The sequence below is a fragment of the Xenopus laevis genome, chromosome 4L (genome assembly GCF_017654675.1).
Source record: "Xenopus laevis strain J_2021 chromosome 4L, Xenopus_laevis_v10.1, whole genome shotgun sequence".
Classification (NCBI taxonomy): domain Eukaryota; kingdom Metazoa; phylum Chordata; class Amphibia; order Anura; family Pipidae; genus Xenopus; species Xenopus laevis.
The window spans coordinates 139483229-139627407 of NC_054377.1; the positions used below are offsets into that span (position 1 = coordinate 139483229).

At 42.5% G+C, this 144179-nt stretch overlaps 1 protein-coding gene across 2 annotated transcripts; it reads right to left on the bottom strand.

Annotated features, from left to right (window-relative positions):
- Positions 1-1216: 1216 nt before the first annotated feature.
- Positions 1217-93566, bottom strand: LOC108714704 (LHFPL tetraspan subfamily member 4 protein). Of its 2 annotated transcripts, XM_041590877.1 has the most exons (5): positions 92542-93566; positions 7899-8135; positions 7057-7073; positions 4491-4603; positions 1222-1306 (listed from the first exon to the last, which is right to left on the bottom strand). In XM_041590877.1, exons 1-5 carry the CDS (start codon positions 92945-92947, stop codon positions 1270-1272), a joined length of 810 nt encoding a protein of 269 aa, XP_041446811.1. In that variant the 5' UTR covers positions 92948-93566; the 3' UTR covers positions 1222-1269. The 2 variants fall into 2 exon arrangements, with proteins under 2 accessions (XP_018114644.2, XP_041446811.1); XM_018259155.2 differs by lacking the exon at positions 4491-4603 and having other exon boundaries at positions 1217-1306; positions 92542-93542.
- Positions 93567-144179: the final 50613 nt, after the last annotated feature.

Here is a 144179-nt window from a genome sequence, read left to right on the forward strand (position 1 = left end):
TACAGCAGTTAACTTCCTGCGCACACAACAAGCTTTGCCTTCATGCTTACTGTCTATATAAGTGAAAATAAATGGAGACTAATCTATTATAATTCAATATATTTTTCTTTCACTCTGGTCAATCTGCTCCCACTTTGTGCAGTGCAAGGAACTACACCCTTAACAGAATCCCTTATTATTATTAATCATAATAATAATAATAATAATTCTCATTTCCTTTGATAAATACTCTTTTTCCTTCCTTACTGTATATCGCTGCAATAATACATTGGTGCTCTATTAATAAAATGTATCCATAATTTAACGTATATCTTCAATATATGGAAAAAAGCATACTTTTGATTCTTTTTTGTAATAAACGTGCTATTCTACTATAAATTTGGTTTTGAGAGTAATTTTTTTTATCCACCTGAGGATATTCGATTTGTTTATCTAGAGATGCAGAGCATTTGCCTCGCCGGTGGCGACTCTTTCACCTCTTCCCCAAAAAATGTTTAAAAAAAGACACGTCGATGATCAGTTCCGACTCAGTAGTGCTAATGTAACATGTATCTAGAATCCCATTTTTTTTTTTAGTTTGTACCCTGTTATGAGAAGATAAAGACCAAATTACAATAAAAATAACAAACAGTTCGGCGCGGCCTGTCGGTGGACACTTTGCACTGTACAAAAGGCAGTTCCTGATTTCTGGCCGGTCGATCCCTTTGAGCCAAAGATCGGCCTGTCCTCTGGTTCCATATGTACAAAGATGGTGGAGAGTTTTTATTTTTTTATTTTTAAACTTTCGCTGCTAAATTTAACATCCTCATTTGGAGGGGGTGAAGATTCAAGTTCAGTTGGTGCTAAGAGGTATAAATGGTTCAATCTCTCCCCCCAGCTTAAATTTCCTTACAAAACTGCAAAGTAAGGGGTCCGAAAAGTCTCCATTTTTTTTTCATTTTAAGGGCAAAAAAGCAGAGGATTATGGGTAAACAATTTTTGATTGGAAGTCTGGTGCCCCCTGACTCCTATGTACATCCATGATTATAGTTGGCAGAAAGAGGCAGAGTTGCTGGTTCTTCCAAAGCAAAAGGGACTTGAGTCTGATCGAAGTGCAGGCACCATGTTGGATAGGGGAGAATTCTCTTCAAGGCTGAGATGTGGTACCAGAAGGGTAGGGGGGCCCAAGGCATTTTGGCACAGGAGAGCAAGACAGAGCGGGTGCTTTACAATACTCATGGAATAATGGGGGGGGAGCCAGTTGGGGTTTGTTCTGCACTGTAGAGAGTGTTAGTGCCTCACTTGGTTTTCGTCAAGTTTATATCCTCTGTAAAGAAAGAGAGAAAAAGGATTAGACCATCCCATATGTCAGAACTGGGTGCATGGGTGGGGTTTAATGAAGGCAGGGGGTCGAAAACTCCCCAAATCAATACCAATGAATTTCCTACAACAAACAGGATGGTGCAGTTAAATATGGAAGGAATGTAGAATGTGGTGATACAGAATGGAATTGGCGCTGTATTTGTCTGAGATGGGTTCTGGGGGCACAGAAGTGTCACATGTACCAATAACTGCCCTCCCCCATGCTGACATATATCCCACACCCCACCCACACACATATACTTATTATACCCCATGCACAATATTACACATTACACTATCTACTATAACATATGAGAAGGTGTGATGGATATGTAGGGGACTAATAAATGGTGTCTTCATTTATTGTGCATTCCGCTAAGGTTTGGCAACTACAGGGGCCGTTAGTTACTGCAGGGAGTAATTCTTCCCTTCCTGGGTCAAAGCCTGACTCATAGCTTTCCCAAGTTTGGCCACTAGGTGGCACTGTGTAATATTATATAGTGAATGAGCCATGCAGTCTTGGGGCTTTTTGCCAGAGGCTTTTGCCAAAGACTCCCTTAAGTGGAAGGGAGTCAATAGTTAGTGCAGCACTAGTAAGCGACAGCTAGATCTCTTTAGGAGAAATAGGCAGGTCCAGGGCTATTTAGATGAGCAGCTCTTGGCTCCACCAAGGAGTGTTAGAAGGGGTTAGATCCCCATTGGCATTCTTGCCTAGAAAGGGAACCAGAGTGCAGGTTTTAAGGACTTGATAGTTCCCATCTGGGTTCACCTGACAGTGGAGTCCCCTGAGGAAGAAGAGAGACTCTGGGTGGATGGTATGTGGTCCTCTTGGTGTTTTATTGAAAGGTATGCCCTGCTGTTTATGTGTCTGCTTGTGAGTATATATAGACTACTCAATGACTGTGCTCTGTACTGCTACCATATTCTCCTATGTGGATTTGTAATAATAATTATATTATTATAGTAAATTCTGGTTGATGTTCAAAGAACCACTGGCGTCTATTCTTTAGGATATATTATACTTACTGCTTACAGTGTATTGCCTTCACACTATTGAGAGGGCTCACCCCCTAAAAGTAATAAGCCTCATCCAGAGCCTTACAGATACATGCACGGGGCTCTGTAATGCCTGTAAGGTGCTGCTAGGAGCTGTAGTTTACCGAAATGTAGAGACACAGCTTACAGATCCTTAAAACTCAATGCGTTAGGGCTTATAAAGGGCAGGGATGGGAGAGCAATTACCTTAGCCCCCAGCATCACTGGAGCCACTTTGGAGTAAAAAATATAGCTAAACCTACAAAGAACATATTATCTTCAGTTGTTGTCTTCTAAAGTTGTTGGGAGGATGTTGGAAGTTGTAGTTTAACAATATCTGAGGCTTGGATATTTCTGATTTATGTGATTTACTTCTCAACAAGGGCCCCTCTGCTTTCTGCAAGTTGCTTTATCTTTATTATTCATTTATTTACTATTCCGTTCAATCTCTTTAGTCTATTCTGTACAATCTCTAAACTCTATTTCTGTACAATCTCTATAGTCTAGATCAGCGAGTCAGAACCGCCCTTAGCTCTTGAAAAGGTTCCAGATACGGAAATACACTTCTGAATCAGCCATTCAGCCTACATTACTGATCTGGTCCTAATTAACCTTCATACTGGGCTTATAGGGATATCTAGGACAGTCTCACCTTCAGTGGCCATTAGGCTGGGGTCCCTAGGAGAACCAGACCCACAATTTGGGAGCTACTGCTACCCAGCCCCCTCCCCCCTGAGCATGATTAATAAATATATATAAAGATATGCCCGAGGCAGCACTGGAGGTCTGTTTGAGCGACTCATCTGCTTATTGATTCAGCCCTGAGGATATTCTAAGAACACGCACCATTACAGGGGCCCAGGGAGCAGGGTAGAAACCACTGAACTTTGAGCTTATTGTTACATTTCAGTCTATACGCCATCATAAGAGGGTGCTATTGTCTTATCTGGCCACCAGGGGTCACTCTCTCCTCAGGGACCTCTCTCTATAACCAAAGCTTGATGTGGGCAGAGTAATGTTAGGGATAATCTTCTTGATTTTTACAGCTCTTGGTTTCTGTCCTTGCTGCCATGTCACTAAACTATATACCAACTGCCATTTCTGCCGCTGCCGAGCTCAGCCTGAGTGCCATACTGCTCACAGGTTGGACTCTGGGACATGCAATGAAAGCACTCTTATAAGGGAACCATCAATAATGACGGAATAACTTCATGCTTTCGTCATACTGAAATAAGAAACTTTCTAAATACAATCAATTAAAATTTCTGTACCGTTTCTGAAATAATCAAGTTTATCTTCACTATTCCTCTCTCAGCATCTGTTTCTCTTCATTCTGTCTTCATGCAGCAGTGAGGGCAGATATTAATTGACAGTTAGATCCAATATATCTTATTTCGCCTAGAAGATCTCTCTACATGCAGAATTTGTGCAAAAGGCAGTTATTTTGTTTGTACTAGAATCAGTTATTTGAGTGAGCTCTAATTCATCTGGAAGGGATCTGACACCCAACTGCTGCATGAAGAGAGAATGAAGAGAAACAGATGCTGAGAGAGGGATAGTGAAGATAAACTTGATTATTTCAGAATTGTTTATTGATTGTATTTAGAAAGTTTATTATTTCAGTATGAAGAAGCTTATATTAAATTCATTTTTGCAATAGTTCCCCTTTAAAAATATTGCAGCTTAGTTATAAATGTTGCAACCACTTGGCTGCATGGTTATCGTTTCCCGTTAAAAACGAATGGTTAAGTCTGGCCCACCACTCATTTTGCTGGATTGAGGGGGAACTGCAGGTATTTGGGGTCAGTTGATGAGCTTCCAGACTTTCTATCAGGATAGCCTGACTGTGATCCATTTGGATCATGCAATATTCTCCCAAACTTGCCTTTATTAATATGCAAATTGCCGGCCCTAATGTTCTTCAGCTGCAGAGAGACTGGGGAGACAGAGCTCACAGGGGTGGACGAGGCCCAGAAATCTACTTTACACCCCTGACCACTATTTTACATTCTGCTTGTGAGTCAGACTGCATTCTCATTGGATATCTGTATCTGATTCAGTATTTTCGGCAAGCACACAGTGGCCAATAAGGGGCAGGCGTTGTCCTTATATACCTGGCTAGGTAGCTGTTAGTTGGCAGTCCAGTCCCGAAGGAAGGAGGGATACACTTTGGCTGCCAGCCCTCCAGCTTTGCCCTGGTTTCTACAGGGTTGCTCTGGAGGGACGGCTGGAGGAAAAAGAAAATAGCGGTAAATCATCTCTAGAATGTTATTCTTTTTAGGAAAAGGCAAAGAGTTGGAGAATAGGGGAGAAGTGCAGGAAGGCTGGGGTCCCAACATGGTTGGGGGAACGAAAAAAAAAAAAACTAATCAAGGGAGCTGGGGGGGGGCACAGCATATAATTGTTCTGCCCTTCCCTACAATAAGCCTAGTCACTGATCTGTGTTCTTTAACCGATAAGTAAACCATTAAAATAAGTGAATGTAAAATTGATGATGGTGCTATTCTAAGCACTTTTCCAATGTACATTCATTAGTTATTTTTTTTTAATTCCAAGATATTAAAGGATACATGTCCTGTTAATATGAATGAATTTTGTTACAACAGCACCACCTGCTGGTCATTTTCCCCACCATTCTGACCACCAAGTAGTCAAGGAAGTTGTCAGGTGAAAGAAAGAGGCTGCTCTGATGTTCTTCTGTTTAGGAAAGATTTGAGAAGGGTTTCTATTGTATTTCCTAACCAGAAGAACCTCAGACCAGGCCTCTTTCTTTCTCCTGACAACTTCCTTGACTATTTTGTGGTCAGAATGGTCAGAAAATGACCAGCAGGTGCTGCTGTAGCAAAATTAATTCATGTTAGCGCGCTGCGTTTTCATCCGACAGTCAGATAAATGTAGTTCTTACCTGCGATTTCTCCTTCACTTCCTGTTTCTTTAGAACACAACGCATGCGTTTCTACCCTTAACAGCACATGTATCCTTTAATATCTTGGAATTAAAAAAAAACAACAACTAATGATTGTACATTGCAAAAGTGCTTAGAATAGAACTGACCAGAGGACTCTTCTCTGCTGCCATTTTGCTTCTTCAGTATTTTATTCTATCATTATGCAACCCCTTGTGCTAGATATCTGGGAATTCACCAAGATCTTGCAGCCAACAAGCCTTTTATTCTGCACCACCTCATCCCATTCATGATATTGACAGTTAGGTTAGTTCACATTCAGACAGGCTCAGTTGTCTTTCGTCATTCAGTGTTAGTTAAGCATCAGGTACCCCCCCCCTTGCCATTCTCACATCAGCCTCTGGCTATTCTCTCTAGGGAAATCCTCACTTACCCCCTATAACAGGGCAGAAGCCTCCAGTACAAGCCTTGCCAGACAATTGTCTCATGGGCCTATCAACACCACCTTGGGCTCTAGGACACTAGGGTATCAATTCTACCTGCTCTGTCCCCTTTGGTTCTCATTCATTGGTGCTAGAGCTGCCCTTAATCACTTAATAACTATCACCACTATGGGGGGCTATGACACAGCTAACCCTGCTCTGGCTAAGTTGCCTCCACTAAACATATCTGGACTGAGATTCAGAACAGCCTCTGGCATTTCAAGTACACAAGGCCTAAACAGCCCTACACAGGCCCATCCTTCTGCCCAAATAAGTCCCTGCCTGTTCTTTCTCTCCTTTTTATCCACTTCTCGACTCTAGAACCCTCTTTAAATTTCATGTTCCTTCTTATGGCCACTACTAGTCATTACACCTACATCTTCAATATTATAACTCTCTTGCTAGAAGGAGCTTTCATCCCTACAGAACTGTCTCTATGAACAGTGTATTTATCCTTTGTTTAAATTTAAAGCGCCACGACACCTTCAATGTCCCTGTACAGTTGTTCTTAGTATAGGTAATAAATTTTCAAAACAAATGAGTTGTTGCTGGTACGGAGAGTAAAAAGAGAAAGGTCTGGCACACGGAGCTAGTTAAACCGGGGTCCTACCCCTGGTAAGTTTATTGCAAACAACAACGTTTCGGAGGGCGTTCCCCCTTCGTCAGGTGATGGTACGGAGAGTTCCATTATGCTATTTAATTTAAACCCCACCCCAGAAAAGTGTCTGCTGAGCAGTAGCTACTTTTTTGCATTCATCCAGTTGCCCTCCATCTTTCTGGTCATGGAAGCTACCAGAATACAACTACTTGTAGCTGCATTGCCATTGCTAACCAATACGTGCCACCCGAACTTCATTGGGACTCATCTGTGGGATACACCATTTCCAACCTGCTGCTGTTGTCAAAATACATGTCCAAGCATCACTGCTCGGCCTTTAGACTTCAGCAACAGCTTGGGGACCAGGGTGTATAATTGTTATTCAATATAATATGTATTTTCATCTACATTTATGCTTCACAAAGCCCCCTCTGCTGGTGGCGACTCTCTGCCCTACCCTGAAATCAGCCTTGCTCAGCACAGAAGCAGCAAGCAGAACAGGGAGGTGGAAGCTATCTGAGTATCCCCTCGCCAGTAGGGTTTCTAAGGGTTAAAAAAATCATGGGTGCCCCATTAAGAGGAGAATCTGCTACAAACACAAAGCACTAATGGAACAAGAACTTGCTGGGTGAGATGAGGATACAAAGGAACAGTTGGGGCACTGGGGTGGGGAAGAATATGTTGCATTGACCTACCGCAGTTCCAACAAAATCTGAAACAAAAGAAGAAGAAAAAGACAATTTTAAGTGTTTATTATGTTTAGAAGATTCTCACTATTTGGTAATTGGGAGGCAATATGCTCACAGTGTGAATGAAACAAGCACGATCATGTCACGCATACGGTATTCATAGACTTTGAACTAGCTGCCAGATAAGAGGAATGGCATTAGTGGGGTATTTTTGGCTCCTAGAGGAGCACAATATTGATGTAAGCTGGCACAGGACAATAGCAGGCTGGCAATAGAATCATAAGTGACTACAACCTATAATGGGTCATAGAGTAATAGATCCCAGAGCAATATCATTCTAAGTGACTCTTGGCAGCCATGTTGGTAGGTTGAGCCAACACACGTGCCCTGTTTTCGTCACTGCTGATGTCCTGACAAAATCCGAATAAGGGGTCAGATATTATTCCGTGTGGTCGTCCATGGAGATGGCCAAATAGCATTGTTCTGTTCATTCTACAAGGGGGTCTGTTGCCTTACTGTGATATATGGCGCACATATGCATTCTAAAGAGTTTGCAATAGGGCATCCCACCCTGGGCCTCCAGAAAACTATATTTCAGTGTCCCATCACCATCCTATACACAGCCCATGATCCTCACCTTGGGCAGCAAATGGGCTCCTCCAATAAAAGGGTAATTTTCCCCTATAATTAATCCAACCACTACTTCTCAATGGGTGTGGTTAGCCCGAGCAAACTGGTAATTTGATACAGTGAATGAAAAAAATAGAGACCACTTTGTAGAGAAGAAGATTTCAGGCTGAAGCTCAGCCAAGAGACCCCCAACACCCCAAGAAGTGTCTCACTGTTACCTTTGTTGTCTGCCTTTAGCTCCTCGTGTAGAAGGTCGTTCTGTCTGTTCCCCAGGACAAAGGCCAAGAAGGAAAGGATGAGGGCATTGAGGATCCCGATAATTGCCAGGATGTAAGCCCAGCGCACTGAACAGTCGCCAAGGGAGTATTTCCCAGTCTTGTCTCCGCACATATCTCTGATGGTCTCTGAGTCCCACCCGTTTGGGAATATCATGCAGGCCAGCACCAAGCAGACAGCTAGCAAGGCAAACACAATGGCAACATGGTTAATGGTTAATGCAACAGAGAGGTCAATGCAAAAATATCGGAGCAAGGCTGGTAATAGAATAATAAGTGCCTACATCCTTTAATGGGTCCTAGAGTAATAGAGCCCAGAGCAGGCAGCCATGTTGGTAGGTTGAGCATATACATGTGCCATGTATTCATCACTGCTGAAGTCCCAACGGAATCCAAATAAGGAGTCAGATATTGTTCCGTGAGGTCATCCATGGAGTTGGCCAAATAGCATTGATCTGTTTATTCTACAAGGGGTCTGTTGCCTTAATATGAGATTTTTGTCTCGGCCCCCTTTGTGTAGGTTAAAATTCAAGCCCATCATACTTTTTATCAAGGATACAGATAGATGAAACCATGGTAAAAGTTGTCCTTCTAGAGTTCCAAGAATATAATACTATCACCCCAACCATCACCCTAATTGGCCGGCAGGTCGGGTTTCCAGGAATATATGGCACAGAGTTTCAGCTCTCAACCAAGTTTGATCTCCAGGTAGCGACCTCAACCCAGGAGGGTCATCTCCATGGCCTGTTTGAAAGGACAAGAGTCATGGTGCTGGCAGAGAATTTAGGTCAGTTTGTTAGCCTAGAAGCCTAGAATTAAAGCCCACTGGGGGATCTCCTGGAATGCTGGTATGAGCCTACCCAAGCCTGTAAGCAAACTTTTATACCAATCCATAATATATTTACCCCTGTCCTTTCAGAGACCTGTTATCCAGAAAGCTTCAAATTACGGAAAGGCCGTCGTTCCATAGATTCATACTTTTAAAAATGTTTTCCTTTTTTGCTATAATAATAAAACAGTAGCTTGTACTTGATCCAAACTAAGATATAATTAATCCTTATTGGAAGCAAAACCAGCCTATTGGGTTTACATAAAGGGGTTGCTCGCCTTTGAGGTAACTTTTAGTATGTCATAAAATGTCCAATGCTAAGCAACTTTACAATTGGTCGTCATTATTTATATTTTATAGGTTTGGAATTATTTGCCTTGTTCTTCTAACTCTTTCCAGCTTTCAAATCTAAAAACCAAATGCTCTGTAAGGCTACGAATGTATTGTTATTGCTACTTTTTATTACTCGTCTTTCTATTCAGGCCTCTCCTATTCATATTCCAGTCTTTTATTCAAATCAGTGCATGGTAGCTAGGGGAATTTGGGCCCTAGCAACCAGATTGCTGAAATTACAAACTAAATAGCTGCTGAATAAAAAACGAAATAACTCAAAAACCACAAATAATAAAAAATGAAAACCAATTGCAAATAGTCTCAGAAAATCACTCTCTACATCATACTAAAAGTTAATTTAAAGGTGAACAACCCTTTAAAATTTAAATTGCTTTTTTAGCAGACAAAAGGGATGGAGACCCAAATCCCGAAAAGGTCCCTTATCCGGAAAATCGCTGGTCCTGAATATTCTGGAAAACAGATCCCATACCTGTATTTCTTTATTCATTTTTGTCTATTGGTGCTGACTCTTGAAACAGAGCAGAAGTCTGTTCTTCTCTGGATCTGTTAGTCAGTTGCCTTCTGCTACATTGTTTCAGGAGTCAGAACCAGCAGAGCAGAGAATATAAACAGTCCCATCCTGGCCAATTCAAATTTCTTTTAATAACAGTTAAAAAAATAAAAATAATACTGTCATAGCACCTGACTGATAAACATATTGGTGTGAAAGGGGTTAATAAGAACTGTATTTAGAGGAAAACATCTCAATTCCAAATCCTTTTTTTTTTTTTTGCACAGCAGGCATAAGATCCCGTAATTGTCGCCGTTGCCTGCCGTGAGGCTCAGGGAGGTTTCACAATAAACAAGGAACGGGTAGGAGCTTATTAAATCTCCGCTCTTCATTCAGTCTGCAATTAGGATTGAATTCTGAAGGGGGAAGAGCGCAGATTTGCATTTCAAACGCAGGGCACAATACAATATTGATACTTGAGACTCAGTATGAACTTCCCTGTACTAAGGAGACTATGGAGATTTAGCCAAGTAATTCCCCCTCTTCATCACAGAGCCTTTTAATATTGGAAGTTTAGTTAAAGCCGCATTCCTCCTCTGCAAATTAACATCAGCCGCCAATATGAGGTCTAATGAACAACCTGCTCCCCTGCTTCCCTAAAGGACTTTCATACACTTTCCATTTTATCATTCGCTGCCTCCTCGACTCTTTCTTTTTACTCTTCATTTACCTCTCTTCATTCCCAGCTCCGCAGAGCATTGCCGTATAAAGTGTGATTGCAAATGGCACCGAACTGTTGATGATTTCTTTTTGTGGCAGATTTGCAGATAAAATAGGAAGTGCAGTGATTAAGCCAGGTCTTCACATAACAATAGACTCTCTGAGTGTAAAAGCCTTAACTCCGGGGTCCCCAAATTTTTATACATTTAAATTATAAAACAATTGGGGAGCATTGTGTAAAATATAGGATGTGATTGGCTATTGGGTAGCCCTTATGTAGATTGGCAGCCTACAGGAGCTTCTGTTTGGCTGAACACATAGTTCTTACACTTAATTTGATCCAAGTCTGGAATTCAAAAATAAGCACCTGCTTTGAGGCCACTGGGAGCAACATCCAAAGGATCGGAAAATAACATGTTGCTTGCAAGCCACTGATTGGGGATCACTGCCGTAACTAGCGCTTTCACCGGATTTCCTATTGAAATCCATTGAGGAGGCTGGACTATTTTTTTTTAATTTAAAAATAAATTTATAGGCACCCGAGGGCCACCCCACAAAAAAACCGCCACCCTAGGCGCAGGCCCTCGGGTGCCTTAATATAAATACACCCCTGACCGTTACTGATCGATGATAAGTGGGTGAAAACCATCAACTTCCTAATGTTTTGCTCTTCAGTGGCCAGATTAAAAAAGGTGGAGTTGGAGTAAAAGCCTGTGGAAAAAAGTATTGCGAGAACACCTTCCAGTAGTTTGTCCATTGGGCGAGACATAAAAAGACCTAAATAGGAGTTGGATGTCAGGCCATGAAGAGCAGGTGGGTTGTCCATATGTACTTTGTAAAGGTGGCCATACACTTTAAGATTTGTTTGTTTGGCTCGGTTGTCAAATCAGAGACACATTTCTCAATATGCCCACCAAAGGCATGGCAATATCGGGCTAATCCGATCGTTCCGTCCCTAGGGCCAGACGATCGGATTACAATGATTGCAATGAGCATCGACGCTACAAGGACTGCATCAACTAGCCGATCTGGTCCTCAATCACAAGGGAAAAACAAACCTGCCTACTCGATATGTGGCCAATTTTTGGCCAGATACAGATCGGGGAGACCCGTCAGAATGCTCCATACACGGGCAGATAAGATGCCGAATCAGTCTAAAGGACCCACATCAGCAGCTTAAATCTGCCAGTGTATGGCCACCTTTAGTCACAGTAGGAGGGGTAATAAGGAGGGTCGGTGTGCAGAACTAATCAGAGGACCAAATTAAAGACATGTAAGCCTCACATTCAATGTTGTCCAGATGCCAAGTTCACATGGGCAGGTGGATCCCTTCCAGCACCAGTGGGGACCCTGGCACATAGAAATGTTATAATTGGGTACTAAACCATCACATACCCTCTCCTCATTGGCTTTCATGATTGCCCTTACTTTGATATAATGTAAGATGTATAAAGTGGAGGCTTCAGGCTGCATCAGGTTTTGGGGCACAAAATTCTAAAAAATAATGCTGTATCGGAGGACTGCAAACTGAGGGCTTAATAAGAACTTAAATCAGCATGAGATTTGTATTAAAGCCTGGATGCTTTTGTAGTACTATATCAAGGTGGCAGGAACAACTACATATTCTCTACTTCTCTATTCAAGCCAGATGTGGGCATTCAAATGGCAACTTCAGCCAAAACAGTCTAGAAACCACTGAGAATCCAAAAGGAACTTCCCATCATTCCTTCTAAACCATTGGAAGGATGTTTGGGGGTGGGGTTGGCCGCATTGTCAATCTTGAGCATCTGAAGGTTGCTGCTGCCAGATACGTGTTCATTAATGTTAAGAAAAGCCTAGTTATTATTTGAAAATGGTCTTTTTAACCACCCTAATTAAAATAAATATTGCAATTGCCAGGCGAGATTATAACTGACACGGCTTAATAGCATTTACTTAACAGAGTGATCTCATTGTAATGTGAGTGCAGTGACTGTAAAAAGGTCTAATGGCAAGAGGAATGTTCTGAATGACAAGCACTGAAGGCTCCAGCTATAAATTCTCTCCTCCGACACCTCTGCTCCCTGTTCAGCCTCCCCATGGGACAAGCCCAGTGGAAAGAAACCCCTATGGGAAGAACTGACAAAGGGAATTACATCTGAACGTGACCCATTGCTGAAAGAGTGACCCCTATGTGCAACAGGAGACACTGATATACTCAGAAGACCTGTCAGATAACGAGCCTGGAATATCATCACCATAATTAATTATTATAAAACATTTCACACAGTTTGACATTTCTCTCTCTTCCCCTGTAACTGAGTGTTATATGGAACAGATGGCAGATATATGGGATTGGAGAAGAGGAGATTAATTGGGCCAGTGTCCTCTTACAGGTGAACTTAGTATCTTTTAAAATGTTAATGACTTTTCTCATCAGCGCTGCTCAATATGTTGGCACTCTAAAAATACATGTTATTAATAATAATAGTAATAATAATAGTAAGCTCACACTGGCAAGTACCATGTATTATGCAAACACATTTCCTATATAGTATGTTATAGTCTGATAAATTAAAAAATATGAAGCAAGTCCAACTGATAACATTTCTTGGTTTCTGCCCTTAATAAGAGTGAGGGTTACCATATTTTAGACCAAATAAAACCACTTCAGGCACAAGTGATCCGTTTGATGACCATTATATTATAATCAGAAGAGGTGAAGGGAAAGAAGACAATCAGCAACAAGATGGATTGAGCTCAACAACCATGAACATGTCTTTGAGAAGCTTGAAGACCCAAAGAGGACATTGGGAAATCTGAAGAAACACTATCCATATGGTCAAGGCTGGACTAGCCAGGAGAGCATAAGAAATTCTCCCAGTGAGGCACTAGCCTATGTCTTTGTTGCCCTTAGTTAAAAGAGTGATGGTTAACACATCAGGGATCAACATGTTAGGCCAAATCCAAACTGACCTACCACTTCAGGCACAAGTGAGCCATTTGATGACCAGTATATTATAATCAGACCCAATTCAGAAAAGGTGAAGGAAAAGGGAAAGAACACAACGAGCAACAAGATGGATAGATTTCAACAACCATGAACATGCCATCGAAAAGCCTGAAGGCCCAAAGAGAACACTGGGAATTCTGCACAAACACTATCCTATGGTCAGGACTGGACTGTTCAGGAGAACAGGAGAATCTCATAGTGAAGCACTAGTCTAGGCCTTTGTTGCCCATAATAAGAGTAAGGGATTACCATAACCGAGTTCCATGCTTTAGACCAAATCCAACCAGACCTACCACTTTAGGCACAAGTGATCCATCTGGTGCCCATTATATCATAATTAGACCCAATTCAGGAGAGGTGAAAGGGAAGGGGAAGAAGACAATTGGCAACAAGATGGATAGATCCCAACAACCATGAACCATTGAGAAACTTGAAGAGCCCATAAGAACATTGAGAATTCTGCACAAACAATATCCATTTGGTCAGGGCTGTAATGGCCAGGAGAGCATGAGAGAATCTCCCAGTGGATTTCACACAGTCGTTGTCCTAAACGTTTACCATGGTCCCCTACCTCCCCTCTTGTTTTACATCTTCTCTAAACTGCTATATGTTTGTGTCATGGGGGGTTAGTTGTTTCATCTTCCTACCACTTTTTTTCAGTTCATTTGTTTTCAGACTGTCCCCCAGAAATAAAAATGTTTTCACTTGCTTTTAATGTAGATCTTGATATTTACAACTGGACTTCAATGTAGACTTTGATATTTGCAATTGGACTTCATTTTTTATGGCTTTTCAGTTATTTAGCTTTTTATTCACTAGCTCTCATGTTTTGGTATTTCAGCAGTTATCTGGTTGCTAGGGTCTTATTTACCCTATCAACCAGGCAGCGGGTTGAATGAAAGATGGGAATATGAATAGGAGAGGACCTGCATAGAAACACATGTAGTAAAAAGTAACACAGAGCCATCGTTTTTGGATGCTGAGGGTCAATGACCCTCATTTAAAAGCTGGAAAGAGGCAGAAGAGGAAGGCAAATAATTAAAAAAAATAATAATGCAAACTTGCTAGGAATAGGGCCTTCTATAGCCTACTAAAAGTTAATTTAAAGGTGAACTTCCCCTTTAATGTTCCTGTCTCTGGTAGCTCAGGTTCTGACCTGTTACAATTTGCTCCATTAGTTGATCCATTTCTCAGCAGTATCTCTGGAGTATTAGCAACTATTGTATCAATTCTAACAGCTGCCTGTAATGAAACCCAGAGATTCTGCTCAGCAGGGACAAAGATAAAAAATGTGTCAACTAAATGTATCAATTTAGAACAGGCATAGGGTCAGCGACCCCCTCCAAGAGCTGCTTTAAAAAGACATAAGACGGTAAAAAATTAAAGTTTAAACTTCAATATTAGTAAAATGATCGCAAATAGAAAGGTAAGTGAAAAAAAAAGTCTTTATGGTGAAGAATCTGAAAACCGAACTGAAAAAAAAGCGTTGGACATGAACACCCCCTTTAATGTCTATTTATCTAAATCACCAACCAATGAAAGCCAAGGAGCAGTTTACTATTCATTTTTCATATTCATATTTCATATTTTCCAAAGGAGATTTGTACGGCTCATTTGGACTTAGTTCTCTGGTCTCCGGGGTCCCCCTGGGATTCTCTCTCTGATTGTGGGGGGCGCTTCCTCTGACTACACAATCAATAGGAAATTAATTGGAACAATCTGCAGAGACACAATATAAACTGACTGCTGCTGCCTATATACAAGTGCCTTAGTCTGAGACCCACGCAGGACAGGAGGGTTTCTGATTGGTCTATGTTCTTCATCATTAATTAAAGAGGTTGTTTACCTTTAAATTAACTTTAAGTATGATGTAGAGAGTGATATTCTGAGACAATTTGCAATTGGTTTTCATTTATTATTATTATCTGTGGTTTTTGAGCTATTTAGCTTTTTATTCAGTAACTCTCCAGTTTGTAATGTCAGCAATCTGGTTGCTAGGGTCCAAATTCCCCTAGCAGCCATGCATTGCTTTGAATTAGAAACTGAAATATGAAAAGGAGAGGCCTGAATAGAAAGACGAGTAATAAAAAGTAGCGATAAAAATACATTTGTAGACTTACAGAGTTTGTTTTTTAGATGGGGGTCAGTGACCCCCATTTGAAAACTGGAAAGCGTCAGAAGAAGAAGGCAAATAATTGAAAAACGATAAAAATAAAAAAACAAGGCCAGTTGAACAGTTGCTTAGAATTAGCCATTCTATAACATACTCAAATGTTAATGTACATGTGAACAACCCCTTTAATGTAATAATCCTGTAAACTAATCTTAAAGTGATCCTGACACTAAAAAATTATTATTTAAAATATTAATCTACATCAAAAGTTACCTATAGCTCATGTTGATCGTTTTTCACTCATAGGGCTGCTTTTGTAAGTAACTGTTCCTTGAAATTCCTAAACCTGACTGTTTTGCCAACCTGACTGTCCCTTTTTAACATGTTAGAGTTTCTAATGCTAACAGACTGCTGAAGCTCAAATATGGCAGCCCCCTCATAGAGGAACATGGGGGATCAGATGGGTAATGTAAAAGCATCTGTTACTACTTTTATGGCAGAATTATAGATAACATGTGAAGACAATATTATGATAGATGTGAAAGAAAAGGTTTAATTTCTAGTGTCAGTATTTCTTTAAGCATCTGATTCCAGCTATTGTCCCCTGTGCAGCTACATGTCTCATTGTGTTCCAATCCAACAAATGTTTTAAACAAATGTGTTACTTATTACAAACAATAATGCTGCACCTTTGTATGGCAGAGATGGTGCTAGTCAGTGCGGTAGAACCCATTAAAATGACATCCATAAAGCTGCCCTCTACGTATTAACTGTCACTTCGGGGAACCTCTATGGGCACATGAATGGCCTCCCTGTGTCAGCACATTCTTTGCACACCCAGAACTAACGTTTCCATCTGAACGATACAATGAATCCATCAGATACTTCCATTATGCATAGGATGAACTGAAGTAAGAGAAAGAAAAGAATCAGTGATATTGATTAAGCAGTTCACTTTATTTCCTATAAACATCAGTTTTAAAGGTGACTGAATGTCAGCTCCTTCTGGCAAAAGGCGCACATACCCACATAGCAGCCAGAAGCACAGTACTGCTTATCCAGAATGTTTGGGACCTGGGGTTTTACAGATAAGGAATAAATAAAAGGTGTATTTTAAGACCAATGTATTCAAAAAAGTATATATATGTAACGGTTGGCACCCTAATTCTAGAACCATTGCCAAGCACCCTGGTCTCGGCTCGTGCTTCTGCTTGTAGCAGCCGCCTTTGGCTTCGGGAGGAGCCCTCAGCGAATCAGATGCCGCCAGGTCTTAAAACGAGAGGTGCAAGGCGAGGGGATCTAGACAAGCAGAGGGGCACAACTGTAAGGCAAGAGTCTCTGGGCTGAAGGTCACAGTACAAGGCGTGAGACAAAATCGTAATCAGATCAGGCCGGGTCGGGGCAAGCAGAGACCAAACGTAGTCAGGCAGGCAAGGGTCAAACAAATCCTATCACGGGCAGCGTGTAAAAAGAAAATGTCTCTTTAAATACCTTTTTAAATTTCATGCCAATGCGCGCTGGCGCGCCTGCGCCTTTAAGTCACAAGGTGCGCCCTAAGGAACCGGAGCCTGCGGCGCTGAGGATTGACGCGGCAGGCGTCCCTGCCGTCCCCCCACTAGACTACCAGGGTGAATTGTTACAATATAAGTTATTCATCAAACAGAATTCTTAAAAACTGGCTGGCCAGGAAACACAATAAATAGATAATTAGTAAAATTAAGGGGTCATTCCTTAGGTTGGATCATTATGTTATGTGTTTTTACCCCAATATTGGAAAAATTGTGAAAATCAGCAGCTTGCCGGTACTTTGTGAACTGTTAAATCGTGAAGACCATGAAAATCTGTAAAATCGTGGAAATCGTGAGGAGATCCGGAGCATTGCGGTCCGCAGTGGAACGCACGCGCTGAAGTGAACCAGGCGCCATCTTGGATCTTTGGGAAAAAGGTACCTGCAAAGTGGAGAAATCATGAACAGACTGGTTATCACTAAAAGTCTATGCCCGGCTCTGCCTTCGACGAAAGACTGTAACGCAGGACCTGGTGAGATCAATTCAATTATTTTGGGGGGCAGCTGGGAAAAATTAGTGGAGGATGCCCCAGCAAATCCCTTTGGAAACCCGTTTTTCATCTACAGCCTTATAAGTTGGAGAATTTTAACTCACAGCCTTCCTTGCTATTTCATAATTGGGGCAAGCACCTATCATAACCAAGGAGTATATATTCTATTATTAAAAAAAAAAACGAGCGACCACCCTCCTTGTTTTTATGTAATTTTACTGATTATCTATTTATTGTGTTTCCTGGCCGGCCAGTTTTTAAGAATTCTGTAAATTATATAATTATATAATTTTTTGAATACATTGGTCTTAAAATACACCTTTCACTTATTCCTTTGACTTTGCATTATCCTCAATAGGACCTTGAGGATTGAGGGTGTTTTTTTGACCAGTGAGAAAGTTTTTCCTTAATGCCACAATACCTCAAATAATAATTGTTTTACAGATAAGGGATCTTTCCCTAATTTGGATCTCCATACCTCACGTCTATTTTAAAACTATTTAAACATTAAATAAACCCAGTAGTCTGGTTTTGCTTCCAATAAGGATTAATTATATCTTAGTTGGGATCAAGTACAAGCTCCTGTTTTATTATTACAGAGCATGTGCAGAACCAGACCAGAGAGGTGAGTACTCATCATTACACAGTGGACCTTGCAATGTAGTCAGGGTCGGACTGGCCCTGGGGGAAACCGGGAAAAAACCTGGTGGTCCCTGGCCCTCTCCTGATCTCCTGGCCCTAAAAAAAAACAATTTGTGGGGCGGCCTCTTCTTGCGCATGAACAACGTCACAGTAGGAGGTCCGGAGGGGGGCCATGGACAGAAGTTTTTTAAAAGAGCAAACTGATTTTTAAATATTTCATTTTGAAATTTGGCACTGGGCTAGACATATTGCCAGTTTCCCAGGTGCCCTTAGGTCATGTGATGTCAGGTCAGAAGTTTTTTCTCCCTGAATTAAATCTCATCAATGCCTGTTCACGTGATAAACCACGAGAACTTTTTCTCCCTGAATTGAATCTGAGACAATTTGCAATTTGTTTTAATTTTTCTTTAAAATATTTGTGTTTTTTGAGTTATTTAGGTTTTTATTCTGCAGCTTTCCAGTTTAAAGTGTCAGTTATCTGGTTGCTAGGGTCCAAATTACTCTAGCAACCATGCATTGATTTGAATAAGAGACTGGAATATAAATAGGAAAGGTCTGAATAGAAAGATGAGCAACAATTCGTAGCCTTACAGAGCATTTGTTTTTTGTGATCCCCATTGCAAAGCTGGAAAGAATCATAAAAAGAAGGCAAGCTATAAAAAAATAAATAATGAAGGCCAATTGAAAAGTTGCTTAGAATGAGCCTATTTTTTCTCCAAAACGTACTAAAAGTTAACTTAAAGGAGAATAACCCCTTTAAATCTCAAATTCAAACTGATTTATGGTTGCTGGGGTCAGGGACCCTGGCAGAATAGGAACACAGAGAATTAAAAACTGTACAAAAATAAATAACAAAAAGTTCTATAGAATGGTCCACCAATATACTATAAAGTTAAAGGGATACTGTCATTTTTTTTTTTTTTTTACAAACCTATCAGTTAATAGTGCTGCTCCAGCAGAATTCTGCAGTGAAATTAGTTTCTCAAAAGAGCAAACAGATTTTTTTATATTTAAGATCTGGCACGGGGCTAGACATATTGTCAGTTTCCCAGCTGCCATCAGTCATGTGACTTGTTCTCTGATAAACTTCAGTGACTCTTTACTGCTGTACTGCAAGTTGGAGTGATATCACCCCCAGCAGCCTAACAACAGAAATAGGGAAGGTAACCATATAGCAGCTCCCAAACACAAGATAACAGCTGCCTGGTAGTTATAAGAACAGCACTCAGTAGTAAAATCCAGGTCCAACTGCGACACACTTGACAAAGGGCACCGCCCGAAACATGTTGTGTATCTCTACCCCCAATAAAGAAACTATTGCAGTCCAGTTGCTGCCTTGGATGTGTAGCACACCTTCAAATTTTCTACAGTTTGACTAAACTGGGATATCAAGCACAGGATAACCCATGGGAAAATCCGACTAAGAGACTAGGTGAGCTCCACGTGTATTCTCATTTGCACATTCAGTTACATTGAGTAGGAGAAACAACAGCCTGCCAGAAAGCAGTTCCATCCTAAAACGCTGGCTCTTTCTGAAAGCACATGACCAGGCAAAATGACCTGAGATGCACCTACACACCAATATTACAACAAAAAAATACATTCGCTGGTTCAGAAATGAAATTGTAACAACTCACCCTGGTGGTCTAGTGGTGCGACGGGGACGCCTGCCACGCCGCTCCTCTTCTTCCACTCTGCCGGTAACTTAGGGCGCGCGGGGCACGCACTCTCCTTATTTATTGGCGCATGCGCGCTGGCGCGAAATTCAAAGGTATTTAAAGTGACAATATGTAACTTCTCATTGCCCGTTATAAGATCATTCTTAGTGAGTTCCTGGTGCTTCTGAGCTGTATTCTATCTGATATCTGATACCTGTTGTGACTCCTGCCTGTTTTGACGATTCTGACTTCTGTATCCTGACCCCTGCCTGGTAACCGCCTCTTCTGTATCCGTATCCCTTCTGATTGATTCTGATTCTGAGCCGTGAACAGGGTGCTTAGCATTGGTTCAGGATTTAGGGTGCCGACCGTGACAGAAATTTTATATTGTAGAGTTAATTATTTGCAGTGTAAACAGTGTAATTTAGAAAAAAATACATCATAAAAATCATGACAGAATCCCTTTAATGAAAAGTTGGCTATCCGCTTTAATTAAAAGTACATGTTCCAGTAACCCCGGCTACTTACAGAAGCAGAACAAAATACAGGAATGAAAGACATACATTAATAAATAGCAGAGAATTGACTGATAATCTACTTGGAGAACCGGCTGTGGATTTTCTGCTATGCACCACGGCCCGGCCTTCATTTGTATGCAAGGGACACGTATAAGACTGGCCGGGCGAACAGCTTGTGGGGAGGCTCAGAATATATCAGAGGAACAGCTCATTAACTTGGCCATTTTCTTAAAGTCACGGCATTGGCAGAAGTCTAATGTGGAGAGAGCACAGAAGGGCTCTGACCATTGATTATGGCTGTAGACAAGAGATGAGATTGCTCAGAACATGGAGCAGCCCATTAGCGAGGAGGATGGATGTTCTGCAGGCAGGGATCAAACACAAGTGCAGAGGAATTGGATGTGTTTGCTATATGGTGCTTCAGTCGAGGGGCTGCGGATGAGGATATGGAGGGGAGTCAGGGACACAAGAAAAGACTTTCTAATCTCTGTATTATTTATCCAAGTCCCTCACTAGGTGTGTGTGTGGCCTCAAAAGCAAAACCCAGTCTCTGGCATGTTCTGAACATATCTCTATATAATACACAATTCATACTTTAATATCTATATTTACCTCTGGGCAAATGAATAATCTGCTCTACTGTAACCCAGTTGTGGGTGTGGCCATGTGGATAGCCAACTAGCAACCACTCGGCACCATGACATTCAATGGCTGCCACGTTGTCTTCCACTTGGGTAGGAGAAACTCCTGTAACTAATTCCCAGATGCTCTGCTTTAGGCTTCATGTCATGCAGAAAGTCAAGAATAATCTCGACAAGACGAGTAGATGTTACATGTGGCAGGCTTGAAAGAAATTTCATTATTTTCTGTGGGCAGTTACCCTAGAAACAACTCAACCTATTCCTAGAGTAGAAGTTGGTGGTTCCGGCTACTTCTAAATCTTCCGCTGCTCAAGAATAAGCCAAAATGCACAAAAGAAAGAGTTACTTTACACTTTTGGTGTCATCCGAGTAAGTGCCAGTTTGGCACGAAACGCGTTAGGTTATTATGTCCTAAAAAATGTTTTTACTTTATAACAATTTTTGCTACTGCACTCATTACCACTAGGTCTCTCACACATATTTGTATTTTAGGTGTCATGTGAGACAACCCAAACCCAGGGGTCACTCAAGGAACCCAGCTCTATAACCGCCTCCTTTCATCAACCTGACCTGTAGATACTTAACTGCCCCAGGACTTACTGTTCAAGGTTCACAGACTGCTCACAAGGTCAGATGAGCCTAGAGCACTTACGCCATATTTGGGGGGTTGATCCGACAGCTAATACTGCAATCCTGGGGGATCGAGAAGGATTACCCCCAGCAGCTCCAATCACCGGGGAGCACTTCCCAAACCAAAAGTAGAGTCACTTGAATGATATCTGTTCATTTGGTCTGCAGACCAGTTGTCTCCCCATTTATGGCCACCTCTATATAGCTGAAAGAGGCTGGATATGAGCCAAGACCAGAAAGCGGTATTGTTTATACAGAGCTCATTTTGCTCTCTATTTAAACTAATTCAACTGAGTGAGAGGGAAGCAGTAGGTGTAAAAACAAAGCAATGATGGTCAAGTACTTATATTAAAAGAATACCATAGATTAGGATAGGCTGAATAGATTTCAATAGGACACAATTCCTATGGAGCTGAGAGGTGTATGTAGGGAGATATTACTCAATTAATTGTGGTTGCCCCAGCAGTGATCAATAGTGCCTGTCAATCCAACGCCTTGCCCATTTGGGACTGATTTCATCAATCACTGGCATCAGAGTCATTATATCTGTTCAAAGAGTGATCTGTCATGGGAAAGGGCTGCCATAGAGATTGATCACCTTGTGACAAAGACATCAGCAGTCTTACAGCTCATAGCTGATGTTTGAGCTCTTGGCTTGGTGGAATAGTCTTTTGCATTTACCAATGATCAGGGATTAAGTAAACAGTGACAGCACCCAGTCCCTGTAATTGGCACCTGCATTTAAAGTTCCCCCTGCCATCGAGAGCCCAGAATATTAACCCAAAACTCTTAAAAATGGAGGGTTCTTGTGTGACCTGTGCAGGATAGAGGGGTGAGACCAGCACAAAACTGGCATGGAACAAGGTGTGACCACAATGCACAAGGAATGCAATAGATTTAACCTAGAAATGTAAGTGCTATTTCAGTGGCAGGTTGTTACCGTACTTTGCTTGCTGACATCATAGTATATTATATATTATTGGCAGGCAAAGAATTAAAGGAAATGTAAACCCTTGAAAACAATGAAAATAAAATTGTCCAGAGTGCTCTTCATTTTAGAAATTACATTTTTTCTGGTTTTTAAGATATTATCAGTTTTTACGCTGCTCATATAATGAAATTGAAACAACAGCGCCACCTGCTGGTGAGTTTGGTTGACCTTCTGAAGAAGAAGAGGAAAGTCCCCTGATGTTGTTCTGCTTAGAAAATATGACTCAAGGTCTCGCAATTCATTTTTACAGGTTAACCATCTACATTGTAGTAGATGAACCAGCAGTGCAATGCTATAAAGGGCTAGCTAGTATAGGGATTTGCATAAATAACACTAGTGAGCTATTCAAGCTGATTATAAAGAAGGGATTCCCTTTTGTGAGGGATATATGATTTAATGGGGAACTCCATTCCACTTTGCACGATGACACAATGAAAGAAAATGTGAGCAGAAGCAACTTTTCTCTATATATTCATTACATTTAAATGGGTTGTAGAGTTATTAGTGGTGCTTGCGAAGCAAAGCATCACTACTGTTATCTTGCAAACTTATTTTTATTCTTCTTCCGTATGAAAGTTTGGCGCGTAACTAGTCCCGCACCGTTTGTCCTAGACCCCTGAATGAGGTGTCAAATCGTGCGGCTTAATCGGGAATGGGGTGGTATGACTTTTCTAAGGGGTGGGTGGTTAATTGCCCCTTGCGGGGGCAATTAACCACCCCGAAAAGTCCCATAGATTAACATTGAGGCCAACTTTTGACGGATTCTAGCGCAGAGAGGGAATCTTGTAGAAACGTTAAATTTACCACATTTGAAGAGGTTTGCGACCTGTGTCAGATGATACCCCACACAGGGGTATAAGTTTTACCCCCGGGGCAGGAGAGGTCCCCAAATTTGCCCCATTGACTTATAATGGGGAATTTATCGAATAATTAGTTTGTCGCAGACCCATGAATGAGGTGTCAAACCGTTCAGCTTATTCGGGAATGGGGTGTTGTGACTTTTCTGTCCTATTTTGGGGACCCAAAAAAGTGAGCGGAGCCGCAAACAATCAGATTTTCCCTATTGACTTCAATGAGAAAATGTAAACAGCTGTAATTCTCACAGTAATAAAGCCAGAGCTCCCAAACTTGGCACCGTGGGTCACTGGGTGACTGCGGCCAAAATTTACAAAAAGTGGGCGGAGTCTACAACAGCCAATCAAATTTCAGCCATTCAATTAAATAGGAAAATTTTAAACTGCTGCCGCTCTTAGACGGTTAATGGCAGCCTCCTCAAAGTTGGCACAGTTGGTCACTGGGGGACTGGGATTGAAATTAAGAAAAGTGGGTGGAGCCAAAACCAACCAATCAGATTTCTTTGATTGGTTTTAATGGGAAAAATTAAGAAGGCTGCCATTCTCTCAGTATTGATGTCAGGGACCTTGAATATCACAAATGTGGTCGCTGGGGGTTTCCACTTCAAGTTTAGAAAAAGTGGGCGGAGCCACCAACAACCAATCAAATTTCATTCATTGATTTTCAATAGAAAAAAATAGAAATGCTGCCATTTTTACACATTAAATGACAGCATTCCCAAACTTTGGTATGTTAGTCACAGAGTGACTGTGGTTCACAATTAGGAAAAAAGGGGCGGGGCAACAACAGCCAATCAGATTTAGGCCTGAGTTTTGCCACGGCAAGCACCACTCACATTTTCTTCAGGAAATGTACCTCTCTAGTTTGTATGTATTATTGCAGCTGAAAACAGTGTCTGCTTATCTCTTGCTATTCTTTTGGCTCTGATTCTTGAAATAATGTAGCAGAAGTCTGTTCTGCCTCCTGTTGTATTGCTTCAGATGTCAGAACCGCTCCAAAAGGGAAAAATGTGTAATACATGGATATCAGAAATTTGTTTAGCACATGGGTGTCCCATGGAACTATCTGACCCAGTGGCATAACCAGATGATACAGGGCCCCACAACAAAGTCAATTTAGGGCTCCATAATATTGATAAATTGGCCTATTCTTCCAAGCTATATTGAAAGTGTTTATTAATTAGGGCCTCAGTGGGGCCCCTACACTCCTGGGCCCCCCTGCAACCACAGGGTCTGCTTCCTCTGTAGTTATGCCCCTGATCTGGCATGTCATGCACAGGCATAAGCTAGGGAACACCAGGGGCCACAATGAGAAGGCCTTGTCTTCAGTGAGCTGCCTGCACAGACTATTGCCCTGAATGCAAGTGCCATGTGCACGGACTCCTGCACTAGTGATGTGCGAGCCAACCCTCACGCCTGAACTGCTCTGCCCCTTTTGTGATGTCATTGGCTGGGCAGGGCGGCGATTGTCAGCGAGGGTCTATTAATGGAGGGGGGATGGCGGGTGCGGGTCAGGTTTTTCTTGACCCGCACATCACTATACTGCACCCCTCGGGGATCTTGCACTCGCATCCTGGGCAATATTAAATAAGCTTTTATATTACATAATTAAAGGATAAGTAAACCTTTAAAATAAACCAATGAAAAATTGATGAGGGTGCTATTCGAAGCACTTTTGTAATTTACATTCGTTTTTTAATTCCAAGATATTAAAGGATACATGTACTGTCAATAGTGATGTGCGGGCCGACCCCTGGACGAAATGTATGGGTCGCGGGCGACCTAGTACTGCCGGCTTCCGGCGCCGGAATTTATAGACTTCCGTCTGCTCCTCCCCTTTTGTGACGTCACTGCGGGGCGGGCGCGGGTCTATAAATAAAGGAGAGCAGCGGGCCCGGGTCGGGTGCGGGTAGGGAGCGGGTGGGTTAGGGTTGGGTCGAGAAATTCTCAACTCGCACATCACTAATTGTCAACATGAATGAATTTTTGTCACAACAGCACCACCACATTTTCTGACCATTCTGACCACCAAGTAGTCAAGGAAGTTGTCAGGAGAAAGAAAGAGGCTGCTCTGATGTTCTTCTGCTTAGGAAAAATTTGAGAAAGGTTTCTAATTTTTTTCCTTAGCAGAAGAACATCAGATCAGGTCTCTTTCTTTCTCCTGACAACTTCCTTGACTACTTGGAGGTCAGACTGTTTGGAAAATGACCAGCAGGTGGCGCTGTTGTAACAAAATTGATTCATGTTAACAGTATATGTATCCTTTAATATCTTGGGATTAAAAAGTAATAAATATAAATTACAAAAGTCACTTACTCGAGCTGCTACCCCAGGGACCCCCACACCCCCCTCTGGAACCCCCACTGTCCTCCCACTCACCCATCAGGCAGCGGGGAATGACAGCAGAGGGCCTGGGTGTCTCGCTGGCTCAGTCTAACCCCCTTTGTATTCCTCCCGACCCCAGTTACAGATGAGATTGTCATATAAACTCCAATTCATGGGGACGGCACTGCCTAGAGGTACAAAAATCAATGGCAGTTCAATACTTTCCCTGGTAGTGAGGTGGATACAGGTTTATATATCAGTGTATAACGGACAAACCTATAAGGAAAGGTGCCAAAAAGATAAAGAAAATAAGAGAAGATTAAGTGAGAATATCTAACTGTGCTCCAGGACTCGGGAGAAAATGACCTGACCCAATTTGCACAAAGCCATGGAAAGGGATAGAGTAAATTGGCCAGACTTTATTGGTGCCAATGCTGGATTGTGATTGGTGCATGACCCTTTGTGTGGAGGGTGTTGCCTGCAATTCTCACAGCGACGTGATGGATTACTTGGGAATCCCATAGACTGTTACACTGCTCAGTGGGGGGAGAGATAAAGGAGTGGGAGGCACGAAGCCCTGGGGAATAGCCACGTGGATCTTCTACCTAATGTCTTACTATGACAATATACTGTATCAGAATGGACAATGGGGTGTGTGTATAGTAGGGTTATGGTGAATACAAATTAGAATTTATAAATTATATCAATATAAATACTAATTAATATTAATTACAAAATCAGGTATGTTGCATTATCGCTTTCGGATGTCACTTGTATCCCCCTATAGTCGCCCTATAGTTTTACGGCCCTGTATAAAAACACAGTCAATCTTCTACAAAGGCCCCTCACTTAAATGCAGGCTATACAGGGAACTCTGAGTATCAATCATGTATTATAAGGGATAATGTACCCCCTACTGTAAGTTATAAGGATATTAGAAGTCACTGACTTTTTATGGTCACATAACACCTCAGTGACTTCTAATATCCTTATCATTTACAGAAGGGGGTACATTATCCCTTATAATACATGAGTGATACTCAGAGTTTCCTGTATAACTCAGCCTGCAGCCTTGTGCCTTTATATGGTCACAGAACCCCTCAGTGACTTCTTATATCCTTACCATTTACAGTAGGGGGTACATTATCCCTTATAATACATGAGTGATACTCAGAGTTTCCTGTATAACTCAGCCTGCAGCCTTGTGCCTTTATATGGTCACAGAACAACCCCTCAGTGACTTCTAATATCCTTATCATTTACAGTAGGGGGTACATTATCCCTTATAATACATGAGTGAAACTCAGAGTTCCCTGTATAACTCAGCCTGCAGCCTTGTGCCTTTATATGGTCACAGAACAACCCCTCAGTGACTTCTAATATCCTTAACATTTACAGTAGGGGGTACATTATCCCTTATAATACATGAGTGAAACTCAGAGTTCCCTGTATAACTCAGCCTGCAGCCTTGTGCCTTTATATGGTCACAGAACAACCCCTCAGTGACTTCTAATATCCTTATCATTTACAGTAGGGGGTACATTATCCCTTATAATACATGAGTGATACTCAGAGTTCCCTGTATAACTCAGCCTGCATCCTTGTGCCTTTATATGGTCACAGAACAACCCCTCAGTGACTTCTAATATCCTTATCATTTACAGTAGGGGGTACATTATCCCTTATAATACATGAGTGATACTCAGAGTTCCCTGTATAACTCAGCCTGCAGCCTTGTGCCTTTATATGGTCACAGAACCCCTCAGTGACTTCTAATATCCTTATCATTTACAGTAGGAGGTACATTATCCCTTATAATACATGAGTGATACTCAGAGTTCCCTGTATAACTCAGCCTACATTTAGGTGAGTGGCATTTGTAGAAGATTTACTCAGTACAGAAATCCTGGTCAGAGGGTCCTCTCCTGTTTAGAAAGAGAATGTACTGTCCTTATTCTTTTCCTATACGTTCCTCTGATATCCAGCGGGGTTCACTAGGAATAAATCGGATTACATGGGCTGAATAGAACTGCACACGTTTAATGCACATACATAACCTGCCACTTAAAGGCACCATTTATAACCATACAGGCCTGAGCTTTACTCAAATAACCTTATTTCTGTTTTGTTGTTTTGTGATTCAGTCAGAGAATTGTTTTTAAATGAATGGAATTATATTATATTTCAGTTGCTATAGTAACTATAAAGAACAGCGAAGAGTCTGGCATTAGAGTCAGCCACAAATCACACAAGGAAATCTATCTGTCAAGCAAGAAGATACTTGTTCTTGTTTCTGACAATAAAAATCGGTACAGAAAACCCAAAGCATAAAGGGTTTTAAAGGGATGCTATTATATATACAAACGTTACTATTTCTGTCTGAAAACCATGTGTAAAGGAGAGTTATTTGGGGTTTATTTTATGTTGTTACATTTATTATAATAGTAAGGTATCCTTCCTTCTTTCATCAGAACGCAGCAGTTGTGCCTTGCTTTATGGCTGAGTTTCTAGCATTCTTTATAACAGAGCATTCAGACCACACTGGTCAGAGACTTAGCTGGATATTAATGAAGGCTTGGGGAGGGTATTGTATTTATCTTTTTGTTATTAAACATGGAACTGGCCTTGGAATAGTATAAAGGAATGTGGAGGTAGTAATATAGGGGTTTATGTCGTCTATTTTTGAGTGGGACCCAAATAGAACTTGCTTGAGACCCAAGATTTGGTGTAATTACTAGGGATGCACTGAATCCACTATTTTGGATTCGGCCGAACCCCTGAATCCTTTGCTAAAGATTCGCCCGAATACCAAACCGAATCCAAACTCTAATTTGCATATGCAAATTAGAGGTGGGAAGGGGGAAAACATTTTTTACTTACTTGTGTTTTGACAAAAAGTGACGCAATTTCCCTCCCCGCCCCTAATTTTTCATATGCAAATTAGGATTCGGTTCGGCTGGGCAGAAGCATCCGAATCCTGCTGAAAAAGCCCGAATCCTGGCCGAATCCTGAACCGAATCCTGGATTCGGTGCATCCCTAGTAATTACCTTTCTTCTCTTAATTACTACTGTTTGCTGCAGAAGGAAATTTCACTCTAATAAAGGGGTTCATTTTAAAAAGCATAGGGGGCCCAATTTTGTGCCCCGGTAGATATATTAAAGGGATGGTTCACCGTTACGTTAACTTTTTTCAAGTTTTCCTTTTTTAGGTTTTTTTTTAAATTATTTGCTGTTTCTTCTGACTCTTTCCAGCTTTCAAATGGGGGGGTCACTGACCCCATCTAAAATACAAACACTCTTTAAGGCTACAAATGTATTGTTACTGCTACTTCTTATTACTCATCTTTCTATTCAGGCCTCTCCTATTCATATTTTAATCTCTTATTCATATCAACGCATGGTTGCTAGGGTAATTTGGACCCAAGCAACAAGATTGCTGAAACTGCCAACTGGTGAATAAAAAACTCAATAATAGAAAATGAAAACCAGTTGCAAATTGTCTCCGAATATCGCTCTCTACATCATACTAAAAGTTAATGCAAAGGTGAACAACTCCTTTACAAACGAATGACGTAGACATGAAAATAATTAATTTTTATGTCTCTATGTTTGTACATAACCTCCTGCAATGCACGTCCCCCCTTCTATAACCAGAGGCAACTAAATGCCCTTTAATGTTCATGCCTGTGTGCATCTTAGCGTGAACGATGAATTGTTCTGCATGATATGTCACACACTGGAACGGGCAGAACCATCGCATAAATCACTTGCAGAACTGTAGTGTTTCAGATAATCATTCAGGTTGCAGAACATGCCAGAATAATACGACAGACATCTGTTCCTTTATGGTCAACGTCTCTCTATCTCCGTCGCTTGACAATGGAATATAACAAAGACAAAGCAAAGTTGCTGGGAAGTTAGGTTAAACATATCCACTGTAGCCCTCCTTTCACATAATGTTATGTTTCTGCTCCTGATTGGGGACCAGAGGTATCAGTTATGATGTCATAGGCATAAGTGCTGGAGTTCTAATGGGAATTAGATTAGCAGATTAGCTTGGCCAATGGCCATCAGAAACACAGTGAAAATTGTGCTACAAGTGGTGGCACTTACAGTACAATGTACAGCCCAAGGGACCTTCATATTTGTAAAATTGTCTTGAATGAACACAAAAAAATACATAAATGCTGTCTGCCTTTTCATTCACCATTAATATCCTATCTAAATCCTGTCTGCAGCACCCAAGTAGCCAAAATGCTGGTGGTCGGCAACCGTTCAAAAACAGGAGGTGTTACACACAACAGACCAAACTGAGGTCCTAAAGAGTTTCCATTCAGGGCTCCCAACTGATGAAAAATCTCTAGTGATGGATGAATTTATTCGCCAGGCATGGATTCGAGGAGAATTTCCAGATTCCGCCGACGGCGAATGTTTTTAGCAAACTGCCATGAAAACTCACCGTGGGGAAATTCAATGCGACAAAAAAATCGTCACTCGTCAAAATTATCGCACATCAAGCAAGTATTCGAACGCCCATTGACTTTAATGCATTAGGACAAAAAACTTGAACAAAAAATTCACTCGTGTCAAAAAATGGGCGTCAAAATCAAAATAATTTTGACGCCCATTGACTTTAATGTGTTTAGAGAATTTTTCACCATTTCGCAAATTTTTCGGGAGTTTCGCAGATGCCTCGGTGAAGCAAAATAGGACAGATTCTCCCATCACTAACAATCTCATTATATGTGTGCAGAATAGATTCTTCAGGGTTTGAGGAGTGGGGACCTCAAGAGATTGTTGGGTGGTTTTGCTAATCAGATCAGGGCAGAGTTGAGCAGATCAGAGCAGAGTTGGGCAGATCAGAGCAGAGTTGGGCAGATCAGAGCAGAGTTGGGCAGATCAAAGCAGGGTTGGGCAGATCAGAGCAGAGTTGGGCAGATCAGAGCAGAGTTGGGCAGATCAGGGCAGAGTTGGGCAGATCAGAGCAGAGTTGGGCAGATCAGAGCAGAGTTGGGCAGATCAGAGCAGAGTTGGGCAGATCAGAGCAGAGTTGGGCAGATCAAAGCAGGGTTGGGCAGATCAGAGCAGAGTTGGGCAGATCAGAGCAGAGTTGGGCAGATCAGGGCAGAGTTGGGCAGATCAGAGCAGAGTTGGGCAGATCAGAGCAGAGTTGGGCAGATCAGAGCAGAGTTGGGCAGATCAGAGCAGAGTTGGGCAGATCAGGGCAGAGTTGGGCAGATCAGAGCAGAGTTGGGCAGATCAGGGCAGAGTTGGGCAGATCAGAGCAGAGTTGGGCAGATCAGAGCAGAGTTGGGCAGATCAGGGCAGGGTTGGGCAGATGAGGGGCAGGGTTGGGCAGATGGGCATAAAGGGTGCACACAATTTCTGATGACCCTAATAAAAATCACCTTGTGAATTATTTATCAAGCAGTAAATCCCTCAGGACACCCATTATGGTATTCTGGGGTTTCTCTTGGGCTGTCCCTCTGATCCAGCCATAGTCAGTCTTACAGAGAAGGGGAAACTGGCTCTACATAGAAGAGCCCCCGATATAACATTGTCCTAAGTACCTGTGATACCTGTGACTTCCCATTGTCGGTGATAATCAGAGTGCAATTCATTTTGCACAGAGAAGATCAGATGAAAGCAATACAATGTGATGGAGAGTGATAGTGCCTCCTCTGTGCAGCATGGGTTATTAGTGCCATCTAATTGCTCTAGCCCTGATTTAAACACATCTTCCTCCAGCATTTCCTTCTGCTCTGTTTATTCCTATTCCTGGGCCATTAGTGTGTATCGATTAGTGAGGGGCACACCCTTATCTTGTTATATCCCTCCCGGTGATGATTCCAGCAGCCATTGTTGTATGTGATTTTTGTTTTAAAACATCCGGGGTAAAATTCTTATTATATCACCCAGAAAATGCTAAATTAACTTGTTCACATACTTAATAAAGTCTATGGATTTGTTCCACACTGGGAAGTAGATTCAGGTATGGGACCTATTATTCAGAATGCTCAGGTCCTGGGGTCTTTATGTCAATGAGATCTCCATACTTTGTCTACTAAAAATCATATAAACATTAAATAAACCCAATAGGCTGGTTTTGCTTCCATTAAGGATTAATTATATCTTAGTTGGGATCAAGTACAAGTTACTGTTTTATTATTACAGAGAAAAACGGATGTGAATTATTTGATTGAAATGAGAGATGGTCTTCCCGTTTCTGGATAATGGGTTTCCAGGTAAAGGGTCCCATACCTGTACAATCGATATATGTTGTTTATTTACAACTCGGTTATATGAGAAATACATGCAAGTTCCATAAACGTAACGCAGCTGTACAGTGAGCGGAGATAGCCCTCTGGGCATAAACTTCAATGCTGGAGCCTATTGGAGCGTAACATCTCGCTTTAGCACATTACTGATATTTACAAACCAGAGGGCAGCCATTTTATGCCTGTGGCACTAAACAAAATCACTATGTTATAAGCTCTGCTGAGCCAGAAAGTTGTCACTAGGTAATTGGGATTTTAAAGGGTAAGTAAAGTCTCCCAAGCAGTGATAAACATATCTCATTAGGGATTCTACATGTAAATCCATTTCTTACATCTGCTCGTTACCTTTTAGATCTTAGAACCATGGCTATTTAGGACTTGGGACAGACCTAGAACAGTCTGACTCCCTGTAGCTCCTAGGAAAGCAAACTGTACAGACATGGTGAGCCCATGCTGTAGCACCGAAGGAAAGGTCTCCAAACTGACTTCTCGCACAGATTTACAAGAATGTGGGTGGTAGGTTCCTAGATTTCACTTTGGATGCAACATTCAATTCAAAAGTCAATTCATAGATGATCTCAGTGCATTCACTTCCATGATAACCTGAGCACAATCAGGACATTATTTACAGCCAGTAGCCCCTTATAGGGTCCAGCCCCAGCCCCAGAGTTAAAGACCCTCATTGGTGCTCCGGTGGAGATCTTTCTATTGCTGTCTATATCTGATTGAGTGGGTGACGTTTAGGGTACTTTTTACTGATATTGGTTGAGCCTCTGAGTTCTCTACTATATATCCTCCTCATCTCAATCCTAGAGTGAGTTATAACAGTAGATAGACCTCATATTCGCTAGCCCTACCATAGAGATCTTCTTATCCTTCTGTGGTCTCCTGTTTCAGGCTTTTCAATGCCATCCACCCCCTCAAGCAAATTAATTCTGAGGCTGAACCTTGGGAACCTTTCTTTTAATGGGAAATGAAACCCACTCAACAAGTAGGAATACTGTATTGATTAAGCTGACAGGGGCCAATATACAGTTTTAGTAATAAAAAAACATGCACAGACCTCTACAGAGGAGTATTAATGGGGCCAGGCAGTAAAATAAGTCCTTGAAATAGGCTGAAGGTCAAGGGCGGGTGGCAGACAAGTGTAATCCATGAACAGGCCAAAGGTCAAGGTCAGGCAGAGAACTTGTGGAATCAAGAAACAGGCCAAGATCAAACTGGGGTGTCAAAGCCGGAGGAAACAGGGATAGGGCTAAAACAGGACAGGAACAGGAACAAGGTCACTGGATCAGGAACAAGGTTAGAAAACATGTGGCTTGGAATAGGCAGAATGACCCAGCATTGAGAAGTATGTGAAGTGGCTTATTTATGATCTATTACCCACAGGTGAATAATGGGCGTGGATCATGGGAGATTGACATGGAGGCAGTGTCACAGGAGATATTCTGTCAGGGTTAGGCTGACACCACACTGCTTCTTGTGGCTCAAGCAGGAGGAGCAGTGGCCAATATACAACCACAGAGTTCCTGACATGCCAACCTAGAAAGGGAACTCTTTACTTCTTCTAACTTTCTACAAGTCCAGCCCATAACTGGAGTTGACTCCTTCCAGTAAGTGACAGATCATCCCTACATTCCATCACATACAACCAATAATAGTGGTTGGAATTGGAATATTACCGCCAAGTATGTCAATTAGTATCATTGATCTGTAAAAGTCTTTGGAGAAAACAAGGAACTGCAAGGAACATAATTATCTTAAGCTGGCCATAGGTGTTGAGATTTTTAAAAGATCCGATCGTCATTGCGAGACCACGATTTTCTCAGAAAGATCTTATGATTTGACCATCAACTGAAAACAAAGGGGAGCTGCCTGCTTGGCCCTGCAAACATAAATAGATTGTACTGGGACCAACAAAGATTTTTTGACCTGGCAGATCAATTTCCTTACCGATGTCGGCCGAAAAATCGCAAGATGTACAATCGTTCAAATCCCACTAACCGCACGATAATTTCGAAGGATTGGACGGACTTCCCTAAAATCGGTCGTTCGGCAAGAAGAATCGTCGCGTCTATGGGGAGCTTAACTCTATCACTTTCTCAGTTACTCAATGAACTATCCCCCAAAGAATGGGTCATCATCCCCCATTACAAATAGCTGACTAATGCACCGCAACATATGGATTTGATGAGAAAATGATTTTTCTGTCCTTTGATTTGTAACGTACAAATATACAGTATAATATACAAACTGGCTGACATACACATTCTTGAAGCATTGGTTACAACTGCTTGTATTTATCATACTCATAGTACAAGGTTTATCTAAGGAGGTCCAGGTGCCATTTCGTAGTCAAAAGGGATTTTTTTGTTGGTTGGTTTTGCTGGTGCCAGGAATGGTATATTTTGGATTTTCTGGCCAATTCAACTTCTTTAACTCCAACTACCTGCACCCCCCACACCCAGTACAATCTGGTGGTCTGTGGGTCGCCATACCTAGTGTAAAACATAACTATGGCATAAAATATAGATTTTCTCAAATTAAATGCACAGCGAATATTGGACAGTTGGCAATTAATATCTAATTAGAGAAAAGGGAGATCACATTGAGCTGCACGCTCTCTCTCCAGGCCTATCACCTTCATTAGCTGGGTATAAGCACTTCATTTACTTCATTATGCACATACATCTGTATTGTATTTTGGAATCACATTATGGCAACTGCTCTCCCAGGCTCTATGATTAGCATTTCATCTAACTTGAAAGGATTGGTTATATTGTGTAGATTTGAGTATATCATGGAAAATATTTATATAAACCCACCCCACTGCTGGACTCTTACAGCTAATACAGTAATTCTAAAGATCCACCAAGGATTTATGTAGGTGTTTCTGTAGTGGTAGTGATTTTCACTCAGTAGTGTTTGCTCATTGTCAATGGGACAGTGAATGTGGAGCTTTATTTAAAATGATGATTATTTGATTGCTGCAACAGTTATCAATAGGAAACTGCACCAGATGCATCACAATCAGGTACATATGGTTGTCTATGGCACAGTGAATATCTATAAACTGTGGGCACTATCACTATGTGTAAATGCATCTATTAGCACACAATTCACATAGTACTTAAAACCAGCCTTTGTGTAGAAGAGCGGCACTCTGTATCCTTGTGTCAATTCTCCTCTGTTGCAGAGATCTCTCCTGTCTCGTGCACATACTATTTATTGCAAGTTGGATCGGACTAGAGCAGAACAGGGACAGGGGTTGTGGTCAATGAGGAGAGAGTCCTGTGCAACTGGTGACATGGAAGGAGTCATGTCAAGATTTCATGGATGAAAGAGGCTGGGACAAGTAGGTATGAATGTATTAAAGAAAATATTTAGAAAAAGTATATACTGTTTTGATCTTAAAGGAAAACTATACCCCCCAAACAATGTAGGTCTCTATTAAAAGATACTGAGTAAAACAGCTCATGTGTAAAGCCCTGCTTCATGTAAATGAACCATTATCATTATAATATACTTTTTTAGTAGTATGTGCCATTGGGTAATCATAAATAGAAAATTGCCATTTTAAAAAATAAGGGCCGCCCCCTGAGATCGTACGATTCACTGTGCACACATACAAACCACATGTAAGGTCACATGAGCCAATTAACAGACAGAGTTCTGCCTTTTGCTTCCTCACTTCTTCCTGTTACAGTTAGTGTTGTAGTATTTCTGGTCAGGTGATCTCTGAGGCAGCACAGATAGAGTCACGAAATGGTGGCTCAAGGCAAGAGATGTAAAAGGGCAATATTTATGTAAATATATATTCCAGTTTGGTAAGATTCTTTAATATGTCATTCAATTTGATATAAACTATCTGTTGCTTAAGTATTCATTTTGGGGGTATAGTTTTCCTTTAAGTCATAAAGTTTGCCCTCTAGAAACCCTGTAACCTATAAAAAGGAATAGGGATAGAGGGAGAGTCTCTTTGGCCTACATAACATCAGGTGGACATTACAGACCCTTGAAACAAATGCCTCACCAGTCCAGGTAGAGTAGATCATCCATTACTAGCAAGGAGCAGATTAGGCCTCTAATAGTTCACCTTAGGAGTAAGAGGAAGCTAGTTTAACTTGCAAGGGAGTGTAAGACCTCAGGCAATTGTGCGCCAGTTAGGGAAACTAGTGAGTAGAAGTAGGTTAGTGTGTGGGAACCTAGGGGACCTCCAGCAGGGACTGCAGAGGAACATTGTGGGGCTGAACAAACAAGAAGTTGTGCTCACCACTAATTTTTAAAGCCATTAGGCGGGGGTGCAATGAGACTGTGAACACAAAATACATATAGTCAAATACTAGAGTCCTCTGCACTCAACCCATTATCAATATATTTAAGACAGAGACATTTTGTGCATACTGCTACTGAAAAATGCCTTACCCTTTAAACAACACAGGGATTGTTTGTCCTAAAACAACTGAGACATACAGGGGAAGGAGGTACCACTAGGTAGGAGATGTTCCCTGTACTCAAGCTAGTTGGAGGGACAGCAAACATGCTCCATATATGTGTGTGAGGATGACAAGAGAAGAATAGAGGAATAAAGAGTAAAACTAAGGAGTGTCACTGTTCCATATGTCCATGACAATGAAGAATTCTGCAAAAAAATTAAATGTTTGGTTTAGTGGAAAAGTGTTGACAGCTGTTACAAATCTGATATGTCTGATGAGTGGCTCTCTATTAAAGGACTTGCAGGCTGATACATCTAACATGCGTCTGTCTGAGCCACACTGCACCATTCACTGTCAGACACAACATTTTACACCAGATTCCAAAGAGACTTTGCCACAGCAGTTGCCACAATGAGGGGGCAGTTGGTGAGGACCCACCCAGCTCATAACGAAACTACAGATTTAATGCTATGTGGAATAACAGCTACCCTGCCATAGCTCCTGAATTCTTGCCAAATGTCCTAAATTTGTAAAGATATACCCAGCAACTGAGTCGGTTTATAGGAATGTGTGTAGCTTAGGCAGATTGGGGTGTAGCTTGAGACATTCCCAATAGTCATTCAAAAATGTCAGCAATTAAATATGACTTCAGCAATTACCTAGACAGCCAATAAGCATTTACATATTTGGATATCACCATGAATAGCCTTCAGTTTTGGCCCTGATATCCTGCTATTGGACTGTCTTTGGGTGGGCACCTGCACACTTTGGGGATTCATTTGTGATTCATTCTATTGCCCAGGGGCCACACCTGCATGGGTAAAGCAGATTCACTTGTTACAAGCCTTGACAAAAGAGCGCCTCTTCCTATGTATGCCCAGTTCCATTTGGAATACCCCTGCCAATGGTATCAATTAAAATACATTACCCTCTTTGCAAGGCCACCCTCTTTATACCTAGAGCTTTGGCCTGATTTCCAAGTACTTAATTACATTATAATTTTTACCCATTATACATTTTCCTTCTTGTATCTTCAAAAACTCTCATTAATTCTGTACATTCTTTTGCCAGAATGGCTGACCTAAGGGCAAAACAGTTGGACTGCGCATGAAAGGCCTCTCTTTATGCGAGATGTAATCCCAAATGGATTCGTTTTGCCAAGCATCGGACATTAATTACTAGCAGAGCGACAATATCACTTCCCTTCCAACTAGTGGCATTGCCTTGCACTCGCTGATGAGATGGAAGCAGATAATGACACAGTAGATTGGATGTGGGAGGGCTGCCTCTGCCAGGCTGTCACCTTTCGAGCTGTTATTCATGGTGAGAGGAGGGGGACAAACATATCAAACAAGAGAGGGAGAGACAAGGACAGTCTGGTCTTCAGTTTGACACTGACGTGCTCTTATTTGGCTGAATGATGTCAAAACAAACTTCTCCATTCCAATTTAAGTTCAATGGGCTTCAGTTGGCAAACAGTTGTATGTTTTAAGGTGGGCACACACTGGCAGACACTCACAGGTCACATACTGATCAGGCCAGGAGAATATGTCTTTTGGCAGAAGATCTCACCAGGCAGATGGTGGTCACCAGTTGTGTCTAGGTCAATCACTTTGGTAGGTTGTCCAGTGATCTGGTAAGCTCTATGCAGTCAGACCAATTGCATGGATTTAGTGGTTAGTGTGTGGCCTAATGGGCAGGTTGGGGTGTACATTGCTGAAGTGCATGACCTTGGCTATTAGAAGGCAGGGCTGCCATCAGGGGGGTACAGTTGCCCCGGGCCCGTAGGTTTTTCTGTCTTAAGGGGACCCGGTCATGCTTCAATTACTTGGTAAAGCTGTACAGGGATTGGATGGGTGAAATAGGAACTTCCCCTTCAGCCTATCCAATCCCACTGCAGCTTCACCGGGACCAATGAGGGTACAGAGAACTCAAAGAACTGAAAAGGAGAAAAAGGCTGGCACCTGAGCTCCCATCTTCTCTTCTAAAGCTTGCAGCAGGCTGACAGTAGGGGGCCCGGTTAATTAAGTAAATGAAGCATGGCTCCCCCCCTAAGAACCAAAGTTATGGGGGACCCTGGCAAGCAATTTTTTTTATTTTGGGGGGCTGGCCACCATTTGTTTTAACTTAAAGGAGGGTCCTGGCCACCTGGCTTTTTATAACTTGTGTGTGTGTGTGGGGGGGGGGGTCAGGCCATCAATATTTTTTATTTGCAGGAGAGAGGGGCCTGATCACTGGCTTTTTATAACTTTTTTTATATTTTTTTTGGCATGGGGCCCCTGGTCACCAATGGCTTTTTAATAACATGTGTGGGGGTAGCTGGCCACCAATGGCTTTTTATAACTTAGAGGGGTTACTGTTTTAGCTCTGATGTCTGTGTGGCCTTTTTACTTTGGGGTGTGCAAGATATGGGGTGGGGCTAGGGGGCGGGCACGGACCAGGGAGCCCAGAAAATGTTGTCGTACAGGGCCCTGTGATTTCTGAAGGCAGCCCTGTTACAAGGCAACCTGGGGAGTGTAACTGGCAGTGATGTGTGGGTCAACAAAAATTGGACCTGCTTTCAACCTGCACCCAAACCTGACCAGCAACTCCATTTATAGACCCGCCCATTTCTGATGTCACAAAAGGGGGCAGGGCAGGCATGAGCCTATAAATGGTGGCTGCTTGAGTAAGGTCATGGGTGGGAAGAGGAGCTCAACCCAAACCCACCTGCAGATAAACCCATGGGTCCCACAGGTGTTGGGTTGGCCCACACATCACTAGTAGTCAGGCAGTGTTCCATGACCCACTGTAACTGTATCTTTCACCAATCAGTAGGGTATTACCCACGTGCTTCTTCTGTTTCTTTTCAATTCGATATGGGCTCTTTAATGAATGAGTTCAGACAATACATGATTTTTGCTTCTCAGACCTATGTTCTATTGCACTCAAAGGGTTAACAATCCCAGCATTTTAAGGTTATCCCAAGCATACTGCTCTCAGTTAATATGCAGACATAATATGCTGACGACAATATGTACAATGGATAAAAGGGACACCCAGAAGGTCACTGGCAAATTCATGTATAATCTGTATGGGCACTAGGACTTCATGGCTATGTCCATCATTAATCGTTATCCTACAATCCAGGCTTTTATCTAGTGGATAATTCCACCAGTTACTCGTTCATTTCAGACCTGGTGATTTTCTCTGCGCTCTCAGGGAGTTTCAATTAGGCCAACTGCTGTGGGCTCATTGTAGGGTGGGGATCTATAGAGCATAAAGTTCTTTTACTGGAAGTAACAGGTATATATGAGCTGTGCAAGATAACAACAGTAGGGCAAGGAGGAAATACTTTATATCAGTGTTGCCCAACTGCTGCCAGCTGAAGGCCTCACTAGACCCACCTTACCTGTTACCAGCTCAGTGTGGCGTTGTTTAAATTGCCATTACCTGCAGATGACTGGCTTTAGCTTTATTTATCGTGCCCCATAGCCTTCCAATTGTGTTATGACCCACTAACAATACCATCTTGAGTAGTGGCACAACCTGGGCACATTTTTATGTTCTAATTTCTCGACTATAACTCCCAGCAGCCCCCGACAGATTTTAAATATATCTCTGATATTTAGCTTTTACTCGCTGCCTTTGCCGATAACTCAGCGGATACATTTATCCAATTTGTTCTTGAAGTGCCAACGGGCTCTTATGCACAGGGGGACAGACAAGGCTTGAAATGCTGGTGAGCACTCACGCTGCACCCGGGGAAACATAAGGAGATGAGAACCCCGATCACTTCTGGTTACATGTCTAGAGGAAATGAGCTAGAATCTATACATAATATAGAGTATCCACGGCTCATTAGCAGTATGGGCACATGAGAGCCTTCTGTTAATATGGCAGTTGATGTTAGGTGACATTCACAGCTACAGCAAAGACAATGAACCTGCAGAACCTTAAAGGTGAATCATTGCGAAAATGAAAATTGAATATAAGCCTCCTCATACAGAAATAAACAACTTTATAATACAATCAATTCAAAATTCTGCATTGTTTCTGAAATAATAAAGTTTATATTTACTATTCTTCTCTCAGCATCTGTTTCTCTTCATTCTGTCTTCATGCAGCAGCTGGGTGTCAGATGAATGATCCAATATATCTTATAGGGGGGCTTCCTTTCCTAGCAGATGAATTAGAGCTCACTCAAATAACTGATTCCAGTACAATCGAAATGTAACAAAATAACTGCCCTTTGCACAAATTCTGCATGTAGAGAGACATGATGTCTGGTGAGTTTAATAGAGTGAGCTCTAATACATCTTCTAGGCAAAAGGAGCCCCCCCTATAAGATATATTGGATAATTCATCTGACACCCAACTCCTGAATGAAGACAAAATGAGGAGAAACAGATGCTGAGAGAGGAATAGTGAAGATAAACTTGATTATTTCAGAAACGGTACAGATTTTTTAATTGATTGTATGTAGAAAGTTTCCTATTTCAGTATGATGAAGCTTATATAACATTTTCATTTTCACGATAGTTCCCCTTTAAAGGGTCATTAGGCACTAAAAGTGTCTCCCTGGGTTGTGTTTAAAGATGGGGGGCTATAAAAGTAATATAGGTACTGTCATACATACAAGGGAACACAACAGAATTTCAAAACTGTCCAATGGCTGATATGATTCTGATATGATTCTATCCATGGCATGAGGATGTCTCTCCTGTTTGTTGATCATTTGTCACACACCAGTGAATGGTGTGGGCAGAATATCTGGACCAGCATTCAGAATTGGGTAAAAGAGCTTTGGCATCCAAGGCAACAGCACCCCATACGCCAAACATACTCCCACAGAAATACTACACAATTACCCCCATCCAGAAACATGGAACCACCCCGCCAATGTCTACCCCCAGTCTGGGCAGATTGGGGTTTGGCCAGGTGGGGATTTTAGTTATTCATTTTTTTTATTGTGCTCCCATTCTTGTACATTGGTAAGTCCCCCTGGTGAGTTGAGCCCTTGATAAGCAGCATTGCACCCCATGATTTCTGATGGCAGCCCTGAGCTCCGGTTAAGACCAGATGGGGACACATTATTGGTATTTTTGTTATCATTATAGTCCCAGCCTACAAGAGGACAGAACTGCTGCTTTCTGAGCTAGAGAGAAACAGAATGGTTAATGTTGTCTATGAATAAAGCATAACCTGGCCAGACATTTATCTGAGGATGAATGTTTTCGCCCTATAAAACAAGAAGCACTCAGGTTACTTACAGGAAAATGCATTTTATCCCTGCCCACAATAAACATAGTCCCTCGGTGCCTGCCGGCATCCTTTAAGTTGTTTATTTTGCTACTTTCTCATTCTGGAGAGTTCCATCTGATGAATCTGGCGCAGACACGGCGCTTCTAACTTCCCTCTGATCCGCTGGGAGAGGCTTAAGTATGGCAAAAGGCTTTCGAATCTCCGGCCATGATTGCCTCGCTACCCAGAGAGGTGGGTAAGAGCCGCTACCTGCTGACTGCTGCTCTTAACAATCAATTATCTCCGGCGGATGCATTATCTGGCATACTCGGAAGGGAACGTTCTGAAAACAATTTATGAGTGTGCCTTTCCAGCACTTGCACAATATGAGTGCATTTTACTCTTTAATTGTGGATTATTCTGACTTTTTTCCATTACGGCCCATTCTCTGCAAAAACAAAAACCCAGAAGGAATATTGCATCTGGAGTGGTTTAAAGTTTTTATGCTGCATGCGAGTCACATTGGGGCTTTTATACTTATTCTGAGCAAATTTGTCCCCAAGCAGTTACCTGAATCAACCAATCAGCAATTAGCTTTTAGAAGTCTAGGGCAGGTAGGATATTTAAAGGATAAGAAAACCTTTAAAATAAGTGAACCTAAAATTGGGGAGAGTTCTATTCTAAGAACTTTTGCAATGTACATTTATTATTTATTATCTTTTCATTCCAAGATATTACGGGACACATGAATGAATTTTGTTATAACAGCGACACCTGCTGGTCATTTTATGACCACCAAGTAGTCAAGGAAGTTGTCAGGAGAAAGAAAGAGGCTGCTCTGATGTTCTTCTGGTTATGAAAAAATTAGAAACCTTTCTCAAATCTTTCCTAACCAGAAGAACATCAGACCAGGCCTCTTTCTTTCTCCTGACAACTTCCTTGACTACTTGGTGTCAGAATGGTCAGAAAATGACCAGCAGGTGTCGCTGTTGTAACAAAAATCATTCATGTTAACAGTAAATGTATCCTTTAATAACTTGGGATTAAAAATAGATAAATAATGAATGTACATTGCAAAAGTGCTTAGAATAGCAATTTTACATTCACTTGTTTTAAAGGTTTACTTATCCTTTAAAGCAATTCTCTGATTGATTTCTGTGGGTAACGGCACTGGGACACAACTGCCTAGTGTTGTTATTCCAAAAAGGTCTTGTTTTAGGGTAGGGCATTTGTCCTGTACCCCACGATCACAGGGGTTCCTAGGGGTAACTATGGAGGGGTAAGTATGCAGATTTTAAGGAGTGATTTATTAATGCCCTAGACGCAAGTCCTAGAGCACTACAAGGCACCCCTGTATTTACCACCTGCCATACGAGACCAGAGGGGTGACACCTACCTAGTATTTGAGAATGGTCTGTAAGTGGATATGAGAGATGGAGAAGGACGTGGGATGGAGAAGGGCTTGAAGTGGAGATTGGTCTGAGATGGAGCTGAACTTGCTCCACACAAGCTTGGGTGACCGTGGAACATTATATTTACTCAAGTAATAACAGAAGAAAGGTAATTACTTTATACCATACACCAGATGGTCATGGTATAATGTCATGGGAGTTACTCACACCACAGATTAATGCCCCTAGTGTACAAGAATGTCCCACTAAGATTTCCCTGAGTCTTACCCACTTGCCAGCTGGGAAACTACCATGTAGTATAATCACCTTGTGGAGAACCAAGCTGCTCTTATTCACTGACTGTCTAACACCTCTTATAAAAGCAGCTACCTGCCAGTATCTTTATCTCATTCTGGGGGTCTCCATCTCAGGCCCTTCTCCACCTCAGGCCCTTCTCCACCTCAGGCCCTTCTCCACTTAAAGCCCTTCTCCATTGCATGCCTTCTTTATCTCAGACCCTTGTCAATCTCAGTTCTCTTCCATCTCATTCACTTCTCCACCTCAGGCCCAGCTCTACTTCAAGCCCATCTCCATCTCAAGCACTTCATCCATCTCAGGCCTTTCTCCAGCTCAGGCCTTTCTCCTTCTCAGACCTTCTCCATCTCAGGTCCATATACACTTCAATCCCTTCTCCATCTCAAGCCCTTACTGAGATCCCTGAGCACACTCTCCATGGATTGGAGACCAAAGAGACAGGACCATGTGCGCCTTCCCCTTTTATAGACTAGGCAACAGGAACTAAGTTACTACCCCTGGGCCTAATGGGAAAACATTCCTCCCACAGGTCATATGGACACTTACTCACAGTAAGGATGATTTATTGTGTCACAAACTTTTTATGAAAAATATCTTGTTTTATTCCTAGAATTAAGTGGTACCCTAAAATGATCTTGCTGTGGGACCCAATCACCAAAATTGGGGGGGGGGATGACTTTGTTTTAGCCTAAAATATTGGGTGCCATGCCTTCTAAGCAAATCCAGTACCACCTATATAATAACAATGATACTACTACTACTAATAATAACCATTAATAACACAGTAGTGGCTTCTAGATAATACTTTCAATGTACCAATGCCCCAGAAATCATTTCCCGCCAACGAGGCACAGGGAAACGTAAAATCCGACATGAGATTAAAATGTAACATGAGACAGAGTGTATATACTTATAAATCTGTTTGTATTTCCAGACGACAGAATGAAAGCGTCTGTGTCAAATGGCTATGGCAATAAAAGCCAAGGACACATCGGCCTCCTCGCACCTCGCATGCTCTTCCTTAATCTGCCAGTGATTCATCCGCTCTGCGCCCGCATCTCTGTGCCCAAACAGCCCACATAAATAACAATGCAAATCATATCACTCCTGCACTGAATTGCTGCCCACTCTGCTGCTGTGCCAGCCATTGCATTTCATTATTTGCCATCAGCTTAGGTTTTTTTTGGCAAACCTTTGTTTTTAAGACTCCACATTGGTTCTTTAACTATTCCAGGGCCAGACAGGGCAAGCAAGGCTCTGCTGAGACTGGTACTTGTAGGTTATGCCAATTAAAGAGGCAGACCCAATGCTGACTTTTAGGGATGTAGCGAACTGCCGTTTATGTGTTCGCGAACGCCGTTCGCGAACACCGGCAAAAAATGTGAACAGTTCGCGAACTGTTCGCGAACTTCGAACATCCGAAAATCGTTCGATTCGAACGATCGAAGGATTTTAATCGTTCGATCAAACGATTTTCGTTCGAATCGAACGATCGAAGCTATTCGATCGAATGGTTTCATTCAATCCAATGGCTTCGATCTTTCGATTCGAACGAAAATCCTTCGATTTAGCGATCGAATGGTCGAATGGTCGAACGATTTTTGACGCGAACGCCTATTGGCGAACGTCGCGCGACGTTCGCGAACATTCGGCGGACGCGAACAGTCGAAGTTCGCGCGAACTAGTTCGCCGGCGAACAGTTCGCTACATCCCTACTGACTTTGTTCAAGTGTAAGTAGGCACTGAAAGACTACAGTTTGGCCATCAAGTACATCAATCTTCCTATCTGTATATTCTCTTCTAGGTCCAGGGCCATTGATGGATGGTTATCCCTATTCTAACCCTCAAAAGATAACTCTGTCCAGTAAGCACAGCTCCAGCTACAAAGGAATAAAGGTTAGCAGCTTGTTAGTTCAGCCTGTTTGTATGGCAGAATTATTTCATTTAATTGCAATATTACATTAGCAAATAGCTCTCCCAGCCTTGTATCTAAAAGGTTTCACTGGTATCCACCTTCTACTTCAAAACTGTGTTTTGCTGAGAATGTATAAGTGATAAATATGCTTCAAACTTTGACTTTTCTTTGAAAACTGAATTATATATGAATCAGGGAATCTGCACACAAAGTTATGCCCCAGATCTCTCCCAAATTGCCCCCAGTTTTATGCAAAACGCCCGGTGCTTCCCAGTGCTCCTCTAGGGCACACTAATAAAAAATCTACAGGAGGCAGGTGGGGGCAATTCTGGTCACTTTGTCTTGTACCAAACCTGGACACATTGATATCTCATTTAAAAGGACAAGTTTGCACAATGCCTCTGAGAACAAATATTTATGATAGTGCTTGACATACGTCAAAGGATACCAGTGGCTGACATTGCAATAGAGAGAAAGAAATATATCCAATACTGTGAATCAAGGCAGCAAACAGAACCCCTGAGCGATTTACTGTAGCAAAGATATCGACTTTCTTGTAACGATCCAAGATCGGCATTGAAGGAAGGATAGTCCTGCTGTTAAAATCTTACCGTCAATGCTATAAAACCCCAAACCTTGTTTTATAGAGAGAATACAGCCAGTTTGTAGGGATACCTTCCTTTCTAGAAATGTTCCGTAAAACATATAAAGATAGTATATCCATTGCTGGATTGGGGTACCTGGGGTGAAAATTTGGAATTAGGGGGTAGGCAGAAGAGGTGAAATTTGGGTGGCACAACAAGGGGAACGAGCAGTATGTCAGAAAGGGAAGCTCGTTTCATTCAACACCTATACTATAAATATATGCACTTATGCCTTTCAGTTCTGCTGTTGCTATCCAGTTGCTAGGGACACTCAAGGACTGAAAAATGCCACTGCCAATATCATGCTAAAAGTTAATTACAAGATGAACTTCCCGTCTTCCCAACTCCACTTGTCCCACTGTCAGAAATCAACAAACCCACAGCACATTAAGTTTCCCTGACCCCCGGGTTCCAAGTCTTCATCAGTCTCCTTCGCTTCCCTTCCGACTCTGGTGTGGTCTAGGAGCTGAGAAGTCTAATTTATATTCAAATGACTTGATATAGCAAGGTCAGTGAATGCCGCCCGCAGGTTGCAAGGAATTGGGCTAAAGCTTGTTCAGCGCAGAGCTGCTCGGAATAACTAATGAAGCCAGCGAGGAGGAAAAGACAATCAGGGAGAGAGAGACGACAAGGGGGAGAGAACGAGGAGGATTAATAGAGGAATAGTTTCATCTCGGCTATATTAAAGGGGAAGGCAACTGGTGTCATTGAAAGAGTTACTGATAGAGTATGGCTGGGGATATTAATTAGAGTATGGCTGGTACATTATATTGCTATATAGAAAGTACTTGTTACACCTACTCTATGTTGCACCTGGTATCAGAAATTCCATTGCACCTATTGCCAATATTAGCTCTAGGCTGTGCATGTATGCAGTAGGGTACTGGGAGTTGTCGTTCAACAATAGCAGAAAGGTTGGGGGGGGTGAGGCGCTATTGATTTGTAATTTTCCCTTTCTAATTTGCACAAACATCCAGCCCCCCTGCCAACCTCTGCCATTCTACTGCCTAAACAATAGCAAAGGTACGGGGGTACATTTTTGGATTTGTTGTTGGTATTTCAGGAAAGACTCAATCTCATGTATCTAATTTAGGGACGTTTAACCCGCTCCAGTGGTTGTTCAACTGCAACTTGCTGTACTTAAACTGTCTACCCTAAGTTGAGCTTTCCTATGTTGTATGAAGGCAGGCCCGGAGGAGCGAGGAGTCGTAGCCTGGCATAGGGGCGTCCGGACCTGAATATGTCAACTCCCATGGATTTTTCAAAGTCACCGGCTTGCTGGGTTTTCCATAGTAACAGCTCACCTGGTGTCAGTAGTTTGCACTTGAATCATCATGGGCCCATATACTACTAAATTATCAGGGACCTCCTCTCATTTGGTTACTTGGGCCCCTGCCAAGAAGCAGAAAAACATACTCCATGCACCTGATGCACCCCAGCCATAATCCTGCCTATGATCCACCCACTTCCCACCCACTCTCCCTAAAGCCCTGCCCCCTTCACTACCCACAAATCACACCACCTCTTCCATGGGGCCCCCTAACTGGAATACCCCTTAAGTGGATCTCTGGCAGGAGGCGTAGGGGGTTCAGTGGGACTGATTTTAATAAATGTGTAAGACTCATGCTTTATGCTGTGCATACCCATACCTCCCAACATTTTGGAAATAAAAAGAGGGACAAAAAAGTTGCCACACGTAGCTAGGGTTGCCACATTTTCTGGAATAAAATACCGGACTTCCTATATATATATCTTTTTTCCCTATTAATAACATTGGGATCAACCATCATTTTTACCGGCCAGGCCGTTAAAATACTGGCCAGATGGCAACCCCACCCGTAGTGCAGCAATTTTGACCACGCCCATTTTTGTGGCCACACCCCCTAATTACCATGTTAATTTTTACAAAATTTGGCAGGTTAGGAAAGTTTGAAAATATTTCTGTTTTTCCCCCAGTTATTACAGTTTTGCTAATGAAGGTGAATTGCCCTTCAAGCTTTGAGTCTAACTTCTCCCAAGGGACCTGTTAACTTATATTGTTACAATTACTTATTTGCTTAACTCAAAATTGTTACAAAAGTATCTTATCTGCAGCTGTGGCTGTTCTGTGCTCTCTGTCAAAAGCCAATTACGTTAGAAACATTTTATCTTTTTTAGCTGTTCAGTTCAGAGAAAATAGGGACTTTCCAGTATAAACGAGGGACTGCGGGTTGAGCTGTCAAAAGCAGGACTGTCCCGCTGAAAACGGGACAGTTGGGAGGTATGGCATATCTACTATATCTCATGCCACGAGAAGGACAATTAAATAAATTCACATATTTCCCCATATTCCTGTTGCAGTTTGAGCTAAAAGCTCCTCCCAAATCTATTTTCTGTACAATGAAATTCTGCTATTTTCTGCGGCTCCATTGTTCCACTCACATTTCTCCAGGGGGACCTTCTACCTTTACTTTGGGCTCAGTTATCCGATGTGATCTTTTTCATGCTGGCGCCACTGAATATCTCTGAAAAACTCCAAACCTGCCTTTCTTCACTCACACTTTGGGAAAGAAAGGACTCCATGTTCAAAAGGAAGGTTTCGACTTTCATCTTCAAGATTCCTACCGATACAAATAAGGACTTTTAAATGAATATTTCATTTTCAATCTTTTTTTTATAAATGCCCCAAGTCGCTGGTCCCTATCAGAAGCTCAGTCTTTTTACTGTAAATCAGTGTTTCACACATTTTTCATCAGGATAAAGTTGCAGATAGTCTCGCTTTGTGGCTATAAATGATACAAACAGTGAAGGACAAAAGAGTCTAAGCATCTGTATAGTAAGGGGACCTTACTTAAAGAAAGAATATACCCTTCTTGGAGCAGTTTTTACTCCTCTTTCTCCTTCAAACATATAGGTACCTGTTATCCAGAATGCTCAGGACCTGGGGTTTTCCAGGTAAATGGATCGTTCTGTAATTTGGATGTTCATACCTTAAAGGGCATGTAAAGGCAAAAAAATAAAATCCCATTTTACTTTCTTGAAAAAGAAACCTATCTCCAATATACTTTAATTAAAAAATGTGTACCTTTTTATTAGAAACCTGACTGTATGCAGTGACATTCTATCTTCATTTACTGCTGTGGATAGGAATTGTCAGACGGTCCCTAACTGCTCTGCAGGGAAACAATCATACTTATGAACAGCAGGGGGAGCCCCCGCCTTACTTCCCAGCCATGCAGAACTCAAGCAGCTTTGTTTATGACGATCCCTAAGCAGCCCAGACCACACTGAGCATGTGCACAGTCTTAGTCTTGCAAAGATGTTTAACAAAGTTACAAGATGGTGACCCCCTGTAGCCAACTTTGAAAGCATAACTTATTTGTTTGATTAGGCTTGTGGTGCAGTAAGTTCATGTTTATATTTAGTATAAAAAATACAGCATTTCTAGCCTTATTATATTTTAGACTTTACGTGCCTAAGTCTACTAGAAAATCATGTAAACATTAAATAAACCCAATAGGCTGATTTTGCTTCCAATAAGGATTAATTATATCTTAGTTGGGATCAAGTACAAGCTACTGTTTTATTATTACAGAGAATAAGGAAATTGTTTTTAAAAACATTTCTGTTAATCTGAATTTTCTGGATAACGGGTTTCCGGATAACGGATCCCATACCTGTACAAGGGCTCATTTACAAATTCCCCAGGCTGAAGGGCTGAATAGGCCACCCACTGAGCTTTGTGCACTAGATTAAAAGTGAGGTGCAAGGTTTTTATATACTGATCCTTGGGTGCATGTACTGGACCTTACGAATGCCTCCTGTGCAAACGAGGAGTAACACTCTTGAAAGATACTAACAGCTCTGAGATTTACCCACGGGTTGGACGGTTTCGGGCTGGCCTTGCACGACCTTCCAAATGCCGGCTTCCGACTTCCGGGTCGAGTTTTATAGACCCCGCCCCTTTTGTGAAATCATCAGCAGGGCAGTGTGGCTCTATAATAGAGTGGTGGGAGGTCGGGTTGCGGGCAGGTGTGGGTTGGGAAAAACCCGACCCGCACATAACTACTATGAGTGTTATTGTAACTATTTGTAAATGTGGTGCTGTACTATGTACCACCCTTGGTAGAGCATGTATTACACGTGACTTTGTCTCTCGGGTGGGCCCTGGCAGTATACACAAACAGATCTCTCAATAACCTGGGTGTCAGTAGCTTATTTATTGGATCTTACAAGGAGCAGAGCCAGCCCAGCCTAGGGGTGCCAGATATGCAAAGATATGGGGGCAGCCATTAAAGGCTCTGGTTACATAGCAGATATCACATACACACTGTGGAATACCATTGTATTGTATAACAGTACTTATCTGTTATCTACTGTGTATCCTGTGCTTGAATGGCTGCCCCCATGGCTACAAAGCAGCTTGTTTATATAAACTATAGTAGTACTTATCTGTTATCTACTGTGTATCCTGTGCTTGAATGGCTGCCCCCATGGCTACAAAGCAGCTTGTTTATATAAACTATAGTAGTACTTATCTGTTATCTACTGTGTATCCTGTGCTTGAATGGCTGCCCCCATGGCTACACAGCAGTTTGTTTATATAAACTATAGTAGTACTTATCTGTTATCTACTGTGTATCCTGTGCTTGAATGGCTGCCCCCATGGCTACACAGCAGCTTGTTTATATAAACTATAGTAGTACTTATAGGAGAAGGAAAGATACGGAGGCATTTTATTGCCAATAGATTAGCTGCAATAGTGCAAGCTAGAATGCTATATTTATTCTGTAGAATGTTTTACCATACCTGAGTAAACAGCTCTAGAAACTCTCTGTTTGTTTAGAATAGGAGCTGCAGTATTAATGTGGCGTGACATCACTTCCTGCCTGAGTCTCTCCCTGCTCTGGGCTCAGATTACAGTAGAGAAGGGAGGGGGTGGGGAAGAGGAGCAAACTGAGCATGCTCTTGCCCAGGGCAATGAGGTTTAAGCTGAAAACAGGAAGTCTGATACAGAAGCCCATGAGTACACAATAGAAGGAAAGAAATGTGGTGTTTCTTTTGACAGGGGACTTAGAGCAACATTACTTTGGGGGTTTACTGGTATATTTAGATGGACCTTTCTGATAAGGCTTACTTAGTTTTAACCTTTCCTTCTCCTTTAACTGTTATCTACTGTGTATCCTGTGCTTGAATGGCTGCCCCCATGGCTACACAGCAGCTTGTTTATATAAACTATTGTAGGCTCTCTAAAGCAAACACATGACTCTTGCCAATGTGGAGCAACAGTACATTATATTTCAATGACTTTAAAACAGGTGGTTACTGTTCCTTTAAAGACATGGGGCATCTGAAACCCCTAGCCAATACAGAACTACCAGGGCAATTCTAACGCGGAAAAGGGAAACAGCGACCTCTCTCAACTGAGAAAAGACCAAGCCCATTAATAGTGTTAACCATGTAGGGGACTGTGTGTGTCACATCCCTACACTATATTATATTTGCTACTTACTACTAATAATTTCTACTGTAGCCAACTTTGGTCAACGCAGAGAGATGCAAAATCCAAGGCTTGCCACAGAAGCTTCAAGGAGCAATTATCAATGCAGAGACAGTTATACGGTTCATTTCTGCTCAAGGTTACACGATCATCATTGCCGGGGATAGAAAGGACTCTTTGTCCATGAAGAGCAAAACATTACTCATCACAACAGGTTTGCAAAAGAACTCAGCCATTTCATTTCCAGTGCTCCAGTCCGACCCTGGTTATGTACCATACTCCTTCCCTTCCTTACCTCTTGCAGAAGTGATCAGGGAAGGGGGCAATCGAGAAAGCAGGCCTGGGGTGGTGGGGGCCGTGGGACCCCCCGGGTTTTTCCCAGTGTTCGACCCTGGACAAATCTATGGACTACATCGATGTCGATGTCACGCTTTCTCAACTATATGACCAAACCTTTACTATATGCTGGCATATTTGTGAGCCGTGTGATATAGCAGTGGCATAACTAGATGTTACTGGGCTCCACAGCAAATACATTTTAGGGACCCCAAAATAACCAACAGTTGTCCTGTTTTACCAATATATATTGAAATAACTCATTACCTCTTGGGCACCCTGCAGCCACAGGGTCTGCTTCCTCTGTAGTTTTGCCCCTGTGATTTACCATACAATAAGCTTGTTTGGCATCCCATGTTTTTGTTTTATTTAAGATCAGAGTCTACAGGGACATATTTTAAAGGAGAAACAAACCCCTTCTTAAAAAAAAAAAAACCCTCCTACCCCACATAGACCACAAAATAACCAGAAGTTGTCCTGTTTTACCAATATATATTGAAATGACTCAATACCTCATGGGGCCCCGAATCCCTGAATCCTTTATGAAAGATTCAGACAAATACTGAATCAAATCCTTATTTGCATTTGAAAATGTAACGCAAATTAGAATTCGGATTCGGTTCGGCTGGGCACAAGGATTCGGCTAAATCTGAATCCTACTGAAAAAGGCTGAATCCTGGCCCATTCCATTAGTGAATGGAAATAGACTGGTGAAGCTTCTGGCAGGGAAGTGGGAGAGCGATATATTGCCGGAAGTTAAACTGATGAATTTTGAGCAATTTATGATACAACCTCCCTTGTGAACAAAGACACTTCCAGGTATTGATTGCAGCCTCGGGGATTGCAGCCAAGAGCACAAAAGCAAAGCTTTAGGGATAATGACTAAGAGGAAAGAGGCAGAAATGATTCACTTACACCGGCTCTGCTTCACTCAGGCACAATCTTCATCCCCCTGCTGGTTGAATACGTGACTCTATGTAAATGAAAGGACCCCACTCGCACAAACAACCCTATTCCTTCTAATATAGGGATGTTTCTCTTTTAACGGTGCTTTTCACTTGCAAAGCCTCAGGCTGGACAGCTCTGCTCTGTAACTGGCCTAAGGAGTGTAGCCAGTCTACACTGGGCAAATAAATTCACCAGGTGAAAATTCGCTATGAATGTCAGCGTTATAAATTTCAGCGCATAAATTTGCGAAACTGCCGAAAAATTGGCCGCGATTAAAAAAACATGTCGGAAAAGTTGCTTGTGTCAAAACCGCCGCTTGTCAACATTATTCAGACGCCCATTGACTTTAACTCGAGCGTCAAAATTGACGTGGATGTCAAGATTCTAGTTTCACGAATTTTTCGGGACAAATCCACCCATCACTAAGTCCAACCATTAAGATACAAAACTCCATCTTATGGTAAAAAAAAATTATATATAAGAGTAACTGTTTATTGGCGACTGTTTTACCAGCTGACCTTATTGCACACTCTGGCACACTCTAATGTAATTCTGAGCAACTTTCCAATATACATTAATTAAGAACAGTTAATGGATTTACAGTTATGTACAACTAAATATATAAGGCAGGTCCTACCTTTACCGCCTGCTCTTAGCGCTTTGCACTTCTGCCCGGGGGATAAGTACATGACCCATACAGGTTGGGATTTTAATTGGAATTCCTATATAGATATGGAACCCATTATCCAAAATACTCGGGACCTGGGGTTTTCCTGATTGGGAATCTTTCTGTAATTTGGATCTTCACACCTCAAGTCTACTAGAAATCATTTAAACATAAACCCAGTAGGCTGGTTTAACCTCTAATTAGAGGAACTGTTTTATTATTACAGAGAAAAAGGAAATAATGTTTAAAAGTTAGAATTATTTGATGGCTTTCTGGATAATGGGTTTCCAGATAACCATACCTGTACTGTATTTCCCTAGACTAGCTATCAAAGAACTGGCCATTAGAGTGCAGCCAACGTAACAGCCAAAAATCAAACTTTTTGTATATGTTTCTGAGTAATCCCATCAGTGTTGAACGTTGTGGAGAGCGTCAAGCTGGATGGCAATTGCTACAGCGCTGGCAGTCAGCGGTGACCGATCCGTTAGCTGCGTGTGATACGATGGATAGAGAACGTAATTAATTGCGATTCGTAACGTTTCATCACATTTCCCTCCGAACCCCCAATTCTGTTTTTTTTTTCTGCCTCAGTTGGTGGATTCTGGATTCCGGTCGCCATGGAAACTATCTGCAGCAGCGGCGCTATGTAATCATGCGATGTCTCTGGCCGACTCCTGCTGTTCTTTTCACGCAACTGCCACCTTCTCTCCATTTATCTCTCTCTTCTGATTCTCTCCCCTCGTTCATTCCACTCCCCTCTATCATCACTATCAGGGGGCACAAGCAGTTACCTCTTTGCTTTGCATATAAATTATTGTTGTAAAGACATTGGCAGATATAGCCCTGAATTAGACAAAAGAGGCCCCAGGCAATGAAGGAAGCCCAGCACCCACAAAATATAAGAAAATAATAATACATTGGAACGTCTACCAGTGGCCCTTCAGCTGCTCCTCTGACATCCCTCCCAACATTTTGGAAATAAAAAAAGGGACAAAAAAATGTGACCTTGCCCATTTTTGTGGCCACACCCCCTAATTACCATATTCATTTTCCAAAATTTGGCAGGTTATGATAGTTTGAACATATTTTTTTCAGATATTGCAGTTTTGCTAATGAAGGTGAATTGCCCTTTAAGCTGTGAGTCTAATTTTTCCCAAGGGACCTCCTCTAAATTGTTACAATTACTTTTATTTGCTTATCTCAAAATTGTTACAAAGTATATTCGTTGCACCAGGTGGCTGTTCTGGGCTCTCTGCCAAAAGCCATTTAAGTTAGAAACGTTGTTTCTTTTTCTGGCTGTTCAGTGCAGAGAAAAACGTGACTTTCCAGTATAAATGCGGGACTGTGGGTTAAGTTGTCAGAAGCGGGACTGTCCCACTGCAAATGGGACAGATGGGAGGTATGCAGTAACACAATTCCAAACAGAGGAGTAAATACAGAGGAAGCAGACCCTCTGGTTGCAGTGGGGCCCAAGATTTTAGAGATCCCAAAAAGGTCCTGATTAAAGGGGACCTGTCACCCAGACATATAAAGCTGTGTAAAAATAGAACTTTTCAAATTAATCATGAAACCCAAATTCTTTTTTTGATTCAAAAATCCATACCCATTAAAAACTTTCCATTTAGCACTTCCTTGATGTCACTGCTCTCCCCACATTCCACTTTCCCTGTAATTGTGTAGTCAGTGCAAGGACATGGCCATCAAGTGCAAAAAAAAGATTTTGGCATGGTGAAAACCTTGCCTTAATAACAATGTCCATAAAATGGTGCCTGCCTGTTTCATGTGATTGTGAATTCCAAGACTAAAAAAACAAGATTTAAATCATTTATAAAGTGTAAGTGAACTTTATTTTGCTTGACTAACATAATATAACATAACATTTGGAATTGTTTCTTAGGGTGACAGGTCCCCTTTAATATTAACAACAAGAGCCGGGGGCCCACCAGGGTTTTTCCTGGTGCCCCGCCAGCCCAGTCTGACCCTGATTGGAATTGTGGGGGCGTGGCCTACTCACTCAAAGGGTTGCCACCTTTTGGCCCCTCTAACTCTGGGATGGGGCCATGACACAATGGGGGCGGGGTCATGACACAATGGGTGTGGGGTCGTGTCATCAGGGGCGTTGCTATGATTGAATGGCCAATCGCTGCATCAGTCATAGGGAATTCTGCCCGGTTTTCCTATTATGGAAAACCGTGCAGGCAGTTTTGATCCGGACAGCCCTTCAAAAAGCTGGGTCAAAACCAGAGAGGTGGCAACCCTATATCTCACTCAGGTGGGGATGAATTAAAAAAAAACATGGGAATGCCAGGACAGGAGTGCGGGGGGTAGGGTGGTCCAAAACTGGGAAACTCCTAGAAAATGCAGGAGAGTTGACAGGTATGTATTGGGCATATGGAAATTACTGACTAAGTGCCCTGAGTGGGTGCGAAACGCGTAGGGCGGATGGAGTTGCAAATACACATTTTTTAAACTTTGTATAAATAAAAATATTTTTTTTAAATGATTTTCTCTGGTCCTGTGACCAGAGAAAATTGGCCCTGTCTCTTCTACATATCCATATGGAAATTAGGGTCTGGACTCAGGTGGGCATTTGGCCAAATATACAGTATAATGGTGGATTTGGTATTCAGCCAAGTCCTAAAATTGTGGGTTTGGAGTATCCTTACTGTTATCTCACGTACATGGTATATGGCTAATAATAGTGGCATAAATAAATATTACTCTGCCCCTACAGCAAAATCATGTTAAGGCCCCCAAAACTTTTGTTTTCCAAACTTATTGCTCCATAATAGTTCATTAGAGTGTGCTGGATTCTGTCCCTCTATATGTACCCGAAAACCGTATATACTATGACCACAAGGCTGAAGGCCGAATCCTTTTTTAGAGGTCACGAAACTCTAAATAATGTATATATATTTTTAAAAACGAATAAATACCTTTGTGTTGACTTCTAATATCCTCAAATTTTTGAACAGGGGACACATTATTTATTATAATACACAGTGAGTCATGTGACAGAAATGACATCATTAAGCTCTCATTATAACTGATGACATCACTTAGCACCATTTATAACAATATATATTTTTCCGGAAATAATTAAAAACGTAACCCCTCTTGTGAAATATAGGGGTATTATAAGTCACAGAGGAGTTCCATGACCTATAAAAGCACAAAAAGTCTTGTGATGTTCTGCTTAGAAAAAGAAGTTAGAGACCATAAAGAGTCTGAATATGACTTACGCAAAGTATATCCTTATAAGTGGATAGATGGGGGTGTTGCACATCTATATTTATATATTACATCGCTGAGCAAGATTGTACCAATTCCCTGTGCTGTTTGGGGAAAGAAACACATAATAGATGATTATGTTGTGAGTGGCCACATCACTTTTGCTTTTCATATTGAAGTAATTATTCAGTCATTAACAGCAGGTGCGCTAATCACCATTAATTACCCTTCTAAAATGCATAGTTTGTGTGTGTGTGGGGGGGGGGGAGAAACTCATCTGTTCAAGAAAAAATTCTCTTTCTTATTTACACTTCTAATAAACTTCTAATTAAGGTTAAGATAAGGAAGTTTTTTTCTTAAACAGACATGTTTATACCCATTCATCCCCCACCCACCTTTAAGTTATGTTATGGAATGGCCAGTTCTAAGCAACTTTTCAATTGGTCTTCATTATTTATTTATAATTTTTGAATTATTTGTCTTCTTCTTCTGACTCTTTCCGGGTTTCACATGGGGGGGGGGGTCATTGACGCCATAAAAAAAATAAATGCTCTGGAAGGCTGCACATTCAAAAGGGGTTGTTCACCTTTAAATTAATGTTTAGTATGATGTAGAGAGTGATATTCTGAGATAATTGTCAATTTGATTACATTTTTTATTATTTGTGGTTTTTGAGTTATTTAGCTTTTTATTAAGGAGCTCTCCAGTTTGCAGTTTGGCAATCTGGTTGCTAGGCTCCAAATTACCCTAGCAACCATGCATGGATATGAAAAATAGAAAGATGAGTAATAAAAAGTAGCAATAACAATGCACGTGTAGCCTTACAGGCATTTAAAAGCTGGAAAGAGTCAGAAGAAGAAGGCATATAATTAGAAAACTACAAAAAATAAATACTGAAGACCAATTGAAAAGTTGCTTAGAACTGGCCATTCCATAACATATTAAAAGATAATTTAAAGGTGAACCACCCCTTTAATGTTATTTCTGCTTTTTATTACTCATATTTCTATTCAAACTCTCTCCTATTTATATTCCAGTCACTCCTTCAAATCAATGCATGGCAACCAAATTGTTGAATCACAAAACTGGAGAGCTGCTGAATATAAATCTAAATAGATTAAAAAACAAATATATTACTCATCAATGTACATCAGCATTGTATTTCTAGGCTGCTTGTTGGCACAGAGCCATTTTTGCACACTCAGTTATTAGGTGTAGGTATATGGCTCCTTGTAGTGTAATGAGTTGCGTGATCTGTTGTACAGGGGACGGGACCAAATGACATTCCATGAAGTGGTTGAACTCCCCAGGGCAATGCAGTGCTTTGTTCAGCGCAGACTCACTCGGCTACACTACAGTAAAAATCTCTACCCCACAGCATTTGACTGTAATGGGAATACTGCCACTTGGGATTCAACTCAAGGGCCACAAGTCTGACCCCCCTGATTAGTATTACGTCTCTGAGCAGACGAGGCCCACTTCTTCCTGCATCTTCCCTAGTGCCTTATTTATAAAGGCAGAGACACACAGTCAGATAAGATTAGTCATCCGGGGAAAAATCTCCTCTTTTCAGCGACTAATCTTCCCAAACTGCCTTCCCCTGCCTTCCTGCCGACTAGAATGAAAATCACAGGCGGGATGGCACTGGGAGCACTTTGTTTTCCGAAGTCGCCGGGCGACTAATCTCCCCGAATCTGACCATGTGTCTCTGCCCTAAAGGGTATATAGTGTCATCAGTGCCAAACTCAGGCACATCATGTGACTAGGAGGCTTTAGAAGGAATAAAGAACCTATAGGTGCTGGTTCTCATTTCCCCGGGTACCAAGTATGGAAGCATGGAATTATATTGAGTAAAAAGCAACAATAGGGAGAGGAGAGAAAAATCCTGGGCAGAGAAATAAAAGAGACTAAAGATGGTAATATGTTTAAATACCTTTGTACAGTCATCACTGAGTCTTTCCAGGCTTCACCTAACAAGAATCTACTGTGCAGGCTTGGCAGAGGAGCTAACAATCTAATTTCTATTTATTATTTGGCCGAGTTCATTCATCCTGGTCATCAGAATCTAATCCAATGATTTATTTATGCCAATAATAAAGAGGTTCTGGTTAAAACGGGTCGAGTGTCAGATGTTTGGGCACATGCTTGAAATGCGGTTCTGAAAGCATTTAACCCCTGTCAGCTGCCCACTGAATCTACTTTGAGAGAGGATTACTATTACCAGTAGTATGTGCCTTCCATTATTGATGTGATGTCTGGAGCTTTTGCAGCAGTGCCATTTTCCATGGATTTTAGCAGCAACATTCCCCGTAGTAATGTGTGGGCCGGCCCAAAACCCACAGTTAGGGTCAAAATCTACGCGCCTGACCCGCAGTGATATCACGAAAGGGCGGGGGGTGGCGTGGACATTAGTCTATAAATTTAGGGGTCGGAAGCCTGCAGTGCTAGATCGCGGGCAGATAGAACAGGAGAAGAGCTCAACCAGGACCCGCCCAAGACCAGCACTGCCGGCTTTCTACCTAGGGTTGCCACCTGCCCGGTTTTGACCTGGACAACCAGGTTTTTTGAAGGGCTGTTGGGTAAAAGTGCATGCCGGCTTCCCAAATTAGGAAAACCAGGCAGGATTTCCTATGATTGATGTGGCGGCTTGCCAATCGCTGTGTCATAGCCCCTTCCCTGTCACTGCAGGTCGGGCACGGCTCGATAAATAGAGGGGGAACAGTGGACTGGCTGGGTGCGGGTTGAGAGAGTTGGGTCGGGTGTGGGTTGAGAATTTCTAGACCCGCACACCACAAATTCCCCCACCCCCCAGTGGCAGAATGCAGAACCGAACATGTATAGAAATGAATGCAAGTAATACTAAATGATATAAACTTACACAGAGGTGAAATGCTTTCCTTACAGACATGTTGGAAAGCTGACAGACAGGCTGACACAGACAGAGTCCCATAGCCTTCTCTTGCCAGTGATTGATGGCTGCACTGCATAATACACCTGACAGTGACCCCGGCTGGGGAAAGATCAGATCAGCCGTTATAATTTCTGTACTGAGCCAACCGTTGTCTCCCGGCCGGAACCGCAATGCAAAATGCTGACTGCATGCAATTCCTTTGTGATTTGATTTTCGCAGCTACTAAACTTTATAAGGCAGATCTGTGCTGAGCTGGGCAAATAGATGAACGAGCGCCAGCATCTTGCTGTGCCCAAGAGACACCCAGATGGGCTCCTGATGCAGCGCAGGCCCCCCAGGGTTGTGACGCAATAGGGATTTCCTGTTGATTCCAGGACTGATGCAACTGAGATCCCTTCTCTCAATGTCGGACAGGGACACCAGGGGCCCACCCAAAAACTTTAGACCAGGGGCCCACTCTCAGTACTATTATAATTCCTCTTCTCACGTAACCTCTATTCTTTACATGCTATAATCTATTATTCCATCTATTTAGTCTCTTTGTTCTCAAAGAAATAGGTAATGGCCATGAAATATGCCAAATGTTTTGAAGCAGGAGGGCCCACTGACACCTGGGCTCACCGGGAGTTTTCCTGGTCTCCCTGTGGGCCAGTCCGACACTGATTTCTATAAATATCAGCGAGTGTAAGATGCTGCAAAGGCTTGAGTTGACTGAATCCATAAAGAGGCAGCAGCAAACTGATTAATGAGCATTTAGCACGTCAGAAAATCACAGGCTGCGGGTAAGCAGACGGCTCAGCTGCTAATTTATGCGTTTTCAAAGCTGCTGAATGGAGTAATCACATATTCTCTCTCTCGCAGTCACTGAAGCACAGTATGGCAACACCGACCCCATGCTTCTGTTCCTTTCACTAAGAGAGGCTTGTTTTCACTGGGATACTCTAACACAGGGGTCCCCAACCTTTTTTACCCATGAGCCACACTCAAGAATAAAATAATGTTGGAGAGCAACACAAGCATGCAAAAAGTTCCTGGGGCTTCCAAATAAGGACTGTGATTGGGTATTGGTAGCCCCTATTTGGACTTGCAGCCAACTGGAGGCTCTGGAGGTCATTTATAAAGTTTGTGCAGCGCATATTTATTCGCAAATGGTTGTATTGCCCACGCTTCTTCCTGAACGCTAAAATATTGCACTGCTGTGCCCGACTTTCCGTTTTTTGCAGATTTCGTGTTGTGAATAAATTTTCGCAAATGAGACGGGTGTTTGAGTGAGTGCGCCCAGTGTGCGAGGTTGTTGTGCGCGAAAATATCGGTGACAGTAACTTAAATTCGCAATTTGCAAAACTGTTTTGAGAATATTTTCTGTGCCACCAAGGTTGTGGCTTAACTCAAACGCAGAGTATTCTCACATTGCATTTTTTGCCATATTTACCGGAAGTGGGTGGGATCGGAGTATGCTGGGCCCTTTTAGGGCTCTTACTCACTGGCGTTCTGACCTGCGCTCCCCTGCGTTCCGTTTTTTGGTGTTCAGCCGCAGGGGAGCGCAGGAATTATTTCAAATGGGGCTGTACTCACTCAGGCGCGTGTAGGCGCCGAACGCAGGTTGAGATGCAACATGCTGCATTTTTCCTGCGTTCGGCGCCTACACGCGCCTGAGTGAGTACAGCCCCATTTGAAATAATGAAATGCGTCTATTCCTGCGCTCCCCTGCGGCTGAACTCCAAAAAACGGAACGCAGGGGAGCGCAGGTCAGAACGCCAGTGAGTAAGAGCCCTTAAAGTTATTTTTGCCGGGGGGCCTGGCGCACTCTAGTTATGCCACTGCACCAATTGCTTCATGTCTTGTAACCCATAGCAACCAAACAGCAGGTCATTTTTAATGGTGTAGTTCACCTTTTACTTTAACTTATAGAATGGCAAATTCGAAGCAAATTTTCAATTGGTCATCATTTTTTCTTATCACTTTTGAAATATTTGATCAATCCCTATAATGGTTTGTTGTTCGAGAGTAAAAACCTGATTGGTTGCTATGGTTTACTAGGCCTGGAGCAAACTTTATAGCATTTACTACATTACCTCCAGAGTTTTACTGCACCCCATACTTCAACCCATGAAAATCATTAACTCAAGGAAATACTTCTATCAGTACCTAAGGCTTGCGGCATTCGCTATTCTAAAAGCAGCAGTTGTCAAAAAGCCGAAAATCTCCGGTCCTCGTGCCAAAAGGAAATAGCAGTGGTCAAAACCCTATATTGTGCCATAGCCCTATAAGAGTAATGATCCAGGCCTTTAGTTGTGCATAGGAGATCTCCATCTTGGATCGTGTTAGGCCATCTTTTGTGTGTCAGTGGCATTGCACATGCTCACTGAGATCTGGGCTGCTGCATAATAGTTAACCTTAGAGTATTGTTATATTATAAATACTTTATATTGTGAGTGGGTCCCTAAGCTCAGTAAGTGAAAGCAGCACAGAGCATGTGCAGTGAATCAGCAGAAAAGAAGATGGGGAGCTACTGGGGCATCTTTGGAGACACAGATCTTTACTGCTAAAGGGCTGTGGTTGCCTTGGGCTGGTACAGAACCCCTAAATAAGAGATTACAGTAATGCTCTCATTCTTTGTTGAGTATTAATTCTTCTTTAAGAGGACACATCTGATGGATAAGTCACAACTCCTTCCACAAAAGTAAATTTAATGACTTTCTATGACACTAATGTTACAGTTGAAGGGATGGTTCACCTTTATGGTAACTTTTAGTATGTTATAGAATGGTCAGCTCTACGCAATTAAATATTGGTTTTCATTATTTATTTGTTATAGTTATTTAGATGTTTTCCTTTTCCTTCTGACTCTTTGCAGCTTTCAAATGGGGGGTCACTGATCCTTCTAAAAACAAATGCTCTATAAGGCTACAAATTTATTGTTATTGTTACTTTTTATTACTCACCTTTCTATTCGGGCCTCTCCTATTCATATTGCAGTCTCTTATTCAAATCAGTGCATGGTTGCTAGGGAAATTTGGACCCTAGTTACTGGATTTTTTAAAATGCAAATTAAAGAACAGCTGCATAGAAAGCTAAATAACTCAAAAACCTTAAATAATAAAAAATGAAAACCGATTGCAAATTGTCTCAGAATATCACTCTCTACGTCGTACTAAAAGTTCTCAAAGGTGAACAACCCCTTTAAAAGTTTAAATGCCCTGACCCCTTAATCACTCTATGTGGTGTTTTTTCTGACTGGCGAAAGCAAACGTAAAATGAAGTCTCATTTGCCCTGACATTATGAGCTGATGTTAGAACAGAGGGAATTCCATGCCTTATAATTACATCTCATGGAGGCTCGGCATTTAATGCGGCCGCATTCCCCGGCGCACGCCAAGATATCTAATAATTGCGGATGAATTATTTCCCAGGACAGAGTGATTAGTTTTATCATTTTTGCAAATCTGTTAAAGCAGTCGCTGCCACTTAGCAGCAGCAAGGTATATTGGCGGAGTAATGGAGTGAAAGAGACGTGTCTCCCGACAGCCGAAGAATTATGGGCCATTGCTTTCTTCATTCTGCAGTCTGACAGCAGCTGCCCCAGCGCGAGACCCCACTTTGAGATGTGCCTCTTTATTAGGGATGCACCGAATTCACTATTTTGGATTCGGCTGAACCCCCGAATCCTTCGCGAAAGATTTCAAACCAAATCCGAATCTGCATATGCAAATTAGGGGTGGGAAGGGGAACATATTTTTACTTCCTTGTTTTGTGACAAAAAGTCACATGATTTCTATTGCATATGCAAATTAGGATACAGATTTGTCTTGGCCAGGCAGAAGGATTAGGCCGCTGAAAAAGGCTGAATCCTGGCCAAATCAGGCCGAATCCTGGATTCTATGCATCTCTACTCTTTATACCCTGTAATAGCAATCTATGCAATGACAGTCTTATTGTTAAATGTCACTGCCTATAAATGTATATTTATATAGTGTCCATGGCAAAGCCCTTTGAAGATCCCACAATGCAAGAAGACCAGATGATCAGGCAGTGTAGTCCTTTTGGTGTGTGATACATGCAAGTGACCTACATATGAATTTGGACAATTAAATAGGTTAGTGTTCCCAGAATCATAGACCCTTAGAGATGTAAAAGTGTGATTGGCAGATAATGAAGGGGTGGGGTTTGCAGCAGAGTGGGTGGGGTTGAGGTGGATCATGGCTGGGGTAACAGCATAATGGGGCATGACTGCAGGAGAAAAAGGATGTGGTTCATGGGACACCATTCTACTTGTTGGCAAGTCCCTCCTAGCAGGGGCCCAGATTTCCAAAGGGTTAATAATTGGGGGTCCCTGTGGGGGAGGACCCTGCTAACTCATTAGTATGGGGCCCTGTAATTCCTGATGGACAAAGGCATTGTAAAGGGATACTGTCATGGGAATTTTTTTTCAAAACGCTTCAGTTAATAGTGCTGCTCCAGCAGACTTCTGCACTGAAATCCATTTCTCAAAAGAGCAAACAGATTTTTTTGTATTTAATTTTGAAATCTGACATGGGGCTAGACATATTGTCAGTTTACCAGCTGCCCCTAGTCATGTGACTTGTGCTCTGATAAACTTCACTCTTTAAAGCAAGTTGGAGTGATATCACCCCCTCCAGCAGCCTAACAACAGAACAACGAGAAGGTTACCAGAAAGCAGCTCCCTTACACAAGATAACAGCTGCCTGGTAGATCTAAGAACAGCACTCAATAGTAAAATCCAGGTCCCACTGAGACTGATTCAGTAGGAGTAGGTGAAATAACAGCCTGCCAGAAAGCAGTTCCATCCTAAAGTGCTGGCTCTTTCTGAAAGCACATGACCAGGCAAAATGACCTGAGATGCACCTACACACCAATATTAAAACAAAAAAATTTGCTGGTTCAGGAATGAAATTTTATATTCGCGAGTGAATTATTTGCAGTGTAAACAGTTTAATTTAGAAATAAAAACGAAATTGTAAAAATTATGACAGAATCCCTTTAAAGTACCTTGTCCCCCTCATTAATATAAATAGGATATGCTTTTAGCAGGCACTGCTGTAGATTGGTTTGGATTGCTGATTAGTTTCCCCTGCAGAAGAATGGAAGTGGCAGAGCCAGAACTAGATGTAGGCAGTAAAGGCCTGTGCCACGGGTACAATTGTGGGGGGACACAAGGGTAAGTGAGCAGAGACTGTCAGTGGAGAGCAAGATGTGGACTAGACAGGTTGGGTTGCCTTGTGTGTGGATCACGGGGGTTTGGAAGGAGGGTGCTAGTGGCAGTGCCATAGGTGGGGGGTCGGGGTGATAAAGCAGGGTGCTGAGCCAAGTGGTACAGGCAGTGAGTACCCTGTACTTCCATTGGTCCTTCTTGTTCCCAAACATCTACTTGGGCTGTAAGAACTGCGATTATTGTTGTTCTTGTAAAGTGCTGGGGACACTGTGCCACTATTTTTATAAACTGTTACGTAGAACCATAAAATAAATGAAGGGCTGGGATTAAATGGAGTAAAAAGGGATACTCACACACACAGCCTTTTATTTGCCTTTATTGGATCAAGAGACAAACTGCTATTTTCATTAACCTATCCCCAGGAGACTTGACAAATACACACTTTGAGCGTTTTTAAGCCGCTGACTTCTGTTTGCCCTTGACTTGAACTAAAAGTATTAGACTCATGATGTGCATTGTCGGGGGGAAGGGATTTTCATGTTCCTCCTACTGAGCAGGTTCCATTTTTGGGGTTTTTGGAAGTCAGCAATTTGCAGAACTTGGCTAGAAGTGCATTTTTCCTGTTGCTTGAACAGCCGACCCACAAAGAGCAGAACCTGATTAAATGTAGGGTTTGAAGTCATGCAAAGCAGTGCACAGGTTTCCTAATGCTAAAGATATGGGGACTATTAAATGTATACCAGTAACCCCTAGAATTCTCACTTACCCACCCCTGGATGCCCAAAAGAGGGAACTGTCTTGATATGGAGAATTATATCTTGTTACACTATGACCAAAAATGTGGGGTTGCCACCTATCCAGTTAGGGCTGTTTGGATCAACAAACCACGTGCCTGGACTTCCTTGGTCAGAAAGGTGGAAGCCCTGCAGTAATGCCAGGAATCAATCATTATCACCCTAGTGACATGGGATAAGTTGATATCACATTTAATTTAGGATCTTCAAATATTTTGGCATGGAACTTGGTCAAATGGAGCAAATTAGTGTTGGGGGTTCACTATTAAATTACTAATTGGTTAGTAATTGGTTCATTTGGGCTTCATGGCTTGGAGACCATGGGGAAGGCAATGGAGGCTGGAAGAAGAAATATCTCTTGATCTATTTTTTATTGTTTAAAGGGCTGGTTTACCTTTAAGTTAACTTTTAGTGTATTATAGAATGGCTCATTCTAAGCAACTTTTCAATTGGTCTTCATTATTTAATTGCTACAGTTTTTAAAATTATTTTCCTTCGTCTTCTGACTCTTTCCCGCTTTCAAAATCTAGAAACAAATACTCTGTAAGGCTTCAAATGTATTGTTATTGCTACTTTTTATTACTCATCTTTCTATTTAGGCCGTCTCCTATTCCAGTCTCTTATTCAAATCAAAGCATGGTTGCTAGGAGTTTTTGGATCCTAGTAACCAAATAGCTGAAATGGCAAACTGGAGAGTTACTGAATAAAAAGTTAATAAACTCAAAAACTACAAATAATAAAAAATGAAAAACAATTGCAAATTGTCTCAGAATATCACTCTCTACATCATACTAAAAGTTAATTTAAAGGTGAACAACCCCTAAGTTTCAGCTCTATAGTTCTATGGGGTGAGTTGCTCCATGCATTTTTGTATTGCTGAGTGGTGCCAGATGCCATAACTAAGAAGGTAAGTCGTTTTCCTTCCAGTCAGAGTTTTGTTTCTGGCGCAGCCTCGATGACAGGGTTAAGGAGAGAAGCGGAGCTTTGACCAAGCAGGAGAAGGCAAAGAAAAGGACATGGTTAATGCTGGGAAGGTGTGAAACAAAGAGGTGTATTGAGATGGGGGTTTAAAAATGCTTAGTTCTACATCAGGGTCCTTTTTTGAGTTTTGGCAGCAGCAAGCAGCATCCTATTTCTCTCGTTGTGTTGTTGGGGTGGTTCTTTCAAGGCTGGTGGAGTTTGGTGTTCATCACAGCTTTGGGTAGGTGGGCCAATGCTTGCTGGAATGGGAGGAGGCTGAAATTCCCCCTATTCAGTACAACTGAGTTTGCTAGGCTCCACTTGATGGGCCTGATACTTGGGATTGGACACTTCTGAGTTGACTTTATCTTATCTTCAATTATTGACCCTTGATGGGTAATGCACTGGCTGTGTTCTTTGTGCAAGAGTGACTGTTGAATATCTGTGCCGTATATTATCCTCCTGGAGGTTGTCTGTATTCCTATTAATAAAGAGTTTTGATTTGTTTAAGAACCACTGTCGCCCAACTGATTTAATCAACCAGTGGGTTGAAGTTCTGCAACACCCTTCCTCCACTAAGTTTGCAAGGGCCCATTCAGATACAAAGAGTCCATGTATATGTGTGTGTTTCACTTTCTGGAGTGCAGTACAGACATGTTCTAGGGGTGATATTGCAAGTTATTTGTTACCTTTGTGTTTATAAAGCTGTGGCTTTTGTTGCTTCTTGGTGTATCTTCTCAAGATTATGGGCCTGGGGTTTTTCGTGAGTTTTGTGGTCTGAGTATGTGATTAGGGATGATAAGTGCATTAACATTGCCTTGATCATTTGTACGATTGTGCTATACACAGACTGTAGAGAAAAGAATCCCTCCCTGAGAGGGTTGTGTCATGTCCCTACCGGTGCCTCCATAAGTCATGACCCTGATATTGGTAAATCATTACAGACACTTTCACCTTCCCCCTCCTGTGTATCATATATATTGATAAAGTGTCCCTACATTGATTAACATTAATTTGTTGCATCAATACGCAATGGCCCATTATGCATGTACTGTATCCATGTTTGCCCTCTTGTCTTTGGTTTTTCTGTTCTCCCAAACCCTAAAGGAGGTTCTATCATATCATTGGCTATTTCTTAAATGCCTACTATACATTTCAATAACAAGCTTATAAAAATGCTGCTAAACAGTGAGCTTGGCCTTTAGTTGCTCCATGATTAGCATTGAATGACCTTGTGGGTAGGTTAAGGGACCTGCCAAGAAGCTATAAACAAAGCAGAAGGAATCTATAGGACCAGACATGGCTGATGCTGATGTGGCTGACACTACCAGGAGAAAATGTGGCAATGGAGAGAATAAGGGAAACATCTAATAAATACAGTACCAGCATATTTCAAGGATTTGGGATAGTAAAACCATGGATGGGCCTACAAGATGTGGCTATTGGTCCCACCAGAATTGTCCCACCATCTAGTGGAATCTTCCCAGAAGAGTGAAACTGTTATAGCAGCGAAAGGAGTTGCAACTTTATATAAAGCCCCTTGGTTTGGGAAAGAGATGCTGGACAGATAGATATGCCGCTACATTTAGCAATAGTATACATTCAAAGGCTAATTCACAGCTAGAGGGGACTTTGTACCAGAGCTACCAGATCTACCTCTCACCAGAGCTTTGTTCAATACCAAGGAGAACCTTCTCCCCAATGAAAAGGTGGATATGTCACTGTGACCCGTTTAACAGGGTAGAAGATGAATGGGAAGTCATTTTAATTAATGGGAGGTTTTTGTCTTTGTCAAATGATGGGGCTGCTGTGCTAGCCCCCCTATAATATACAGCAATCCATCCACATTAATACTAATGACCAGATGAAGAATAATGAGGCTCCAAATGTCCTTTGCATTAGTGGGCTCAGAATCAGGGAAGGTTTATTTGCTCCCTGTAACACCTTCTTGTCAATTTTGCAAAGTAGCATATCCTATTTAGATTGTAAGCTCCATGGCTTTTTTTGTGGATGAAGAATTATTTGTAAAATTAGAAGCACTGTAAAAAACAGATACTTCAAATATATGGTGGCTATGCTCCAGTAGGCAGGAGAGAGCTGCTGTTACACTAGACTGCTTTTCATTACTAATTGTACCTCCTGGTAATAGAATCCGTTGTGCCTTTTTTTCGAGGGGAGCACATGCTGTACTGGGGGGACACTCAGTAGAGATGGCTGCTCTACAACATCAATATTCTATTGTCAGCCATCTTTCTTCTACTTATTATTTGTCTCAAGCTGACACCAGTTCGGCCCTTAGAAATCATGGGGCCCTATATACCCAAATTATCATTTAATAAGGGCCAAACCCAACCCTCAAGCCATGTGACAGTACAAGCCGCCAGAGGAACCATTCCCCTGACAGTCATCTCCTGATAGTTGCCCAGAGAATACTAGTGAAAGGTGTTCAAAGCAAGATCCATACGAGCATTGCACCTTCCAGTGATAATACTTACTCATCATTTATGTCCATTGGACGCCTATATCCCCATAAGGCACAAGTTGCCCTTGTTGGGACTATATAAATAAAAGGATAATTATTAAAACCTTTTTAGTTACATTTTTTGCCCCTTTTTACTTACCGGCGTGTTACCAGCAGAAGGCAAGAACAGCTGTAGCATGAAGCCTATTGATTGCTAATCCAGAGTTAGGAGGAGAAAATTCTATTAAGTTGATTGTTGCAAATTAATTAATGCAGTTTATTCCTCCCAGTGTCAGGCGTTCAGCAGCCGCATATCAGCCAGCTGCAAGAAAGCTTGGATCATATCATTTCCATCGCAAATTCACTGACTGCATGATATGAGCATTATAGCAGTCAATACTGGGTTTCCTTATTTCCCATAAACTTTTTGATAAAGTGAGATAAAGTGTGATAAAGTAATTATGTGTATAGATGGTATTTATGTATTTGTTCTCTATCCCCACACCACAGTTATATGTATGTATAACTAACTTGCTTGCAGCTTTAGCCTTGCCTAAGATGCCATTGTTTCAGGCTGGTTGGCCACACTCTTCCTTATTTCTAATCTACTAGTTTTATAATCCTAACCATAGGAGGGGCCAGGAGGTGGGGTCTCAGGTCAGCGTCAGACTGGGGGTCTGGGGTCCATCGGGGTGAGTCAGGGGCCCCCACACTCCCCCGGCTCCCTGCCATAGTCACAATCCCCTTGAGTTCGAAAAAGGACCTCTTGTGTCCGAAACGTCACTATGCTACACTTGTAATAAAGGCGGTTTTAACGCAAAACTGGAGTGCTGCTCCTTATACATAGTCACAACCCCCCTCCAGCTCCCTGCCCTGAGTGTACCTTTTTCTTCTTCGTGCAACATGATCAGAGCCAGAAGGGGAGGTCAGGGAGCAGCGTGGGGAGCGAGTCTGGGTCGGTGGGACCCAAAAGGGTCACGGCCCATTCAGGTGTTTTGTCCTGCAGGCCCAGTCTGCTCAGGGACAGAGCTAGGGGTAGGCTGAATCGGTCTGAACCTCGGCTTCAGTATCAGAAGAGGTGCAATTTGCGATCGGCATTGAGACAGGCGTGAGGGTTTCAAAAACGGAAGACTGGCTCAAACGTTCCAAATAGAAAGTTTGTGCAGCTAGTATAATTCCAGTGTAAACCACTGCTGCTAAAATAAATGAAAATTTGCAGTTTGAAAATTACTGGCTGAAAGCTGTTTATTCCAATTTGGGCCCTTAAAGTGGCAGCTTCCATGGGCACCCAGTGCAACACTGAGGGTGATACCATATTCCCCTGTACTAGACCCAATTCAGCAGGGATTGCCTCTCCCCAGGTTTGCACTTATCGTATACAGAAATATACTATAAAACACAGGGATTCCTCTATACTAAGCACAATTCTGGCCGAACAGCCCAATATGTTTGCTCAAATCCTGTATAGAGAGATGCAATTTGGCAGGAATGTCCCTCTAGGTGTACTCAATGCCTGTGCAGAGAGATGCTGGCAAAGCAAAGCAAAGTAATGAGCACAATTTTAGGAAGTATTTTCAAGCTTTGTACATTTATAATTTTTAACTTACAAATTAAACAAAACCTTCTATTAGAACTCGTAGTCAAGTTTCCCTTTAAGTAAGCCATTAATTCCTTCTCCTGCAAGTCAAGCAGCCATATCCCGGCCCTGATCTTTGGGGGGAGCTTATGTGAATGGATCTGAATCCGTTCATGGCTCAGTGGGATACTGAGGGAACCGTAGCATTAGTGGCTTCCATTCACCAGGCTGCTTAATGACCTGATCTTCAAATTAAAAACAAAATATACACGGCGTGATTATCTTTATGGATTAATCCCCCCTGCTGGAGTTTGTCAGCTGCCTCCCCGAACTGCACAGTTTGAGATGTTATCTGACTTTTCTCTTTCTTTCTCTCCAAAGTTTTCTCATTTTAAACTGTGGCACCAGTTCTGGGCCCAAGAGACTGCCTGTGTCTTATCCAGCACGGCTCTCCTGACCTGCCCTTTAAAGGAGCCCAGTATGTGGCTCATTACAGCAGTCTCATCTACCCCATCCTTCAGTTTAGTGCTTTCCACGTCCCAAACCTAATCAGTCATTGCTAAATGGTTTCATATGATCAGGACTGTCCTTAGGGGGTGCAGTCTGACTCCCACACTCTGTGCAGTTGAATTGAAAGTAAAGAAAATCCATTTTGCCTCATAAATTCATACATTAAAGATTTGTCAAATGGAGACAGAACCGCCATCGGAAATCATGGGGCCCCAGTACAGCAACATTTTCTGGGCCCCCTGGTCCCCACCCACCTCAAATCCCGCCCCCTAACCCCACCTCTGACCCCGCCCACCCCACACCACAGTAAAAAGTCCACGCAGACACCAGAGCTAAAAACAGTAAACCCCCTCACTCACAAGTTATAAAAAGCCATTGGTGGCCAGGGCCCCTTATAATTTTTTTAAAAAAAATTGGCGGCCGTGGTCCCACATAAAAGTGTTTTTAAAAAACACAAAACATTGTTGGTCAGGGTTCCCCTGTAACTTAAAAAAATAACATTGGCGCCATGGCCCCCCATAAACGTTTTTAAAAAACAACATTGGTGGTCAGGGTCCCCTACAAGTTTAAAAAAAGTAATTGGTGGTCAGGGCTCCCCCATACATTAAAAAAAAATTGTGCCAGGCCCACCATAAAGGTTTTTCCAAATACATTGGTGGTCAGGGGCCCCATAGAATATTTTAAAACAATATTGGTGGCCAGGGGTTCAATAAAATAATAAAAGAAAACATTAGTGTTCAGTGGGACTTACCTTGGGTTCTTCTTCAGCTTCTTCAGTTTCCTTCGGCTCCTTTCATAGCTTTGGGTCTTTTCGCCGGCTTCAGGACTTAAATTTCGGGTATTTTCACAGCCAGTGTCGGATTTACATAGCGGGCGCCCCTAGGCCCACTGCCATTCGTCACCCCTGTCCCTTCCCCTTTATTTGTGCAAATTTTCATGATCGGTACCAACCAATGGAAACATTTAAAAAAAATATTGTATCTTTAGTGCATCCGTGGTGTTTTTTAACCAATGTGGGTGTGGTTGGCCCGGGCCTTGGTGGCCTTTCCACAAATCCAGGCCTGATCACAGCTTCGGCTCATTTCGAGGCTTCTGGTCTTCAGCGGCACATGAACTTCGGTGCTGTTAAGGGGGGCCCAGCTAATTGGAAAAGTGCAACACAGCCTGGCCCCCTTCAGGCCTGGGCCCGGTACAGCTGTACCCCCTGTGCCCCCCTGATAAGGCCCCAGATGAGATATTCAACGGCGGCTGTACCATTACTTTCCTGTTGGGTTGTTTCCCCTACAGTCTATAAAGGTGTGGCTGATTTTGCCCCATCTACCTAACACAAGCCCCCCATTGCCTTTGTGCTACACTCTTCACCCCATTGTCATTGTGTAGCGTGATAAACTCAAATGAGGAATGGGAAACCGCAAGCAGGATATGTACTTTGACTTCATATGGTGGTTTCAGCAAAACACGGCAGATTGGAAAACAAATAAACAAGCAGCAACCGCAAAAACAAATCCTAAATTAATTGTAGTTTGTAAAATGCCACAGAACTACACCCACCCAGAACTACACATCATACTAATCACAACTCAGCAGGAGATGTCTGGATTTTCTATCATTTACAAATTAAATGTATTTCATATTTTATTCTTCCATATGAATGATGAAGATGCCAATTGTAACTTCAAAAGAATAGAGAAAAAAAGTTCATCGTTGTTACTGGTCATTGTGCACTGCCACGGCCATATTCCCTTTATTCAGGCAATACACAACCACAATATGGGGGTAAGAGTTTCTCAACTGAAGCTCCCAACATTGCCCACAAGGCCTTTAGTTGATTGAGCAAATTTGGGCAAGTCATTAGTGCTCAGTTGAACCAGTACCAAACCACCATTTGACATTTTTTTGGTACAAACATTTGGTTAGGGCTTTCACTTAGTCCATAACAAAACTATAGATATTGGAAACCGTCGGTGTATGATTCCTTCAGTCTTGGGGGCAAATTTACTAAAGGGCGAAGTGACTAACGCCGGCGAAAATTTGCCAGCGTGACGTCATTTTGGTACTTCGCCGATTTACTAACGGATGCAGGCGTAATGTCGCTAGCTAGTGCAACTTCGCACTCTAACGCCAGGCGAATTTTCGCTTTGACAAACGGACATAACTGCAGAAATTCGCCGCCTCAGACCAGGCGAAGTGCAATGAAGTGTGTAGGACTTCCTCAATTTTTTTGTTGAAGTCCCAAAAAACGCAGGTGTCTTCATTTTTTCAGGGTGATAGGCTGCAAAAGTCCGTAAATTTTTTTTGGGTACCTGGGTTACCCCATACATTTCCTTACATATGGCACCTAAACCACTGGGCTCATGTGTAGGGCAATATAACAACTCTATTTTATTTCATTAAGCTTCCCTGGACTTGTGTAGTGTATTAGCTGCAGCATATAAATCCATTCAACTTCAACTTCCCGCCGTATGCAAATTAGCCAACGCTAGCACAACTTTGCTTTGATTGCCGACTAACGCTAACGAAAATTCGACAGCGTTTGGCGCCCTGGACGCAACTTTGCATTTTAGTAAATTATCGATGTCTGATCTAATTTTCACCCGGTGAAGTGTAGAGATGGGTGCGAAGCCGTCCATGGCGAATTTTCGCAGGTTAATAAATTTCCCCCTTAGTGCCAAGAATAGCTATGGCAGCAAATAAGTGTTGGATTTGGTAGAATAGGTATTTGCACCATATTTTACCCAAATTAGTTCTGGTGGAGCTGCCACTGTCTCTGAACTGGGGGGGGGGGGCAATCCACACTTTTTTCGTTATGCAGCTTTTTAAAAATTAAAAATTGCTCTAGTTTGAATATTTGAACTAAGCTTGACATTGGTTTCGGTATTTAGCTGAAGTTTTTGCTGAGGGCCTTGTTACTTCTTGCTGTTTGTTGGGGTTTACACCCTAGTTTTTACTGCTATGCTATTTACTGCTTAATTGTTCCATGTTATCAATTTATCCACACACTATTTTAACCCACCAAAAAATGCAAATTTATCTCAAATTTTAAAAGTGCTGATTTCTGCCCCAGTCAGGTAATATAGAGGATGGAGCAGTTCTCCGTAGGAATATTAAAGCTATTGCAATGTTAACAGTCGAACATCTTAGTGCAGTTTCTGTATTACCTTGTCTAATTAAATAGCATTAGCACAGCAGCAATAATTGGCCTAATTGCTGTTTTATTACGTTTTCATCATATTATTCACAATGAGTATGCCTCTTGTACGTATGCAAGCACGCTAATATATATAGTATGGGCCTTTAAGATTTGTTTTTATTTCTCATGATGTTGTACAGAGAAAGTGAATTTCTGCAGAGCGATACAATATATTAGCATGGGTTTCACAAGCTGCATTTCGCTGTTAAAAACAGGCGTTTATCATAACAATTCCGTGAGCGCTGGGCTCGATGAATCAGACATTTCTTTATTATGCTTTAATAAGATCTGACAAAAGGGAAATATTCTGTGATAATGTGCGTGATTTTAATGCTCTATCGCTGATGACTTGAGGGCTAAAACACAAATTACAGTTGATTATGCTTTAATTTCCCCTTTAATCCGTCAGACTCATTGTTTTCGGAGATTCATTCTTGACATAACGGAAAAGATATTCTCTATATTAATACTTGCAGCAAAAACCCTGCAGTGGAGCTGTAGGGGGGGGGGGTATACCCTTCTCTTACCCGATTGGTGCATTTGTATAGATTGTATTGTGTATGCACCAATCGTGTAGGAGAGTTGGGGATCTTATGTTGTTGATTGTCAGTCTCCTCATGTGTTTTCTCTATGGCTGTAACAATAAAGCGGATCTGGATTGCAGCCAGCGCACCCTTGTTCTGTGTAATTCTTGCACTGCAATGTGATTGGCTGTCTCTGCTGACCGGTTCAAATTTGAACTTCCTATCATGGACAGCCAATCACAGCACAGTGAAAGAATTAAACGGGACAAGGGTGCACTTACAATGGGGCAGATAAACTTGACTGTCAGGGCCTCATTTATCAACAATGGGCATATTTGTACCTGAGCAGTAACCCATAGCAACCTATAAAAAATGTGCTTTCACTGTTCTACCTGCAGCCACGTAACAATGGCGCACTGGGTCCCCCAGCAAAAAAAATCTTCAGAGGGGCCCGGTGTGCACCTACCAGCCCTCCTTGCAATTCCTGCCTGTCTGTGGTGGTTCACCTTTAAAGTTAACTTTTAGCATTTTATAGAATGGCTAATTCTAATTACAGTAATTGGCCTTCATTATTTATTTTTTATTATTTTTTAATTATTTGCTTTTTCTAACTCTTTCCAGCTTTGAAATGGGGGTCACTGACTAGTGAGGGGCGAATTTGCGGCGAATTCCCATGATTCGCCGCCCGCAAATAAATTGCGAAACCGCAGAGAAAAAAAAAATGGACACCGGCGTCCGTTTGTTTGGACGCCGGTGCAATTTCGCCAAAAACGGACGCCGGCATCAAAAATGAGAAACCGGCACAGTTTTGCAGCTTTTTATGCGTTTTGCTAATTTTGCGGGAAATTCGCAAATTTTCCGGCAAAGCGAAACGCCCCAAATTGGCCCATCGGTATCACTGACCCCATCTAAAAACAAATGCTCAGCAAGGCTACAACGAGGGAATGTAATATCACGCGCAATCGCATAAACTGTTCGCAAAGCGGATTGCGAGTAGTTTGCGCGCGAGAGTCTGTATGTAATAATTCGCTTTGAGACTGTTCTGCTACATTTGCGACTGTTTCCGCCGTTTCCCTCCACTTTGCGAACTTTTGTTATTGCGCTGTCAATGTAATAAAACTTCTTATCGCAAATTGCTTATATTGCGCTTGGTTTTTTAACAAGTCGTGTCTGTAGCCGCTGTTCAATGCAAATGTTATTCGAAATCTAATCGCAATGTAATTGTGTTCACGTGACTTTGCTATCAGTGTTGTGAGAAGAAGGTGTATCTACAACTTTTGCAGAAAGATATTCGTGGAGCAATTCCACCGTTCGCATTGCGTAAGTTTTTTCGCTATTCTTCATGTAATTTAAAAATGTAGTCAAGTTATATGTGGTAAAGATATATGTCAGCATTTTTTTTTTATATGTGGTAAAGGTATATGGTTATTAGTTTTTTTCCAGTGAAAACATCTTTCATTGCGACTCATCTTATTTTTGCGTTTGCTACTGTTTTGTGCTTATGTAATATATCTGTGCGAAAAATATTGCATTCCGCTTAGCGCAAATATACTCGCAAAAGTGCGAATGCGTGCTGTGATAACGCCAAATATTACATTTGGGGGCAAATGTATTATTAATGCTACTTTTTATTACTCATCTTTCTATCCAGGCTTCTCCTTATTCAAATCAATGCATGGTTGCTAGGATAATTAGGACCCTAGCAACCAGATTGCTGGAATTGCAAAGCGGAGAGTTGCTGAATAAAAAGATAAATAACTCAAAAACCCCAAATAATAAAAAAAGAAAAAGAATTCTCAAATTATCTCAGAATATCACTCTCTACATCATACTAAAAGTAAGCTTGAGTACAAACAACCCCTTTAAAGGTGTAGAAGAAGCAGACCCTGCAGTAGGGTCCCCTGTCCCCCTAGCGACCACGGGGTCTGCTTCCTCTATAGTTACACAACTGGCTGGCTCAACATGCTAATCACTGATCGGTTGCTATAGGTTACTACCCTGGTGCAAATTTGCTTGGTGCTGGCAGTGGATTGAATAGGATGAACGGTGCATGGAGCAGCAGCGTGGCTTTTATTCACGTGTGCGTGTGGACCTGGGGACAAGAACCACTGGGGCCCAGACCAAGTGAAAATGGAGTAAATCCCTACGTGAGCACAATGTTGTTAGCTCATGAGTACACGATGATTAATGTGATTCTTACTATGACACTGATTGTAGAATCGTTGGTGCTGACACAGCACTACCAGCCCCGTGGATTCTGTATTTCTGGGTTACAGGTAAATCTATTTTCCTTTATTTATATATAGCATTGATAGATTCAGCAAAGGATTATAGAGATTATATATCATCGGTAGTTTTAAGTTTTGGTGGTCCCACAATATGTAACAGGGTTCCTCTCATCAGAGCCGTGGCACCGCCCAAGCCACCAAACTTCCAAGATCAACATAAAATTCACTCTGGAGAACCACGGCGAGCGCTGTGGTTCTCCAGAGTGAATTTTATGCAGATTATATATCATGCCTATCAATCCATGTCCAGCAGAGCTTACAATCTAAAGACCATGCATGTACACACACTATAGTCAAGTTTATTAGGTGCCTTTGGACCTGCCTATATGTTTGCAGAGTGTGGGGGGAAACCTACACAGACATAGGCAGAGAAAGCTCCCTGCAGATAGTGCCCTGGCTGGAATGAAACCCAGGACCCCAGTTCAGCGTGGCAGCCATGCCATCCACCATTGCACCTTCATTCTGCCAATCTATGGGAAATCACAAGCTGCCTGGCATAGATACCTACACAACAGCATGAAAAAAGGGTTACTCTCTTCTTTTCATAGCTGTCTTCTGTGCCTACTAATTTTGTTTGGTTAGTTGTATAGCAACATAAGCCGTACTATTAGCTGTACCCCCTTTTCCTGCTGTTGGGGTTATGGTACACAGTGGTTTACATCCTCTGATTTTAAGTTTTCTCTCAATTTACATATTTTATTTTGTTTGGTGGTCCCCCCTATATATTATGCACACTACTTTTCCATTTATCTGGATTTTTCTGGTCCCCTGAAAAACGTAAAAAGGGGTTCTACTGTAGTTTAATAACATTCAGCAACCTTCTATTATACTGCTATTGAGCAGATCATGCTCTCTGTCAGGGGCAAACTGAATTATCTGCAAAAACATTAGACTAAAGCAGTGATCCCCAACCAGTGGCTCATGAGTAACATGTTGCTCTCCAAACCCTTGGATGTTGCTCCCAGTGGTCTTAAAGCAGGAGCTTATATTTGATTTCCAGGCTTGGAGGCAAGTTTTGGTTGTATAAAAACCAGGTGCACTGCCAAACAGAGCCTCAATGTAGGTTGACAATCCACATCAGGGCAGCCATCAGGGGGGGAGTTGTAGGGGGCCCCAAGGGTAAGGGGGGCCCGGCCACTCCACACTGACTTGATTATCTGGGCCCCCCATCTTTGTGAGAGTTGCTGACTTCGGGAAGGCATGGACGTTTAAGGGGCCCTGGCCACCGATTTTCTTATAATGTGGGGGGGGGGGCCTGGCCACCAATTTTGGCCACCAATTTATTTTCTCGTGTGGGGTCCTAGCCACAAATATTTTTTAATGGGGGGGTCCTGGCCACAAATGTTTTTTTATGGGGACCCTGACCACCAATATCTTTTTAGTTTTTTTACTTTGTGGTGGAGGGCGGACCTGTGGGTTGAGGGCGGACCTGTTCCTGTAGGTGGGGCTTGCGGTGGGCGCAGCCCAGGGGGCCCAGGAAATTTTGTCGTATGGGGCCCTGCGATTTCTGATGGCGGCTCCCCAACTCCTTTTACTTCTGAATGTTGCTCATGGGTTGAAAAGGTTGGGGATCCCTGGGCTAAAGGCACACAGAAATATTTAGGAACCTGCACATAGATCGTAACTCATCCAATGCACATAACAGGCAAGTATAGGTTGAATCGTTGGCTTTTTAAATGGCACTTGGACTATCGAAAAATGTTTCTGGTCACAGATCCTCCTGTTACTGAGGGCTCCCAGAGGCAGAGCATTTTGTTTCTCCTCTATCCTAGCAGATGGGGAAAAATGTTATGAGGCAAGGTTCCGAAATGTGTTTTAAAAGCTTCCCTTGGTCTGTAAGCCATAGGTACAAGAGCTGATGGCAGGCGCTAGCATGGAGCGGCTCCAACAGTAAATGAGGATCAGAGCTACTGGAAACTTTACTGCATCCCAATATCATGCTAATAGTATCCCCACACTATAATCAATATGTGAATATTAACATTTTTAGCTTGAGGAATCCATTAGAAGAAACTGCCAGGGAATCTATGTCAGATAACAAAGCTCAGTTGCTTTTGCACAAGCCTAAAATAAGGCTCCATCTTTAGATCCCTCTTAGGGCCCTTACACACAGGGTTTGTACATCCCTCATTGCACAGGAACAAACGCAGCCCGTGCTTCCTGATCACTGAGGCGCAAGTAAGCAGCCAACGTGGGTGTAACGCAAATTGATGCAGAGGCATACAGCAACAAACATCCATGGGTAATGGCCCTTAGAGGGGAAATATGTGTTCCAAACAGGAGTAATGTCTCTTTTGTCCTGAAAATGGTTAGTAATTAAACTTAATAGGACTTATTTATCATGAAATTGGCGCAGTGCAAGGTGCAGTCAAGGGCTCCAAATTGTTGCCAATCAGCTGCTACATACCTACAGCTTGACCTACCCGTGTGCAACACGTATGAGCATGTAGTGTCACTTGTGTTTAGCTTGGAGCATTAGGTGCACAGTGTCAGTTTAAAATGTTGTAAAATGGCTAATTCTAATTAACTTTTCAGTTGGCCTAAATAACTGAGAAACCACAAAAAAAAAAAAAAAAAATCAAAACCATTTGCAAATTGTCTCAGAATATCACTCTCTATATCATACTAAAAGTTAAAGGGGAACTATCACGAAAATGAAAATTTTAAAATATAAGCTTCAGCATACGGAAATAAGAAACTTTCTAAATACAATCAATTAAAAATTGTTTCTGAAATAATCAAGTTTATCTTCACTATTCCTCCCTCAGCATCGGTTTCTCCTCATTCTGTTTTCATTCAGGAGTTCGGTTTCAGATGAATGATCCATTATATCTTATAGAAGGGCTCCTTTTGCCTAGAAGACATATTAGAGCTCACTCTATTAAAATCACCAGACATCATGTCTTTCTACATGCAGAATTTGTGCAAAAGGCAGTTAATTTGTTACATTTTGTTTGGACTGGAATTAGTTATTTGAGCTCTAAATCATCTGCGCTCCCCTGCGACTGAACAGAAGAAAGCGCGACACAGGGGAGTGCAGGAGAAAATGCCCATGTGTTAGAGCCCTTAAGGCAGGGTTCCCCAACCTTTTTTACCGGTGAGCCACATTCAAACATAAAAAAATTAGGAGAGCAACATAAGCATGCAAAAAGTTGCCAAATATGGGCTGTTATTGGCTTTTAATAGCCCCTATGTGGACTGGCAGCCCACAGGAGGCTCTGGTTGACAGAACACACAGTTTTTATGCAACAAAACTTGCCTCCAAGCCTGGAATTCAAAAATTATCACCTGCTTTGAGGCCACTCGGAGCAATATCCAAGGGGTCGGAGAGCAACATGTTGCTCATGAGCCACTGGTTGGGGAACACTGCCTTAAGGGATACTGTCAAAATGAATCAGTTAATAGTGCTGCTCCAGCAGAATTCTGCACTGAAATCCATTTCTCAAAAGAGCAAACAGATTTTTTTATATTCAATTTTAAAATCTGACATGGGGCTAGACATTTTGTCAATTTCCCAGCTGCCCTAGTCATGTGACTTGTGCCTGCACTTTAGGAGAGAAATGCTTTCTGGCAGGCTGCTGTTTTTCCTTCTCAATGTAACTGAATGTGTCTCAGTGGGACATGGGTTTTTACTATTGAGTGTTGTTCTTAGATCTACCAGGGAGCTGTTATCTTTTGTTAGGGAGCTGTTATCTGGTTACCTTCCCATTGTTCTTTTGTTTGGCTGCTAGGGGGGGGGGGGAAGGGAGGGGGTGATATCACTCTAACTTGCAGTACAGCAGTAAAAAGTGATTAAAGTTTAACAGAGCACAAGTCACATGACTTGGGGCAGCTGGGAAATTGACAATATGTCTAGCCCCATGTCAGATTTCAAATTTGAATATAAAAAAATCTGTTTGCTCTTTTGAGAAATGGATTTCAGTGCAGAATTCTGCTGGAGCGGCACTATTAACTGATTCATTTTGAAAATTTTTTTTTTCCCATGACAGTATCCCTTTAAAGAAGCAACAAGCTCTGCAAGGAATCAGTACTCCCAAGAACAAAGCAGACAAGCAAATGGCAGTGGAGACTGCAGTAATAACCAGTAATGCTACCAGCTCAATATATTCCAATGTATACCATAGGGACCTGGAATACTGAAGGCTGAATAGGGAACACTGCATTCAGGTGCAGGTTTCTCCTGCAAATTCCCCAGCAAAATCACATGTATTCACATAAGCTGCTTACAGGGCTGCTTCACCTACGCGCCCAAACCTAAATGGTAAGCAGATAATCTCATTGCAATGCTAATTAGTGCTAACGAAATGCTGCAGACAAACAGCACTACAATTAGCAGCTGCAGCTAGTCATTTGTACAGCCTAAAACATGCCACAAAATGGATACGTGATGACAGCTAAACAGACGGAATGGATACAACCATTAGGGAATTGCTGTTGAGTCTGGGGCTTGAAATCGGCATCATTTTTACCTAAGGAGATCACTGAGTGGAAATGCTGGGGGCTGCAGTTCAGTAGGATAAAGCCTGGGGGTTCTGGTTGCACATTTCTGATGAATATACTAAAAATAGTAATGTGTATCCTCTGTGCCCTATCCTAAAGCCAACCCTGATACTACTCGTTTACAAGTCCAAGTACTGTGCATGCTGGGAGTTGAAGTTCTTAGAGAACGGAAACCTCTGCACTAATTGACTTTCACCAAATTGTCTCTGGCACTTGAGTGGTTAACACAATGTTCCATACTAGTGGCATCACCCGAATCCTCACGACTCGGATCTCAGAACATACCTGTCTGGGAACGCAATAAATGAATCAAAGTGACTGGGGCTCTCGAGCCAAGAGATGTCCTTAAACACAGGCTGCTTGTTGCCACTGACAGCCGGAATTATGCAGGTCCTTGAAACTTCATGCAATACAGTTTATTAAACTCTGGAATACTGAAATAATACTGCGGCAAAACCATTCCCTTTTATCCTAGGGGGTTGTTTCTTTCCTCAGGGACAAATAAAAGTCAACTGTGTACTTTCCTTTGTTGTGTCTCACCTATTGGTTACTCACCCATTGGTTGGTGAGCCTCATATCTCTGTGGGCTTTGCCTACACTGACTCAGTTATACCATATGTCACTTTCAAAGATACTTCTATGTAACTGGGTGGCTGTACAGTCTGGATGTACCCTGCCATAGATAGGTGCAGACTACAGTGCCAATGGGCACAGGTAAAAAGCTAGCAGCACCAGCATTCCCTAAATTTGCTTGTGTGAATGACACCCCTCTGGGCCAGACTGGATTAGCACCCTAGGCATCCTGGCCGACCACATCGCCCCCCTCCCAGCATGGGTGCACATACACAAACGAGCGTGTACATGCATGAACAGGTGCATATGGTTTGACTACAGGGGAGTGCGCCAGAACACCAGCGACCATTAAGGGGACATGGCCTCAACTAAGGGTAGGCACTCCCCACCTGGCATTGTACTCTAGGCACGTGCCTATGTCTACCCCTAGTTCTGACCTCGAATGACATAAATTATGGGACAAGTAGGGGACAGTATGGGAACCACCTTAACCCCTTTCCCTGCGCTCAGGGCAGCCATCAGGTGGGGGAGAGTTGTAGGGGGGCCCGGCCAAGCCACACTTTCTTGATTAGCCGGTCCCCCCTTCTTTCTGAGAGCTGTTGACTCCAGGAAGGAAGGGCGGGAGCACAAGGGGAGGTATCTTCTGTTCATTACTTCCCCTTATTGGTCACTGAGTTTAAGTCCCTGTTGAGCTGCTCAGGGATTGGATAGTTGAAGTTTGAACTTCTCCTCCAGCTCATCCAATCACCATGCAACTTTACCAGGACTTGAAATTCTGTGACCAATAAGGGAAGTAAATGCTGTCACTGGAAGAAAATGCAGCCACCTGTGCTCCCCTCCTCCGTTCTGTAGTTGGCAGCTCACTGACAGCAGGTGGGCCACACTAATGAAGTAAGTGTAACATGGCAGGCCCCCCTAAAGGTAACCCTTTTTGGTCTCTGTTGTGTGGTGGGGCCCTGGGCACCAAATTTTTTTTAAACTTCTGGGGGAGGCAAGTTTTTTTTACATTTATGTTTAAGGGGGCCCTGGCCACCAATTTTTTTTATAACGTGGGGGGGGTCTGGCCACCAATTTTTTGTCGCATGTGGGGTCCTAGCCACCAATATTTTTTAATGGGGGCCCTGACCACAAATGTTTTTTTTAATGGGGGGAGCCCTGACCACAAATATTTTTCTCAATGGGGGCTTGTGGTGGGCGCAGCCCAGGAGGCCCAGGAAATTTTTTCGTATGGGGACCTGTGATTTCTGATGGCGGCCCTGCCTGCGCTCCCCTAATGAATACAGTGCTGCCGAATGCAGGCATTGCTGTATTCATGGGGCACATGCAAGTCTCTCCGCTCTATTGGAGCATAGAGACCTGTGGCCAGTAGCATAACTATAGAAGGCTGTGTGGTCTGCTTCCTCTATAGCTAATAAAAAAAACCCTCCTCCCCAGCTGCTTTCTTACTGGCAAGGAATCAAGTCGGGTGGGAGTTGGTGGAGTTCTGGGCAGATGTGGGTGGAGTTTGGGGTGGGGGCATGGTGGAGGCGGGATGAGAAGTGGGCGGGAGGATGGGAATCGGAGTGCGTTGGGCCCCTCTGAAGATTTTTTGTCAGGGGGGCCTGGGGCACTCTAGTTACACCACTGGCAATTCAGAAAAATGCAGCCAGGACAAAAACATGGTAGTTTGTGCTCTTGTTTGCACTTTGCAAGGTCTCAGTTATGAGGAAAGGCTTGCCAAGATGGAATTGTTTACTTTGGAGAAGAGGCTTCATGGGGGATATGAATCCTTATTATAAATTTGTTTTTGATAGAGAGACCGTAATGAAGTTGTAAAAACTTCTTGATAAAGTCATTGTACCTGTAGATGCATTGCTTCAAGCAAAGGTTGATGCATTTTTAGCAAGTAAGCAAATAATGTAGTTCCAGGACCTGGTCCAATTGTCCTGTTGGAGTTAGGATGTGATTAGCATTTGATAGATCCCATTTAATCTAGGTCCCATATGTAAACAAGCAGATTTTAGGGTAAGTGATTTAAACAAGTAACGTATGAGGTGCTTCTAATGTATACATGGTTACATAGTTAATGTAGGTGGTTAAAAAGCTAAAGAATAAAAGGTCCATCAAGGTGAACCCTTCCGAATGACCCCCAGTGCACATATATTGCTTTCAATATTATGCATGGCCAAGAAATCATCCAAGCCCCCCCATTAACATCACCTGACACCCCCCACACACTGTCCTCACTGTGAAGAACCGTTTCTGCTTCAATTGAAAGTTCTGTTCCTCGAATATAAAAGGTCAGGGGTCCCAGATGGAGGAGGAGGGTTGTGGCTGGGGCTGTGCACGGACCCTTCAGTCCTACACTGCATATCTCACATGTTGTTTCTCTTTTATTAATACCATGGGACAACTTCAAATAGAATGATGGGTAAACAAGTAGGTGCCCCAACTTACTCTCACTGATGATTAGTTAGACGTGATCCAACAATAGGAGGGACCTAAACCCCCATTCCTTTATTCCATTCTCTCTCTCTTTTTTTAAATTAAAGTCCAGAGTGTTTACCCGGAAGAAATCTCTTGGATCACTTCTGCAATAAGGAGCCAAAAATGATCCTCATCTGATGGCTATGTCTCTCTCTGACTTAAGTTGTTTTTTTTTATGGACTAAACATTAGTTAATTCATATTTCTGTTACTACAAAGTACTGGAAGCAGGACAGCCTATAATAAGTACTTTATACGAGGTGTGCCAAGCATCTTATTGTGTTTTGCATTGGACTCCTTAAACTATGCCATGTAAGTGATATATAGAGAATTATTCACTTTGAGCTAAAATATATGGACAGGTGGAGTACATAGCGTGTGATCTAGATTATTGGCTCCTAACTTTGGCAAACTTCACCTCAAATCTTGGCCCCATGCACCAAAGATTTACAGGCTCCATCCATAAAACTATAGAGCAATGTAAGCACAGCCCCAAATGCAAACACGTAGCAAATGTACATAGTTCCTGTAGAGCAGTGGTCCCTAAACTTTGTGGTTGCCTCTCTTGGGAGCAAGTGGCTGGGAGGCCAAGCCTGAAAGTCATTTAGGGTGAAATTTGGGGTGAATATCCATTTGGCTTTAACGGGATCCTGTCATTGGAAAACATGTTTTTTTCAAAACACATCAGTTAATAGTGCTGCTCCAGCAGAATTCTGCACTGAAATCCATTTCTCAAAAGAGCAAACAGATTTTTTTTATATTCAATTTTGAAATCTGACATGGGGCTAGACATATTGTCAATTTCCCAGCTGCCCCATGTCATGTGACTTGTGCCTGCACTTCAGGAGAGAAATGCTTTCTGGCAGGATGGTGTTTTTCCTTCTCAATGTAACTGAATGTGTCTCAGTGAGACATGGGTTTTTACTATTGAGTGTTGTTCTTAGATCTACCAGGCAGCTGTTATCTTGTGTTAGGGAGCTGCTATCTGGTTACCTTCCCATTGTTCTTTTGTTTGGCTGCTGGGGGGGGTGGAAGGAAGGGGGGTGATATCACTCTAACTTGCAGTACAGCAGTAAAGAGTGATTGAAGTTTATCAGAGCACAAGTCAAATGACTTGGGGCAGCTGGGAAATTGACAAAATGTCTAGCCCCATGTCAGATTTCAAAATTGAATATAAAAAAATCTGTTTGCTATTTTGAGAAATGGATTTCAGTGCAGAATTCTGCTGGAGCAGCACTATTAACTAATGCATTTTGAAAAAAAATTTTTCCCCATGAGAGTATCCCTTTAAGGTTAATTTTGGGTGAGGCCATCCTTGGTATTATTGGAACTATGGTGAAATGACAGATAGGTAAGTGTTTTAAAATATATGTCAATAACATAATTATGAGCTAATGGGGGCGGGGCTGAACAAATGATGAACCACAGAGGGGGCTTGAGCCAAGAAATACTACTTATATATAGAGGAGTATGACCATGGCCAGCTATATCTGTAGAGATAATGGGAACCCATCTGGCACCAAATATAGTGGGATGTGGTGCCCACCTATCAACAGTGTAAATGTTGCAAAGTACACAAATCAATGAAATTTATAATAATTCTTCCTCCTAGAACCACTCTCCAGCTCAAGTGTGTAGTCCAACAGTTCGACAGAGGGCCACACACTGACCATAATAATTACATCTGTACAATAATACTTCATATGAGTGAATTACCAATATTAACATAATGTATAGGAACCTATGCTCAGCGATGTTTTGTGATAGCTCAAAATGCCGGTAAACTGGATCTCAATAAAAGCTGGATAGAATCAGAGTTCTGCAAAGACGAACAGAAATCCCATCTCCCTGGGCAGCCTGGGAACATGCACTATATTAAATATAGAAAAACCTCAGCAATGAAATATTAATTGAATAGAAAGGCAAATAAGAAATAAGTTCAGGTGAACTGTAGATTCTCCCCTGTCTGTTACAGCCTGTGGCTAAAGCTACACAAGATGTTAACTTGGGTTTCCATCAAATTTCCCGTCCCATTGTTATCCACAGTACGGCACGCCAGAATCTCAGCATGTTCTGAACGAGTCATTAGCGCACTGACAACACAGTCCATTAAGTAACTTACATTCAAATAAATGTGGCCACTTTGTATTCGCAGCTGTTTCCAAAGCCAGTGGCCAGACGGTATGGGGAGAAACTCTTTCCCCTACACTAAAATCTCATCACGTCCACGTGCCTTTAAAGGGAATCAATAAACACCCTTCCCTATACTGAAACTGCTGCTCATCTGTGTTGGCAAACTGGGAAGTAGATCCGCTAATATATTGTAAAAATGCAACTGGCCAGATTAAACAGCATAATAGTGCATAATAGTGCATGCTAGCATAGATTTGTAATAGTGTTATTTGGGCATGGGGGGGCAGGCATTCATTAAGTAAATGTTGAGCAGAAATCTGTGCCAACATTTTTTCCCTACTTGACACTATTAGATGTTTTTCAGTCTGTGTCTCAATGTGTAACCAAATAAGGGTGAGGTTATGTTAGAACTTGTAGCTAATAAAAACATTAGTATACTTTCCCTTTAAACTTTAAATGGGTGCTTCACCTTTAGGTTAACTTTTAGTATGTTATAGAATGGCCAATTCTAAGCAACTTCAAATTGGTCTTCATTATTTATTTTTTATATAGTTTTTGAATTATTTGCCTTCTTCTTCTGATTCTTTCCAGCTTTCCAGCTCTGACCCCATCAAAAAAAACAAATGTTCTGTAAGGCTACAAATGTATTGTTATTGCTACTTTTTATAACTCGTCTTTTTTTAGGGCTCTTACTGACGAGCGTTTTTACCTGCGCTCCCCTGCGTTTCGTTTTTCTGCGTTCAGCCGCAGGGGAGCGCAGGAATAGACACATTACATTTTTCCCCAATGGGGCTGTATTCACACAGGCGCGTGTAGGCGCCGAACACAGGTTGAGACGCAACATGCTGCATTTTTCCTGCGTTCGGGGCCTACATGCGCCTGTGTGAGTACAGCCTCATTGGAAAAATGTAATGCGTCTATTCCCGCGCTCTCCTGCGGCTGAACGCAGAAAAACAGAACGCAGGGGAGCGCAGGTAAAAACGCTCGTCAGTAAGAGCCCTTATTCAGGCCTTCTCATTCATATTTCGGTTTCTTGTTTAAATCAATGCATGGTTGATAGGGTCATTTGGACCCTAGCAACCAGATTGCTGAAATTGACCGGAGAGCTTTTGAATAAAAAGCTAAATAAATCAAAAACCACAAATGATAAAAAATGAAAAACAATTGTGTCTCAGAATATCACTTACTAAAAGTTAACTCAAAGGTGAACAACCCCTTTAGCAGAACCAGTGCTGGACTGGATTGCAAAGGACCCACTATAAATCGCCTGTTACCTGGCACCCTGGTGAGCCAGTCAACCAGTGAACAAAATCAACTGCTTATTGCATCAAGTGCTTTCCAAAATAGTGGGTCTGGTTGCCCTGGAGGACTCAATACAGTGGAAGGGAATTCGGCAGCATGAGATATAGTAATACTTTCTTGCATATATTTTTCTATATAAGTTTAACCTTGTTATTAGTTAAGGGAGGGAGACTGAACAACTGTTGGACCACATCCATCAAAATCATATATTTTAATGTTGCATTAAGCGCTAGTGGCTTTGTACATTATTGGGGGATGGGCTGCAACCCGAATGCTTAGGGGTCCACATCATATCCAGTTGGCTTATCCTGAAATAATGCATAGAAGACGTTTAAGACTCAGAATTGTGGTTTATCCAAAACCATACCAAAAGAATTGGCACACACATCCTACATACCCAAGTATCTTCTCTTGGTGCTCAGTGATGGGGGAATCAGCAGCCTCAGATACAGCGTATGAAGAAATTCACTGGCACATAAGACATGCGTTGAGCAGAGGGTAAGCCCTTGCAATTTGAATAATGCATAGTGCAACGTTTCGGGGGCATGCCCCTTTGTCAAGCATTATATCATATATTATCCAAAGTCAATAAACCAGTATATTTACCCTTCCTTCCTTATTCTGGTATCAGGAACCCTTGCTTCCATCCAAAGCATTGTAATCAATCAATCAATCCAGTAAATGGGTAATGATACCCATAGGTGCAGGGGTTCTTCTGCAAGGTGCCTTTATTTATAAATATTATCCAAAACAGTACTCAATCTATTAATAGTTTCATTGTCAATAGTCTATCCTCCCTACAATGTTTTATACGAGCCTAACATTTGCAGTTTTAGGTTGCATTTTACTGGAATGTGCTAGCAAAGTTTGTTCTGTACCTCTAACCAATAATTAGCAATAAGCACTTAGCTTTTACTGGACCTGTACAGTCAAGCATCTGGTTGCTATGGTTTACTGGACGGAGGTACCTATGAGTGAGAATAATGTGTATAAGCAACCTGTTAGCAGATATGTTTTGTTTTGGGGGGGGCAGGAGGAGAAGATAGGAAGAGGAGTAGAACAAGGCAATAGCAGGGAAACCTGGGAACAGTAGAATACGTTACAGTTACACTTCATATATCAGTTTCCTTTCCTCCTGCCCTTTAGTTTAATGTACAGCACAGTCTAACAAAGGCCATTTTATTTTAATAAATAATGGGGTCCGGCAACAGCTTTGCCCCTTGACCCACCACAACTAAAAAAGACTTTAAATGAGTAGGGCTATAACTAACCAGTAGCCAATCAGAGCATGGGGATGTTTATAGCATGCATACAATACAAACAGCACTACAACATTTCTGCAAAACGCCCCTTTATGGGCAACATTGTCAACATATAATGAAAACACAATAGCAGCTCAGTAGACATTAAATTCTACCTCCACTAAATCCCTTAATTGTTAGAAAAATCCCTTAATTGTTATTCCTCTGCATTGCATAAAACATGAAGTTCTGTGGTTGTGGCATCAGTGCAAGAAGATGGGCCTAGGGCATTGCAGTAAGCCGGAGCCCAAAACTGTAACTTGACTGCTTGCATTGAGGTCAGTTGGGGGCATTCTTCTGTTCTTCCAATGTGCAGACAGAGACAGTTGGTTTTGGACAGTGGACTCTGAATGCTCAGGCCCCGGTCACTTTCTTAACTCAAAAGGGACTGATAGGGAACACAGGTCAGGTACACAATGCAATGAATCCCATTCACAGAGGCAGACTAGAAGCATTTTTTTGTGATGGGGAGGATTGTCCTAACCTGCCAGGATTTAGTTTACATTGTGGGCATGTAGTAATGTTTTTCCAGGTCCAGTAACCAATAGCTAGATGTTTGTTTTTAGTAATGGTGCTGCACTAGACCTGTGAGTGCTCACTAGTGATTGGTTGCCATGGGTTACAGGGTAGGACACAATATGGTCATGTTACTCCTTAATCTCATATAGCAAGCAGAACTCCAGTGGTTAATTATTATTTTACCAGGCTCAGGAGGGGTTTATTGCCAAAGGCCTGTGTTCAACTCATGAATATATAAAAGTTATAGAACTTTGCAGTGTTGCTTTTCATTAGTATCGTTCCTTCTGCTTAATACTACTAGATATATCTGTAATATTGAAGAGATATGAGAGTGAGTTCGAGCATTTACCTTTTGCACCACTGCCTTTCTGTAGCAGCATACACAAAAGCTACACATTCAAATCCTGAGCAAGAAAACAAAACATTTACAGGAAATAATTCAATTCTATCAAGCGTGAGAAATGCAAATAACACATCTCTAAAGGCCACATTGCGCATCTGACACAACAGTAACCATCAGTCTAGCACTTCTTTAAAGAACCAGGATTAATGGTTCAATGGGGCCACAAAGGATAATATATCTGCAATGTATTTTTAAAATAGGGATGCACCGAATCCACTATTTTGGATTTGGCCGAACCCCGCAAAAGATTCAGATGAATAGCGAACCCGAATCATAGCATATGCAAATTAGGGGTGGGAAGGGGAAAACATTGTTTATTTCCTTGTTTTGTAACAAAAAGTCAGGCCTCCCACCCTAATTTGCATATGCAAATTAGAACTTAGTTCGGCCGAATCCCAAACGAATTCTGGATTAAAACCTTAGGTTCTCAGTATAAGAAATCTACATAACGGATATTTTGGTGGCTTCACTGCAACTAAGTAAGTAACGAAACAAGGGGGAGTTTATTAACCCTGGAATCTTTCAGTTGGCATTTTATGAGTCATAAAGGAAAAACTTAACTAGGGCTATAGGGTTATTTGTATATAACTTCTTTGATTAGGGAAGGCACTACAATTGTTGGACTACAAGTTCAAGCACTCTTCTGCTGAGCAAAGTTGACACTTGTATTTTAACAATGGCTAGAGATTTCACCACTTTGGGTTTTATGCTCTGATTCAACCATCCCACTAGAGGTTTTCCAGAGGACTGAATGTAACGGGCCTGTTACAGATTATTTTAACTATGTAACAGCTATATTGTATCCATTTAATTAGAAAAGCTCCCATTGTGTGATGCAAGGGGACACTAAAAAGCTATTAATAGTTTATCTCTGAATTTCTAATGAAATTACACACTTAGATTTACATTGCAGCTAAGGGACTAATAAATGTCTGCTGCATTACAGCACCCTGGCGAGGTTTGTACCTAATCAGCAAACATTACATTTTCTACTTTTGCTTCTCCAACATTGCAGTTTTTGTCAGCAGAACCTGGATGAATAATGAGTCTTCCGTATACACCGAGCTTTCACAGCAAGGACAAGCCCAATGATTCACAATAAGCCTCTCAGTAGAGAGCAAATTTCCCCAAAGGTTGTACAGAACCCATTGAAAACCAACACACTCGTATCCTCATCATAACCTGTGCCCTACTCAACGTGAAGTTCCTTGTGAAGATTCTCCATCTGAAATACATTTACATCATTCCATCAATCAGGGGTCCTTGAGCTGTGGCTGAACTACAACTTTTAGAATCCCATAATGGAGGATGGTGGAAAGTTCAGCACCAGCTGGAAAGATATAGGATTTACATGCTTCCATTTCCCCTAAACACACACACACACACACACACACACACACACACACACACACACACACAGACTCCTGCATTATAGTAGGAACTTCTTGAAGTACAGCACCACAAATCTTGTTTAAATAAAAAAAAAACACTGGTAGGACCTGGATAAGCAATGTTTCAGGCTACACAGAGCCTTAAATGCATTTTTTATATAAACAAGATTTGTGGTGCTGTACTTCAAGAAATTCATGTAAGAGGATTGGAAAGTGACCATTCAAGGTATGTGCACCAGGACCCCCAGACTTAAAGGGGTGGTTCACCTTTAAGGTAACTTTTTGTATGTTATATAATGGCCAATTCTAAGCAACTTTTCAATTTGTTTTGATTATTTATTTTTTATAGTTATTTGCCTTTTTCTTCTAAATCTTTGCAGCTTTCAAATGGGCGTCGCTGACCCCTTCTATAAAGCAAACGCTCTGTAAGGCTACAAATGTTTTGTTATCGTTACTTTTTATTACTCGTCTTTAGATTCAGGCCTCTCCTATTCATACCCCAGCCTCTTATTCGAATCAATGTATGGTTGCTAGGGTCATTTGGGCTCTAGCAACCACATGGCTGAAATTGCAAACTGGAGAGATGCTGAATAAAAAGCTAAATAACTAAAAAAACAATTGCAAATTGTCTCAGAATATCACTTTCTACATCATATTAAAAGTTATCTCAAAGGCGAACAACCCCTCTCAGGAATTAGGAGCTGATTCTACTAAGCAATCCTGCATTATAGTATACACAATGACGGTTGGACTTGCATGCTGCTCAAAGCAAAATCCAAGAGCTCTTTAGTTGATTAAACGTGCCATGGAATTAAATGCAGTTCATCCTAGCAACCAATGGGCTAGGAAGGTTGCCAGTTGCATCCTTTATTATTATTATGATTATTATTATGATTATTATTATTATTAATTTGAACCCGTCCCCTACATTTACCTGCAAAGAGCTGCATCCAAGCGCAGATCTTATACACAGTGGCTGTGTTGCAGAAGAAGAACAGGGCGAAACAGGTAATGCAGCCCAGGATCAGCACCATGGACAGCAGCACAAAGAATGAGGCCGCTTTGAAGGCTCCGGACGGGATGGTGCTGAAATCGGTGAAGGATCCCCGGCAGGTTAACTCTCTGTTGGCCACGCCGTTGCCCACGCAGTAATGGAACAAGCCAAAGTAGCCTGGCTTAGGTGTGTTGACACTGTCCCCTATCCAGTAGGGTTGAATGAAGACCACCACGTTGATGATGGCAAAGCAGATGGTGAATATAGCCCAAAGGACCCCTATGGCTCTGGAGTTCCTCATATAATTGTCATGGTAGAGCTTGGACGCTTCTTGTGAAGTCAACATCTTGGCTGGAGATGATCAGCTCTCCTCTGGACCCAACAAATCACCCCGTGAGACTGTGAGCCCACCCTACCTGATAACCCCTTGGCATTCAGTTCATGTGATGGGGGCCAGGCCAGATGCTTTTTAGTGTATGCCAGCACTAGTTATGAGCCCAGGGCGCAGAAGGGAGATTCCTTTTGTAGAGGCAGCTAATGAGCAAGAGCAGGGTCCCTGGAAGCAGCATATGTCTAGTAGATACAGGAGGACACTGCCAGTGAATTCCAAGAGTTGGAGTGAGAGATGAAACCAAAATCCCCTGCCATTTGTAAGGAGAGAGAGAGAGAGAGACAGCCTTAACTGCACGGCAGAGGTTTGGATGGATTGATCCCTCTCTGCAGCTGCTGGGGCTCCATCTTTGCTCTGTGATTCCTTCTGCTGACTGCTGCGCGCTCCCGTTCCCCGGCGCGCTCCCGTGGCAATGCAGATTTGGGGGGAGAATAGACAGAACGGTTTCCCAGGCATCCCTGGGTTTTTGAAAGGCTCTGATCTGATGCGCTGTGGGATTCGGTCTTGGCCAGCCCAGAGCATGACAGTCAGCCACTGTCTAAATGTCAGCGCAAGACGGAAGACTGGCCTTTAATGCATAAACTGTCAGGCACGGGGTATATTTATTATATACACATTCAAAATATTATTTGTTATGTGTCACCTCCTTAAAATGATGAAAATGCATCAGAAATCACTTGGGTTACTATAAGACTAACGTACAATCTCTATTCCTCCAGCTGTTGCATCACTTCCAGGGGGATGTCGGGAGTTGTAGTTCACTGACAGTTGGAGGGATACGGGTGGGATATGCACAGAACTCATTTGATGTCCTAGAAGAGGCAGCAACAAATTGGCCAAGCGAGTGTAGGAATCAGCGAAGCTACACAGCGCCATCTGTTGTTTAAAGAAGGTACAGAAGGATTAAATCGTCTCAGGAAAGGGTCTTGGGGATTTTTAACGTGTGGGAAAAGGCTATAGCTATTGATACTATTGATATTCCTTGGAGGGATCCCTACTTATTCAGGGACCAATCCGTTTATGATTTTGGAAGGATTTTATTTTTCATAACAATGCGAATCACAGCTTCAGATGGGATAACTTACCTTCCAGTGCTCCATCTTTATGTAGGATTTACAATCAGGGCCACCATCTGGGGCCAATACTACTAAGCAGGACCTTATCTAGGTGGTGGACCTGGTAAGAAGTAAAATAGGGACCCAATGACAAAATATGCCTTTAACACACACAGTTATGCCCTTGATCCACCGCAGCCTTACCAAATGATGCTAAACTTTCACCTAGGATCCCCCCAATCCATGCAAGCCCCCCCCCTTTCACAACCTGCAAAATGAACATTCTGAGCCCCCTCTGGTTCAAACCCCAACTGCAGTACCCCTTGTACGCCTGACGGCTGCCCTGTATAAATTTCATTTTGTGTCAGTCTCGGTTATGTAACTTTGTGCTGTACTCACCACTGTAACAACAGTTTGTGTTGCTTCTAGTGAACCCTCCTAAATCAGTGTTTGGGACTGGCCCAGCCTGAAGACCACTTAGGGATGAATTGGGGTACAATTACTTTTCCTTTCCTAGATACTCCTGGAACCCCATCTAGTGTTAGTTAATCAGTGGACAATCACTTATTTGCTGTCCTAGATATTTTAACTATGGCTGATACAGCAAAGTTTTCAAGTTTGTAACTGGACTGGGGGGCCCGGGGCCTAACGGAGCTGCTGTCTGTCCTTTGCCCCGTGCTGTTTCTAGAATGCTTTACAGAGCTGCACCTTTACTGGTGCACATTCACTGGGGAGGAGGACTGAGCAGATGTAGCCACTCAACAGAGCAAGGGGTAGACATCCAGTCGGCTTTCAGCACCACTCCGCTCCACCATACTATCTCCCCCACCTATGTTGAACTGCCCACACCACCGCTCTGCAGACCCATAGTAAGTACAGACAGTTTGTCCTGTGGTCGGCGGACCTGCTCCTTCTGGCTCTGCACACCAGTGAGGTGGGCAAACCACTGAATCACTCATTTATTTTTACCACACCACCAATTAAATTAGAGGGTCTAGGGCCCACCAAGGCCAGAGCCCACCGGGTTTTTACCCGTTGACCCGGCGGCCAGTCCAAGCCTGTGTAACCCTGTAAAGGGCTAAGGGGTTTTCTGGCTACTAAATGCTGGGCCATTAATGGCACCTAAACCACTGTCCTAAATGAACCACTGGTAAATAAGAAGAGTATATTTGAGGCTACTGCAAAATGTACATGTGTTAACCCGTGTTCTGTGTGGTTGAAAAAAGGCAAAACTGCTTTTGCAATGGCCTTATTAATTATTTGTAGTAAGACTGTCCAACCTATGGTTGATTACACAGCCCACAACTGGCTTTGTAGATTATTCCCACTTCTACCAGAACTCACGCTCCTCTCTGTAACTGCTATCCCACAGCCATGGTTCCTACCCGGAGACTATTATCCCACTGTTACTATGGGCACCATCTCTCCCTACTATACCTGCTATCCCACAGTCACACTCCCTTCCTAGAGACTATTATCCACTGTTACTATAGACACCATCTCTCCCTACTATACCTGCTATCTCACAGTCACACTCCCTTCCCAGAGACTATTATCCACTGTTACTATAGGCACCATCTCTCCCTACTATACCTGCTATCCCACAGTCACACTCCCTTCCCAGAGACTATTATCCACTGTTACTATAGGCACCATCTCTCCCTACTATACCTGCTATCCCACAGTCACACTCCCTTCCCAGAGACTATTATCCACTGTTACTATAGGCACCATCTCTCCCTACTATACCTGCTATCCCACAGTCACACTCCCTTCCCAGAGACTATTATCCCAGGATACCACTGGACTTTTCCACACTCTTCTTAGCTACAATAAAGTGGTGGCACTGTGAACCTCATAATGATAGCTCTAACTGAGCTGAAACAGTTCATGGCATTTATTCAAAGTCAGCCGTCTGGACTACACTGGGCAGGATTCCTCCAGATATTCCCTTTAACACACAACTCAGTTTGCCCGGCCATATGGCTGATGTGATGTGGCACTTGCCCACTAGGGGGTAGACAAGACACTGATCCTGATCATCTTCATTAGATAGATATAACGAGATTTTTGGGCCAGTGACTGACAGACATTCCTATGAAACAGGAATGTAAAATATTTATCATTTCTGTCTCCCATAAACACCCAAGAAAAAATATTGTCAATACATTGTTTGTATTATTCTGATGCAAGTATGGTATCACAACGGTTGTGTTAAGGAAATGTTAATTGCAGTAATGAGCAATGTTTCTGGGTTGGTCGGTAAAAAATAAATGCATTTAAAAAATATTCTGATTTTACTATTGATAGGCTGCACCTTTCCTTTGACTACAATGGCTGTAGCCTTGGTTATGGGTTAAAAACAGAGTATTCATATGATGTGCTCATGGGCATATTGGGGTCAGACAAGAGTCATATTCAGGCAAGGTACTTGGGGCATATTTGGTCAGTCTGTTCTATTTAAATAATTTTTAACCCCAAAACATGATTCAGGAACAAAGCCATTCAGCCTCAGGGTTGTGAAGCTGACACAATATCTAGCGCCTGTTTGATTTGTGGGCTGCACTGGTAGCCAAGGGGCAGCAGTTATGATTGTTTGATCATGGCTCAAGTTCCCATGAAAACTTTTATAGTGTAAATACATATATTAATCCTGTGCTGGCAAACAACAAAACGTCAAAGGGAAGTAAACCCAAAAATAAAAATTTGCCTAATAAGGGAAAATGAAATTCTAAGCAAACTTTCCATTATATATTACACATTTTCAGTTATTTTAAAGTTATGTTTAAATGAGATTGCTATTGAAAGCTGCACCTGTCCGTCCTTTTCTGCTCTGCTGGTTCTGCCTCTTGAAATAATATTGCAGAAGCTAGTCTTGGCTTCTACTACAGAACCAGCAGGGCAGAGGAAAGAAATGGCCAGGCAGACACTGCTGTCAATAGAAACTGCAACCCCCTCTTCGGGCTCTTTGTTAAACCATCTAAAATGCCCTGGGCAAAAATGACCCTAAATTTGAGGGCCAAATTATTGATTAAAACTCTATTATGATCCCCAAATGTCCCATTTATAAATGCTTATTTATTGCCTTAGGGGGTCCCAGAAACAAAGTTTTATATTCCGATAGGGTTTACCCTGCACTACCATATTGTACCTGGTGGTGGCACCACGGTGTATTGTGTGTAAGTATGTATGTATGTACGTATGTATATTTTTATTTGGATAGCGCTCCTTGAGGGCAAAACAATAAATTAGTAGTAACAAACAAGGGGTCATTGAAATAAAAAGTAACAATAAGTGCATTATTAGAAACACAATTCACATAAATATAAAATATAATTACAATACAGATTAAGTGCTCAGTGTCAAGGAAACAAAAGGCTAGAGGACCCTACCCCGTAGGGCTTACAGTCTAAATGGGAGGGTAACATACAGACACAATTCAGAGGGGTATTAAGGTGCTGTGGGTTACAGTTTGTTACACTGTTATATAAGTGCCAGTTCCCAGTTCAGGTGTTATCCAGGTGCTCCCAGAGGTAGTCTTTGAGTTTCCTTTTAAAAACACTGAAGGAGGATTCTCTCCTGAGAGATTCAGGAATGGTATTCCAAATATAAGGAGTCGCAAGAGAGAAGGGTTTGATATGGAAAACAGCAGTAGTAGTGGGGGGTACAACCAAGCGGATGCTCTGAGAGGAGTGGAGGTTTCGGCCAGGAACATAAACAGAAACAAGAGATGAGATGCAGAGGAATGAAGGGCTTTGACGTTTATGAGGCGGTATAAGATATTCTTTGTTTTATAGGAAGCCATAATAATGACTTCAGCAGCGGAGGGGCCTGTACACTTTTGGATGAGAGGAGGATAATTCTAGCAGCAGTGTTTAATACAGACTGTAGAGGGGAGAGATGGGAGTTAGGGAGGTCAGTTAGTAGAAGGTTACAGTAATCTCGTCTGGATAGGATGAGAGCATGCATGAGCGTCTTGGCCGTGAACGAAAGGGACGGATTTTGGCAATATTGCGTAAGAAAAAGTGACAGGTTTTGACAGTGGCGTTAATATGATCAGAGAAGGAGAGAGAGGAGTCAAAGATTAACCCCAGACAGCGAGCTGAGTTGACAGGATTAATGAGCCATCGGTAGAGAAAGTAAATAGGGGAGTAGGACCAGGCTTAGGTGGAAAGATGATTAGTTCAGTTTCTGTTAGGTTGAGTTTGAGGTGGCGCTGGTTCATCCAATTTGAGATAGCTAGGAGGCAGTTAGAGATTTGAACCTCTGTTTCAGCTGTTAATGAAGGGGTTGATAAATATATTTGGGTATCATCAGCATACAGATGATAATTAAAGCCAAATTGACAGATGAGATCTCCCAAAGACAGAGTGTACAGGGAGAACAACAGCGGACCGAGTACAGAGCCTTGCGGCACCCACACATTAAGTGGAACTGGAGATGAGGTTTTGTTATCATAGGAGACAGTGAATGATCAGTTAGAGAGGTAAGAAGAGAGCCAAGATGCAGTCTGGTTACGGATGCCAAGCGAATAGAGAATCTGCATCAGGAGAGGGTGGTCAACTGTATCAAATGCAGATGATAGGTCAAGGAGGAGAAGGATGGAGAAGTGACCTTTGGCTTTGGCAACCTGAAGATCATTTGTAACTCTGCACAAAGCAGTCTCAGTAGAGAGACCAGGCCGGAAACCAGATTGCAGTGGGTCCAACAGATCATGGGTGTGTAGAAAGTTAGAAATACGGGAGAACACAATACGCTCTAGGAGTTTACAGGCAAGTGGTAGAAGGGAGACAGGACGGTAATTTGATAGACAGGATGGGTCAAGCGTGGCCTTTTTAAAAATAGGCTTTACACAGGCCAGTTTGAAAGGAGAAGGGAAGATTCCAGAAGCCAGAGAAGAATTGAAGATATGAGTAATGTAGTGGGGTAAGCTCTGCAACACAGTGTTTGAGTAGAGAAGAAGGCATAGGGTCAAGGGGGCAAGTTGTGAGTGGGGAGGACAAGAGAAGGAATTAAGACATGCAGAAGGGGCTTAGGAAGGAGGAGCTGGTTTACATTAATGGACTCTACTTTGTCTTTAAAGAAATCAGCAAAGTCCTGAGGAGAGTGTGTCTGGTTGACTGATACTGTTGATGAGGGATGGAGAAGAGTATTGAATAGAGAAAACAGGCGTTGTGTGTTGGATTTGTGATTGTTTATAAGGTTACTGTAGTACTCTTGCTTGGCCTTTGACAAGGCAGAATTGAGGCAGGACAATAGAAATTTATAGTGAATAAAGTCTGCTTGCGAACGGGATTTCTTCCACATACATTCAGCAGATCTTGTACAGGTGCATAAGAATCTGGTTTGTGAATTCAGCCAGGGTCGTTGGTTCAGAGCACGTGTACGCTTATCCTGTAAAGGGTCAAATGAGCCAATGGCTGAGGTTAGTATGTGATTATACTCACTTACCAGATTATCAGGATCAGATGTTTCCTTGAGGGAAATGAGACTGGACCTGAAAGACTAAGCTAAGGCTTGAAGGTCAATGTCACGTGTATCCTGATCCCCAAACTAATACAGTGGGGGAAGAAGCAGGTGGGCACGGAGAGTGAGAGATGGAAAATGTAACCAAATTGTGATCGGAAAGGGGGAAGGGTTCACTGTTAAAACCAGAAAGAGAGAGGTTTTAAGTATGGAAGTGTGGAAGTTAAAATCCCCAAGAATGATTGCAGGGCTGTCAGCGCAGAGGAAGAAAGAAAGCCAGGTGTCAAAGTCAGAAAGGAAGGCAGTAGAGGAGGAGGATGATGGGGGTCTGTAAATGACAGCTACACACACAGAGAGAGGGTGGAAAATCTGAAGGGCATTTGCCTCAAAAGAGTTAAATGAGAAGGCTGGAGGAATAGGAATAGGTTTGAAACGACAGCGAGAGGAGAATTTCTACTCCCCCACCCCGTCCTATGGTTCGGGAGGGTGTGAGAGAAAGAGACTGCCATGAGAGAGTGCATCTTAAGCTCCCCATAGACGCGACAATCCTTCTTGCCGAACGTCAGATTTTAGGGAAGTCCGACCAATCCTTTGAAATGATTGTGCGGTTAGTGGGATTCGAACGATCGTACATTATGATTATGATTTTTCGGCCGACATCTGTCAGGAGATTGATCGGCCAGGTTAAAAAATCTTTGTCGGTCCCAGTGCAATCTATCTATGTTTGCAGGGCCGAGCTGGCAGCTCCCCTTTGTTTTCCTGGCAAATTGGTCTTTTTAGTTGATGGTAAATTTGTACGATCGTACCGCGAAAATCGTGGTCTCACGATGAGGATCTGATCTTTTAAAAATCCCAACATCTATGGCCAGCTTAACACTCAGATCTGAGACCAATGTGCATCACACAGCCTTGAAAAAAAATAAGATACATCTTTGCTCACATTCTCATATCATACCTGGAAATGGCAACTGCTTCTAGGGCCTTGAATAATGTATATTCATAATCATGGTGCCCCTACAATTTACAGTCCTGCTTGATGTGTGATCTGTGCATTGCTCTAAAGCCGTTCTTCTTCCTGATCAAAGGGGAGATAATTAGTTTACTACAGGGATGTCCAACCAGCTGTTGTTTTTCAATATATCCCTTCATTCTCAGGACAGCATAGGATTATGCAAAGACAGCTAATTGAGCCCTGTTTATTCCCACAAGGAATGCTGTGCATTTGGCATCAGGAGACTCAGTGGTTAGAAGTGCTTCTTTACAGCATTGGGGTTCGGAGGTTGATTTCATCCTGTATGTTCTCACCATATCTGTGCAGGTTTTTTCTTAGGAACTCTGGTTCCTTCCACACTCTGAAAACATAAAGGCATGCCTGGATTTGTGGAAAGGCAACAAAGGCCCGGACCTTGGGCAGCAGAATTTTAGGGGTGACATGCTGCCCAGCAGCATTGCAATGAGTTTGGAAGCAAGACATGCTGAAGATTTACAAGCTCTTTAAATCTCCCGCATCCCCATGCTCCCGACCCAACGAGATAAGACTTATGCACGAGTGTGCGCACAGAGGTGGGAAAGGACCTGGTGACTTGTGGTCCCGGCCTAGGGGCGCTCTATGTATAAATCCGGCTCTGGGCAGGTTAAGTGGTTCCTGATTAAACTGACCCTACCATGTGAATGTGACTGATGGGAATGATGTAATGTTGGCACTATATACTATACAGTCGCGGAACTACCGGGGAGCAGGGGGTGCAAGCGGGCCAGGGCCCCCCGGCAGCCTGTGCGCACAGAAAAGGAGGGGGCGGGGCCCGGCTGCGCATCACGCACCAGGGCCCGTCCCCCTCTAGTTACGCTACCGATACTATAAATAAAGAAAATTATCATTCTCAACTGTCTGTTTAAGGCATAATGAAAGGAAGGGAACTCTTACAGATAGAACACAGAGCTGAAGTTGCTATTGGTATCAACTGGTTGCCTCTCTATATACAGTATATAGGTATTGGACCTGTTATCCAGAATGGGGACCTGGGGCTTTATGGATAATGGATCTTTCCGTAATTTGGATCTTTAAACCTTAAAGGGCACCAATCATGGCCAAAATCATTTACTAAGTAAATACACTATGCGAAAGTTCAAGAAATCCGATTTTTAAAACAGTTAGAATTGTTTGTATAATGTAAATGATCAGCTCACTATTCCTTCTGCAAGATCTCCCCTATCTCCCCTGCAGTTCTAGCCGAGGCAGCCATCTTGGATTTCACTGGCTCCTCCTACCTATATCTTCCCAGCCAACTGTAGCTCTGAAATCTCGCACATGCTCAGTTGAAATTCCTTGTTGCTTATCAACCCTTCTAAGCTATTTTCAAATCAGCCAAACCTGTGTGTTAGCTGCTGTTCAGTAGTGCTGCCACCTGCTGGAAGTTACTGTGTGCCCTTCATTTGCATAATGACTTTACTTAAACAAGGCATTCTGGGTAGAATACTCAAAGCAGTGTTACAATCTGAGCATGCTCCTGAAATTTGCATATTAGAGTCTCTGTTATAGTCACAGTATGGCCTCTCTCAGTGAAAGAACCCATTTGACAAAGTAAGGGATTTTTTTTAAAACCTGCAGTTTTTTCAAAAAACTATATATGTAGTTTGATTAAACGTGTTTAGCTTGTACTGGTCAGATTGTTAATATGTGTTTGATTTTGGCTGTGATAGGTGCCCTTTAAGTCTACTAGAAAATCATGTAAACATTAAATAAACCCAATAGGCCGGCTTTGCTTCCAATAAGGATTCATTATATCTTAGTTGGGATCAAGTACAAGGTACTGTTTTATTATTACAGAGAAAAAAGTAAATAATTGAAAACAAAGTTTGGATTATTTGGATAAAATGGAGTCTATGGGAGACGGGCATTCCGTAATTCAGAGCTTTCTGTATAAGAGGTTTCTGGATAATGGATCCCATAATGGTATGTATAACTGTATTTAGTGGCAGAACTAGATGTTACTGGGTCCCATAGAAAATTCAATAAATTGATCTATTCTACCAAGATATATAAAACTTGCTCATTAATTGGGACCTCTACATTCCTGACCCCCCTGCAACCACAGGGTCTGCTTCCTCTATAGTTACACCCCTGACTGTATGTACAGTTTGCTACAATATGTACAGTTTGTGTTAGCAGAATCCTGCTCATTCTATCATTTCCTCACTAAAATAATGACTCCCCTGGGGTTAAGCTGTTACAGAGCATTCATCTTGCTGATAAATTGTGTCAATCTAATGCCTGTCTTTCTAAACATTTTTCCCAAGGGACCCGAAGTAATCCGAAGAATCAGCTTTGTGTTTTAAAAAAAGGCGTAGAGTCAAATTTTGGTTCAGGCTATCGCCACTGGCCTTTTCTTTATGGTGAGACTATGAATCTGTGAGATCTCCACAGCTGCCAGAATCCCATATCTCTGTGCAATAGGGCTACAGAGGGGTTCCCTTTTACTCCCATTTTGGAATAGTGGAAACAGCGGATTCCTTCGGGCCCTTTAAGTTAATTCCCAAAGCCAAGCAAACCCTTATCTATCCCAAGTGGAGTCACAGCAGCAGGACACACAGACACGCTTCTTGCAAGGGGAATCCTCTATAGGGTGGTGATTCTGAGGGTGATGGGGCTTTCCGTAAATTGCATTTGATAGAAGGTTAATGTGCCGCTCTCCTGTCTGTGATTAATGAGTCTTAGTACCTCCTGCTGATTGCCTTCCTTTCTGCTGATTCCTCTGCGGTTCCCATCTTCTGAGCAAACCTGTTAGTCATTAAATAAACCAACTGTAGGTTGGGCCTCCCTGATTTACATTTTTTCACCTTGGAGATGTTCTCCCTTCGGCTGTCTGTTTCTTCTACTGATTTGTATGGAGGGACACCTATATACACCGGGGAACCCTGGAGCTGCCACCCTGAATGTGTTGGTGATTTCAGGGCTCCCACAGTGGGTTGCCTCAATAGCCACATTGGGTGTGATTGCAGCAAGTGCAACTCCAAGCTCAGCAGCAATAATGCTGGAATAGTGGGGGGAATTGCTGCATTGTGGGTAAAATCATGACACAGAATATGTACACTGCACAGCAATTCTAAATAGTCCTTATGGTTTTAAGGAGGCATTGCAACTGCTGGATACTGTGTCTAATAAAATAAAGGGTGTCGGGTAGGGGCTGTAACTATGGGATTGCGTATATTGTTGCACAGCTGTTGGATAGTGTTTTATATTTGGCAAGATTGTATTATTGGGGGTTGTTTACCATGGCACACTGTATTAATGGAACAGTAACACCAGAAATGAAAGTGTTTTAAAGTAATGAAAATATAATGCAGTGTTGCCCTGCACTGGTAAAACTGGTGTGTTTGCTTCAGAAACTCTACTATTGTTTATATAAACAAGCTGCTGTGTAGCAATGGGGGCAGCCATTCAAGCACTGGATAGAGATGTCGCGAACTGTTCGCCGGCGAACTTGTTCGCGCGAACATCGGGTGTTCGCGCTCGCCGGAAGTTCGCGAACGTCGCGCGACGTTCGCCATTTTGGGTTCGCCATTATTGGCGCTTTTTTTTGCCCTCTCACCCCAGACCAGCAGGTACATGGCAGCCAATCAGGAAGCTCTCCCCTGGACCACTCCCCTTCCCTATAAAAACCGAAGCCCTGCAGCGTTTTTTCACTCTGCCTGTGTGTGCTGAAGAGATAGTGTAGGGAGAGAGCTGCTGCCTGTTAGTGATTTCAGGGACAGTTGAAAGTTTGCTGGCTAGTAATCGTTTTGATACTGCTCTGTTATTGGAGGGACAGAAGTCTGCAGGGGTTTGAGGGACATTTAAGCTTAGGTAGCTTTGCTGGCTAGTAATCTACCTTCTACTGCAGTGCTCTGTATGTAGCTGCAGTGGGCAGCTGTCCTGCTTCTGATCTCATCTGCTGACTGCTGCAATAACAGTAGTCCTTGTAAGGACTGCTTTTATTTATTTTTTGTTGTTTTACTACTACTACTACTACTACTATAAGAGCCCAGTGCTATTAGTCTAGCAGTGTTGGGGAGTGGGACTGGTGTGCTAATCTGCTGCTCCTAGTAGTTCAGCAGCACCAACTTTAATTTTTTTTTTAATATTCATTTTTTTTTTATTTTACTTTTTTTTATTTTACTACCGCTGTAGTAGTGTATAAGTTGACCTTTTAGGCATTATTTGCCCTGTAGGCATTATTTGCACACTGTTTTCTTCAACCCGCCATCTAGCTGTGTGACCTTGTTCACATTCTGTCTAAATATCCATAATATTACCGTCTCCAGAAAAAACACCGGAGTGACTTTTTTCAAGCAGCCATAATATATTTTACGTAATCCGTATCCACCGCTGTAGTAGTGTATACGTTGACCTTGTAGGCATTATTTGCACACTGTTTTCTTCAACCCGCCATCTAGCTGTGTGTATTATCGTTTCCAGAAAAACCAACTGAGTTTTTGTTGTTGTTGTTGTTTTTTTAAAAATAATGCCAGGCAAAGGCAGGCCGCCACGCAGAGGCCGTGCTAGGGGCCGTGCTGCTATGCAATCCTGTGGCCCTAGCAAATTGCCCAGTTTTAAAAAGCCAATGACCCTGAACTCCCAAAATGCTGAAGAGGTAGTTGACTGGCTTACACAGCACACCCCATCCTCTACCGTTTCTAACTTTACCACAACATCCTCCTCATCCTCCACTGCTATGGCCACCCCACGTAACACTTCCTCCACCACCGGTGCCCCTTCTTCACTGGGGTCAGAGGAGTTATTTTCCCATGAGTTTCTTGAACTGAGTAATGCGCAACCATTATTGCCAGAAGAAGATGAAGGAGATGAGGACCTTACACCAGATTTAATTCTGGCAGAGAACACGATAGAGATGGACATAATGAGTGATGAGGAGGAGGTCCCCGCTGCTGCTTCCTTCTGTGATGTGTCAGAAGAAATTGATGCATCTGAGGAGAATGATGATGAGGAGATTGATGTTTTGTGGGTGCCTAGTAGAAGAGAGCAAGAGGAGGGTAGTTCAGATGGAGAGACGGAGAGTCAGAGAGGCAGTAGGAGAATAAGACTTAGAAGAAGCAGGGAGGACAGCCCGCAGGGATCAGTAGGGCAACAACATGTATCGGCACCTGTGTTCAGCCGGCCAACGCACCCGCCATTGCCGCCAATACCGCCAACTCCGCCAACTTCTACTGTTACCGCCAGATCGCACACTTCCAAAAAGTCAGCAGTGTGGGATTTTTTTAATGTGTGTGCCTCTGACAAAAGCATTGTAATTTGCAATGAGTGCAGTCAGAAACTGAGCCTTGGTAAGCCCAACAGCCACATAGGTACAACTTCTATGCGAAGGCACATGAGCGGCAAGCACAAAGCACTTTGGGAGCAACACCGCAAAGGCAACAGGCAAACTAAAAGCCACACTCCTTCTGGTCCAGCATCTTACTGCTCTACCTCTGCTCTCCTTGACCCGTCTGAACCACCCTCCACTCCGCCTTCCACCTTGACCACCTGTTCCCATTCCCAGTCATCTGCCACCAGCCAAGTTTCTGTGAAGGCCATGTTTGAGCGTAAGAAGCCAATGTCTGACTGTCACCCCCTTGCCCGGCGTCTGACAGCTGGCTTGTCTGCACTCTTAGCCCGCCAGCTTTTACCATACCAGCTGGTGGACTCTGAGGCCTTCCGCAAATTTGTAGCAATTGGGACACCGCAGTGGAAGGTACCCAGCCGCAATTTTTTTTCTAAAAAGGGAATACCACACCTGTACCAACATGTGCAGAGCCAAGTTACCGCATCTCTGTCACTTAGTGTTGGGCCAAAGGTCCATATGACTACTGACGCATGGTCCTCCAAGCATGGTCAGGGCAGGTATGTCACCTACACTGCCCACTGGGTGAACTTGGTAATGGCTGGGAAGCAGGGAATGGGTAGCTCAACAACAACAGTGGAGTTGGTGTCACCACCACGGATTGCACGCGGTTCTGCCACCACCTCTACTCCTCCATCGCTCTCTACCTCGTCTTCTTCTTCTTCTTACTCTGCTGCTGGGTCCTCCTTCTCCTCCTCCACACCTGTGCACCCCCAGCTCCCCCTAGGCTATTCGACGTGCCAGGTACGCCGTTGTCACGCTGTCTTGGGGATGACGTGCCTGGAAAGCAAAAACCATACCGGATCTGTACTCCTGTCATCTCTGCAGTCACAGGCCGATCGGTGGCTGACCCCACACCAACTGCAGATCGGAAAAGTGGTGTGTGACAATGGAAGCAATCTGTTGGCAGCGTTGAGACTAGGCAATTTAACACATGTGCCCTGCATGGCACATGTGTTAAATTTAATAGTCCAACGTTTTGTCTCCAAGTACCCAGGATTCCAGGACGTTCTCACCCAGTCCAGAAAGGTGTCGGCCCATTTCAGACGTTCCTACACAGCCATGGCACGCCTTGCTGACATTCAGCAGCGCTACAACATGCCAGTCAGGCGTTTGATTTCTGACAGCCAGACTCGCTGGAATTCAACGCTCCTTATGTTGGAACGTCTGCTGCAACAACAAAGGGCCGTCAACGAGTACCTTTTTGAACTGGGTGGTAGGACTGGATCTGCACAGCTGGGGATTTTTTTCCCCCGTTACTGGGTGCTTATGCGCGATGCCTGCAGGCTCATGCGACCTTTTGAAGAGGTGACAAATATGGTCAGTCGCACCGAAGGCACCATCAGCGACCTAATACCCTTCGCTTTCTTCCTGGAGCGTGCCGTGCGACGAGTGACAGATGAGGCTGTAGACCAGCGTGACGAGGAGCTGGAAGCGCACGATTTCTGGTCGGAATCACCAGAACGAACCCAGGCACCTGCTGCAACGCAGGGAGAGGTGCCAGAAGTGGAGTCAGAGGAGGAAGGTGGCTTTGTGGAGGAGGAGGAGGAGGACCAACAGGAGCAGGCTTCCCAGGGGGCTAGTGGTGACCTTTTGGGGACCCCTGGTCTTGTACGTGGCTGGGGGGAGGAGACCGTGGATGATGCAGTCCTTGATAATGAGGAAGCGGAGATGGATAGCTCTGCATCCAACCTTGTGAGAATGGGGTCTTTCATGCTGTCATGCCTGTTGAAGGACCCCCGTATCAAGAGGCTTAAGGAGAAGGACCTGTACTGGGTCGCAACGCTACTAGACCCTCGGTACAAGCATAAAGTGTCAGAAATGTTACCAACATACCACAAGTCCGACAAGATGCGGCATTTACAAACCAGCCTGCAAAACATGTTGTACAATGCTTTTAAGGGTGATGTCACTTCAGGAACTCATCAACATTCCAGGGGCAGAGGTGCCAGTAATCCTGCCACGAGCACACCTGCAAGGACAAAGCCCTTTGGCCAGTCTGTAACGTCAGACATGCAAATGTTTTTCTGTCCAAGGCAGCGCCACAACCCTTCTGGATCCACCCTCAAAGAACGCCTCGACCGGCAGGTAGCGGACTACCTGGCATTAACTGCAGATATCGACACTCTGAGGAGCGATGAACCCCTGGACTACTGGGTGCGCAGGCTTGATCTGTGGCCAGAGCTGTCACAATTTGCCATGAACCTCTTGTCTTGCCCAGCCTCAAGTGTGCTCTCAGAAAGGACCTTCAGTGCAGCAGGAGGGATTGTAACTGAGAAGAGAACTCGCCTAGGTCACAAAAGTGTAGATTACCTGACCTTTATTAAAATGAATGAGGGGTGGATCTCGGAGGGTTACTGCACGCCGGAAGACTTGTTCTGACTTCTATGCAGCTGTCCTTCTCTTCAAGCCTCATGACTCCACACACAGCTGTCCTTTAGCGTCCTCCTCCTCCCTCCGCCACCGTTACAAACTAGGGTGCAAACCCTACTGGTTTAATTTTTTCTGGCCTCTGTGCTTCAGTGGCTGCAACCAAAAAAACTGGGCAAACAATGTCTACAAGGTCAACGTATGGCAAAAAATGACTATTTTCAGCATTTATATGGCATATTTTTTCTGGCAACTGTGCTTCAGTGGCTGCGTCCAAAAAAATGCATATTTTCTGCATTTATATGGCATAATTTTTCTGGCAACTGTGCTTCAGTGGCTGCGACCAAAAAAATGCATATTTTCTGCATTTATATGGCATAATTTTTCTGGCCTCTGTGCTTCAGTGGCTGCAACCAAAAAAATTTATATTTTCAGCATTTATATGGCATAATTTTTCTGGCCTCTGTGCTTCAGTGGCTGCAACCAAAAAAATTTATATTTTCAGCATTTATATGGCATAATTTTTCTGGCAACTGTGCTTCAGTGGCTGCGACCAAAAAAATTACTATTTTCAGCATTTATATGGCATATTTTTTCTGGCCTCTGTGCTTCAGTGGCTGCGGCCAAAAAAACTGGGCAAACAATGCCTACAAGGTCAACGACGTTGACCTTGTAGGCATTGTTTGCCCAGTTTTTTTGGCCGCAGCCACTGAAGCACAGAGGCCAGAAAAAATATGCCATATAAATGCTGAAAATAGTAATTTTTTGCCATACGTTGACTCAACGTATATGGCAAAAAAATGACTATTTTCAGCATTTATATGGCATATTTTTTCTGGCAACTGTGCTTCAGTGGCTGCGACCAAAAAAATGCATATTTTCTGCATTTATATGGCATAATTTTTCTGGCCTCTGTGCTTCAGTGGCTGCAACCAAAAAAATTTATATTTTCAGCATTTATATGGCATAATTTTTCTGGCAACTGTGCTTCAGTGGCTGCGACCAAAAAAATGCATATTTTCTGCATTTATATGGCATAATTTTTCTGGCCTCTGTGCTTCAGTGGCTGCAACCAAAAAAATTTATATTTTCAGCATTTATATGGCATAATTTTTCTGGCAACTGTGCTTCAGTGGCTGCGTCCAAAAAACTGGGCAAACAATGTCTACAAGGTCAACGTTATGGCGAAAAATTACTATTTTCAGCATTTATATGGCATATTTTTTCTGGCAACTGTGCTTCAGTGGCTGCGTCCAAAAAAACTGGGCAAACAATGCCTACAAGGTCAACGTATGGCAGTTGTTTAAAGAGAACAGTAGATTACTAGCCAGCAAAGCTACCTAAGCTAAAATGTCCCTCAAATCCCTGCAGACTTCTGTCCTCCAATACAGAGCAGTATCAAGCAGATTACTAGCCAGCAAGCTTACTATCATCTGTCCCTGAAATCACTAACAGCTCTCCCCCTACACTAATCTCTTCCAAGCACACACAGGCAGATTTTTCAGATACATTTTTGCCCTTGATCCCCCTCTGGCATGCCACTGTCCAGGTCGTTGCACCCTTTAAACAACTTTAAAATCATTTTTCTGGCCAGAAATGTCTTTTCTAGATGTTAAAGTTCGCCTTCCCATTGAAGTCTATGGGGTTCGCGAACCGTTCGCGAACCGCTCGCATTTTTGCGCAAGTTCGCGAATATGTTCGCGAACTTTTTTTCCGACGTTCGCTACATCCCTAGCACTGGATACACAGTAGATAACAGATAAGTACTACTATAGTTTATATAAACAAGCTGCTGTGTAGCAATGGGGGCAGCCATTCAAGCACTGGATACACAGTAGATAACAGATAAGTACTACTATAGTTTATATAAACAAGCTGCTGTGTAGCCATGGGGGCAGCCATTCAAGCACAGGATACACAGTAGATAAAAGATAAGTACTACTATAGTTTATATAAAAAAGCTGCTGTGTAGCCATGGGGGCAGCCATTCAAGCACAGGATACACAGTAGATAACAGATAAGTACTAGTATAGTTTATATAAACAAGCTGCTGTGTAGCCATGGGGGCAGCAATTCAAGCACAGGATACACAGTAGATAACAGATAAGTACTACTATAGTTTATATAAACAAGCTGCTGTGTAGCCATGGGGGCAGCCATTCAAGCACAGGATACACAGTAGATAAAAGATAAGTACTACTATAGTTTATATAAAAAAGCTGCTGTGTAGCCATGGGGGCAGCCATTCAAGCACAGGATACACAGTAGATAACAGATAAGTACTACTATAGTTTATATAAACAAGCTGCTGTGTAGCCATGGGTGCAGCCATTTAAGCACAGGATACACAGTAGATAACAGATACGTTCTGTGGTATACAATGGGATTCTATAGAACTTATCTGTTATCTGCTGCCTTTTCTCCTATTTCAGCTTTGAATAGCTGCCCCCATGGCTACACAGCAGCTTTGTTATATAAACTATTGTAGAGTTTCTGAAGCAAACACACCAGTTTTACCAGTGCTGGGTAACACTACATTATATTGTCATTCTTTTAAAACACTTTCATTTTTTTGTGTTGCTGTTCCTTTAAGGCAAGATGGCATTTGTCAAGAACTGTGTGACAGTTAGGGGCTTATTTACCATGAGACAAGATTAGAACCTGATCTCAGGCAGCAATTTACAGGGGTCGACCCTGGTTGTTGTTGAAGGGGTAGTTCAAGTTCTCTATTAGTATGTTATAGAACAGAAAATGCTTAGCAACATTTTAACTTGTCTTGATTTTTTATATATTTTTTCTAGTGTTTGAATTATTCGCTTTCTTCTTCTGACTCTTTCAAACTTTCAGATGGGGGTCACTGACCCCTGCAGCCCATAAACTATTACCCTGCGAGGCTTTCATTTTATTGTTCTTGTTATTTTGTATTACTCCTCTTTCGATTCTTGTTATTTTGTATTACTCCTCTTTCTATTTATCTATCTTATTCATATTTCAGTCTTTCATTCAAACCACTGCATGGTTGCTGGGGTCATTTGGATAGCCGCTGAAATTACAAACTGGAGAGCTGCTGAACAAAAACCTAAATCATTAAAAGACCACAAATGATAAAAAATGAAGACCAATTGCAAAGTATCTTAGAAGATCACTATTTACATCATACAGGCCTGGATTTGTGTATAACATCATACTAAAAGTTCACCTAAAGAGCCATATTTCCATTTTTTAAACAGGATTTTAGGCTTTTTCAGTGCAGAGATATTATGGGATAGTTCAATAACAGATACAGAACTGCAGGTTACATTATGGCCCAGCAGTGCTTGGCACATCCCTGGCACAAGGGAAGAATTTATCCCAACTGCCTCTTAGCTTTGTAAGCAATAAATACTTATTTCCCATGTTATGAGCAATTGGAACGAATGGTTTATTTATTTATGATGGGCGGCTGAGGTTCTGATAACTAGTCCCACGTCCCACCCTGTTATTCTCCTGCAGAGCAGCTTCTGCCCAATGCACTTGGTACCAGTGTATCACAAAGAATAAACCAGTGTAATCCCGGCACGCCGTGCATAGGTGGGTGTTCATGTAACGTTATCCCCCCGTTGGGCATTTTATGTAAAGCTGATCAAAGATGAAGGGAAACATTCCCACATACACTCCCCAGATGTGCTGAAAATCCAGATAAGCCGGACGTCTAATGCTATCAAGTCTCCAGCGTAGCAACGGCAATGATTTATTTAGTGAACTAGTCGGAAGACACGAGCAATTCCATGAAGCTGGCATTGTGTTAACCCTTGTGTGGACATGGATAAGTGAAACTAAATATATGGAGCGGACGTTTATATACCAACCCATTGCTCAGTTAGCGTTTTGCTGATACAGGTACGGGATCCGTTATCTGGAAACCCATTATCCAGAAAGATCCGTATTATGGAAGACCATCTGCCATAGACTCAATTTTAATCAAATAATAAACATATATATATATATATATATATATATATATATATATATATATATATATGACAAAACAGTAGCCTGTACTTGATCCCAACTAAAATATACATAATCCTTATTGGAGGCTCAACAATCAGATTAGGTTTAATTAATGTTTAAATGATTTTTAGTAGAAAAAGTATGGAGATCCAAATTATAGAAAGATTTCTTATCCAGAAAACCTCAGGTCCCGAGAACTCTGGATAACAGGTCCCATACCTGTATTTCCTAACCAATATGAAGAACTTGGGTTAATGTCAGAACCTTCAGGAATATCCTATTAATTTGCCTGTTTTTAATTTCTGGGGTGGTACCCAAAAAAAGGTGGGGTTTGGGCTGGTGGGCTGGACGAAATTTGGGTCTGTGACAGATTTGGGGAGTGGCCAAAGTAACCTGAATTTTCATTATGGGATATAGGTGTGCTAGGGAGCATAAGTCTCCCTCTAAAACGACAGATCACAGATGGGGTGTTGTGGGTCAGATCGGGTGCTTTGTATAGTTAAACATTTTAATGTGTCAAGGTCTATTACCCATGGGGCAAATGGCATAATAGCAATGACCCACTGGTGAGGAAGAACCTGCCAACCAAGTAGAGTGTGCCCAGTGGCTTAACTAGATGCTATGGGGTTCCACAGCGAATTCAATTTAGGGCCCCAAAATATTGATAAGTTGGCCTAACCTAACAAGATATATTAAGATTGATAATTAATTAGGGCCTCACTGGGGCCCCTACACTCCTGGGACTGCTTCCTCTGTAGTTACGCCCTTGGGTGGGTCCCATAGTTTTGGATCATCATCCTCATCATCATCATTTATTTATATAGCGCTGTGGGTCCCATAGTTTTGGATGGCAGAGCGTTTGCAGTGTGGCCAGAATGCTGTTTCAGCACCATAGATAGATGCTATGATCTACACCACTAAAGGAGTTACTTTATAGAATTCCCTTTCCCCAAGCGCTGCCCTCACATACATCTGTGGTGGAGAGAAGAGCAAATCCTTAAAGGGATACTGTCATGGGAAAAAAAAATTTTTTCAAAATGAATCAGTTAATAGTGCTGCTCCAGCAGAATTCTGCACTGAAATCCATTTCTCAAAAGAGCAAACAGATTTTTTTATATTCAATTTTGAAATCTGACATGGGGCCAGTCATGTGACTTGTGCTCTGGTAAACTTCAATCACTCTTTACTGCTGTACTGCAAGTTGGAGTGATATCACCCCCTCCCTTTTCCCCCCAGCAGCCAAACAAAAGAACAATGGGAAGGTAACCAGATAGCAGCTCCCTAACACAAGATAACAGCTCCCTGGTAGATCTAAGAACAACACTCAATAGTAAAAACCCATGTCCCACTGAGACACATTCAGTTACATTGAGAAGGAAAAACAGCAGCCTGCCAGAAAGCATTTCTCTCATAAAGTGCAGGCACAAGTCACATGACTGGGGGCAGCTGGGAAATTGACAAAATGTCTAGCCCCATGTCAGATTTCAAAACTGAATATAAAAAAATATGTTTTCTCTTTTGAGAAATGGATTTCAGTGCAGAATTCTGCTGGAGTAGCACTATTAACTGATGTGTTTCCAATGACAGGATCCCTTTAAAGCTACTCTGTGAATATCAATGTAGCTGAGCAGTGGACAGCATCTTCTAAGAACGGGAAGTGGATTTAATCAAAACTCTATTAGATGCATTTTTATTATGACAGCTAAAATAAAAGATATTCCATTTGATCCATTCATATAGTACCTTGTGTTAGTCGGGGACTTAGAATAGACTGACTGTACCTGGCCAGCAAGAGCTGTGCTCAGGGGGTTCACCCAGGCCTCCTAATTCTAGGGGTGCATCCAGGCCCCAGTTTGCACCCAATAACCACAAGTAGTTTCATATCATTAGAGAGTAGGGGTTGCCCCCCCCCAGTACTTCTTTCCTGGTACAACAGAAGGATTTTCTATCTTGTTGACTATGAAGATTTTCATTCATCCAGGTCATGGTATATCTAATATAAGTAATTCTAAAACAACTGGACGGCAACTCAGCAAGTCCAGTTGTTTTAGAATTACTTATGTTAGACATTTCTATCTTTTTCTCCCCACATTAGTAAGAACTAGGTCAGCTGGTATTCCTAACAGGCAGGTCACAGGGGGAAATGATATTGGGTAGTACCAGTTTATTCAGTAGGTTGGTGACCTCTGACCCACACAGTGCTACTTGTCAGCATTCTCGGATTAGGGTCATTTATCCTGCCATTGAAGCTGCAGGGCTACAGCATGCCGCTGTCAGGTTTGGCCTATGCGCCTGAGATGAAAGGAGTGATATACAGTATATAATTAATGTCATATTTTGTACATGAATATTCGGAAGTAGCCCGGCTCTGAGCTACACCCTTGTGTGAGAGGTTGGGCAGCTTTATCAAGTAATAACCGGTACAGATATGGGATCTGTTATCCAGAAAACTGAACATCAGAGCAGCCTCTTTCTTTCTCCCGACAACTTCCTTGACTACTTGTTGGTCAGACTGATCAGAAAATGACCAGCAGGTGGCGATGTTGCAACCAAATTCATTCATATTAACAGTACATTAATATCCTGGAATTAAAATTCACATTTACTTATCCTTTAAAGGTAGAAAGTATGTAAAGTCACTGAACAGGTGTCCCCACTATATTTTTGGTGACCAACTTGGGACCATCATTGGAGTGTGGGGGGTAACTCGACCGCAAACAGGCCCGGATTTGTGGAAAGGCCACCTAGGCCCAGGCCTAGGGTGGCAGGATTTTAGGGGGGCGGCATGCTGCCCAACCAGACCAACATTGGTTCAAAAACACTGGGGATGCGCCGGAGATACAATCGGTTTTTAAATTTCCCTTGCGCCAATCCCCATTGTTCCAGTCCAGATGATGAAAATTTGCACTAATAAAGGGAGGGGACAGGGGCGTCGAACAGCAGTGGGCCTAGGGGTGCCCACTATGTAAATCCGGCCCTGGCTGCAAAAATATATCTGTATATACTAGTTATACCATCTGCTGTGCGTGCAGGTTGGTGGGAATTACATGACTCATTTTTTCAGCACAAGCTCTGGTTGATAATAGACAGCCTATACCAAATGAGTAGTTTGATCCTCTAATCGAAGCTTCAATACTTTCCATAAATTATGTATGCATGTGAGCCTATTAATTGCCACTGAAGCACAAGGAACAGTGTGCAGCACTATGGGAGCATGGGAAAAATGTACTTTACACCTGCTTCTGAGAGTTCTTATATCCACTCTACGCCGTTGCACTATTTACCCGCACAAAAGAATTCTATTCTATCTATGCAATTTGTGCTCAATTTACAGTCAGATTTTACAGATTCTTGTAACCCTAATTGCAATGATGTACTGTGCCTTTTCCAGGCTCCCATTAGCACCCCACCACATCTCAATTGCATCCCGAAAGTCACTGGGTCTGAGGTATTGTAGATTCAACTCCGCCTAATTACCTAACATGTTAAAGCGGTTGTTCACCTTCAAATTAACTTCATTCAGGGGGTTATTTATCAAAGTCCAAATATATCTCAACATATTCTGCCAAAAACTCCGATTAAATCCGCACAGGTTTCTTTCCCGCATATTTATTATTAGATTTTCCTGAAAATGTTTGCGGGGAAAAAAATCAATTTTGTGTGCTTTTTTCTCGAAAACTCCGAAATCTTCAGGGTATTGCTTGAAAAACAGTGCACATCAAAAAATCATTGGGACTTCCCCCATTAACTTATATGCAACCTCGACATCTGAGATGCCATTTTCTAGGGATGCACCGAATCCACTATTTCTTTGCGAAAGAATCGGTTGAATACCGAACCGAATCCTAATTTGCATGTGCAAATTAGGGGTGGGATGGGGAAAACATTTTCTACTTCCTTGTTTTGTGACAAAAAGTCACGTGATTTCCCCTTTTGCATATGCAAATTCGGATTCGGATCCTGGATTCGGTGCATCCCTACCATTTTCTGATTCTGACTTTTCCATCCTCGGGGGGGGGAAATCACAAATTTTTTCAGGATTTTTGCATTCAGAGTTTAGTAAATAACCCCCATAGTATGATGTAGAGAGTAAAATTTTGAGACAATTTGCAATTGGTTTTCTTTTTTTTTTTTTTTGTGGTTTTTGAGTTATTTAGCTTTTTATTCAGCCGCTCTCCAGTTAGCAATTTCAGCAATCTGGTTGCTATGGTACGAATTACCCCAGCAACCATGCATTGATTTGAATAAGAGACTGGAATATGAAAAGGGAAGAGACTGAACAGAAAGTAGCAATAATTAAATTTGTAGCCTTACAGGGCATTTATTTGGGGTTAGTGACCCCCATTGGAAAGCTGTAAAGAGCCAGCAAGAAGAAAGCAAATAAAAAAAACTATAAAAAATAAAAAATGAAGACCAATTGAAAAGTTGCTCAGAATAGGCCATTCTATAACATACTAAAAGCTAACTTAAAAGTGAACCACCCCTTTAATGATGCTTCCAATGGGCAAGACTTTGGTGATAAGAATACTGTATGTGGATTGCTTGAGAAGTTATTAAAGGCTGCATCACAAGAGTATCGATAGGGTACACGTCCCACTTTTAAAGCAAATGTCTCTAAAATTTGAGGCTCCCTATGGCTTTACTGAGCCTTAACACAAACATCTGTATCTGTTCAACAGCATCTGTTCACGTTCTGCCTATAGAGCAATCAAGAATACACACCAAGATGCAACCCAAAACAGGTCAATGGTCAAACTAATACATTATGCCTAATTCTGAGAAGCAGTGGAGATGCAATACGTGAACTATGCGTGATAGAGTAGGGAAGCTGGATTAAAACTCTCCTCTCCCCAGGGGCGGGATGAAATATTAATATGGTATTTTGCATGTAGAGAAGCAATCTATCTAGTCAAAGGAGGGTCCTGAATTATGGATTAGCCCACTATAATGCAAAGCAGATGGTCCTGAAGGTCTGTAGTGATTTTGAAAGCCTCTGCATTGTTTTTTTTTTTATAAGGACTAAACTGATCAACTGGCAGATAGGTAGTTAATCAAAAAAAAAAAAAGGTTGAACTCGATGGACATGTGTCTTTTTTCAACCTTACTTACTATGTTACTATGTTACTATGATAGCAGGTACAGTGTTTATAATTGTATGGAATGGTATCCGCTCCAGTTTTAAACACAGGGGTGGTGAGTAATGGGCTCTAGCACGAGACCCCCCAATGTATTTTTGGTAGTGTCTGATAGTATCTGATATCTCAGAAATACCTAATTTTTTATAAATGTAGGGACCCTGAGGCGTAAGTTCCCCTTTTCTTTTGGAGCCTCATGGTGTACTCATGGTGTATACAGGGTTTCCTGATTGGTGCAGCATGGCTGATCCCAGAAGCAGCCACAAGGTGTCGCTGCTGTGCTATATAAAAGGAGATTGCCATGTGCTCGCAGCCATTACTGCTGGAGGATTCCTACTTTCACTTTCATGTAGGAGGTGGACAGAACTCATGCAAAGATGTAAGGGGCTAAAAGGGAGTTCGATAGCCTTGTGGGCTTATGCAGGGTACTCCAAAAGCCTGGAAAGCTCAACCATGCCGGTTTGGAGTTTTGCTAGACATCTTTTGTGCTCGCGCTATGAATAGTGCTGGGAGCTGTAGTTCTGCAGAGGAAGATATCTTTTGTGCTCACGCTACAGGCAGTGCTGGGAGCTATGAATGGAGGATCAAACAAGCTGCATATGTTTCATAGAATGGATTCATTGCTGTGGATGCCTGCTCCAGCTTTGGATGAGCCTACCCATCTGTGTGAATCCTCAGGGTAAGGTGTGCCATGGGGAGGGTAGAAAAACAGAGGATCCAGGATGGTTTCTGTTTCTGACAAAGGCTGTTTCTAGATGCCTGCCACGAGGGAGCCAGTACCTAACCGGAGGGAAAGGTATCTTGGGCTGCTATTGCTACTGGGGCCTATTGTGCTCTTTGGGGAAAAGGGACTGAACTCTTTGTCTGCCATGGAGGTCCAGGAAATGGACTGCCATAGGTTCCCATTGGTGTGGGTTATATTTGAGATGATGTAAATGTGTTTACTTCCCCTTTAAATTACACTTTCCTTATATAAAGTTGTTGTTTTATATAATAAAGTGTGTGTTTCAATGTTATTCCTAATGGGGCCATACACAGGTGCATTCCCGGATCCCATTAGGTGGAGGCACTGCCAGAGAAGAATAATTCCCAGTACCCTTTCACATATCAAAGGGGACTCAGGACCTGTAAGTCAGTAAATATTGTGATGTACCACTTTGGCACTAGGGGGGTGGCCAACAATGAGTTAGATATTCACATTGAAAAATGTCCATTCAATGAAACTCAATAGACACAATAAAAAGTGTGTTGGTGGGAGGAGTGTATTAAATTTAAGATTTACGTCATGCATACTGCCCTGATCTGGGTTTGCTTCTGAGATCATGCTAGGGCACTTTATTACAGTTATGGGACCTGTTCTCTGGAATGCTCTGGATAATGGATCTTTCCATAATTTCGATCTTCATCCCTTAAATCAACTAGAAAATCATAAAAACATTAAATAAAAAAACAATAGGCTGGTTCTGCTTCCAATAAGGATTAATTATATCTTAGTTTGGATCAAGTACAAGCTACTGTTCTATTATTACAGAGAAAAAGGAAATTATGGATAAAATGCCGTCTATGGGATATGACTAAAAAAAGTGGACTTTAAAAACTTACAGTACAATTTCTTTTTAAATAAATACAAATATATAAATACTTGTGTATTATAATAAATAAAGTAGCCGTAGTTGCAAAATATTAGGGTATTTGGAGTTCCATGACCTATAAAAACACTCAGCCTTCAGCCTCGTGCTTTTATATGGTCGTGGAACTCCTCACTAACTTATAATAAACTCAATAATTTCTCCAAGGCATGCTAGCAAGTAAAAAAATATACTTTATTTACATCAATAGTTAAAAAACATGAAAAATATCCCCTCTAACGCCTGACGCGTTTCATGCTTACCCAGCACTTAGTCATAGGCAGAATCCTATCCTAAGTGCTGGGTAAGCATGAAACGCGTCAGGCGTTAGAGGGGATATTTTTCATGTTTTTTAACTTTTGATGTAAATAAAGTATATTTTTTTACTTACTAGCATGCCTTGGAGAAATTATTGAGTTTATGGTTTTACCTCTGTTTGGTCACTAGAGGTCTCCGGCATGCATACCAGTAATGTTTACTGATTCTGCTCCCAATTTGATTCTAGTAACTAACTTATAATAGCCTTATATTTTACAAGAGGGGGTACTTTATTCATGATATATAGTATTATAATTGGGTGGGCTTAGAAAGTTAAGGACAGGAAATAATAGTACTCCTTTAGGGTCAGGGCACACAGGCAGATTCGGGGAGATTAGTCGCCCGGTGACAAATCTTCTCTTTTTCATGGCGACTAATCTCCCCAAATCTGCCTGTGTGCCTGACCCTTAAACTGTTCTTCCTGAAACAATAGCCTCTTTCATTAATGACTGGACAGAGGACTGTGAGGGGGTAGGAACTGTATTAGCTAAGTGAGGAGCTCAATTTTTTTTTCTCTTAGATTTTCATTTGATATTTCTCTAGGAGATTTGAACTTGCTGCAATGCAGACACTTCAACCAAACACAGAGAGCTGCGTGCCAGGATGAGAGCAGTCAAGCTGACATTCAGAAACAGGCAGAAAGAAAAGCAGAGTAAAGAAAGGCCTAGAGTGCAGAATATTATGTGAGAAAGATGTAGATGTGCAGGGTAAAAATAGGGGCCCATTGAAAACAGAAGGAATTGTGTGTGATGTAGATGTGCAGGGTACAGATAGGGGTCACTGAGAATCCCACACTCATACAGGTGATAAAGGGGGATAGGTAACATTTCAAGGAGAGGCACAAATTGCTAATAGTATAAATAATGTACCAAGCCCTTCTCTAATGGAGTAAATTATTGTTCTTAAAATTCTGTGCTTTTTGCTCTGCTGAAGCTGTTCCCATGCAGACCAGTAATGTCATGTATCATTAATGACTGTTAAAAGCGCCATCTTCTGGCGGATGAGAGAATGGCCCAACTGTATCGTGTTCCAAAATACCAATTCAAATCAGCCAGGAATGGGCAGGAGAGTTCATTTCTGAAGCTGCTGCAGAACTACAACATCTGATTCATGGACAGGTAAAATCTGTCTAAGGAAGTTATATATTACCAGCCTATACTTTGCTTCTTTACTTACCCAGGTAGTCACTGATGAAGCCCCAATAATACAGCTATCATATTTCCCTTCTATAGGGGCAGGGAAGACCTCCTTATTTTAATTTACTCTGCACCCCATTTCTGGGCTTTGGCAGCAGAGGAAATCCTATTGTTGTATTTTAGATTCAGCACTATAGGAAGCCTAGTCACTTTGCAATGATAAACCTATGGATTTATATAATCTTTTACATCCCATGTCAGTGAGCAGTAATTAGGCTTAATAAATGAATCTGCTATTGCTGATGCCCAACCCCAGTCTCCCAGGTTCCTTCTCATCTCCCAGCACCCCCTGCTCCCTGAGTCCCCAGTATGGTACAACACCCCCATCAATCATTATCTGTGATCTATCACCTTGGCTCACACTCAGTGCCAGGGAGGAGGTTATTATTTCTAGCACACAATCCCATCTATGTTATTAGATTGCATACAATATTCAAGGCGGGCAGCAGCTGTAAAGCATCTGGGGTGAAAAAAAAAATAGAATAAAAATGGAGCTCACATAGAGAGCCGGAAACATTAATTGGACACAGGGGATATTGAAGTATTTGCAGTTATTCAGCAATATATTTCCATATATATACCTAAGGATCCTGGGAGTTGTGAGTAGAGGGCTGTACACTCAGGAGCACTGACAGAATACATGAATGCTTCTATTGCTTTAATAAAGGGTAACTTGTGCAGGCCCCAGATTTGTGGAGAGGCCACCAAGGCCCGGGCCTAGGGCGGCAGGATTTTAGGGGGCAGCAGGATTTTAGGGGGCGACTTGCTGCCCAACCACACCCACATTGGTTCAGAAACACTGGGGAGTTGCAGGAGATTTTTACATTTCCTGTGCACCAATCTCCATTGCTCTAGTCCCGATGATGAAAATTTGAGCAAATAAAAGGGAGGGGACGGGGGCGACAGACGTCAACAGGCCTAGGGGCGCCCCAAAATGTAAATCTGGCCTTTAACTTGTGCCTAGACTCACCTTTGATTTTTTTTGGTGATACTAAAACACAAAATATCTTCTCTGAGCTGAGCTGTCAGGCAGTTTCACGCGAACTGCCGGTGGACTTGCAGGGGGTGTGGGCCCTGATACAATTGCACCCCCTGCTCCCCCTGTAGTTCCGTCAGTGCTGCATACCTCCCAACATTTTGGAAGTAAAAAGAGGGACAAAATTGTTTTTCGCACGTAGAACGGCAACATTTTGACCACAGCCCTTTCTGTGCCCACACCCCCTAATTACCATGTTCATTTAAAAAATTTTTGCAGGTTATGAAAGTTTGAAAATATTTCTCCTTAGCTAAACTGTTTTTTTGTGTCTTTTTTTCTGGCTGTTCAGAAATAGCGACTGTCCAGTACAAATGAGGGACTGCGGGTTGAGCTTTCAAAAGAGGGACTGTCCCTCCGAAAAAGGGACAGTTGGGAGGTATGGTGCTGTCAGGGGTGCTGGATAGTAGACGGTATCAGAGTAAGCATTAGAGGTAGGCAGGGTCGGACTTGGCAGGCAGGGTACTGGGAAAAAAACAGATGTGCCCTGACCTTTATGGGCCCAACAGACCCAGACATGTTCGCCATGGATGCTGCAGACATTTGCCCGACTGATAGTGTTGGTGGTACCAGGAAGAAGAGAGGCACCCTTACCTTGGGCACATGTACCTTCTGCCCTTGCTCTGACAGGGTCAGACTGGGCAGCCCGGGGCCCACCGAGGCTGCTTTCTCTAGCCCCCTCTCCTCACTTCCCGCTGCGTGTGTGCATGTGCGTAAGCGCGTACTATGTTTTTGCCATGACTGGCCAGTTGCGGCAGTAAGAGAAGAAGAGGCACAGGGTGCGGATCTGGGCCGGCAGGGCCCACAAGTGACAAGGGTCCACCGGGGTTTTTCCCGATGACCCGTCGGCTCAGTCCAACCCTGTCTGGGTAGCTTATTGCTGCAGACCTATAGACCTGATACTTCTGTCCTGCTGCAAGCTTCTGGCCTAATATGTAAGCAGACTGAACCACTTCAATGCCAGAGCCGGGCCAACCAGGCCAGGCGCCCTAGGCAACCTGGTGGGCCACGGCGCCGGCTCTGTGACTGCGCTTGACTGCGCATGCGCGAATTTCTTGCCAGCGCGCATGGGCAATTTTTTTGCCTGCGCGCATGCGCGAAATGTGTTTGTGCAGAAGCGCAAGCCACCAGTGGCAGTTGGGGAGAGACAGGACTGGATATGGGTAGGCGACAGAGCAGGTACGTGCCTGTTGCCCCCTCAGCTTTGCGCCCTAGGCACGTGCCTACTCTGCCTACCCCTAGTTCCGGCCCTGCTTCAATCATATGTATAAAGCACAAGTGTGCAGGGGACATCAATATTAGGGATGCGCTAAATTAAAACCTTTTTCAGCAGGATTGAGATTGAGGATTTTAGACAAATGCAAAAGCCCGGCTGAACCTAATCCAAACCCTGCAAAGTCTTTCAAACTGTCAATTTCTACACCCCCGTCAATTCTTTGCCACAGAACACCTATTTATGGGCCCAGGGAAAATATTTGGATTCAGTTCAGGATTCTGTCGAATCCTGCGTGAATCCCGAAAAGTAGTATTCGGTGCATACCTAGTTAATATAATGGTTATCTACTAACTTTATCCCCCAAATAAAGGTTGGGTTTTGTAAGCAGGGACCACATTTTTAGTCTGTAAGCCTTGCGTGTTGAATTAATGTGAGACCCCTGTTTGTTACAAATGAATGTAAATGAGTGGAACTTGCTGCCACTCTATCAATAAATGATGAAGGTTCCTGACTGCAGACTGTACATTTAGCAGAAGTGTCTGCATAGCTTTTCAGTTAGTAGTGGATATTGATTGCTCAGGGTACACAGCTCATTCTTCTCTATTTGAAAAGGCCACTAAAGAGCTGCATTTGTTATGCTGAACTGGATATAAATTTCTTGTAACAGGCAAAGACTACCCGCAGCTATTCTTGACTGCAGCCTGGTAGGACATTGGCACTTGCACAGTAAGTAAAGGAACAGAAATGCATAAAGATTTGTCAGAAGCACTAGGACACACAGGCACATGAATGTGCAAGCAGAGTAGTTTAAGATGCTCAAAGATCCCATGCCAACAAATGTAACTACATTTTGTGCTCAGTCATTTACATTTTGTATACTTGTACTATAGATATTTGGCCTGTTAAGTCATATACTCCACCCCCACCCCTTTTTTTGAAAGCCAGAAGTCATGGTTTTTTACACCCAAAATGCACATGCTCAAAGTGCGGTTGCCACCAGTGAGTCCTACCAAAAGGCATGGGCTCCAAAATATTCTAGAGCCCCTGGCCAAAAGGCACTAAAGGCATCCAAAGTCTTTGGGCTCACCTTCACCGAAGCTAAGGTGGACCCCGTCATCCTTGGCCCCCTCGGCACAAAAGGCACAGGGGACAAGGGTCTTCAGCCTCTCCTTCTCCTCATGGCTAGGGAGAGTCCCTTTAACCCTGGGTTCCGAACCTTCCCCCAGGGCACCAAATCCATGGCCAGGGGCAGAGCCCAAAAGGACTCTCTGTGCACCCAAGACCCATGAAAAAGATAATGCGGAGACATATAAAATTGGGCATCGCCACCTGCGTTCAACGATTACACCGGGTCCCATGGGTTCATCTCTATTAACTTCTGCATCACCATATAGTGGAATGCACAATAATCCAGGCAAAAGTAGGTGAAAGCAATTCTGTGTGTATAGGGGCCCTTACAGACAAAGAAAATAAAAGGGGAAAGGAAGGAGAGAAGTGAGAAAGTCTCATTAACACTCCACTCTAACTGGCTGGGAGGTGTGACTGGGATGCAGCGTACCAGAGACAAACCCAAGGCACGTCTGCGTGGGCGCTAATGGCGTAGAATGTATTTCCATATTTTAGAAATGCATTTAGATTGGAGTGTAGCGTAGCACCCCCACCCTCTTCTGCCACAATTCCTCATTGTTATGCTACAAACACCATTACTGTCCCTTAATAAGCACTTCTTCCCCGCTGCTGCTCACACCGCTCTGCCTTCTCTATTCAGCACAGACTGGTAAACAGCATCTTAAACAAGAAGCCTTGATTTGTTTTATTATAATTTCTACTCAGCAGGTAAAGGGGGGAGCCTGGGGAATTGACGGAGACGGAGACATCACAGCCGGCCCCTGGAAGCTGGGACACAGCCATAATAACACTTAAATACACTATACAATGCTAGGGCTGCGCATGTACGAAACAGCTCCAGCTGCTGCTGAACTACAACACCTACTGACTGTCATTGAATTGTAGTTGAGCAACAGCCAGAGAGCCACAGGTTGGAAATCATCAAGCCTGATTATTGTAATGGTTTGTATGCAGTTTAGGTTCCGGTTCCATGTAGCTGATTAGGATTGAGTGAACATGCACAGTCAGCGGTTATACAGAAACCAATCCAGTGGCCTCCCCAGGCAGTGGTGTAACTAGATATTACTTAGCCCCAAAGCAAAAGTTTTTTTTTTTGCTAAAGGTTGACTTGTTTTACCAATATTTATTGAAATTGTATATGAATTAGGGCTTCATGGGGCCCCTATACCTCCTGCCCCCCCCCTGTGGTGCAGGGTATGTTCAAAGGGGCATGTGTATTTTGGGTGCTGTACCCTGTGGTTGCCATTCAGTAAGAAGTGGCACCTTTTGTCTTGCATAAGTTATATAGGGCAAAATACTGCTGGTATGAAGGAAAAACTTATTAAAGGAACAGTAACACCAAAAAAATAGTTTTTGAAGCAAAGACAGCAGTTTTAGCAATGCAGGGCAACATTGAATTATATTTGTATTACTTTTAAGACACTTTAATTTTTTGATGTTATTGTTACTTTAACAGCTCTTAAAGGGCATGTAAAGGCAAAAAAATAAAATCCCATTTTTACTTTCTTTAATGAAAAAGAAATCTATCTCCAATATACTTTAATTAAAAAATGTGTACCGTTTTTATAAGAAACCTGACTGGATGCAGTGAAATTCTCCCTTCATTTACTGCTGTGGATTAGGAATTGTCAGACGGTCCCTAACTGGTGAGCAGGGAAACAGTCATACTTATGAACAGCAGGGGGAGCCCCCGCCTTACTTCCCAGCCATGCAGAACTCAAGCAGATTTGTTTATGACGATCCCTAAGCAGCCCAGACCACACTGAGCATGTGCATAGTCTTAGTCTTGCAAAGATGTTTAACAAAGTTACAAGGTGGTGACCCCCTGTAGCATAAATTATTTGTTTGATTAGGCTTGTGGTGCAGTAAGTTCATGTTTATATTTAGTAAACAAAATACAGCATTTCTAGCCTTGTTCTATTTTAGACTTTACATGCCCTTTAATGTATGTACAGGGGCTACCATACTGCTTGCACTTTCTATAGCCTTTAACCGTACATCAGCAGCTGTTGAGGACCAAAACTAGTGCTGTATGACACAAAAACCCTTAGGATAAGGGCCAAATTTCAAAACCCCCACTCCCCCCACTGTGTGTACACGCTGCCCCCACCACACACACACAACCACCTGCTCCTTGGCCCCCATTTCGCTCACACCTCTACTGCGGCGCCTCACCTGTTACCTGCGGCTGCTGATCCCAGTCCTCAATTCACTAGTGGCAGTGGGTGGAGCCGCCCCAAATTATTGCTGCCCTAGGCCCAGGCCTTTGTAGCCTACCCACAAAGGCAGCAGGTCCAACACCTGCAAAAAGGCCCTGGGGTACTAACAGTAAGGAATGTTGCATTATTTCATTGTTTGTATGTGATTGTTTTGAGAATTAGATTGACCCTTACAAAAGACTTTGCTATGGTGCCATGTGAATTCTAGTTACATTATGTCACTGGCCCTGCCCAGGTCTGTGTTGTAGCAGCACAAGAGACGGTGGGAAATACATTGGCATCTATACACTAAATGGGAATAACAAACATATCTCTGCAAAGGACACCATGGCAGCTCCCACTCATATGTAAATATATATAAAGAATTGTATAGCACTATAAACTGTTCCTTTAGACTATTTTATGAAACACAGGACAATGTGATCCTGTATGACTGTGCCATGGGGCAGAATAAATGCAAGAAAAAAGGATCTACGTCATTTCTGCCTGAGAGTTCCCCTTTATGACCTAAAGCAGCAATAACAAGTCACTGGCAAAAGAAGAAGCAATCAATTCATAAATCAGTATTTTGAGGCGTCCAACAGCTCTTCAGGTTGCATAATTAGGTTCCAGGAGTCAGTCAAAGGGTCACTTCTGCTCCCAGGGCTTCTAATGATAATAGGGAGGAAAATAATGGCCTCCATCCAATTAACTGGCCCACAGGTCATCTGCAGGCGACTTACAAAAGGAGATCTAGCATTGTGCCGCGTTCTTGCCATACCACCTGCTGGACATCTGATGGCACTGCAATGTGTGCAGCCCCTTATCTGCAGGTGCAAAGCACAGAGCCACATTTTACATTATTATAAAGACCATGCTCGTTTAATTAGATTATTGTCCAGGATGTCAACAACACTTCAATACAAACTCACCTTGATTCCCTTTACTAGTTATCCCAGAGGGACTGCAGAGGATTCGGTGGGCCCTCAACCATGCAACATGCTGCGTCCCACCTGCGTTTGCCACTTTCATGCGTCTGTGTGAGTACAGTGAGTACTGCGCAACGCAGGGGAGCACAGAAAAAAATGGCCGTGTGTAAGAGCCCTAAGGGGTATTCCCAAAATGAGTTAGACATCCATCATACTTCAGTCACCTGTTTTTGAATGGTCTAATAAACGGTGGTTTTTATTTTACGAGTAGTGATGGGCGAATTAATTCGCCAGACGCGAATTTGCGTCAGTTTTTTTTTGATGCCGGCGTCCAAGAAAAATTTCCCGTCCGTTTCGCAAATTTATTTGCTGGTGGTGAAACGCCGTTTCGCAAATTTTTCACCGGCGCAAATTCGCCCTTCACTATTTACGAGGCAATGTGCCCTTCCCTTTTTCCTTTTGGTATTTTCCAGGATACCTCACTCATGTGAAGGAATGATCGACATATGCTGGGTGCTATAATCTCACTTCATTTATTAATTTATGCAATAAAAGCAGGAGGAAAACTCCAGGGAGGGACTTTTGTAAATTAACTTTAAGTATGATGTAGAGAGTGATATTCTGAGAAAATCAGCAATTGGTTTTTATTTTTTATTATTTGTAGTTTTTGAGTTATTTATCTTTTTATTCAGCAGCTCTCCAGTTTGCAATTTCAGCAATCTGGTTGCTAGGGTCCAAATGACCCTAGCAACCATGCATTGATTTGAATAAGAGACTGGAAATATGAATAGGAGAGGCCTGAATAGAGACACGAGTAATAAAAAGTAGCAATAGGAATAAATATGCAGCCTTACACAACATTTGTTTTTTAAATGGCGTTAATGGCCCTATTTGAAAGCTGGAAATAGTCCCATGATGAAGGCAAATAAACCAAAAACGACAAAAAAATTAAGGCCAATTGAAAAGTTGCTAGAATTTTATGACATACTAAACGTTAACTCAAAGATGAACCCCCCCTTTAAGGCCTACAGCAGTGGCGGAACTACCGGAGGAGCAGGGGGTGCGAGCGGGCCAGGGCCCGCAACCCCTCAGGGCCCCCTGGCAGTCCGTGCGCCACTAACAAATGCGGCCATACGGAGGGGGGGCGGGGCCCAGCTGCGCGTCACACACCAGGGCCCGCCCCCCTCTAGGATCGCTACTGGCCTACAGTTTTGGTGCATGTATTCCACTCTGTTTGACTGATAGCTGACTGTACTTAAAGGGGAACTATTGCGAAAATTAAAATGTAATAGCTTCAAAATACTGAAATAAGAAACTTGCAGTAGTTGGGTGTCTGTCATTGACAGTTAGATCCAATATATTATTATAGGGGGGGCTTTCTTTTCTAGCAGATGTATTAGAGCTCACTCAAATAACTGATTCCAGCACAAACAAAATGTAACAAAATAACTGCCTTTTGCACAAATTCTGCATGTAGAGAGACGTGATGTCTGGTGATTTTAATAGAATGAGCTCTAATACATCTTCTAGGCAAAAGGAGCCCACCTATAAGATATATTGGATCATTCATCTGACACCAAACTCCTGCAAGAAGACAGAATGAGGAGAACATAGAGAGGAATAGGGAAAATAAACTTGATTATTTTAGATATGGTACAGAATTTTTATTTGTTTGTATTTACAAAGTTTCTTATTTCAGTATTACATAAAATTTTCATGTTAGTGATAGTTCCCCTTTAAAGTGATATTGATAGGAAAAATGCAATAATTAATAATAAGAGATAAATACTCTACACCACTGTAAGATTAAGGGGCCGATTCATGAAGCTCGAGTGAAGGATTCGAATTAAAAAAACTTCGAATTTCAAAGTGTTTTTTGGGCTACTTCGACCATTGAATGGGCTACTTCGACCTTCGACTACGACTACGAATCTAACGATTCAAACTAAAAATCGTTTGACTATTCGACCATTCGATAGTCGAAGTACTGTCTCTTTAAAAAAAACTTCGACCCCCTAGTTCGGCAGCTAAAAGCTACCGAAGTCAATGTTAGCCTATGGGGAAGGTCCCCATAGGCTTGCCTAAGTTTTTTTGATCGAAGGATATTCCTTCGATCGTTGGATTAAAATCCTTCGAATCGTTCGATTCGAAGGATTTAATCGTTCGATCGAACGAATAATCCTTCGATCGTTCGATCGTAGGATTTGCGCTAAATCCTTCGACTTCGATATTCGAAGTCGAAGGATTTTAGTTCCTAGTCGAATATCGAGGGTTAATTAACCCTCGATATTCGACCCTTCATACATCTGCCCCTAAAAGTCCAAATGCACCCCTAGCCCTTTCCCCTATCAATTTATCCCAAACACTCTCCTCTCTGTGATTGGATGATAGCCCCAGGCTGCACCCCAGAGTGATGCATCCGACAGCGCGACTTCAGATCCTGCTCCCAGATGCCTCACCGAAACCTCCTGTTCTGCACCGGCTGCAGCTTAGACTTCTGTGTCTGGATCAATGTCAGCAGTGCGCTTCTGTTTTGCAGCCAATTTATTTGTGCTGTGTGCCCTGAGGGGACTCATTTCTGTGTGGAGAAAGCAAAGTGACATCTTCTGAAGTCAAGGTTTATCTGTAACTGGAACAGTCACCTCTACAAAATTACTGTTACGAGGCCACAAATATGCCTTTCATGGCAGGAGCAGGAGCGGGGGAACAGTATCCAGCCTCACTGAACCACTCCATTGGATCTGTTCTGCTCTGATGGGGATTAAACAGTGGCGTAACTAGCAGGGGAGCAGGGGGTGCAATTGGACCAGGGCCCGCACCCCCGCAGGGCCCCCCGGCAGATCGCACCCCACTGTAGCCGCAAAGAAAATTGACGTGAAGTGGGGTAGGGGGGGCCCCAGCTGCATGGCCCGCACCAGGGCCCTCCCCCACCTAGTTACGTTACTGGGATTAAAACTATATCCACCCTAGTTGTTTGGTGCAGGGCAAAGAGGATGCTTGTCCTAGGCCCCCTGGGACAACTTTAACAATTTGTTAATAAAAGCACAGAGGACATATTACACTAACAACTGCTTTAGTAGAACATACTACATGTCCAACTAAGGGTCCATATGGGACCTGTTGTCCAGAATGCTGGGGTTTTCCAGATAAGGGATCTCTCTGTAATTTGGATCTCCTCACCTCAGATCTACTAAAGCATCATTTAAACATGAATTAAACCCAACAGGCTGATTTTGATTCCAATAGGGATTATTTATTGCTTAGTTGGGATCAAGTACAAGCTACTGTTTTATTATTACAGAGAAATAGGGAATGAAAAACATTCAATTATTTGATTAAAATGAAGAGATGACCATTCACTATTTGGGAGCTTTATGGATAATGTGTTTCCGAGTAACAGATCCCATACCTGTACTATTCTGTGCACAGAATATTGGTTCTGACTTGCCCCAAATCCCCCGGAAATGACATCACAGAACCATTGGTTTAATTATAGGGGAGGGTAGACCCTAACACTTCATGGGGTTCCTCTAGACCAGGGGTCCCCAACCTTTTTTTTTACCTGTGAGCCACATTCAAATGTAAAAAGAGTTGACATTAAAAAGTCCCTTGGGGTGCCAAATAAGGGCTGTGATTGGCTATTTGGTAGCTCCTATGTGGACTGAGAACCTACAGGAGGCTCTACTTGGCACTATACTTAGTTTTTATGCAATTAAATCTCTCTTCCAAGCCTGGAATTCAAAAATAAGCCCCTGCATTGAGGACACTGAGAGCAACAATCAAGGGGCTGGAGAGCAACATGTTGCTCACGAGCTACTGGTTGGGGATCACTGCTCTAGACTGTACCCACAAGTGCCCCACCAACCTGGCACTTAAATATACTTTGTTGGGAGGGACAGTTGCACCCCAGCACAGAAGCATCTGATATTGTAAACTGGACTATGATTATAAATTGCTAATACTGCATGACTTTTCTTGAAATCAACTGGAGTGTTGCTTCATGAAGGAATTATTTAAAGATTTTTCCATCTGTTCGTTTTTATCTGACATGTGTTACAATATATTTTGTCTTTTAATAGTATCACACTAAAAAACACATTTTTTTTAAAGAGGTGGTTCTCCTGTATACTAACTTTCAGTCTCATCTGAGGCTGACAGCAGAATTCTTCAACTTATGAATTTTTATTCCATGTGGATATTTCATTGTTGTGACTTTATATATTCAGCCTCTTTTCATTTTGGAGTTATCTCATTGTCAGAGTCTCACATATCACAGTAACCAGACAGGGGGAGGAATGACAGACCAGGTCTGTATTGAAAGATGATTGATTACACTCTAACCTTGGAATCTCTTTCTAATAGGAGGATAGAAGGATGGGAACATAGGTATGAAACTACAAAAATATGAAGACCAATATAAAATTGTTAAAATTAATGGGAACTGCACCTAATAATTCAGAGGATTATGCCCTACAGAATAGAACAGGTTCTGATACAATTATTTGCATATTAAAAGCGGTTATTTCCCTCCCTTGATAAAACAATTGCATTATTTCTAATCAAGAACACTGTAACAAGCCAAGGCAAGAACACTTGTCATTGAAACGTGCCAGAAAGGCTCCATAAAACCCAGACAACGAGGCAATAGTGGATAGGGGGCATCTGCATCTCAAAGGCAAAGTCCGAGAGGCGGCAGCAGCTGTGAAAATGAAAACGTCAGAGGCGCCTGCATGAAGCTGCCACAAATGTGCTGTGACTGGAAAGGTGGCAAGCAAAGCGGCACAAGGTAGCCCTCAGCTGCCAGCTCCCAGCCATATCAGTCACACAATCCTGACTGAAAATGACAAGAGCAGAATGAAGATGAACTTACTTTAGGCTGGTCTCTAATGAATTGTATCCCTGGCCGGGGAAATGCTGGAGTGACCGGAGACAAAGTTCAGTTTTAACTCTCCGGCATTAGTGGCTGAAAGCTGATATCCAATATGACAATCACTTTAACTATAGCCACTAGCATGGAATTGTGTCTGTAGGACTCCAATGTTTACAATATACAGGTATGGGATCTGTTATCTGGAAACCCAGAAAGCTCAGAATTATTGAAAGGCCGTCTCCTATAGACTCTATTGTATCCAAATAATCCAGTTTTGTAAAAATGATTTCCTTTTTCTCTGTAATAATACAACAGTGCCTTGTACTTGTTTCCAACTAAGTATTGATGCACCGAATCCAGGATTCGGTTCGGGATTCTGCCTTTTTCAGCAGGATTCGGATTTTGCCGAATCCTTGTTCCAGGCCAAACCAAATCTGAATCCTAATTTGCATATGTAAATTAGCGGCGGGTAGGGAAATCACGTGACTTTTCGTCACAAAAGAAGTATATTTTCCACTTTTTCCTTTCCTGCCCCTAAATTGCATATGCAAATTAGGATTCAGATTCAGTAATCAGCCGAATCTTTCACCAAAGATTCGGGGGTTCAGCCGAATCCCAAATAGTGGATTCGGTGCATCCCTACAACTAAGATATCAATATTTATTGGAAGAAAAACCAGCCCATGATTTTCTAGCAGACTTAGGGGCTTATTTATCAAAGGTTGAGGTTGTGAGGTTTTTTCTACCTCGAATAAACTCACAACTCGAATGTGTGCTTAATTATGAAAAAATCTGAATAATATAAACTTGATTAAATGCAGCTGGGGGGAAAACTTGAAAACTCGAATTGATCAGTTATCGGCAAAAAAAAAAAACATGAAGGCAAAAAACATCTTCAAATGGTTGAAGGAACCTCTGCCATTGACTTCTACATGACCTCGACAGGTTTTAGCTGGAGTATTTTCGGAGTATTTTAGCCGCTTTGGGGCATAATAAATCTTGAAATATGAAAGTATTTTTTGATCTTGAGAAATTTGAGTTTTTAGTAGGGATGCGCCAAATCCACTTTTTTGGATTCGGCCGAACCCCATAATCCTACATGAAAGATTCGCCTGATTACCGAACCAAATCCGAATCCTAATTTGCATATGCAAATTTGCATATACAAATTAGGGGTGGGAAGGGGAAAACATTTTTTACTTCCTTTTTATGTGACAAAAAGTCATGCGATTTCCCTCCTGCCCCTAATTTGCATATGCAAATTAGGATTCGGTTTGGCCAGCCAGAAGGAATCGGAATCCTGCTGAAAAAGGCTGAATCTTGGATTTGGTGCATCCCTAGTTTTTAGTGAAACTACAATCCTAAAACTCAAAGATCCATTATCTGAAAAACCCCAGGTCCCAAGTATTCTGCATAACAAATCTCATACCTGTATTATGTTTAAGAAGAATATATTACATGACCCTGTAACAAGACCAGCGATGCCCAGCCTGCTAATTCTTCAGCAGCTTTAAACTGCAGTTCCCAGGATACATTTTTATAGAAGATTCTGTAAACTCTAATCTGACAGTTAGAGAGGGATTGCTGTGGTTTGGGGGGTTATAGACTTGAATTATTGTAAATAGCCAGTACTAGAATGTAGTGGCAACTTCTTCCACAAACCACACACACAGCAGCCGAGCCAGTACGGAATGCATTTTAGGACATCAAGAAAACACAAAACGTTGTATTGTTGGCTTAACGTTAAACACGGGAGGAATCCCTTAAGCAGTGTTCGTGTGCTGGAGTTATTTGCATTGACTGAGGAGGGAGGGCTGATGGCTGATGGCTGAGGAGGGAGGGCTGAGGAGGAAGAGCTGATAGCTGAAGGCTGAGTAGGAAAGACCGAGGACCCAGGACGAAGGTGTGACTGTAAACTCTCAGGTTGGGTGAGAGAAAAAGCAGGCGATGCTGCATTCCTCTGCTTTAGGAGATCACTTGCAGGAGAGCGATTTCCCCTGAGGATGTCCTAAAAGGCTTTCTCCAAGCCAAGGTCTCAGATTGAGTGAGCACTGAGGTTTACCACGTGGTGGCGCACGGCAGCAGGCAGTTTCTCTCTCTCTCAGTCTAGTGACGTCCCCACACACAGGCACACACAGTCCAGCCAGGGAAGCCGCGGGGGGAGGGGGCTGTGCCGTGGGGCAGCATAGCAGCAGAGTCTCTCTCTCTCCAATTCTCAGAAAAAAATGTTGGCAGATTTTGAAAGACCAAACCCACGGCAACTATCAAAACTAGCCCAAATCCATATGTTGGCGGGTTTGGACTTTTAAAACCCACCACTACATTTTAAAAGTAGCCCAATTTGGCGCTAAACCCACCAACCTGGCAACCCTGCAGAGAGAAGGACGTAAATGTGAAGGTAAATGGGGTCAGTAGTGGGCATGGATCTCTTGTTTGACTTGGAGAACAGAAGATGTTTCCAGGGCAACCGCAGTATTTTATTAGAGGTGTGCTGAGGTCTGAGAAAGCGCAGCAACAGCGCCCCCTCTGTCAGCATAACCTCGTTACACCGAGTTATTGTAGCGTGGTTAGTAATAGTACGGCAGCAACAGTCACGAACCAGCCAGTGGAGGGAGAAGACATTCATGTAAACAGTCTTCATCCCACCACACCACACTCTCCTTCTCTTATAGACTCTCACCACACTCTTCTTCCCTTATAGACTCCTGCCACACTCTTCTTTACTTTTTAGACTCCCTCCACAGTCTTCTTCCCTTATAGACTCCCGCCAAACTCTTCTGCCCTTATAGACTCCTGTCACACTCTTCTTCCCGTATAGACTGCCATAGTTACATAGTTATAGTTACATAGTTAAATTGGGTTGAAAAAAGACAAAGTCCATCAAGTTCAACCCCTCCAAATGAAAACTCAGCATCCACACACCCCTCCCTACTGTCACATAAATTCTATATACCCATATCTATACTAACTATAGAGTTTAGTATCACAATAGCCTTTGATATTATGTCTGTCCAAGAAATCATCCAAGTCCCTCTTATAGTCATTAACTGAATCAGCATCACAACATCACCCGGCAGTGCATTCCACAACCTCACTGTCCTGACTGTGAAGAACCCCCTACGTTGCTTCAAATGAAAGTTCTTTTCTTCTAGTCTAAAGGGGTGGCATCTGGTACGGTGATCCTCTATAAGGGAAGAAGCGGCCACACTCTTCTTCCCTTATAAACTCTCGCCACACTCTTCTTCCCTTATAGACTCCCGCCACACTCTTCTTCTGTTTCACCAACACCCAACCTTTGTCTCTATAACTGTAGTTCCTCCAAGGGCAACCAAACGCTCCTTTTTTCTTTGGCATAAAAACAAGTTTACCTCCAGTTTACCTTCATTAAAAATGATTAATATAAATATATAATAATAATACAAGTGCTTTAGATTACCACAGTCTGGCTGTTTATAGTCACTGCTGCTCCTGACTCCTGAAACCAGTTTTGCAGAAGCCAGACCTGGAGGAGGACTGACTGCATTGTGTGCTTATGCAGAAAATAGTTTTTTTTTGGCAAGAGATCCCCTTTAAAAGCCTCTGGATTCCAACAGAATTTGGTATACAGGTATGGGACCTGTTATCCAGAATGCTCGTGACTTGTTTTTCTGGTAAGGGGTCTTTCCTTAGTTTGGATCACCATACTTTAAGTCTACCAAAAACATTATTTAAACATTAAATAAGCACAATAGGATTGTTGAGCCTCCTAAATGGATTAAAAATGGCCCCATTCTGCTTAAAGGGGAGCTATTGCAAAAATAAAAATTTAATACAAGCTTCATCATCTGTACCGTTTCTGAAATAATCAAATTTATCTTCACTATTCCTCTCTCAGTATCTGTTTCTCTTCATTCTGTCTTCATTCAGCAGTTGGGTGTCAAATGAATGATCCAATATATCTTATAGGGGGGCTCCTTTTACCTAGAAGAAGTATCAGAGCTCACTCTATTAAAATCGCCAGACATCATGGTGACATCATGGTGATGACTACACATCCAACTTGTAAAATTTTATGAAAGTATTCAAGTTATACCGGATAGCTGCCTTGCATAGACCTTCCGCTGAAACTTGAGCTTGGAAGGCCCAAGACGCTGAAACAGCTCTAGTGGACTAAGCCTTAAGATTAGGCGGGAGTAGGGGGAGTAACCCCTTGTTTAATCTCCCCTGGTGGAACTGGTACAATTACCTTTAATTCTGACAATTGGGAGATAATTAACTCCACAGCCTTTTCTGCTTTTTAATCTTTTGTTTTTTTTTTTTTTTGAAATCACAAAGCTTGACTGGGGCAGATTCTTAAACTCTAGGCAGTAACCTTTCAAAATGATCTGCATCACCCAGTCGTCTGAAATAGTCAGAGCCCAGACAGATGGAAGTTGAGCAGTCTTCCCCCAAGCTGGCACTGCGACCGGGGCCGGAAGTAGGGGTAGGCAAAGTAGGCACGTGCCTAGGGCGCAAAGCTAGGGGGGGCGCCAGGGACGTACCTTCTCTGTTGCCTACCCCATTGTCCGGTCCTGTCTCTCCCCGACTGCCGTGGATATTTTTCCATAATTGCGCTTCTGCACATGTGCGCGTAGTTTCGCGCATGCACACCATAGCGCAGTTTTGCGCATGCGCAACAGAGCAAGCACTCAGCCGGCGCCGTGGCCGGCCAGGTTGCCTAAGGCGCCTGGCTGGGTTGGCCCGGCGCTGCTGCAGACTCGCGCACTTTCATAAAATTTTGGATTTATAAGACTTTCCACCATTCTGGTTTCTTTGAAATTAAATCTTATATACTGAATTTGAAACAACATTGTCAGTGGCACCTATCGTTCATTTCAGCCAGCTGGACACAGTTAAATTAGTGAGAAGAGGAAAGTCGTGTGATGTTGCTGTGCTTAGAACTGACCAGTAGAATCTTGCAGCGGGTCTGCTATCCATGGGTAGCAGATACCCTGCAGATTAGTTTGCGGGTATAGACGAAGGTCTGCAGGCTGGCTTATCTATATTTCTTATATTATTTCATCTTTGTTATCTATATTTTACTCCTTTAAACATTTTCTGCCCCACCAACTCCTGGACGACGTCACTTCCGGTTTGCTGCAGCAGCACTTGCTGTTTAATGGTGGTCAGTGGGTTGTGGATAAGGCGGTTGCGTGTCAGGTAGGAGTCCGAGTGGTATAAATGCAGTATTTTTTATGTTCTTCCTTAAAGGATAAGTAAACCTTTAAAATAAGTGAACGTAAAATTGATGAGGATGCTATATTAAGCACTTTTGCTATGTACATATAGGGGCCGATTCACTAAGGGTCGAATATCAAGGGTTAATTAACCCTCGATATTCGACTAGGAATTAAAATCCTTCGACTTCGAATATCGAAGTCGAAGGATTTAGCGCAGATAGTTCGAACGAACGAACGAAGGATTTTAATACAACGATCGAAGGAATATCCTTCGATCAAAAAAACTTAGGAAAGCCTATGGGGACCTTCCCCATAGGCTAACATTGACTTTGGTAGCTTTTAGATGGCGAACTAGGGGGTCGAAGTTTTTTTTAAAGAGACAGTACTTCGACTATCGAATGGTCGAATAGTCGAACGATTTTTACTACGAATCCTTCGATTCTAAGTCGTAGTCGTAGTCGAAGGTCGAAGTAGCCGATTCGATGGTCGAAGTAGCCCAAACAAAACTTCGAAATTCGAAGTTTTTTTACTTTGAATCCTTCACTCGAAGTTAGTGAATCGGCCCCTTATCATTTATTTATTTTAAATTCCAAGATATTAAAGGATACATGTTCTGTTACATGAATGAATTTTGTTATTAACATATACAGCAAGATGTTTTCATATAAGTGCAGTGTAATTCAATGCCAGCATGTTCCTCAATGTGCAGAAAGGGGGCAGCATTTCTCTATAGATGGGGAAGCAGACACTGAATTTAAATGAAAATGGTTTGTTATCCACAAAAGTCATTTTCTCCTGCCTGAATCAGAAATGATTATTTTTTTGCTCTAAATTTAACAACATTTTTAATTTGTAGAATACAAAAGGTGCCCATGCTCTAGCACATATTGGTCGCCGGTTTCGCCAGTTTAGAGTGGCACAACATCAGTTTCCTTTTGAGCTGAAAGCTATACCCATTCCAGACAATCTCATAGTGTTTTTGGGTTGAATTAACAAGTTTGAAAGCACCATGGAAATGAGCAAATTGAAAGATCTTTTCAACCGCAGCAAGATGGCGCGATGCCGGGCCGATTTGTCTGTCCAGTCATCCTTTATAAAGGTACTAAACACTTATTCTTTGTATATATCACTGATAAGGTGGCCATACGCGAGCAGATTAAAGCTGTTGATTAGTGATGGGCGAATTTATTCTCCAGACGTGAATTAGCATCGAATTTCCACATTTCGCCGCCTGCGAAAATTGATGCGGATATAGATCTAGGGGTTTATCACCCCATGATCTACAGTATATCTATCTATCATCATCTATATCTATCTATCTATCTATCTATCTATTTATCTATCTATCTATCTATCTATCTATCTATCATCATCTCATTAAATGTTTAGCAGATTTAAGGTGTGGTGATCCAAATTACGAAAATCTGTTTTCTGGAAGACCCCAGGTCCCAAGCATTACGGATAATATATAAATCTATCTATCTATCTATCTATCTATCTATCTATCTATCTATCTATCTATCTATCTATCATTCATCTATCTATCTATCTATCTATCATCTATCTATCATATATATATATATATATATATATATATATATATATATATATATATATATATATATATCTATCATCTATCTATCTATCTATCTATCTATCTATCTATCTATCTATCTATCTATCTATAGCTGGCCATAGACATGCAGATTTTATCCATATATTCATCAGATGATCATTTGTTGCAATCTCCCAACCTACAACTAATCATTCAGATTACATAAAGTAATAAAATGTCTCGTTGGCCGAGACAAATCTTCAAACTTGTTCGATCTACAAAACAACTGATGGCCATGGTACGAAAAATGCTGGGACATACATGGTCGTACGAACCTTCATTTTTTTTACGACTTCATCTTTGCATCTTTGGCCAGCTTAAGCCATGTAGTTTAATTTTATTCTCAGATTTTCTCCCTGACTATTGGTCAGGCAAACTTACCTTGCTTCACATAGGGCATTTTCCTGGCTCACAGGGATACCAGGAGTAAATTTATAAAAGAGTCAAGTTCCGCCACTAGCTCTCAATTCATTTCTATGGGATTCTGAAAGGCGTATTTATCAATGGGTGAAAGTGAAAGTTCACCCTTTGATAAATACGCCTATAAAAATTCCGTAGAAATGAATGGAGAGTGGCGGAATTTCACTCTAGTGGCGGAACTTCACTATTAACTTCACTCTTTGATAAATATACCCGGTGGGCCCAGGTATCAGTGGAACCTCCTGCTTCAAAACATTTGTCATATTTGTCATATTTCATGACCATTACCTATTTCTATGAGAACAAAGATACTAAATAGATTGAATAATAGATTATAGTATGTAAAGAAAAGAGACTAGCAGAATAGAGGTTGCGTGACGAGAGAAATTATAATAATACTGAGAGATGGCCCCTGATCTAAGGTCTTTTAGTGGGCCCCTGGTCTATGATTTTTGAGTGGGCCCCTGGTGTCCCAGTCCGACACTGTTAGTAAGTAAAGCTGGCCATGCTCTAATACAGTGCTGTCTAACTGGCAGCCGGCGACCCCCTTTTGTGTAGCACCCTACATGAAAACCTGACTGCTGTGACTGCAGCTTTAAAAGATATCAGTACTAAGATTAACTGGCCCCTGCATTGTTTACAACTCAAATTCAGACAGTACTACCCCTGCATTGTTCACACCTGTAACACCTCTACTTTTCACACCCCTTAAGCCCAGTGCTGTCCACACCTCAGACCCAGACTGAAATTGTTCACCTGTTCACACTACAGACAAACTGCTGGAGGGGCACCAGCATTGTGTCACTGTATGTATCACAGAATGAACTGTTCATCTTAGAGTTGTCCTGACAGGTTTCCCTGGCTCCTGCTGTATTCTGCCTGTCCTATGCTCCCTGTGTGTGTCATACTCTGCCTGCCCTATGCTCCCTGTGTGTGTCATACTCTGCCTGCCCTATGCTCCCTGTGTGTGTCATACTCTGCCTGCCCTATGCTCCCTGTGTGTGCCATACTCTGCCAGTCCTATGCTCCCTGTGTGCCATACTATGCCTACCCTATGCTCCCTCCCTGTGTGTGCCATACTCTGCCTGCCCTATGCTCCCTGTGTGTGTCATACTCTGTCTGCCCTATGCTCCCTGTGTGAGCCATACTCTGCCTGCCCTATGCTCCCTGTGTGTGTCATACTCTGCCTGCCCTATGCTCCCTGTGTGTGCCATACTCTGCCAGTCCTATGCTCCCTGTGTGCCATACTCTGCCTGCCCTATGCTCCCTGTGTGTGTCATACTCTGCCTCCCCTATGCTCCCTGTGTGTGTCATACTCTGCCTCCCCTATGCTCCCTGTGTGTGTCATACTCTGTCTGCCCTATGCTCCCTGTGTGTGTCATACTCTGCCAGTCCTATGCTCCCTGTGTGCCATACTATGCCTACCCTATGCTCCCTCCCTGTGTGTGCCATACTCTGCCTCCCCTATGCTCCCTGTGTGTGTCATACTCTGTCTGCCCTATGCTCCCTGTGTGTGTCATACTCTGCCTCCCCTATGCTCCCTGTTTGTGTCATACTCTGCCTGCCCTATTCTTTGTTAACATTTTTAAATTGTTGTTAAGAGGCCCCTAAGGTGTTTAATTATGTGTGTGGGGGTGGATGCTGTGTTATCCACACGGGAGGAGGAGGCATATGGATTTAAAGGTACGTTTTAATATGACTAAATCTTTCATATATGAGTGATATCTCTGCAGTGAACACCAACCATTTGTTTTTTTTATGTCCTACCACCATTAATGTGGACATGGTCTGAAAAGTTCTGGTGGTAACATGGGTGTGGTTTAAAGTGGGTGCAGTTTAAAAAAAAGGAGTGGTCAACACTGGTTTATATTATCAGCCCTCCACCATGCAGGCCAGCAAAATTCCAGCCCATCGGTCAACAATCAGAAATGAATGTGTCTATGCAGTACTACCCCTGCATTGTTCACACCTGTAACACCTCTACTTTTCACACCCCTTAAGCCCAGTGCTGTCCACACCTCAGACCCAGACTGAAATTGTTCACCTGTTCACACTACAGACAAACTGCTGGAGGGGCACCAGCATTGTGTCACTGTATGTAGCACAGAATGAACTGTTCATCTTAGAGTTGTCCTGAAAGGTTTCATTGGCTCCTGCTGTATTCTGCCTGTCCTATGCTCCCTGTGTGTGTCATACTCTGCCTGCCCTATGCTCCCTGTGTGTGTCATACTCTGCCTGCCCTATGCTCCCTGTGTGTGTCATACTCTGCCTGCCCTATGCTCCCTGTGTGTGCCATACTCTGCCAGTCCTATGCTCCCTGTGTGCCATACTATGCCTACCCTATGCTCCCTCCCTGTGTGTGCCATACTCTGCCTGCCCTATGCTCCCTGTGTGTGTCATACTCTGTCTGCCCTATGCTCCCTGTGTGAGCCATACTCTGCCTGCCCTATGCTCCCTGTGTGTGTCATACTCTGCCTGCCCTATGCTCCCTGTGTGTGCCATACTCTGCCAGTCCTATGCTCCCTGTGTGCCATACTCTGCCTGCCCTATGCTCCCTGTGTGTGTCATACTCTGCCTGCCCTATGCTCCCTGTGTGTGTCATACTCTGCCTCCCCTATGCTCCCTGTGTGTGTCATACTCTGTCTGCCCTATGCTCCCTGTGTGTGTCATACTCTGCCAGTCCTATGCTCCCTGTGTGCCATACTATGCCTACCCTATGCTCCCTCCCTGTGTGTGCCATACTCTGCCTCCCCTATGCTCCCTGTGTGTGTCATACTCTGTCTGCCCTATGCTCCCTGTTTGTGTCATACTCTGCCTGCCCTATTCTTTGTTAACATTTTTAAATTGTTGTTAAGAGGCCCCTAAGGTGTTTAATTATGTGTGTGGGGGTGGATGCTGTGTTATCCACACGGGAGGAGGAGGCATATGGATTTAAAGGTACGTTTTAATATGACTAAATCTTTCATATATGAGTGATATCTCTGCAGTGAACACCAACCATTTGTTTTTTTTATGTCCTACCACCATTAATGTGGACATGGTCTGAAAAGTTCTGGTGGTAACATGGGTGTGGTTTAAAGTGGGTGCAGTTTAAAAAAAAGGAGTGGTCAACACTGGTTTATATTATCAGCCCTCCACCATGCAGGCCAGCAAAATTCCAGCCCATCGGTCAACAATCAGAAATGAATGTGTCTATGCAGACCCATCAGACAGCCTAAATATGCTGACATACTGTATGACAGTTTAGTTTGAGAAGAGCAGGAGAACAGGGGACTTGGCAAGGACAAATGGGTGCAAATTGTGGGTGACAGTGGGATTTACACATATTGCAGGTCCCTTGTACTCCTGAGTGTGTCATGTGGTTAATGGACCTGGATATTTTTTTTGCTTGGGGGCTGTGACAAGAAATTATACCCTCTTCAATGTTGAATCCTAAAACCAGGTTTTACTATGGTTTGTACAGCAATAGCTTGCAAAGTGAGTAGGAAGCCTTACTGCTCAGCACATCTCCACACAGGGTTGCACCCATCATCTTAGCCAAATGGCTATTTACCAGACCTAAATGTAATAACAGGCACAACCATGGTATAGTCTTGAGGGCTGAGGGATTTGGTGGAAGTAAAAGTTTAAACAAGAATGGCATGGCAATTACCAGACATTTTCTTTTCTTGGTCTAACCCATGGATCCCCAACCTTTTGAACCTGTGAGCAACATTCAGAAGAAAAAGGAGTTGGGGAGCAACAAAAGCATGAAAAATGTGATTGGCTATTTGGTAGCCCCTATGTGGATTGTCAACCTAAATTGAGGCTCTGTTTGGCAGTACACCTGGTTTTTATACAACCAAAACTTGCCTCCAAGCCTGGAATTCAAAAAATAAGCACCTGCTTTGAGGACACTGAGAGCAACATCCAAGGGGTTGGAGAGCATGTTACTCATGAGCTACTGGTTGGGGATCACTGGTCTAACCAGTTGCCAAATATTATTACAGTCATTTGCATTTAACATATATACTTGGTATCCCTTTAAAAACCTACGCATTGTAAAAGTGACCCCCTAAAATTTGTATATTATTTTTGGTAATTGTATGTTTCCACTTGCTTGGCACTATGCTCAAAACACAGCTTTGTCAATAGTCCTCAGTCCAATTGGATGATTGTGCCAGTTCCCTGATACCTTGCAGTATCATCATGGAAAGATAAGGCCCATTTAAACATGGGATTGCTTGACAAATGTTATGGCACAGGGCTACTATGATGCCTGCCACGGCATGTAAACCCAAACATTTAATTTTACCTACTGTAAGAAAATATAATTATAAATACATTTCCAATATATGTTAATTAATGAAACATTTTTGTTGTTTATCTGTCCATTTTTGCACCGCTCTTCTTTCTTTTTGACACATAGGTGAATTCAGCTTTAGTGCTTCCTCACATGTCGGTTAATCAGATGGCTACATTGTTTCAAAAGTCAGAACCGCCAGGGCAGAGTACATAAAGGGCTAGACAGTGCTGGGCACAAGGTTGAGGTTGCCCAAGGCAAGCCCTTGTGCTGATGACCCAAACTGGTCCCCACCCCTCCAAAGATTGTCTCCTCAGCACAACTCGGCCAACTACCCTCTTCCCCTCCACATATGTGACTCATGTACCTTATCATGACACACTGGCTGAAACTAGGGGAAGGCAGATTGAAGAGGCATGCAACCTAATGCACCCCACCCCCCACATTTACCCTTAGGCATGTGGTTTTCTGTCTACTCTTAGTTCCGGCCATAGGGCCAGACAGATACTATATTCAATAGCAAATAGTTTTTAAAGGAACAGTTCAGTGTAAAAATACAGTTCAGTCTAAAAATAAAAACTGAGCAAACATAAAGGCCGTCTAAAATAATAACCATTTCTAATATAGTAAGTTAGCCAAAAATGTAATGTATAAAGGTTGGAGTGACTGGATGTCTAACATAATAGCTAGAACACTACTTCCTGCTTTGCAGCTCTCTAACTCTGAGTTAGTCAGTGACTTTAAAGGGGTCATTCACCTTT

What these genes read in the sequence shown, in the direction of transcription:
- LOC108714704 (XM_041590877.1), bottom strand. Translation starts at nt 92,947, where the DNA reads ATGTTGACTTCACAAGAAGCGTCCAAGCTCTACCATGACAATTATATG. An exon ending in TTGGATGCAGCTCTTTGCAG is followed by an intron (nt 8,136 to 92,541) that starts GTAAATGTAGGG and finishes TTGCCTTGCTAG; the next exon opens with CTGTCTGCTTGGTGCTGGCC. An exon ending in ACTAACAGCTACCTAGCCAG is followed by an intron (nt 1,307 to 4,490) that starts GTATATAAGGAC and finishes CTTTCTTTACAG; the next exon opens with AGGATATAAACTTGACGAAA.